This window comes from Colius striatus, chromosome 15 (assembly GCF_028858725.1).
Source record: "Colius striatus isolate bColStr4 chromosome 15, bColStr4.1.hap1, whole genome shotgun sequence".
Lineage (NCBI taxonomy): Eukaryota > Metazoa > Chordata > Aves > Coliiformes > Coliidae > Colius > Colius striatus.
The window spans coordinates 14,906,746-15,050,924 of record NC_084773.1 but is presented as its reverse complement, the minus strand read 5'-3'; the positions used below and the strand labels follow the sequence as shown (position 1 = coordinate 15,050,924).

At 44.1% G+C, this 144,179-nt stretch overlaps 2 protein-coding genes across 2 annotated transcripts; both read right to left on the bottom strand.

The window, feature by feature from the left end:
- Positions 1-14,195: 14,195 nt before the first annotated feature.
- Positions 14,196-17,578, bottom strand: SNTN (sentan, cilia apical structure protein). The gene is made up of 4 exons (XM_010206067.2): positions 17,469-17,578; positions 16,809-16,843; positions 15,917-16,056; positions 14,196-14,485 (listed from the first exon to the last, which is right to left on the bottom strand). The coding sequence occupies exons 1-4, from the start codon at positions 17,576-17,578 to the stop codon at positions 14,327-14,329; spliced, it is 444 nt and encodes a 147-aa protein (XP_010204369.1). The 3' UTR covers positions 14,196-14,326.
- A 6,337-nt stretch (positions 17,579-23,915) lies between these two features.
- On the bottom strand, positions 23,916-125,027 carry SYNPR (synaptoporin). Its single transcript, XM_062008385.1, has 6 exons — positions 124,961-125,027; positions 124,760-124,825; positions 52,553-52,677; positions 35,196-35,394; positions 26,246-26,437; positions 23,916-25,490 (listed from the first exon to the last, which is right to left on the bottom strand). Exons 1-6 carry the CDS (start codon positions 124,976-124,978, stop codon positions 25,224-25,226), a joined length of 867 nt encoding a protein of 288 aa, XP_061864369.1. The 5' UTR covers positions 124,979-125,027; the 3' UTR covers positions 23,916-25,223.
- Positions 125,028-144,179: the final 19,152 nt, after the last annotated feature.

The following is a 144,179-nucleotide window of genomic DNA, read 5'->3' as shown; positions in this document are numbered from 1 at the left end:
CCAAGCCCCAAACCACCTTCTCTGAAGTACATAGTTTCCACCACATTGAGGAAGAGCTCTTGGGTTTGTGACAGTTTTGGTAAACCATGCCAATTCTTGTTGCAAGCTTTAGATCCACAGCCCCCTAGAAATAACTGGAGGAATCTCATGCTCCAGAGCCTCAAAGCCAACCAAATGCTCCTAGCTGCAACAGACCTTGTGCATAGCAGAGACAGCTAGGCCTGCACAGAGCTTGGGCTGGAGACACTGGTCTGCTTGGTGTCTGGCAGAGAGTTGGAAAACAGCTTAGAGAAGCAGCCTTCAACCAGGTGTCGAGGCTGGAGCAGCCAGCATAAGCTGTGCTCTGGGTGAGGTGGCACTTTGCCTCTTTACGGTTGGCATGTCAGAGAAGTGAGACACAGCCCTGTAAGGAACTGCCAGAGAAGACATTGGCAAATTAACTGGGGCATCTTTAGCTACTTGCTTTCTTTTAAAAACAGGTTTCTAGTTGTTCCCCACAATTATGAAAATAAATAATCTGGATATGTGAGATTCTCTTGTCTAGAAACAGTAGAAAAAACAAATGTAGCTCATGAAAGAAGCTACTGTCTTTTGAAAAATAATCTTCCTTTTAACATTTGCAAGTCCTGAGCGTTGCAGGGATCCTGGCAGCGGGTGAGCCATCCTGCAGGAGATGGATGGATGGATGGGCAGTTGCTGAACAAAGGTTTGTGCAATTTGGCTGAGTTAGGCGAAAGTTGAAAAAAAAAGTTTAGTCATCAGTGAGAACACCTCCAGGCATCCCTCTGAATGTGCCAGGTGAGCACCATCCTTCAAGCACAGGACAGATAACCTTTATACTGCTCTCTGGCATTCAGTTTCTGGCCTTTAGAATCTCTGCTCTTCCGATCTTCCCCATGTAAATCATCACACTTCCCCTTTTTATGATATTCTAATTAAGAAAACTGTGATAACAGTAACTAATTATGTCCATAACACATTTTGAAGTGCTCTCTCTGCCTGTCAACACTCAAAATGGGAGTCTAAACTTTGGCAAGGGTCCCGGAGCCAAAAAAGGGTCTGGAGCAAGATGCCACTAACCTCCTGTCATTAATCTTAGATAAAGAAGTTACTATGAACAACCAGCGATTCATTTGCCATCCATCTCCAGAATCCTTGTTCAGCTCTTCTGATACAGCTCAGTTACACTTGCTCTCAAGAACACACTCTCTCTCAAGCATATAGTCACTGTCATTTTACCATCCCATTTTCCTGAATAAATGCTACCTGTTTGGAAACATTGGTTCTTAGGATGGTCTACAAGCAGTATTTTATCTTCTAGGATCCTCTTAACTACACCACACCTTTAAAAAACTACTAACAGATGAGTGTGATTGGAAAGCTCCCTAAATGCAAGCAAAATCATCAGGTTTTGTCTCTGTGGCATTTCAACTGCAACATGTTTCTTGCAGCTCGCGGAGCTGCTCAGTGCAGCACGCGTACACACGAGGAAGCACGGTCTGGGGGGCTTCCCAGAGCTCTCGGAGAATCATAGGGATTTCCAAGGTTGGAGGAAAAGAACTGCATTTCAGCATCATGAGACAACAAAGCTCTGCAGTCCCTTTAACAGGCAGAGAGAACACACACATTTAAACTTCAGAGGTTCCAGCAGTTAGCTGAGACTCAGATCTGCTTTACTGGGACATCATCAGATATGTGACATGAGGCACCTCGAGCTATTGTCATTACTAACTCTCCTCCACCTCTAACTCCTCCAGCTCTTCGCCTACCAGCAACACAACCATCCTAGAGATGTAACTCCAGCCTCCTCCCGACACAGTCCTAACTGGGACATCTGCCCCTGCTTCCCCACCACAAAGCTCTACTGCCAGCCAAAGCCCTGCAGCATCTCTGATTGCCTCCATAGAGGACACTTTTATTTTCAGACTATGGAGAATGGACTCCTGACTGTCAATCAGTAGCAAATAGGGGAGGTTCAAGTCCCTCCATAGCATCTTTGAACAATGTGTTTATACTAGTTTTTCCCCAGGTTTAATTACTGAGAAAATCATCTCAAGTACCGGATTTCATATTGCAAAGTAAAAAAGAGATCTCTACTCTTTGAACACTGCAGCCCTGCTGTACCTGCAACATCAAAGGAAACTCATCAACTTGATGGATAATGGGTGAAATCTGCAGGTATCTGGCTGTCTAGATGGTAGGGAGTGACTTTCTAGGGAGTTTTAATGTCTTAGCCATGTCAGGTCTGTGAGCTGCAGCTTTCTGGAGTAAATTGATTATGTAGATCCAAGAGGTCTATAGAATACATGATCTGAACAAAAGGTGGCATGAAAATATATTACAGTGCCAACAGCTTGTTTTATTTCAATGCCTGACAGGTTCTAACTGATGCTGCAGAGAATAGTGATGAGCAGCCACTTTGGAAGCCCTCTCTGTGAAAGGCAATTGTGTCAGACAGTGGCAGTGGTGGGACAAACCTCCACACTTTTCAGTTAAACTGTTGATGGGGACTTGAGCAGCTCTGCAGTGTGGTTTCAGAGAGTATCTGGTGATCTGCTTTGTACTCTCCTGAGCTCACTGCAATTAGAGATGTTATCGGTCATGTCTTTTGGATGAACTTGTAGCATGCCTGTGTAACACAGTGGAGTCTTACTTGCCAGTTAGAAACCAAAATGTATTAAAAAGACTAGATAAAGAGCCTATCAACAGTGCTACTTTCTATTCTACTATCAGGGTTAAAAGCCACACAGCTATTGCCAGGCCCATGGGTGCAATTCAGCATCTGAGGAGCAGCGAGTGAATCAGATGGCAACAAAGAGTAGTGATGCAGGTGATGCAGGAGCGCCCTCTCCTCATCCTTCATAACATGCTTTCAGAAGAAATGACACCCTATCCTTCTGTGACACGATGCTCCACGGACAGCTGCAAACTCAGACCCCAAAGAACGTGGTTGGGTTTCAAGGACTAGGCTAACCCAGGCACCTCCATCAGCCTGTTGGCTAAATGCTGCTGTCTGTCTGCACACTGCAATCTCTTCCCATGGCCTGTAGCATTTACAGGTAAAGTGGAGCCAGGACTGGGATACAGAGGGACCAACTGCAGAGCAGCAGTGAAAAAAATATTAGCCAGTAGGTATTTCCTTTTGATGGTACAATCAGCTGTCATAGTCATGTCTAGAAAGTGGAATTTTGAACTCCATGTGGACAAAGAATTGCTGAGATGAAGACAAGCAACTGGATATTCTAAATATGTTACAAAACAGGATCTTTGAGACTAGAAGAATGATGGAGCTGAACCGGCGTATTGTGTAATTGAAACAAAGTGCCAATCTTTAACCTCTTGAAGCCACAAACCAAACTAAAAAGGAACCAGCTGTCTTGTTTATGGAAAATTGTTTAATTTAGAAGTAGATGTTAGCCAATTTTCTTCAAGAAACTAGCTCATTGTGATGTGAATATGTATCAGTAGGTGGAACAAATTAACAAAAGTGTGTCTAAAGATGCATGACATTGTAACTTGTGTGAGCTTTGTGGAACTACCACCTGGCTCCCATCTTTGCACCAGTGTACAAAAAATACCTCTTCTCTGTGTGTATATTGGTGTCTTGCATACCAGGTAAAGGAGTCCCAAACTTTTGGAATAACTATAGGAGCCTTTTTAGTTTTGTTTATGCCATTGCAAAGTGAAAATAAGAAGCTGCCATGTTAGAAAAGTCCCTTGCTCCCACTGTGACTACAGGCACAGCAGGTTACCAGTCTGTTGGACTTTACAACAGCAGTGGTGGTACTGGACCTCCCCAGGGAGGATGACAAATTCAATGGTTAAACCATGACTAGGCTCACAGTGGACAGTTTGGCATGGCCAGCAGGCTACAAAGCTTGATTTGTTACTCCACAACACACCTCAAAGGATTTCATCCTCTGATCCCAGGCAAGAAGAACAAGAGCCACCAGGTGGAGCCTCTCGCAGGGCTACTTTGCACTAAAATGCAGTTATCTCCTACAATAATGTTGGTGGGGGGTTGGTCGCCTGGGTGGAATGGAAAAGTGAAGGAAAAACTAAAAGAAAACCCCTAAGTTTCAACTGAAATGTATGTAATGATCAAAGGAAGCTAAAAATATTGTCCTCTAAAAAAGTCAGAACATTTTCATGTCACAGCCAAGCGAGTAAAACCTTCCTTCCAGTGCTCTCTGCTTTTTCTGAGCAGCGAAGAAGTTTGCAGAATGGAATAACTGGGAAGTATCACTTAGTGGGAAAGCAATTTTTTTTTTCCTCTGAGAAGCCATTTCTGGGAGTTTTAACCATACAATGGGATGCAGCACAGCATCTGCTCCTTTGGCAAACTACTGCCTCACATTTGTTTTGGGACATCAACAGCTTTATTCATTACTAAGGATTACTCGCATGCCAAGGAGAGATTGGCACTTCTGAGAGGTGCTCACAAAATTTCCACCAGTTTTGGAATGCCTCCTTATCCAAAGTTTACACCAGAAATATGGCATCCACCTTCCTCTTGTCCTTAAAAATATTTCTCTCATTCATCAGTGAATGGTTTAGATCAGAACCAGAAGGTGGGAACAATTCCAGTCAATGATCTGCAAGCAGTCCCTTGTCTGAAGGATACACATCCAGAAGTGAGGAGCTGTTGATCACCAGACAAAAGAATAACCTGAAAATGCTTTGTAAATTAACTGCTTATTGAGAAAGAGATCTAATTTGCAGCTTGTCTGACTGTGTCAGCTCCCACATTGATTGCTGCTACTAGTTACTGATGGATGGCTCTTCTGCTTGAGACTGCAGTGCTGATCCCAGCTAGGGGCCAAGGCATGCACAGGCTGGAGGTGTCTCCCTGCAGTTTTGGGCACATGTGAGTAAGACAGAAAGCTGAAAGGTTACCAAATTGTGAAAAAAAAACTAACTGGCCCTGGTCTGTGATGAGCTGTGCATGAAATATGAGTTTCTCAACACAGATGTGCTCAAACTCTTCCATTATACCCGAAGGAAAGCCCAGCTCCTCTGAACCTGATCCTCTGGCTACTAGCTGCCTGCAGGGTTTTATCCATAGCAAAGCTGGGCTGGCACAGAGAGGTTCTGTTCAACCACTACCCCTGTGCCTGACAGAATTGGCAAGACAGCACAGCTCTTCATTGGAAACCTAGCCAAAAAACCAGCAGAGTGGAAGATGTAACTCTTCCCAAGGTGATAAGCAGCTGAGATCAATAAAAGCCAGAACTGATTCAGAAAAGGCAATGAGAGAACCTCCACGAGCAAAGCAAAGGGCTGACCTCTTCCACACAGGTTCTCAGAAGGCCCCATCTGCAAAAACCCTACCCCAGGAATCCCTTTTAAATCACAATTTCACAGATCTTTTAAAACCATATATTTGAATATTTTCATGCATATAAAGTTCTGCTTCGCTATCCTTTTAGAATAAGCCATTCAACTGATAACCTTCACCTATAAAATATATCTTTTGGTTGCAGCAAGCATTGAGACATGAACAGAATCAAGGCAGCATGAGGACATAGCTACATAACTTCAAGCTCGAGCCTGTGTTTGTAATTCTAAATGCTTGTACACACATCCCTAGCTCTAACTTTCCTGTGGAAACAGCTCATTTGAGAACAAATGCAGGGCTTGGGGCCTGCTCCACAAACTCATTCCCATAGCTGCTGCAGCACATCTCAGGGATCTCTCAAGCAGCCACAGCTCCCTGCTCAGCAAATAGAGTCAACTTGTACTGCCTGTGCTTCAACAGGCTCATCTGCAAACAACACTGACCCAGCAGCTGCTATACAGCGGATTAAGATGTCTCTGCCTCTAGTAGAGGGAAAAGAAGCTCTACAAGACCATCCTTTTTGGGAGTTAGAGCCCAAACACATTCTAATGTCAGGTTGTCAGTTATTTTACTTAATGCAACATATAGGCAAGGGCAATCTCCTTCCCCTGCACACATGTAACCATATTAAATGTCTCCTACTTACAAAGACGCTCCATTTGCATCTCTCATCCCCAGGATGTACTTTTCTCCAGGTGACACCATTTATCAAGCATAGCACACTCCCTCTTTCATTGGGTCAGGCACAGGAGCTAGAATTTATAGGCTTTCAGGGGCCTTGGACACCTTAAACATATTTCCGTTACTATATATGGAACCAAAGTAATTTCAAATTTGGAAAAGAGCCAGTTGTAACATGTCTTCTTCATCAGACAGGCTTAAAGTCTGTGCTCAGCCCTGCAGATAGCACTGCCAAGACCCAGCAGCAGTGTAACAAAGCTGTGTGTTAACTCTTCATAGATAGGCTCTGTGTGGATGACCACCTACTGACTTTGCTTACCAATTATTTATGTAAAGGTGTATTTACAGGGAAGGCTCCTTCCTAGAGCTGGGCTATGATACTTGCACACATGCTTTATTCTGAGTTACTCCAGAATTCCAATAGAGACAAAAGCTGCAAGACACATGTGGGGTGTTCAACCACCTGACACCACTGGTAAAGATATCCTACTGCAAATCCTGGCCCAAACTAACTCCAATTTTAGCTTGGGGAACCTGAGACTCTATAAACCTAGACATCACGTCTGAAGCTACAGGATGCTTTCTGCATCTTGTAGTAGGTGTCTTAATAGGAGTTGTTTGATGATCCAGTACTGCAAAGCCTAGGTTATTCATGCTTATATTAGGAATCATTTACCCTTCAGAAGCAGCTGTATTACAGACTCAAGGAAAAAAAGGTCATATCTAAGGTGGGGGTAGAATCTGTTGTGCATGAGACACAGATTTCTGCAATAATTTGTCTGGGTAAAGGTTTTTAATTTAGTGAGATATGTCATACTTAAGTGTTTAAATTAGAAACTTGCTCTGAGCTGAGGATCTTTGATTAGACAAAGAGGAGAACAGTAATCACTTGGAGCACTGCACACAAGGGGTGAGCAGCCACTCAGAATCCCTAATTTCTAACTTATTTATGCACTGCAAAGCCCACACACCTTAATGGTTTAGAGCTTCTGCTTTATGTCAAATGACTAAATGCTCCTTGTGTGAGCAGACAGACACTCACAGTCAGGTCATTTACCTTTCAAAATAACAAGGAAAAGCTTCTTTCCTGTAAGGGTGAGGGAGCCCTGGCACAGGCTGCCCAGGGAGGATGTGGAATCTTCTCTGGAGGTTTCCAAACCCAACTGGATGTGCTCCTGTGTGACCTGACCAAGGTAAACCTGCTTTAGCAGGGGGTTGGGCTGGATGATTTGTGGAAGTCCTTTCCAACCCCTGCCATTCTGGGATTCTGTGAAATAGCTCTGAGCCTATCCCTCTGGCCTGATGTCTGCTCTGTGGTGGAGTCAGAGATGGTCTGAGTCTTCTTTTTTTCCTACACTTTGTACAAAATGCAAAGCCTGTATAACACTGAGCTAGAGGCACATAAACGTCCCATCATGAGCAGTGACCAGCAGAGTGATTGCCTACACCAGCCTTTTAATGCCAAAGGGCTTTTGGCGAAGCCCTCCTGAAGGCATTTAAAGCTGCTAGGATGTCACAGAGAGAGAGAGAGGATCCTTTAATGCGTTAATAACTAGAGGGATTAAAAAAAACAAAGCTACAAGGGTAGAAATAAGCCCCAGTTTTTCCACAGAGGATCTGTACTGCTTACTGTAGTCATTAAGTGGCCTAGAAAGTCATTTGGAAGCAAGACAAGGTTTATAGGTGAGATAGGTCAAGATAGTGAAAACTAGAGGAGAATTGATGTATGTATATGTAGTTAGAGATACTTTGTATATAGCTTGTATATTAATATATCTTATACATATTAATGTATTATAGCTTGTGTATATACAAGCCAAAAACCATTCTATATTATTTTAAACATGTATTTTATATATATAGATACAAGCTAATGGCTACCTGCTTTACCACAGTGGCACTAGCCACCAGCCACTGTCTCAGGGCAAGCATGGATGGATGCAGTCAGCAACACCCAATGTGACCTGCAGCACGCAGGGCTCAGCAGAGCAACGACAGTAGAAGCACCTTAGCAGCAAGTTAAATGCATTCCTTCAGAGCATGCAAGCTGCCAAACCCAGAGCCTGGGCTCCAGTACAGTGGTCCCAGAAGCCAAACCCTCCTGTTCTCCGTGGGGCAGACAGGTAGCTGGGCTGCATCAGCTGGTTGCCAGCACAGGCACACAGTGAGATGAGCAGGCAGCCAGAATGGCCACTCTCTGCCAAGAGCCATGCAACAGTTTCCACAGGAGCTTTGTACAAGTCATTATAGAGACTCAATTAGCTGCAGCTATTGGTACCATGAAGTGTAAAAACATAACAGTTTTGATTCATTTGCTTATTAGCTAATAATTCAGCCTCTAGACTATTATCTTAACAGACCTATTGGGTACTTCAATTGATTATAAAGCACCTACTGGCCCTTGTTGGCTTATAGTATTCATTAGGATGTATACACATAACCAGGAATCTTGTGAAGTAATTGTCAATAGCAAAATGCTCCCAGGCTTCAGAACACACAGACAGCTCATGGGTGTTCCAGCCCACAGGGAACATCCAGCCTTCCCCAAGCCCCCACGGCTGCCCAGGCCATGGGGCTGGGACAGCCTCTTTGTCCTTGGGGGCAGCTCTGCAGCACCATTGCTCCTCAACTCAAGCACCCTGGGCTGTACATAGCCTGGCACTTGCTGGATAAATTCAGAAGCATTGGAAAGAGCCTTCCTTTTAACCCAGAGCTGCTAGAGGGGCAGCTCTCATCATCCTCTAACAGGGATAAAACGGCTGCAGTTCTGTGATCTCAAGGGCTCGAATAAATATTGGAGAAGAGTTAAGTGCTGCTCTTTTATTTGATATGCTTACCCACTCTTTACCTCACATACACTTGAGCACTCCATCATTGCTTCACCTCAGGATTCATTCAGCATAAGGCTTTAGGTGCTCATTAATTAATGCCTAATTTGTGTGGGCCTCTGCTTACAATTCTTATGCAAATTGCTCTCAAATTGTGCTCTGTTTTCAGCTGAGCTGAATCCAAGCGCTAAAAAGCCAGAAGAGGGAAGACAAATTGAGAGTGTATGTGCAGGTAATAAAGCTTTTCTCTTCCTCAGAGGTTTGCAATAACCTTGGGTCATGTGTACTACAAGCATAAATTTAGAGAAGAGATGAAGAGCTGTAAGGGCTGAATCTTGCAGAACATGCAAGTTAAGAGCTGCTGTTGGAAAGAAGCTCCTGATAAACACTCACTGATGTGTTGGTTATTTAATATGATGGGTTTTTTCTTCCTCTAGGAATACAACAGATTTTTACCAGAAGAGTAAAAATTTCCCTCTAATTTAATAATTTTGGGTATTGTTTGGTATTAACACAGCATTTAACAAAGCCATGTCTAGTATGATCTGGGTTTAATTTGTGTTACTTATTACAGTTTGTTGTAGCTGCCTAATTAAAGTTTGTCAGGGAAGTAATCGGCCTTATTTCTGCCATGAGATCAGTTTAACAAGAAGGTAGTTAAGAATTTGTTTTGATTAATTCATTAGGTAAAACCCTATAAAATCCACACAGTGGCATATAAACCCAGGGAAGTTGTGCCACCAGCTGCAGAAGTGTCCAAGGAAAAAGAGATGTTTACCCAGTGTGGTTTTTGCCCCTGCCAGCTTTAGAGAAGCAAGCTCCATCATGTAGTGCCTGACCTGGTTGTCTCTGCTCGTGCACGTTGGCTCCAAACCAACTCCAAAAAAGCATCATGTGGCACAACAACTAGATCAAGAGAAATCCACCAGCACATGTGGGAAATGAGTCAATAGCTGTACACAGGCTTCCAGCAACAACTCCACGTTTTAAAGCATCAGAGTCTCATACCCCTTGGAAAAGGAATCAAAGAAATAGTGGGGGGCTCTCTGATCATGGTTTCAGCTGTCATGTACATGCTGGATGTTGGGACTGACTCTGGTTATGGCTATGCATAGCATTAACTGACTCCTACAGTAATAATGAATAAAAGATAATTTCCCATGGCTCTGAATTTATCTAAGTTCAATGGCTGTTTTGTGCAGCTGGGGATTCGAGAGACAGACTGATATATCTGGCTGCTGAACATCATTTGCAGTTTACCTTTGCTGGAGGAGTACTTAGAACTAGGGCTATAAACATGAGGTGAGGGAACAGCAGATGAACAAAGTCAGGAGAGAAGACATAGTTTCACTGGAAACCTTGTAAACCCCTGACTGCAGTAAAAGTCAGTGCAGGAATTAAAAGCTGTCAGTTCACAAAGCCATAAAAACATCATCTCTTCTTTAGCTTTCCTGACTGAGCTTCAAACAAAGTGAGTTTCTTTTTTCCAGGAGGCATTTCAGAGTGCTCCTTTGTGGCTCACAAACCATCACACTTTGGAGAGAACATGATCCTGGGATGAAGCTTTTCATCTGCTCTGTAGTGAGCTCCTAAGGGGATGCACCACATAACATCTTCCTGAGTCACCCCAACACTCCTGAAGTAGGCTTTCCCACCATATGTCCACCATTTCACTGCTATCTTGATGGGCTATGTTGCAGACCTCTACCTCGCTCTGCAAAGTCACCTGCTGCAATAACCACTTGAGTGGATGTAGCAAACAGTGGCCATCACACATGGAAGTATTGAAGTGGGAGTGAGCATCACACAGATACGACGTGTGTGCAACCAAGGCAAGTTTTGGTTTATGTGGAAAAGTAACATGACACTTTGAGGGAGGAAGAGACAAGCAAAGTGTCTCTCAGACTGCAAGGTTTCCTCAGCATCCAGGCTCAGGTGCCTCAGACAGGAGGCCTTACTGAAGGTCCAGTAACAGTGAGGCATCTCAGGACCATGTTTCTCTTTCCTGATATATTTATGCAAAATACAGACCCAGTGCAGTGGCCCTGGGCTCCTGGCAGACAGCTCAATGTCCCAAATTCTGCCATGACTCACACCCTGAAAGTCAGTGGGCTGGATGTGAGTGCTCCCCTGTGATCTGGGAGAGCACCTTAGAGATTAGACTGAAGACAGAGGCCAGAGTTAAAGCCAGATACAAAGTAAGAAGTCATGGGAAAAAGATGCATGTGTGCTAATTAAAGTAGGAGAATGAATCTGCCTTCTTGAGCTGATATTTAGAAATGGAAGCTGAAGATTCAAAGCTGAAGCTCTTCCTGATCCCAATTTCTCCCGTGGCAGTCATTTCAAACCTCTTGTCACTGCAGGGATGACTCTGACTTTTGAGAACAGATCCTTAAACTTACATCCAAAGTCTGCAGAGCCTCCCTGAGTGCTATTCACAGCTGGACAGTGTAGCTGCCCAAATCCCAACCCAACTCCAAGCCCACAGAGGTCAGGTTTGCACTAGCTGCTCTTCCTGCTGCCTTCACTTCTAGGGGGTGCCAGATATTGATATGATATTCACACTTGCTGAGGAACCTGCATATTTCATCAATTTAGCTCCCCACTCAACTCCTTAGCCTGGTGTGGGGTCTGAGAAATCAATGACAAACTCCCATCACTTCCAATAGGAGCAAGCTAGAAACAAAATAAAGCACAACAGTGGCCTTTTAAGCAAGCTTTTAGGCAGTTCCCTGAGGATGCAGCCAGACATGCTGTCTATGCCAGATCAGCTTCAAAGCCGTTAGCTGAGAGTGCTCAGGGCAGCCACAAATAGTCTGAGCTAATAAAAGAGCAGCTTCCCCAGTAGAGCTGCAAACTTCTGCCTACTCCTAACTAGAAGACACTGGGGCTCTTCCAAGTGTGGTGTTCTGCTTTTGAGCATCAGATGGGACTTTCAAGGACTGATGCAGATCAGGCTTTGCACATCCCATTCGCTTCAGTTCAGAAACTGTTGTAGAAATCATCACAGTGCCCCTTGAAAAGCCATGGTCTTCTCTGCAAGAAGCCCAGTGTAGTCTGGCATCCAGTTCCAGCTCTACTACATGCACTGAGCAAGGAACTTGTGTTTTCTGTGCTGCTCATTCCCTCCCTACCACTTGAATATCTTTGCTATTGAGTTGTTCAGGAATTCTTCTTTGGATTTTCACTGTGCTCAACACAAGGGGCTTTTGATGGAAGCCAGAGACTGGGGATGCTGGTTCACAATACACTGCATTAGAATGAAAAGGGGCTGAACAGGATGAGCTGACAGAGTGAATTGCCCTGATAACAGGCTCTTTAGTTTAATTAATTGAAGTCATGCAAGATTAAGAAACATTTCAGCAATAACAGAAACTGTGTTAAGGCCTCAACAATTTGAAAGAAGGGCTTTCTTAGCTGGCTTCACAATATTATTCCATTTGACCTTTTGTTATAACAGGGAGAAATTAGAAAACTCATGTTTTCAGAGTCACTAGTGGCTCCCAAGCAAGATCTTCAGGGCTGTGCTGTGTTTTCTTTACTTTGTAATGACAAAGCCTTCTGGGGACACTCACATTCCATTCGTCTTTCTTCTCTAGAAAAGGAGAATTAGATGATTTTTAAAGCTTTCACTGATTTTCCACCTGGCCAAAACCCAAAGGCACAGTAGAAAGAGACTGATCCACACTAAGGACACTCCATCAATATCGAGCCGTGATACCTGTATGGATAAGCCTACAAGAATAAGTCCCTATTTAGATCTGGGTACTTGGTCAAGGTCTACTTCCTCAGAGGACACAAACTCTGAAGGGATGATCTCCAAGAGAGGTTTGTGTGGGACATCTAGTGTGTGTGAGGCAGTCACCCTGACAGCACAGGGCCACTGGTCCCTCAGCGGGACCTTTATGCTCTGTCAACAAGCAAATGGACAGCCACAGCTGCTAAAAACTGGCTAATACCAGTTTTTATTTGTGAAGGTTTAGCCTCCAGGCCAGGCTGTGGCCTGGCTGAGGTTCACACCCCACAGGGCAGCACCTTACCTGCTGAGCTTCATTTTAAAACTCACCACATCCACTGGCAATTCTTCCTTCAACTCCATCCCATACTGCACAAAGACACAGATCTCCTCTCTCAAAACAGCTGACAGCCAGTATCCTACTGCAATGTGTCTTTCCTTTGCACCAAAATCCATTACAAAACATCCTCTTAGCTTCTGGAAACATTAAGAACCTTTTTGTGTCAAGGAGTTAAATCTTGTTACTCAGCTGGCATTAATTTCCCTCTTTTAACACCAAAGGTTTTTATCCCTCTCTGTTTAAAAAATTATGCACCAAAGCTATATCAGTCTTGTCTTCTTTCCAGACAAGGAAAAGAAATAAAATGAAAAGGGCTGCAATGTTTTGCTGGCTCACCCATCTTAACTGTCTTGGTAGAGGCTTGTTAAGTTTTTACAGAAGATACTCTCCTCCTGGGACATGAGAGTGCATTTTGTGGCCCAAAGTGATATCAGAGTGTGCTAAATCTTGGCTGTGAACTAGGATCTTACAGGTAGGAATCAAGCCAAATATTAGGATGATGAGCATTTAATACTGAAGCTCTGGCCCTAACGAAGCCCATGGCTAGGAAGCCAGGAGCACTCAGCTCCACTTGATTGGCCACTGTTTTTCTCCACCACCCCTAGTCTGGATCACCTCTTAGTTTGCCTCAGTTCTCTTCACAGTTGCACGAAACAACAGCCTCAGCTGACTGACATTTAACTAAGTCATCCCTTTGGTCCCACAAGCACAGCACCTCCAAAGTTGCTTTGCAAATGCTGGACCTGAAATTCCTTCCACGGTGATCAGTCAATGAAGATAGCAGCTGGAGGAGGAAACAAAAGTAAAGAAATGCACCTTTCAGAAGGGTTAATGTGGGTTGGAAACCATGCAAGCTAAAAAAAGAAATCAATGTTTACCAAAGGCTGCAACAGATTCTGTGGTTGCTGCTAATTGTGAAACCTGTCACTGATGTCTTCTCAGGGCAGACGCACCCTGGGGTGACTGGGAGAGCCCTGGGGAGCTGACTCATCCTGTATGATGCAAGCTGCTACCCCAAAAGGAGATGAGTCTCCCCATCTTCTCCCCACAGTGGTCTGAGAGAACATGGGCTGCCTTTCCTCAGAATTAAGCTGGACTAGGGGCTTGACCCAGCTGCTAACTGGTGTTGGGTGCTCTGGATTTACCAAGAGCCAGTCAGATGCTCCCAAAGCACATATGCAGTGGACATAGAGCCTTGAGCACCAATATTTCTCTCCACACACCCTTTCTACAGAGGAGACAGTTCAGCCAGGTTTGGACAAGACTTTGTTCAATTTGAAAGGAAAGACTTTATTCCATTTGAAAGGAACAAATGCAGGGTATCTAGACACTTGTTATCTCTGCGTGCTTCATTCCAGTTTTTCTTCTAAAGTGCCAAGACATTTCTTCTTTTAAAGCACTGTTCATTTTGTGGTTTTCACATGTTTTATATCCTGCAGCAGGTCAGACATTAGAGTGAGACTGACTAACAGGATCATGAAATCTTCAAAATCAATTTTGTTCTCTGACTCCTCATCCAGGCCAGACATTATTTCCTGGTATTTTGGTTTGTTTTCTTGGCCCTATGGAGAAGTGAAATGGGAAGAAAAAAAAAATATTAAGCATGAAGTTCCTTTTTTATTGCATCATTAAAAAACAAAATTCAGAAAGACAGACAACTATGTCAAAATTCATGTATTTTGCTGCCTCCCCATTCAGGTTTTTCCATGTTCAAATTAGTTTTTCTAAGGGTATCTCAAACAACTCAAACAGGAGTATTGTTTCAATCAGAGAGGAGAACAACCAGTCCCCACAGTTTCCACCTGAATCCAGAAAACACCTTTTAAAAAGACACCTAGTCATGACTGAAAATCTGGCAGTCATGACTGATATAGCTGGTAACTGCTGCAAAAAAGTGGAGTCCTGTGTCTTGCTAAAACTGGGGAGAGGAACCAACCAACTAACCCACCCCCCTAACCTTAACATTCAAGCCAGGTCCCCATATATATCCCGTGAAGGTCTCAGAACCTGTTGATTTTACAGACATAACTTCAGTAGCTGCTATTCTCTGTCCTGTTGGATATTACTGTTGCAATGGAAGAGATTGTTAACATTTAGTATCATGTCTGCTATTCATATTTCCTTACCAAAAGAATACAAATGAGTTGCAGGATATTTGTTTCACTTAATAATCATGGAATGGTAGGGGTTGGAAGGGACCTCTAGAGATTGTCTAGTCCAACCCCTCTGCTAAAACAGGGCCACAAAATACAGTTGTTGGTATTTTCAAGTCCTTTCCCCTTAGTTTCTGATTTGCTACTAATTCCCCCTCCCCAACCAGACACATGATTTTGTTATTCTTGGAAGCAAAAGTATCATCAAGAAAGTCTTTACTCCTAAACACCTGTCTCATTTACTTAGTAGAGTTCTTTTTACTGGTTCTTCACAGTTTTTTTCACTACTTGGTAAAACGGGGGTGGGTATTTTTTAATTAATTTAAGGAGGGGAAAAAGACATCTGCAAGCAGTTTACAGCCACAAGTGCTGATATAGCTGTTTCTCATCATACCTGGCTGCCAGTGACACATCAGGAGTGACTTACAGAGAGATGCTTTCTGTTCTCTTCCTCCTGGCCAGCACCACACAGCTCTGTGGCATGGGGCTGGCTCCCCTGGTACTGGGTCAATGATCTGGCAAGGTACCAATCCCTTCATTAAATGCATTAGCTTTCTTCTTTTCATAAACAATCTCTTGTCATTGTCTGAAGGGTTTTTTTGTTTGTTTGTGGTTTGTTGGGTTCTTTTTGCAATTGTCTCATTTTCTTGCAGGCACGTGGACCATGGTTTATTGCTATCCCCTCTCCTTTAGCCCTGTGTTAGACACAGGCTCAACATAAAGCAACTCATTCACTATGTTTGCACCAAACCACCAAAGTCTCACTTGGGATTACCCCATGGGCTATAGGACAGAGCCCTGTGCCAGCCCACTGCCACCTGCTTACCCAAACCCCCTCACCTGTATGAAGCCTCCAAACTGGGTTTGCAGCAAGCTTTTGGTTTCAGCTTTGCTGAGCTTGCCCTCAGAGTCAGCAGAGTTGTTATACACCAAAGCCACGGTAGCAAAAGCTTTTTCCAGGTCTGAGCCTTTTCCCAGAGCTGGTGGGGAACATAAAAAAAGTTATCAGCCTATCAGAAAGAGTGACATTTGAGATGTAACTGAAAGGAATCCGTCAGAATCATCCTGAGTGGGTGGAAATCTGTGTAGTTTCATTAAAGTTAATGAGACTGAAACTGTTGATAGTCACAGAGGACCTGGCCCAGATTTTTTTTTTGGAGTGGGCCAGCAACATGCCTCATATCCCATGGAAACACACCCTGAAAGGAAGTTTTCCATTGGAGCTGGCACACTAATGCAAGATCTATCACTACCCTGGGCACCCAGCAAGGACCTGCCACACCACGGGGACAGGCCATACTGCCCATCTCCTGGGAGCCCTTGGAGTCCCAGGATCCTGTGGCAGGGAAAATGTGGCCCATTTAGGAAGCCTGGCTGAATAGAAATACCAGTGTCTCAACATCACTGCAGCATTTCACCATTACAGTACACTTGGGATGTTGGCTGGATTCATTCCTTCCCCTGCTGAGCTGCATTCTAAAGCTGCACACTCACATCAGGTACCACAAGCAATCTGGCTTGTGATTTTTAATGGAAAGGCAAGCAGATGAGGAGGCACAGATCAACATAGAAACACACTGCACAAGGACCCACGAGACCCTTCATCTTGCTCTGGCTGAAGGTCTGCTCAGCCAGCCTGTACAGCTCTGCTAAATCACCAGGATTTATTGCACTTGGACTGTGGCCTTGGAAGATCTGAACACCCAAAGAGCAATAATATGGGTCCCCTTACCTTTTATTGACGCCAGTTGCTTGGTTATAGGTATGCTGGTAGTGAGAGAGAAGAGAGGCACAGTTATCACCTGTGTGTGTATATACAGTTTCTCCCTGAGTGGACTTACTCATCTCCATTTCATTTAATCCCCTGGGAACTCAGGGCTTCCCAAGTGAGACTGCCTTTCCTTCATAGTGGAAAGGAAAATGGACTTTAGAAGCAGCATACAACATCACACAGCACCTAACTACTCACTTAAGCAAGTAGCCTGAAGTTATTATTAAAGATGCTTATTAGATAATGTTAAGAAAGGGGCATTGCAACATCCTTCAAGTCATTTCTTCAGAATAGGAGAGAGCTCCAGAAAGTTTCTTAGTTTTAAGCTCATCCTTAAGGAAGGGCAGAGAGATCTGTCATCTCCCATTCACCAGTGCTTCCTGTTTGGACCAGACACATATGTTTTATTTCAAGTAGGACTCACATCTGTGAGAAGCATCATCCTGCTTTCCATTAAAGCTTAAAGCCTTCTTACTTTTGCATAAGTGCTGGAAACTAATTACAGAGCAGCCGACACACAGCGGAAAACTTTGCTTGTGACAGAGACAAATACATCCAGATAATGGATCTCAAGACAAATGGCAACTCACCAGAGGTGCAAAGCACAGAGCCATAACTTACCGCTTGGGCATGCCTGCTGCAGCCAAAGGGCTTGTTTTGGTGGAAGCAGGAGCTGGCTGGGTGACCGAGTACTGTTTGGTGCTGGGAACGCTCGCTCTGCAGCCACACATCTCCAGGCTGAGGTGTTTGTGATCTCTAAGCAACTCAGGTAATAGCAAACAGGTGAATTCAAGCTCTGCCCTGGGGAAGCAGGCTGGGTGCAGCCATGCCCTATCAATAATGTAAATGCTACCTGGTGCTCATGGAGCTGGCTAAGTACATTGGCTTAAAGCAGCTCTGCAAGGCGGTGCTGCTGGGTTGGCAGGCAGCGTGGCTTTTATTTTAGGTGAGAATTTGACAGAAACAAGCCAAACTAATGGAGCATGAATCCTCTTAGATCTATAGGGACATAAGTGCATCAGGAATAACTAAGACAAAGAATCCATTCAGCTATAAACATTATCATTTTAATAGGAAACCTTTCTAGTGTGGGATAATGTAACTTGCCCCAAGTATAAAGTGAATTGTTCCTATAGACAGTCAGAAACCAAGAGTTTCCCAGTTCCTGACACAGCATTTATCCTAGGTGGCCACACTCCTGCTCTCATATTTATTCCCCAGGTGCAGTGCAAAAAGAAGATCCATACTTCATCCAAGACACTTGCAAAGCAGCATCCAGCGCGGGGCCTCTGCTTTGCTTTGCACCCAAACGGTTGCTGCCTGCTTCCAAAAGCAGCACAGAGCCATATGGCAGAGCAGTCGCACGTTAGAGGAACTGGAAGGGCTCTGATGAACTTGGGTATTTATTGGCATAGATTATTAGAAAACACATTATTAGAAAACACACAGCTTGTCATGCTGCCTACCTCTGTACAGTCTTCTTTCTGCACATCCTTTGCCTAGAGGCGTCTAGACAGGATAACTTCAACCAAAACCCCAAGCAGTTGTTTTAGGAAGGAACTGTTAATAGGTAGTGACTTCAACTACCTCATGCAGCACATCATTCCTGGTAAAAGGATACAATACTGATCTTAAAACTACCCAGGATGAGACTTTATGTAACAGGACACGCAAAGGAGACTGCAACAGATGGCCCAGAGAATTAAAATGTTTTCCTCATTTAGAAGAAGCCAAATTACTGAAGGCTAATGAATAAGGATGTTCAACACCTTACTGTTCCTGGATTTTAATTATCTTAAAAAGCATGGGAAAAGAGAACCTTTAATTTTCCATCTAAAAGTGTCATTACTCAAACAATTCAGAGCCTTTTTCTAAGAGGTTTAAGCTGTTTTAGATCTCTAGTGCATTCTTTAGGACTGGCTCATGAATAAAACAGAGCCTGTAATTGCAATGACGCAGCCAAAACACATATAATCAATGCTCATTATCCCATCAATTAACACACTAAAATTAAACAAGAATTCAGGCTTAGTAATCTGCCATCAGCTAAAAAAAAAAAGAAAGTAAAAAAAAAAAGTCTTGATATCATGTTGAAGTGATAATTCCCTTTCACATCTGTTGAACCATTGAGGGAGGCATGAAAAGCCTCACATCCCCGTTAATCTGCAGAACGGTAACGTTTGGTCTTAGCATTCAAGGTAAAAATGAGAGTGAGAAAGAGACTCTGTTGCATGTTTATCAGCTACAGGCAGTGCCATGAGCTAGCTGGCTGGCTGGCAAACCCAGCCCTCTGTGATTTGGGCTCTTTCCACCGTAGATCAGATTTCAGCTGGCAGGTTTTTTTAATCGCACCGACTTTTGAGAAGCTGAGCTCTAGAACAAGTGATTTGCTTTGCTGGGGTATTAACAAGTTCAAGCAAGCCTGGGGTACACTATCTCTCTTGGATACACTAATTAGTGTATGCAGGAGATAAAGCATAGCATGAGGGCATCCCTTGTCTTTGTAGATGATAAGCTCTGAAGACAGCAAGCTTTTGGCTATATGTGTTGCTCGAATGTTCTGGTCAGCAAGGTGTGTGAGGAGCCAGGCCATCTGCTCTGTGTCTATTTTGATACATACTATTTATGTTTGAAACATCCAGGTGATTGTATCATCAATTTTTAGCATGTTTCACACATTAACAATATTGTCTGCACAAAATACACAACCTGACACTTAAAACTGCAAAATCTATACAGGCAGTTCACTGAAAATAATTGTCACTGCAAAAAGCCAAAATCTCTGCTTCACTTCTGGTGTTCTCCCAGAGTTTTCCCTTCCTTTTTAAAGTCCTCTCTGCAACTCAAGCAGATGTCTGTTGCGAAACAGTTGTGTGTAGTGGAAGCCTGGCTGCCTTGGAGATGCCCCTGGGACGCTGGGCAGGTGTGGGCATGTTGAGGGACAGAGGCACAGGGAGTGCCTACAGCAGGAAGGGCATTCACACCATCAGCCACTCAGCCTCCACTTCATCCATAAACCCTTGGGGAGCTGCAGGAGAAGTGCAGTCCTGCTAGCTCACACTCAGTGAGGTAACAGCCTGATTTCTTTGTGACCAGACCATGGATATTTTGCTCTTACGTGAGACATGGAGACTTTTTCCCAAAGAGCCAAGCCTGAGCAATCCCCCTCTCCATCTTAGCCCAGAGAGGACTGGCTACCACAGCTTAATACTATTTTCCTCTTGCGCCATCCCTTTGAAATCAATGTGGGAAAAGCTATCAGAAGCAGGAGGTCTAACGTGTTTACTGTGGTTGGTTTCTCAGCACCAGCCACAGCCCATGGTGCCCTCACAGGCAAACAGGCTCAGCACTGCTGGGGAAGGACCTTCGTCTCCTCTTCTCCTGGGCTGGCATGTAAACAGGAGACACAGCCCAGCACAGGTTAATGGGACATTTAACCAGCTCAAGAGATGGCTAATTGAGCTGCTGCAACGAGCAGGTTGCTTTGCAGAAATGTAAGTTAGCTAAAGGCCACTGTACTCCTCTTCTTCAGGTAACACAAAATGTAGGGGACCAGATCTGTGCAAAGGTTGGGGGAGGGAAGACCCTGGCTGGGAGACACCCATGCATCAGCCCATCTCCCCTGCTACACACATAGGAGAGAGAGCTCAGCCTGGAATTTAGCTCTGGGGTCATGAGTGATTGAAATATTTATGAACCCCATTGCTGAGACAGGAGTGGGTAAAATGTCGTTTAAAGAAAAGCTATTAGAACTGCTCTGGCTGCAGGGAAATGTCATTTGTCATCTCATGTCCAGGCATTTTTCAGATGTGGCACAGCACTTTGGTCAAAATATGCCTGTGCCTCATCTAGGGGCTGTAAGGAATTCTCTGAGTGTGGGCACCCAGCTCATCTGGTTTCCTTGACATTTTTGGTGTGGTATTCGTTTTCAGGAGGAAGCCTGAAAATGCTATTACCAATTAGCTTTTCCTCTGAGAAATGTTTTATTATAGGACACTTAGACTTTAAAAAGGCAGCTATATTCATGAAAACCTAACATCTTGTTAAAGAAGGACACAACAATATAAAGGTATTAGAAGGAACAGGTAGCTAAATGCAACAAATGGGATGCCTCCCTGCTGAACTACTAAAATGTCAGATCCAAATGCTAAGGTCTTCACACTGAGGATATAGGGCATTGACAAATCACCAGATATTAAAACTAAAATACAGATTATTGCTGCTGTTAAAAGATTCCAGGAGGAAAAGCTCTTGGGTTCACTAGAAGGAGGGAATAAAAAGAAATCCTGCAAAAGAATTGTTAAAGCATGGAGAACAAAAGCTAAGTAGCCCAACCATTCACTTATATAATGATTTTGACTCAAATCTGGCTTAAAACTAGCAAACAGAGGACTATATGCTTATGACATGATATGGTGTAATACCAGATGAACTTTCTCAGAAAAGGAAGACACAATATGTGGCAGTTTTTACTCAGTAATTCTGTATCTGTCTATAATACTGACTGAAACTCTGGAGCTGTTGTCAGGAGCAGGTACAGACAGGTGCAACGCGTGTTGCATGCAAGTGCCTCTCTCATCAGTACATCTGAGCTTCAGCCAAGAATAATTCAGGGCTAGAGCCTGAATTGCTCTCTCAAATTGAGAGCATGTACAGATTGGAGATAATTAACCTAATCAGCTTGGGCAATTGCAATATGAATTCATGAAACAGGAGCATGAACCCCCTCCATGTCCTGGCCATCATTGAGGCTCTCTTATGGGCAGCTTGACAGCCACAGCGAAGGAGATTTGATCAATCATTGGGAAAGTACCTCACAATCAAAAAACATGCTACCAAGTAAGGGCAGGGTCCTGTGGGCTGGATTGTGCTGGGCAGGGAGCAAAGCAGAGCCACTAGTTACCCAGAGTCAATCTCCCTGCCCTTTCCAGCACCTCCCCACAGAGAGTAGGATGCTGTAGCTTTGCAAAGTGCATACACCCCCAGTCAAGAGCAGAGGGGAAATCCTAAAGCATCATGTCATCATGCCCCTTCCTTGGCTTCTGGAACACCTGAAGAGAAGGTCCTGTGTGCTCACCTCCTTCACCACACTCGCAGAGGTACCTGCCACTCCCCCACAGCTCTACACTTGATAATGCAAATATGCTCCTTTCTTGGGTAGCTGTGAAATGGGCTATAAAGAGAAACACATGGAAAAACAGGAGGGACAGCACAGAAGATCAAGGAACATGTTTTTTCCCAGGCTGACCTAGTTATTTAACTAACTGGCAGAGATACTTACTAATGATGAAGTAGGAAAGCAATCAGTCTGCCAGCAGCAGTTTCACAGAGGATGCTCAAGTTTACTTAGCTATTTGTCTCAAACCCAGGAACCATCAAACACAGTCTTTTCCATCTTGTTTCTCAACACTTTGCTGTACAGTCAGTATTCCTCGTTCAAATAAACTTCCAGTTTCTCAACAGTTGCCAAAGGAGGTGATAAGACTCGAATCCACAGGAACACAGAGGAAACATCGAGATACATTTTTAATATGACACAGACAAGTGCACACATCATTTCTGTTTTCACTTGTGCTGCTGCCATGCTATATTAATCTGAGATGCTATAGATGAAGAGATTTTTCATCCTTCCTAATTCACAGTGAAGACTATAGTCCCCAAAGGATAACAGCTCAACTGCTCTGCATGGCAGCAGGGACCTAATGTACTTGTGAAGATCTGGCCAGCTGGGTAAAGCAAAGGGCAAGCCTCTCATGAAAACATATGTCTCCCACTACTTTTGTCAACCTTTCCACTGGTTCCACCCTTCACAAGAAAACCTGAGATTTGGAGTTATGCAAATAATACCCAAAATAAGTCATCATCTGAATTCTGTCCTCAATCTTGTGTTAGAAACTGCCCTTTTTCCAGGGGTGTCAGTTCCTGAGGGTTTGAAAGTTGCTTGTTCCTGTGCTCACATGGTTACAGAAGAATCTCAGCTTGTTTGAAATGCAGGAGGAAACCTAAGCAAAACTCAAGTTTCTATCACTCAGCATTGGATAAAAAAAATTTGGAAGTGGGACCCTGCTGTTCTGGATGGAAGGTTCATGAAGAGAATGCTAGTTGACACAAAAAACTCTTACCTAGTTCTAGTGGAGAGGCCTATATAAACCAAGTTGGGATGTTCCTGATTAACTTACACAAAGCTGATTTCCTTAAAAGAAAGTAAAGAGGAAAAGTAGGACTACATTGGAGGGGAATGAAAAGCATACATCCCATGCCCATCCCTTGCCACACACACAGAGACTTCACTTTCTGCTATATCTAACTTTTCACAAGCTTCAAAAACACAACAAATCCAGGAGCAAAAGAACTGAGAGTCACAAGATTTTTCCTGTCAAAATAATCAATATTTTTCAACAATTAAAATAATTCAGTGAAACAGTTCAATAATTCAGTAATTTAACATTTACCAAATTGCCAATAACACTTTTCAAAATGGTACTTTGCTCCCAGTGGAATGCCAGGACATTTAGATAGGCTGGTTTGTCCTCTCTACATCTCAGACACAGCTTTCAGCAACACGCGGGACTGGGAGAGTTAGCACAGTACTGGGCTAGTCCTACTGCCAGGTGGAAGGAATGATGAAGCAGCAGGTAGGTACTACATTGCACAGTTTTAATTTTCTCTTTTTAAACTTGTGATCCTGACCTTTAATGACAAGTGTTTGTGGAAGTGTCATACTCCACTGCACATTGAAACAGCCCTTGTAAAAGTGTTGGAAAACAGTAAGCATATGACCAATAAGGTCAAGCACAGGGATGGTTATTTATCTTTAATAGTTACCTTAGATACTTTGCAGTGACATTCTAATATTAACATACTCTGAAAACATGCATTGTATGCAATAACTTTATTAGGGTCAAATAGATATCACAATATAGATTCATCCACCGAGTAGCCATAAATTGGTTACAAACAATCATAGAAGAGACTAAGCTGTTTTAAGCTAAGATGCTTTCAACATTACTGCTCATACAATAAGATTATATACTGATACACTTTGAGTTAGAAATGCAGATGATCAGTTTTTGATTAGTAGATTGTGCTTCAGGCTTTCATTTGTGTCAATGCATCCCATATGCTGTGGTGAGGGAGGGCTGAATTTCCCAGGGAGAAATCCAAATGGGCTACAAGTCTGGCTTTGAATATTTTAGGATGAATTCCTCTGAGCCTGGGTTATTTGGTCAATCCAGTTACATTCTCCAGTAGCACCAAGCTAGTGCTCAGAGCAGCGACAGAGCAGAGGGACAGCTAACAATCTTGAAACAGCACAGATGGAAAGGTTTTCTTGATATAAGGGGGCATAAAGGAATATTTATGCTTTGTAAGGTCACAACAATACATGTGGTTTTCATGTTTCCCTGTATTAAGCAACAGGGTATTTTCACACAGGTTTGTGTACTGATATCTGCACCTCTGTTATCTCAGTTAAATAAATACCTTTGTAAACATATAACACAGTTACTTGGTCCTTATTCTCCACAGCTCACGTTAAAAGAGTCACAAAACATCCATAGAAATAGTAATTGATAGAAGGAATACTTAGCTGAGTTAAATGGAATAAACATTGGTCAGGTACCATATACAATACTGAATGCCATTTCAAGGAAAAACATTTTAGTTACAAAGCATTCAGAACCTGGGTAAGCCATATATTCAACTCTGCAAAATATATAAAAGATGCATACTTCCTTTAAACATACATTTAACAAAATGTAGTGGCAGAAGTCGAGAAGTTCCATTTACACAGTCCAGACAGTTGGTAGTAAGAAACTGCTTATCCATGCACTACGTTACGGGTGACTCAGTTAACTGAAATCATAGTGAGATCTTCTGAGATGAAAAGGTAGAACCGAAACAAATGCTCTGAAGAGTCACAGACAGGCAGTTTTGAAAATTCAGGTGCAATGTTACATGCATGGATATACAGAATCATCTGTAGAAATCAGAGTAAACCACTTCCAAAATGCAGAAGGAGATTCAATTATATTATGCATATTAAATACTACAGACTTGAGGCTACAAAATGCTTCTACCATCTTAACACATACAAAACTACCATAAAGTTATCTCTACAGTACATACTACAACACTGACTCCAGGTCACCACCTCTGATGAGCGTATCCCCCGCGTCTGGCTACTCAAGGAACAAAAGGCCAACTCCAGCCCACTGGCCACCTCCCATCTGCCTCAGGATATGGGCTTACATCTTCAATCGATACCAAACACTGTGTTGTAGCATTAGTTGATGTAAAACCCTTAAAAATCTGGCGCCGCTGAAACTTGAGACCTCTCCACACATGAGAGGTGCAAGAGCTCTTGCTGCGTGAACCCTAAATTTGATTAGCGAAGGAAGTCGGCCCACTCTGGCCATAGCTCTGGGACTGGCCATATTCACCCACCTGGCTGTAGGAGCCTGGCTGGTTGTAGCCACCAGCCGGCCCGTAGCTATCTTGGTTGTAGCCACCTTGGTTGTAGCTGCTCGACTGCTTCTCCATGGTGTCCGGAGGGTGCCGCTGGCCAGAGGAATGCCAGCCCGTCTCCTTAAACACAAACCAAATGTTGCCTGCCCAGAGGATAAAGTTCAAGTAGCCAAAGACCTAGGTAGGGAGAAGAGAACCTCGTCACTCGGCAGCCCAGCCCAAGGTTATGGACCCTGCATGGTCCTGGGAGAAGGCAAAACTGCTCCCAGTTCATCCCTCTCCCAAAACATGCTGGAAGATATTCTCAGCTTTGCAGTAAGTTCCCAAATTCACCTCCCTTAGATGTAGCTCTCAGAGTGTCTGCTTTCCTAAACATCCTTTTTCCAAAAAACCCCCTGAGTTTTTAGGCCAAATTAAGTTTTTTTGGTTTGAAAACATAAACTGTGGAAAGATAAAATGGAAAGAAAATAATGAAAAGGATATATTAATAGGGCAGCTGGCCTGAAGGGGTTTTTGGGTTTGTTTTGTTTCTATTTTTAAAACAATCTGAAGAACAATTTTATGTTAGGGTGTGTTTTTTTGAGGATTTTTAAGGGAATCTGCAAGGCACAAAACCTTTTCTTCTCAAAGGAGCATCCAGACTCCTTTTCATGAGCGTTGCAGTGAGCAAATCAGAAGCAGACAGGTCAACCAATGCTCTGGGACTGACACTTTGCTTTCTCCTCATCCCAGCCCCACGTGCTCATCCCACCCACTGCTTCATGGCAGACGGCTGTCCTGAGCCACACTCTGCCTTTCGCCACAGCAACACCAATTAAATCCTTGCAGCTAACTGGCTTACACCAGCTGCTTTAGGTCAATACATGGGTAAAAGAGATAAAAATATGTTAGCAAGGTAAAGGTGAAAAGCAGCCATCAAAGTACAAACTTACAACCGAAGTGTTGAGGCTTGACATAACGGGGCTGCGAACGGGCAAGCATTTGTTGGACTGCTGTTTGCAGGCAGACATCAGCAGCAGCACTTCATCTGGGTCAGTTGCAACCTTCACATCTGACAGTCCTTTAGCCCAAGCAGATGAGCTCACTAGCCACAAGAATGAGAAGACCACTGTCACAATGAAATCCTAAAAGACAAATCAGTTAGAAGCATTATAGTGGTGTGTCCGTCAGGAGAGGAGAAAAATATTCAGTCACCAGAAAACTGAAAGCTTGCATCAGAGGAGAGGAAAAACGAGAGCTGATTATTTTGTGGAGGGTTGTGATTACTGTCATCACCTACAGAGCTAATTTTCAGAAGCACTTGGTGTGTCTAAGAGGGCAAACCCCTTCAGCTGCCATTCGCATCTCCAACCTTGAGGCCAGCTTCCCACAAGCGTGTGGACTATACCCAGGATGCTTAAGTGCCTTGGAAATGTGTCTGTTCACAGCACCTGGCTGATGAATTGGGATCAACTGAAAGAAAAAAAAGATACCTGGGAAGGAGCTGGGCCCTCCTGAGGGCTGGCTCTTGCCTCAGGTGCTTCTACAGACAGCCAGGGCAGGCTTCCAATAGGAAGTGTTTCCTTCTGTGGCAGCGTCTCAGGGAGAACCTGAAACTGGCTAATCCTCAGCTGCCAGATGAGGAGTTTTCTCACCAGCTACAGGTAAGGCCAAATGTCCCTGCTGTATGAGCCGTGCAATCACTAATTATCATGAGCAAACAAATAAACAGCAGGGCTTGCCAAGCACAGGCACTCTTCATCTCCCTCTCCCAGTGGAACATTTGCTCCTAATTCCCATCTACGTGTAAAGAGGGGAGAAGGAGTGGTGGTTCCCCCAGGATCCAGCACCTCTGAGCAGCTCTGCTCTGAACCACTCAGCTCACTTTTCCCTCGAAAGACTCTCAGGAGCACGCTCAGGCATAAACTTCTCCTTCTCTTAGCCAGAACAAGTGGCCAAGTGACATGGTTGTTGTGTGGGTTTGGGGGAAAAGGAGGGAGGAGGTGTGATTTTTTAAGCTTTCTTGTGTCTTGCTAAAACAGAAGAGCCTTTCTGCTGTCATATTTCATCCCATCTGTCAGCCCATAACAGATGGTAGAGGTGCCAAAGTCTAACATGCCACTAACTGCATGGCTGTGTCTTGATATCCCACATCCCGTGGGGGCTGCTTCCCCTTCCCCCTTACAAAGCAAAGGTGTACATGGACAGAAGAGAAACTGTTCATTAAGAACACAACATTTCAGGTTGCCATCCAAAGAAATAAGTGATCCCTAGGAAACATCATTCTCATCTTTCACAAGCACACCTGACATTTGGGGAAGGAGCTCCCCGCAGCACCACAGGGACAGAGGACACGAGCCTCCATCACGACAGAAGAGGCACCAGTCAATGAAGCAGCTGCACAAGTGAGCTACAAACAAAGGACTTCTCTGCTCACACAGATGGGATTAAATTAACTGTGCTTGGATGCTTTCCCAAAGGACACATCCTTCTCTTTTAACAGTGCCACAACTTGTTTTCTGCAGGCCTGTGTCTGCCACCGAGCTTTGAGTTCCTCTGACCTTCCTTCATGCTGCACAAATGAGCTCTCTTGAAGGGACCCAGGAGCTGACAACTATCTGAACACTCAAAGAGACTGGCTAAGCAGAGAGAGGCATATAGCCCAGAGTAATTTTTCTTAGGGAGATTTCCAGCAACAGAAATGATTGTATTTTATATGTCCTACCAGAAACTGGATGAGAAAAAGACTCCCAGAGGCAACAGTTGAGTTGCAAACATTTCCAAAACATTCCATCTGGTAAATACCAGATATTCACAGAACTGTGGGTTATGATGGGACGTGTTCTTTATTTGCTATGAGGCTTGCCATGTTATCTACCTGGAGGCCAAGCCCCCATACAGGTTCTGACTGACACAAGAGATGGGGACAGACAGTTTTGGGGAGTACATTTTTTAAATGACAAGCAAGTCCCTCTGGATGTCACCACACTTTTAGACCTTGCAAGCCAAACCAAGCTCTGCCACCAGTGCATTGGTGACAACAATAAAATGAATGCATACCAGCAGGTGGAAATTTGAAGTGGAGACAATCAGAGACAAATCAAAACAGTGCAGGAGCTTAAACTTGCTGAAAAGAGGGAAGTTTTTGAAGTGAGCAAAGTTCTTCAAGCAGGTGACAGCAGCAGGAGTTCAGACCTGCTGTCACAGATCCCGACCTCATGTTGGTGAGGCATTTGCATAACTTGTGGCACAAATGACTGCAATCTGCAAGAGTCCCTCACTCTAATTGCTAGTAGCTCAGGTCTTGGGCTATGAAGTACTGCTAGGAGCAACCAATAGCACTATGCAGTTGAAGGGCTGGTCCTAAAGGGACTAAATATTTCATGTTATTTCTCAGGTCTTGTCTTCTCCATCCTTCAGCCTTCTGCTGACTTCTTCTGCTCCACTGCTTGTGTTCACACAAGCCTAACTCTGCCCTCTCTGCCACTTATTCCCTGACTTGTGAGCAGATCAGAGCCCTGGGGAAAGGGTCCCCATTCCTGAGGGGCTGGGATTACTCCTTTTGTTTTTTTACACTGGAACTCCTATGAAGTCATTCTGAGTGCAAGAAATACACTGAGCCAAAAGGGAAAATTCACACCATGGGACTCAGCAAAGAAGCCATGCAGCCCAGCAACCAGCCAGCCAACAGCTTGTCAAGATAGGACAGAAAGGCTACTGAAACACCAGGAGTTTCCAGCAGGTGCTGCCACAAAGGCTGAATGGCTGGACTCGGGCTCTTGGAGGGTTTGTTCTGTCTCCTCTGTGCCACGAGAGGAGTGAAATTTATGACTAGAACAAACTCAGGTCTTCCTGTTTATTTTGAATCTTTGCTAACCTTCAGCTTTGGCTGGAACTTGAACCTTTCTTGTTTTCAAGTAGGGATGGATTTCTGGCTGAACATTTTCACAGCTCTGGGTGGAACAGAGTTACAAGATAATGACATGCTGAAAATAAAAGTGAATTTCGAGCTAAGCTATTCTGTGCCTTAATGACTATCTGGGGAATTTCTCCTTGGTAATTAAAGCCAGAGTGTCTGCATACTAAAACAAATCTTGCATTTGAATGTTTAATATATCCCCATGGCATAGGTGCTTTTTTTTTCCTTGGGAACAAAGTAATTTTTGTAGTTGCTCTCTTGAAATGGTGTCTATGGACCTCTTCAGTGTGTATTGTTGTACAGTTACGCTATAATCCTAATTGCAAAGTTTCTTTCTCAGATCTCAGCTGAGATACTTCGGTCTGTCTGCAGGTGCCTTTGGGAAGGAGGCAAAACAGGAACGTTGTAGGAGAAAGCAGAAAATAAGATCTAAAATATGCTGAATATCCAAGGAGGGAATTTTTAAAAGCCTGAAGTATGTGTAACAAAAAAAAAGATATAAAATATTCTTGCTGCCTTTTTCAAGTTGAAACTTGCTGTTGCTGAGTTTGCAAAAAGTGCCTTCTTGGAACACTTTTATATATTAGATGTTTTAGAACAGAACTGTGAATGCCTTCTCTTTTCACGGTAACTGAAACATTTCTCCTTGCTATCAAGACACTGCCTTGTGCAAAATGATTGTCATTGGAGGGAGTAATCACTTGCAATTGCTTAAGCCTCCCAAGCACAGTTTTGGATTCCCCAGCAGCTAGTATAATCTCACTCAGCCAAAAGCATCTGCAGGAGCTGCTCCTTCACTCGGGAATGGGATGGGTTTGGTCTGCTCTGAGCTGGTCAGTGGCTTCAGCAATCCCCAGAGTGCTGTAACGCACGTGTCCCTGCGGGCACACTTGTAGCTCATGCTACAGAGCTTTTTCATTTGACAACACCCTCTTGCACACTTACAGAGTATGAGAGAGTGACTCCTCAAAGGCCAAAGCCTATAAACCCTCCCAGGCAGAGCCTCTCTGGCACTGAGCTCCAGGGCACTGCCAACAGGTTTCATGGACAGCCATGAATGAACAGAGGGAGATTTCTTCACCTCAGCTGGGGCAAACCACTCAGAGGATTTGCTTCCACATTCACAACTGACCTAGAAATTCAAGAACCACCCCAAGGAGAGCCATAGCCCTCGGAAAGCAGCCAACAGCAGGTTGCTGCAGGCAGCAAACACCTTCCTACTGTGGCATTTTAGCTCTTTTATTGGTTTGAACCAGGTCCCACATCAGATCATCTGCCAAACGAAGCTTTGAAAGAATTACATGCTTCTTGCAATGTTGTACGGCCTCGCAAGCTTGTCTCTGCCGGGGACCTGCAGAGCCTTTTGGGAGGCACCAGCTTGTACAAGGCCACTGTGACTTGTGTTTCAAAAAGGAGATAAGAGTAGGCTGAAACAACTCTTTGAAATGCAAAGAATTACTCAGGTTATTAATAATTTCATTTTTTAACTGCAAATGATTCAGCTTTTGTTTTTACAAGTGGCTCTTTATTACTTTTCTATCTATTTTCCAGAGAGCTGGATAAAGGGGAGGAAATAAAATGTGTTTAATCAAAGACATTTCCACAGAGCAGGGTAGGACTGTACTTAACTCACTTGGTCTGCAACATATGTAAAGAACCAAATGCCTCTCCGCTTAATGTGATTATCCACAGGACTCCAGATGCAAAGGAAAGATCTCATCTTCTTACATTTAAGCATCTTTATGCACTCTAAGAATGAGATTATCAAGTAATCACTGTAAAAATGAACCATCTCTTTTCAGAGCTATGTCAGTCACTTTTCTTGGCTAAATAATTTTATGCTTTTATATTAATTGACTGAAATACTAATAAAGTGGTTTACATTTATACATGAATGCCAGTGGTTTTTCATGGCCAATCTATAACTTCTGTAAGGAAGACAAACCTGAAGGCACATAGAGACAGAGCTGTCAGGGTGTGGGTTTTAAGTGGAATATCTATGAGGTATAGAAACTATGGCAAAAGTAAGAAGTCTGAGTACTGATGGGTACTGATACACATTGGCTGTGACTATTCTTTATTTTCCCACTCCAGATGTATACGTAAGCAGCTATCCCTGATCCCCAAAGACTTCATCACAAGACTACCTGTTGGATTGGTTACTCTATGCTTGCAAGCAGTTGAAAACATTTAGATCTGAAGCACAGTATCAAGAGAGAGGTGCCTGGAGTGGCAGTCCCAGGGTGCAGCTCATTTCTGCTCTCCCTGCAACGCCTGTCCTGAGCACATGGGGTTACATGAGTGGAAACCAGCATAGGTTGGTGAAGGTGTACTGGAGATTGGTGAGATTTTGTATACCACATTCATTAAAATCTAAATCACCATCTCCAATTAATTTCTTTAAAATATTTCTGCCTCTTGAGCACTAATCAGTCATTTGAGAAAGTGGCTTGCACTCATTGTACCCTCTGAGGAGAGCCCCAGCTCCTCACTGTACACATGCATAGAGCAGGAGTTTGCAACAAAATTCATACCACAGCTGCGGTTTGCAGAGCTCAGAAACATACTGCACACATCTCTTTACTGTTTAATCCCCAATAAACACCTCCTTGGTCCTTTAGGAACTGGGAATCCAAGGCCCTCTCTCAGGTTTATCTACCTAGTATGAACCCCTCCTGAATGGTCTCTCTGTGGAGCCAACAAAGCAAGTGTAGGGCACACATAACAAGGGCTTGCTGCTGACAGTCCTGTGGTTACAGATGAGTAATACAACCAGGGCCCTGTGTGACCAAAAGAATGATTTTTATCCCCCAAACCTCACAGGCAACATTAGCAACAGTCATGGCTTGCTGCAGAGGGAATAAAACATGCTGGTGGCACCCAAACAGCTGTGGAAGGAGCTAACAGCTTCCACTGGAAATATTTCCTTGCCGTGATATCTCGCTTCACATGGAACATTAAAATATTTTTCCACAGCTAAAGTGATGCTTTGCTGAGATCTCAGCACATGCAGTTGGGCTTCCCTCTATCAGTACAAACAAGGTAAACTTGAAACAGTCGTGACTGAAATTTTCTCTGCGAGTTTCTCATGACTTAGTGGTCACTGAAGGCTTTAGAGTCATATATTCTGCACCCAGCCAGACCACTGCCAGACACTAATGCACTGATGGTGCCTCAACTGTCTGTGCAAAGGGTTTTTAAAACAAATATTTCAAAATTTTAAGTGAAAGTTGTTTTTCCCTCCTCTCTCCACTTCTCCTGTCATACTCATTTTTCAAATCCTGAAAATTTGTCTGGAGGAAAGGCAGCCAGCTCTGAGAGGGTGCCACTTGAAGGCAGATGTCATCCCAGACTGAGCAAATATCAAGCCAAGAGGAAGTACAAGGCTTAAAATGGGAATGGTTTTAAATACAAAACTGTGATCAAGCACTGCAGCAGAAGTAAGGGCAGATGAAACTATCGTCTTCTAGCTCTTCACTGAGAGGCAAAAAACTGTTAGTCTGACACAGGGATCCCACCTGGTGTCAAAGGGGTGAGGGCTGCCCTGCCTCTGGCATCAACATGTGCTGGAGTCTGCTCCCTGGACTCAGGCTTGCACAAAGCACCTCAGATTTCTGCAACACTTTGCTTTGGGAGGAACGGTCTCAGGTATGAGACATAACCACACATCTTATCTTACTGGGTATGTTGGTTCAGCGGAGCATCTGCCTGGAGCTGGAGGACGCGTTGCCTGCCTCCTCTGCACAATGCCTTCCATCCCTGAGGTAAGCCTGACAGCAGTTGGAAGCTACTTTTCACTCTAAGTTTCCCTTGACCTTTGAATTCCTCCCAGCTACAGCTGCTTGCCTTTTCTCAGCCTGGGGCTCTGCATTTTCTCTGCATCTCCACTGCACAGTAGGACTTGTGCCCTGTGTCAGCCAGGCTGTGATGCTGCAATCAATGCACTGAGCAGCCTCTGGGAAGGCCAACAAGGATGTGGTTCTGGTGAAAAATGACCTTTTTTTTCCTAAAAATACAAACACTACGGAGCTGGCAGTTCAAAAGAGATGCTGCAGTGTGTGGCTGGGGCAGGTGGGACTCCACTCGTGCCAGTCATGAGGTGAGCTTAACCCTCAGCCACTTCCCAAACCACTCACCGACAGGAGTAGGATAAACTCAGAAGCATGTTTATATTCCAAACAAATAAGGTCATTTAAAGACTGGGAAATTGCAAACAGAGGCTTTAGTAACAGCCAACAGTTAAATTTAACCTACAGATTCAATTACAATCCATTACACAGAGCAAATTAAATCAATGCCACGTTAATGCTGTAGTGGATTGCACCATGCATCCTGTGACAAACAGGACTGCAAGAGCTGTATCAGGAAAGTCCTGGACAACAGCAAATGGCCACATCATAATCTGACATATTAGTACAATTTTTCTCTTTCCTTTTCTGTTGCTACACAGGATAATGCAGTTGGTCGGAAGAAAGAATTATTTTCCTCAAGAAAATTAAAGTGGCAGATCTCTGCAACTAACTTTGATAAGACAGTCTGAAATGAGATATTACTTGATATCAATCGAACTGAGTCAAGCAGAAGCAAGGCACTTTATTTATTCCCTTTATCTTGCTTGTTCTATCTCCCTTCTGAAATTTCCTCTTCTTCCCTCACCATTTTCCAAGGAGAGAGGAAAGATTCCAACAACCTCCAAATGAAGAGGATTAATTTCCTTTGATGTGGAATGAGAATTTTTCCTTCTGTAACAATTAGTCCATTTTTAGTTATGCAAACTTAAATAAAACAACTCACATGTCCTTGCAGCAGGAAAATCTTACCCCCAAACCCTGTGATGCTGATTCCTTTCCTACAGTTTAATCTTCTGCTCACTGTTACTGTAGTTATTTTCTTTAACAGGTGCAGCCTGAGCTGGTGATTTATTTTCCTTTCTGTTACATTTTTTCCTGATACTCTTTATTAGCTGCTTTCAGTCCCTTAAGGCACAAGTCTCAGCCAATGTCCAGTTTCTGTCAGTCATAAACTTTATGTTTTTTCTGAAATCCAGAACTAACTTCTTCCTTATGTTTGTTCTCACTAATCTCCCCTTGCCTTCCCTTTCAATTGCTCTCTCCACACCAAGATTTCAGAGAAATATTTCCTCTTTGTGTAACCTTATCCTTGCAGTCAGAGAAGAGAGCTTCCTATGGACAGCAGAGTGTGAGGCAGATGCAGAGACCTGACCTAACTTCAGTGCAGCTGAGGATCAGCACACAGCTGCCCAGTAAGACCGAGGGGTGCATCATGGAGTGTGATGCACTATTAGGTAATAAAATAGCTCTCAATGGCTTCACAGTATTGATTCATGAGAAAAATACACAGCAGCACTTCTTTTCATCACAAGTCTTCAGGAATTAGTAAAAGGAAAAATAAAGGCACGATCAGCCACAGCTTGATGGGTGTGCAGAGTGATAACTGGCGAGTGAGAAGCCTCATAAACCAGTGCAGAGACACAAATGTGCTGGGAGCTCAACATAATAGTGCAAAATCAGCCATATAGATCCCCAAAGCAAAATAATTTGGCTGAACCCAGCAGTAATTAGCAATAAATAATCCCTCTGGCCAGGCTTTGATTTGGTTTCATTTGTCTGCTAGGGTGATGCCTAAGATCTCCTCTTCCCTTTTTTCCCCACCAAGGAAGCTCTGCTGTCAAAAACATATGGCTCAGCCCCGAGTCCTGAAACCATCCAGCTACATGATCATTATTTGTGTGAACATCGCCCCTGCAGGCAGTGGGAGAGAAACAAGGAATCTCACAAGACTAGGACTAAACTCTATGTGCACACAGTCTCTGTTACCCTTGATAAGTTCAAAACACCATGATGAATGCAGAGGTGCTTTGGACATTGGCCCATGTGGATCTACCAGACCATACCACAGCATCAGCCATCTACAAAGCAAGAGGTCAGGACCTACACTTGAGAACACTGCAAATGCACACTTACAATTAGAGGCCCTCTGTTGTTTTCACGGTACTTGTTCTGGAAGAAGATATAAACCACGGTGGCAGCCAGTGAGTAGAGGAAAGCAAAGACTGCAATGGTGACAAAGAATTCTGCTGAAGAGGAGAAGTCCCCTATCAAGGAGAGTGTTTCTCGGCGCTTGCCTTCACAAGTGGGAACATCGAAATTCACTTGATGCAACCTGGAAAACATCCCAAAGAGTGGCAGGTGAAGTACAGAAAAAGGAAACTGTTACCTGAGTAAAGATATAAAAACATTTGCTCTGTCTCCCTATCTCATTCCTGATGCACATTGATCCCTGTTTGAATTACTGGCCCTGTAAGCAGTCTTGTGGGCTGTGCTCTTCAGAGCTGCTCATACATGTGCAGTTACATTTGTGTGAGCATCCAGGTGAGACTGAGGACCTGAAAACATCTTTTATTCAACCTCAGAGAAAAGCTGACATTCTAATGGTTTTATGCAACCTGCCCCCCCCACTTTCCTCTCTGGGGTTTTGCCATGGCAACAACTGAAAAAGGATAATGAGAGAAATTATTTGATTGTCAAATTCTTACAATCAAGGCAGCAGAAAACAGGTCTTATCCCCTGCACTAAACCCATGAGATATCTATTTGGAAGCTCACAACTTCGTTGTGTAAACTTGCCTAGTGCGTAGCTACCTGAGGCTGTTAGTCCATGGGGCTGTGATACACATAGTGCTGCTACATGAAAAGCTTCCAAAACTAAACTGCAGCAGAAATACACAACCTGAGTCAAAAAAACAGTCCCCATGCCCTGGTTTAAGCAACTGAAGCCTGAACTTTGTGCACACACACTATTTCCAATAAACAACTGGGCTCACAGATTTGTGGCTCTGTCTGGAAGCTCCTGTCAGACTCTTTTTTTTTTTGTAATAATTGTACTTTCTGATTCAGAATAAGAAAGGGGCTTCTTGGAGGGGACACCTTAGCAGGTCCTGTTGTATGGCCCAGACTAGCATCAGTGAGGTCGTGGGGCCCGATGAGGGATCACGCTGTTCTGCTCTGTGCAGAGAAAGCAGAGGGGACGAAGCCAGCAGCAAGTTAACAGTAGCAATTAAAGAAGTTATGATCTGGTGCAGAGAAAAGATGAGGCCTTCTGGGAGACATTCCTCTGCTCAAGAGCAATTAATGTGTGCAACAGTGAGCCAATGGCAGCAGCAGACACAAATATATGACTAAATAAAAAGTGAGATCTCCAGAGGAAAGCAAAGTACCCACAGCAGAAATCACTGAAGATGGATTAATGGACGTTGGAGGACTGCATGACTTTTTGCCTTTCCCCATCCAAACTAGAGTGTATCCAAACATCTTTTCATCAGGGTTTGATGCATAACACCAGTTATTTGCCTCAGGCATTTTCTTCCCTGAGCTTCTGCCGCTATAGCAGTGGTGGGATGAAAACAAGAAACACGTCTGCCCGGCTTGCGGAGATGTGCCGCGGCTGACTCGCCTTCCCTATGCAAGCACAGTAAAGTCTGATGACATCTGAACACATGAGAGAGACTCTAATGCTCATGATCAGACAGTTTTCTGACTTGGTTTCAAAGCTTCCTGGCACCAATGCACACACAGTTTTCATCAGGGCTTATTGTTCTTTGTTAAAGAGGGGCTGGGGGGAAAGGAGAAGGAAGATTTCCTAGTGCATGTCACGCCAATTCTGCAGCCTGTAAAGAAAGTGGCTTTGTTTTATCCATTACCGGGATTATGGAAAGATTTGAAATGCATCATTTTCATGGTCAGAAAAGAAAGCTTTCTCTGCTTTCTTCATGCACAGCTGCATGGGTGCTGTATTGACACAAAACAGAGAAGCCAGTTCCAAACCCCTTGAAAACAGTGGCAGCCTCTGTGGGGTTTTGGATCAGGAATAAAGCTGAGCCCATCCCTTCTGCCCAGGAGAAAGCAACATTGTGCAGGCAGAGGCTGTGCTCACGGTCTTCCTCAGGTCTCCTCTCCAGAGCTTGAGGGTTCAAGCCAGGTCTCCCCTTCCACCCTGTGCTCCCATCTGCTGGCAGACCCAGGGTCTCTCAATCAGCCCAAACTTTGCAACTCAGCACAAACACATTCAAGGTTAGAGGGGTTATTTTTTTCCCCCCTCTTAAACAGCCAAATGCTTAAGGAGTATCTTCTGCCCTTAAATAATTAACCATGTTTGCTGTGTTTGAGAGACCACACGCAGGTACCGCAGCTGCTTTAAAGGCCCTGCTGCGGGATGTGGTATCTGCTCCTCCAGCTGAGCACAGCGAGAAGGCTCCGGCCCCTCATGGCAAAGCCAGGCTTTGCTGGCGTGGTGGGAGCTCCAAGGTTTTATGTTACCACTTCACACTTCAAATAGGCATCAGAGAATTGTCCTGGCCCTCACATTACTTGCACAAGCACTGTGGAACTGGGCCGAGCTAAATTAAATACAATCCGATGGCTTTAGAAAAAAGGAGAAAGAACACAACCATTCTTCATGCATTTTACTGTGTAAAACAGAGTGCAGGTTTTTTTTCTTCCCTGGAGTCCTGAAATAGCACAGCAGCTCAACATTGTGTTGCAAGGAGCAGTTCAAAATCCTGAGCATAACAAAGATGAAGTAACTTAACGAATGTTTCTGTCAAGATTTAGATCAGCAGTTGCTGCTCACCCCCTCCACCTTCAACTGGCCTCAGTCACCACAGTCTCATCTGCTCTAACCACTACCAACCCACCAGCCTTCCTAAAACATAGCAAAGTAACTGAGACCATTTTCCTTCTATATCCCCTGTTTTCCTGAATGCAAGTTTTGAATTATGATAAGCCAGACAAAAAATGTTCATATATTAACACCACACTCATGTCTTCCCAGCAGTTCTTCTGTGGCCAAGCACCCGTCAGGGATACCAGATCACAGAAGCCTTCTTCCATCAAGTTATTCTTATTCATTTGCTTTTCTTGTTAGATGTGTCTAGCCTCTAAGAGGATGCACAGTAATTGGTGCCTCTTGTGGCCACCTCACCTCTGTTCAAACAACTGAGAACTCTGTTGTGCAAGGGGCCCTAAAATAGACAGTGACTCACAACTGGGAAGAGAGATGCCAAGCCCTGGGGTGGTTAGGATGGATGCTGACTTCCTAAGACACATTTGAAAAGTTTCTGTAAAGCAGGGATGGATCAGGGACAGAAAAGCCAGTTTTACCAATTGAAACCTCTTTGATCTAGAATGGCATCCCAGAGAGAAAGCTCTGATTTTCCCACTGATGTTGCTGAGTCAGCCTTTCTGGGGGCAGAATGGCTTGGTGATGACTCACAAAAAGTTAATTGTTTCTACCTCTGCCTCCCACCTCTGATTTAATTCTACCTGTTCTGCCTCTGATTTCCCCTTCTTTCATCTTCTCTCTCATTCTTTACACCCTGCCCTTTTCTTTAAGTGATCCTTGGCTAGTGTCTTCCTTCTGCTGCTTTTCCATCTCCAGCACCACCCCTGCGCTTCACCTTTGCCTCTCCATTTCTTAAATAAGATCAGGAGTGACCCTTTGAAATCACACCCTTTGAACTTTGCTGACATCTGAGCAATACTGTTGGGCTGCATTAGCAGCAGTGTTTTTCACTGATTGATGGGACAATGCAAATCAGGGACACTGCAAATCAGGGACACTGCAAATCAAGAACACTTCAGTACTAAATTTACCTAACTAGGGAAAAAAACCATTGAAAAACCTTCCCCTGCTGAGTTCCTCTAAAAATGATCTGGTTAGTGCTTTTTGCCTTGTATCATGCTAAGTATTGTTATTAATTCAGAAATAAAGCTGATGATTCAGGAATGTGACCTTGTCCCCCAAATCAGCAGCTCAGTGCTAAGGTCAGCCTCGCTTCTCATCACTGCTGACACCATCCCCTTCCCCTGCTGGGTCTGTTTGCTAACAACAGCCACCACTGCCATGCCATCCAGGTCTGAATTCCCTCAAATTCGCTTGGATCTGAAGCAAGTCCAGCAAAAGCAGTCAGATTTCACTGATGAAGTCACAGTAATTAAGGGCTTATGAGGTTTTTTTCTGCCACTTGGCAAACTTTCCATTGCCGTGGGAAATATGATGACAAGACAGCTGTATTGTCTAGCTTGACAAGATCAAAAGAGGGTAGGAATGTTTTAGAGGGAAAAAAGGGATTTTTACATTGTTCCACAATAGTGAGGAGCAGTTACTTTTTCAGACACTAATTACCCCTGCTCTGAAAACAATACATGGAGCCAGGCATGCAGAACAAAGCTACAGCTGTTACATGTGCGTGGGGAGCTCTCCCCATGCAAATGTGAAGTTGCCTTTCCTTCCTGAACTTCCCTAGTACAATATTCAAGCCACAATTTGCTTCTAATTATGGACAGTGTTTTTTTCCTTCCTGCAGCCCAGTCTACCTGATGGTCCTGGAGCACAAAATGGTCACAGCAAAGAGCCCCAAATCCCTCTTGCCCCATATCCTACTCTACCAGCAGACACAGAGGAGCCCAAGGAGGAGAGTACTCACCAAGTGATCTCATCTGGTCTGACTCACAAAACCTACCACTTTAGCAATGCACACAGGGCTTAGATTTGAAACCAACATGCAATTAACAGCAAGTATGCACTCAAGTATTATTGATGAACCGGCACAAATCTCCTCTCGTGGGCTTTGATCAGAGCCTGGACTAATAAATAAGAGAAAAAGTTCTGCCTCTAAAAATTCTCAATGGGGGTTAGTGTTTCTCCATTCCTTTACTAGGATGTGGGGAAACCAGGCAAAAAAGCTATCTGTTTTGGCAGGTTGTCCTATTTTCTGAAAACAGCATCTTGTAATCCACCCCCCAACCTGTCTATGACATGCTTGAGCAAAATCTGCAACACCCACACACATGCTTGCAAGCATCCAAAGATTCATTATCCTTTCCTTGGGCTTTATTTCCCCCTCACTTGTATCTGAAAGTCAAACTGTCAATTGTATTTACTGTCTTCAAAGCAACAAGAGGAATACACCACTGGAAATCAGTTACTGGAGGTAAGCACTCATGGAGGAATCTGTTGTGAAATGCTCATCTTGGCTGAAAATCTCCAAATAAGGGAAAAACGAAACTCCCAAATACAGTATTGAAATGCTGAAATGCACACTGCCCCTCAGCAAGTCAACCTGCTCTGGAGAGGCACAAGAATGTGACAGGGGGTTCATCTTCCTTTCTCTTGGTTATAAAGTAATGGCATTTCTTTTCATTATCCCTGGAAACACTGCAGCTCCCTTGCTTCCAAGGACTATGCTGATGTGCATTCACACTGGTGCCTTTAGCCAGCCAGTCCCTGGGCAAATGTCCCTTCTCAAGGTGCCAAATATGGATTTTTTTGTAGATTTAGTGGAAAACCACTAATAAATGGCAGGCTTTCCTCTCACTGAGGAGCTCATTGTTTCCTTAAGACTTCCCTTGAGATATTACCTGCATGAAGAAAAATACTTTAAAAGTAACTTTTAACACTCAAGTGAAAGCAGAAATCTGCCATAGAAAGAAAGGTCTATTCTTTAATGAAATTGAGTCCATTTAATACTCTTCACAGCCTGTTCTTAAGGAGGAAGCAATGCATATAGAAATCCTCACTGCAAAGAGCATTTTCTCAAGCGCTGGGCATCCCCCCATGCTTGGTGCTAAATCCTGACAATCTGAAAGGCTGCCCACACAGCAAGGAACAGGCTTCCTTCCAGCTTTTGGCAGGGTGGATGGAGTTGAGCTCTGCAGCTTTCTCCTCCCCAGATGTGCTCTCTGAGGACAGACTTGTGAGGGGGGAATCCTGCAGCAAAGCCACACTGTGAGCTCTCATACACACCATGAATTGTTGCAGAGAGTGCTAAGCAGTTGCCCTCAGTCCATGTTCTTTGCTAATTATAATCCTTATCCAGTAATTCCCAGAAGATCTGAATCTCTGCACCCAGGCATCCTCAAGCTTTGGTAGTCAGTCTCTTTGAGGCAGCCAGCTTGATAATACCTCATTTGATCTACTTGAAGTTATTAATGCTGAAGTTCTATTCAAAGTCTGGTAGCTGGAACGTTACTAGAGCCCTGGACAGTTGTGGGGATGTAAAGGGCTTGGCCCAGCAGCAGGAAAGCAGGTACCACAGAGGTGACTGCTACCTGGTCCTTTTGCAGCTCTGATGTTCTGGCAAAACCAGAGTTTTCCACTCCTTTGTTAAGCCTAAGCCTGTTCTCTAACAGCTCGTTTCCCAAGATGAAGAAATTACCATTTACTCAAGCATTCCTGTCCTTCCCCTTGCCACTGCCCATCTGCCATGATGCACATCCCAGCACTGCCTGCACATGCCAGAGCCATTCAAAATGGTGAGGTGCTTATTAATATTTCCTAACTGACCCCAGCAATTTTCTTCACCTCACTCTACCAACCCTCAAAAAGCAAAACCACTCTCCAGCATCCAAAGGTGCCTTCACCACCCTCCTCTCCTTGGTCCTCCCTTTCCAGAGCAGCAGCACATTAGTTTCTAACACGTACCTATGCCTACAAAATCAATTCTTTTCCTTTTTTTCTGCATGTAGGAAACAAATACAGAATTTTCCATCTGAGTCAGCAATCTAGGCTTGGTCTTTTGTTTCTTTGCTTTCTAGAGAAATAAATAATATGATTTATTGATAAAAGAGTATTTGGAAGTATTTAAAATTGTTCTCTCAATCAAACCTCTCAACTTTAAGAAAAAATATCACAAAGCCCACATCTCTCTAGAATTATTGAACACTACCAAGAGTTTCACACAAATACATACTTCATGTTGCAAACATTCGTCCCTCACTCCTGTTCTGAACATTTGAGCATCCTAAAGATCTCCCCTTTGTCACAGTTGCCTTCAGGGACTTATATCCACCTAAATGTATTCCAGAGCAGCATTACCAAAAGATGCTGCTGGGAAGCTGACCAGCAAAGCTGTAGCAATGTATATACTCTTCTGGTTTATTTCCAGTCAAAAGAATGGAAAATATTCCCCCCTCCTCACATTTTAAATGCTTTAAGTTGTCAGGGTCCCAGCCCTCACTCTCACCTGGCTGTTGTGCAAACGTTTGGCCAGTACTATTTTCCTACAGTACAGGCTGTTGGCCACAGTTGCTATCTCAACACATCACATCATGTATGCTGTGCTGGGAAAGGGTACTTCCCCCAGCACAGGCAACTCGGAGCAGGCAACATGCACAGACTCTGCTCCATTCCTCTCCATCCCACACCTTTTCTCCTTTGAACACAGCGAGTCAGAGACACTCCAAGGAGCTCAGGTTTCCAGGAAGAGAAGCTACAAATCCCTTTGGAAAATGGAGCCAAAAGCCATTGGAATAGGGACAACCCCAGCAGTGATGAGGAGAGGGCACCAGCGCCATGTCCACAGCTTGGAGTCCCTCTTGCGGGACCCACTCCCAGTGACTGTGTTCACAAAGCTCTTGGAAAACAGCCTGTGCAACAGCTTCATCACAAGCTCGGAGGAAGAAGCGCCCCAGACGTGTGCCAGCCATAGCAATGAACCTTCCCAGACTGTGCACGTAGCAGGAATGCCAACCCTACTACTATGCCGTAGCACCAAAAAGGAAATAAAGCGGCTCATTATAGCACACGCGCTACCGGGAGCGCTCGGGATGATGAGTGGGTGATCCCAATCCCACTTTCAAGCCTACATCCAGACCCAGATTTATCTCCCAAAATATTTTCACAGCTCTCCTCAGAAACACACACTTTTCCCTGCTGTGCAAGCAGAGCATAGCACTCAAAGACATGCTCTACTGGTCCTTACAAACTCAAGTACCTTCTTAGATTGGGTATTTACATTCTTTGCGGTGCAGACTGGTGGCATTGCTCTCTGATTTCCCTTCACTCAGATATTTTCTTGGGGTGAACTGTTTCCTAGTCACTAGGAAGCTTAGCTACTACCTCTGAAGGAAGGTAACCCTTCATTATCTTAAAAAAGTCATTGTGTCCATGGAACAATGCAAATTAGGAGGCCTGGACATCCACAGGTATGTGTTTGCATTGCCACATACGTTACCTGGTCCCACTGTGAGATCCCGATAACCCACAGCTCTGATGGCCCTCCTGCTGCCCTCTCCTCTGGACAGACATGGGAATCATAGAACCATAGAATTGCAGGGGCTGGAAGGGACCTTTAGAGATCATCTAGTCCAGCTCCCCTGCACAATCAGCTTCCAAACCAACAAGCCTCTGTCAGAGCAGAATAAAGGCATCCATTTGGAGATAAACCTACAACAATCTAAACATCTAGAGATACAATATAAGCAACAGAAGACATAAAGCAAAGGCTTATTAAAAAGTCATTGAATCTAATAAGACAATTTCTGAGAAATGAGTCTATCATATCCCCAGGCAGTGCTTTTGCATGGAGTGATGGGGGACTGTTGAGCCTCCTCTTCCTGCACCCCAACACACACTGCTGTTGCTGCTGCTCTCATCAGTTCATAGCATTTGCATCACCTCCAATCCACTTTGCCTTCTACAATCAAATGGGCTATGAACTCCATGTAAAACCAACCCATATTCTCAGATATCTCCTGATGTTCAGACAGAACCACCTGAGAGCATAAATCTGAGCAGCGGGGTTCGCAGGCAGTTTAATTTAGGTCTATAAACCCTGAAAGCAGCAATTTCACCTCCAAGACCAGCTGAGATAAATGCAAGAGCAATTACAGAAGATGCAGGAATGTTTATCCCTTTGTATTGTATTTTAACATCAACTTTGTATTTTAAGTACAATTTTCCTGAGTATATTGTCCTAAAGTACTTAAAGTGATCAAATGAAGTCCTCTGTAGAGTTTTATGGTGTGACTTCAATAAAACTTCCAGTCAAAATATTTTCATTTGAAGTACATGTCAAATCCTTTTCTCAGAGAGCCCATGGGCTCAATTGCAAACTGAGCAGCACATGGGGCAGGAGCCAGGGAAGACCTGCATGTCTGCTGGTGGACCTGAGGACAAACTGCTGGCACCTTCACACTGAACAATCCACGAAATGACACTCCTGAGATTCCAGACCAGACAGCGAGATGTACGTCACTGAGTGGGGCTACACTGGATGGGATTCATGCCCAGAGTCTATTGTATAAGAAGAAACATTTAATGTAACTCAGCAAATAAATTCATGTTGAAGCCAGGTGTCAGAGGGGACCAAAGACATCCCATGTATTCAGTTCCCTACAGTCCTGGGGAAATCCTCAGGGCTCCTGCACATTTGGGAGCAGGACAAGGAGGAAGGATGTGTGTTTGACTATCTCCCCACTGAATCACCACATGCCATCTGGGAGATGGGATCAAATGTCAAACAAAGCAAAGCTAAAGGGTTTCTTGCTTTGGTTGCTTCTGCACTGGTAGCCTGAAAACGTGCAAAAAGAAATTTGCAAAGGAAGTTGTAACAAGTCTGACTTTTAGAAAGAGCCTTTGTGACAAGCACAGATAAAACACCATCACTGCAAAATACCACAGAGACTAGTCATGAATAGATATTAAAAATTCAAATTGTGAAAAAGCTGCATATATTAACAAATCCAAAAGTGACTTCCACTTTAAGAACAAATTCTGGCTAAAATATTAATGAAGAATTTGTCTGGCACCAAAATGGTGTTAAGCATAAAATATTGCCTCTGTGAAGCAAAATAAGTCTGTCTGGATCAATACCATTCAAATTAATCAAGAATCCAATTGTTTTGAGTGCCAAAAGAAAAGCTTCTTTAATTTACAAAGTTTTAGGAAGCAGTGTTCTCCCTTCTCTGCCACAGAAGAAAGTTGCTCCCACCTTCCTTCCCCATTTACTTCCCATCCAGCTGTGTGTCCATGAGCTCTGTGTTCATGCAATGCTCATGCATGGATGTTCATAACAGAACACAATAGCTGAAGAGCTGCAGAGAAGACAAGCCTTCTCTGTGGCCCCAGTGCAGCACTCAAGGGTGTGTTTTCTTCAAGTTTTAAGGGATTAAAAACTACAGAGGAGAAGCTGTAGAACACAAGATAGCAGACAATCTCAACATCTGGAGAAATCTTGTCTGCAGAGCTGCTGCCCCATGACAAGCCTACTAACTGGAGCAATCAGCCCCTCCCTGCTTGTGCAACGGGCTGGGGGCTTCATGGCTTTACAAATTTTGGCAGCTAGACCTCCTTCTCTTACCTATTCCTGCAGCGTATCACTGCTTACAGTCCAACACACCAGTGGCATGAACGAGCAAAGCCTTTGCCACTTCTGTAGCCACTCTTGGGCTGTGGCTTCTGGCCTGTGTACAAAATTATTAGGCACAGAAGCTAAACCATTCAGATCAGACAGCAAACTGTGGGGGTGGTGGATCATCCCTTCCTATGACACAAAACGCAGCTGTTGCACTAAGAACCAGGCTCATAAGGTCAGTCTCACAAAGAAGGTGTGGCTGGATCCGGGGGTTTTCTATAGATATCACACAGGAACAGAGTCAAGTGACTGGAAGGACCTCTCAGTCTCTTGCTGGTGAGAAATCAGTACTTGCATTGATCCATATTTATTATCCACAGTCCAAAGTGCAAGTAATAACCATTCTTTGGCCAAATTACCAGTCCTGAAGATTTCTACCAAGTGGGTTTTGAAGACTGTAATTGGGGTCTGGAAATGGCACTCAAAACTAGAAAAGCCAAAGTCATCTGTTCCTCTGTTTTAATCAAACTCCCTGACAATGGGAGTAAATTGTGCTGGATAGCCACTGCTGCAGACCATGGCTGTCCAAGTCCAACAGCACAGACATTCTCTCCCATTCTGCTATCCTCTTGGTCTCAAGGCAGTATTCCCAGAGCTAGTGGAACTCAAAATTCCATGGAAACTGGAAAACACCAATTTGCAGATTTTAATTACTTCAGGAGTCTGTAGCCACATACAAATGAACAAAAAAATCATATCAGGGCTCAGAACTATGGCATTCACTTTCTAATAACTACAGCTGCTCACAAAAAGTGAACTATTCTTTCCTGTTGAAAACAATGTTCATTCAAAACTGAAAAGAAATGTAATTATTCTGCAGACCTGGATCACCTTTTCCCCAGCCCAGGAGACAATGTAAGAACAAACAGCTCTAACTAAGCCAATAGCACATTGATTGAAGTGCTCAGCTTGTCTACGCAAGCTCCATGTTCACGTTGTTCCTTCAGCGCAGAGACTTGACCAAGGTCTCTGATGCCTTCACTGCCAGGGAAGCTGTGTGCTGGGGCCACGCTTTAAATAGCTCAGAAAGTTCTTGTGTTTATGTCACTATGGAATAAAATCTTTTACTGTGTTTCCACTGGAAAATAAAAAGACTTTGAAAGAATGGACCTGCAATTTTCTGGACAGCCCTATAAATAACCAGAGTGTATGAATCACAACTAAGAAACAAAAAAAGTGTGTTATTTCCTAGTTAAAAAATACTTCAGTCTGCTTGGTATCGTTAGGTCACATTAAATATGAAGGGACTTTTGTTAAGTGTCAATTAGAGATACGTGTACCCTGAAGGATTTATTTCACGATGTTTTCTCAGCAGGATGCAACATTGGGCTCCTCACTCACATCAGTTCCAGTTTGCCCTAACAGTAGTTAAAACCTAGAGCTCCTTGTTAGGCAAATAGATTCCATAAGAGGCCAAAATTAAGTATAAAAAGCACTGAGATCAGGGTTTGAAATCAATGTGGATGAAGATAAAGCCATGATCAAGCCCATAGTGCCCATCAGCTTCACTGATGTAGTATTGAATCTCTCCTTGTCAGTTCAGATGTTACCCCCAGATCTGCAGCACTAGACGAGGTGGTCACAGTTTGGCAAGAAAAGGGACTAAATTGATACAGCTTTCACAGACCAACCAACTGCAGAGCCAGAAGGGAACACTGCAAACATGCAGCTTATATTCTTTGCTGCTGAACTTGACCTGCAACTCCTGTTTGTGCAAAAGCACAGCATTTCAAAAGACATCAAGTTCTGATGTAAGGACTTCCAGGATGGAGGTTTCTCCCTTTATTAAGCTGGAATGGGTCATGCAGAGTTTAACTATTGCCTCTCACCTCCCTGAGAGCTCTGCCAAATCTGGCTGGGGACTGGCGCATCTACATTTTGGCACAGAGCACAGAGAACACCTGAACAGGTGCAACTGGCTTGCTTTTGCTTCCTTCTACTCACAGCAGTGTTGTGAGGCCACAATTTGCCTTTGTAGAAGTGAAATCTCCTATGTGATGAACACGTGCAAAATAAAAGATGAACCTTAGGGAGTTTAACTGACTAGATGACTTTATTCCTTCCCATCTCCCACCCTCAACTGGTAAGTCAGTCCAACACAGTTGGGAGGAGAACCTGACATAGTTGCCTGAAATCCAGCATTGCAGGAAACTACTTAGTTTAAAGACTTCCTATTTATCAGCAGCTCCTCATTTCCCAGCCATAATAGGCATTTATAATCTCTTGGCCAGAACGTTTTCCACTGAATTCTGAAGCAAGATTTACTACAAATGGGTAATAAAAAAAACCAGGCTATCACACTCTGGCTCAGAAATGTGCTAATATTAACAAAGGCTTTTTCCAAAGAAAGATAGTTGCAAAGCACAAAAAGTTAGCTACTTTCTCCTTAATTATCATCTGTAGCATCTCAGTAGGCAATTTAGATGTGGCTGTCATATTTCAAATTGAAGACTAGCCCACCCATTGCATGCAGACGAGGTGTAGGTTTTAAAGGGTGCTCAATGGGAATGTCTTTATTCAAATGAGGTGCTTAGAGAGTGAATGAAAAGCTCCCATAAAATACAATTTCCTTCAGAGACACGGATTACTTCAAGAGACAGTTTTATTAGCACATTGGAAAGATACTAACAAGTGATTTAAAATAAGTGGAAAACAACATTTGTTTTGCTCACTGCTGGGATACAAAAAATGTTCATAGACATAGTCCTCCATTGGGCTCTCATACTAGCATCACCAGGTAATCCAATTCCATCCCACTAATAACTGTGGCTCAATTCTCCTAATACTGAGGCACATACCTTAACCATTGGCTTAGGTGAGACTGTTTAAAATTGAATCACACAATCCTCTGGGCCAATGTTTTCCAAGCAGCTTGCAGAATGAATGCCACAAGAAAAGGCAAGATAAACTCCAAATGCACTGCCATGCAGCATTTAACCTGAGGACACCCTGTGCATGTAGGCTGGGCTAATGCATCTCCAAAAGCTAAAGGCAAAGGAATTTTAGTTCAGGATCTGCCACGAGACTTAACAGACAGCACATTTATGTGGTTGGATTGAAGTACTCCTCTCTCCTCATTGCATTGCAGCCCTCCTGGTGCTCACCTTGCCCAGCATCACCCTACAGCCAGGGCCTGAGCAAGCCTTGGGCAGGACAAGGATTCACAGAAGTCAGCTAAGCACAAAGCAGCAGGTGATGATATTAGCAGATAACGTCTCTGGCTGGCAGCCTGTGCCTGTCTGTGCTGCACAACATCACAGAGAGTGCTGCTTCTGCTATGCAAAGTTTCATTTAAATCGGGAGCTGAAGAAGGCCAAACATTTCAGTGCAACTCTGCCAGTTACAAGAGAAACATTAACTTTGTGACATGAACGATTATGTAGCTAAAATCTTCAGCACAGACTCAGTAAGTCAAGCCTGACAACTTAGCTGGCAACTAAAAGAAACTTGCTTTTAGGAGAATTAGTTAAAAATCACCTTAAAATGATGAATACCAGCAACAAATAAGTGCACAGCAGGTGTAATGTTCAACCACTTACTATCAGAGTAGACCCCAATGAACAGCAATGTTGTTGGGATCAGAAGCAAATAACAAAAATAAACAAATAAGACCTTGATCAGGACCCTTCCTACAGAAAAAAATTAACCGCTTCAGGGTACTCGGATGAGTGACAAATCCAATCTGAAATGGAAATGGACTTCAAGAGTGGCAAATAATTCCAAGATGCTGATTGTTTTTGCCCTGCTCAAAGAATCATTACTTGGGTGAGGATCAAGCTGATGAATATCCTGATGTGTGCCAAATTTGCAACAGATATTGTACCAAGCACAGATCCTACTGCTGAGAAAAAACCTGTTAATGTGGGACCAGAGTTTTTCCATATTTGTACCTGTAAAACTTGTGTTATTGAAATACATGTACAGCTATCCAAAAGAAAGGCTTTGCCTCCCCACAGTCCTGTCCTGCACAGGTACATACTGCACAGGCTCTCCTCTGAAGGGATTACTCCTCCCAGCCATGCATAAGCACCATTTCACCAGATTATTCACCGGAGAAGACCATCAGAGTAATTTACTTGTCTGCACTTTGTCCCTTCTCCCTTTTCAAAGGGCAAATGAATCCAGGTCCATGATTAAACTGGAACTACACGAGAAATAAGAAGCTACCACATTGTGCAGGGGAGTTCTTCGGGGTTTCTTTTTATGCTCCAGAAGTTCCTGCTGCCAGTTACATCAGTATAATGATGCAGGGGTCAAACACAACTATCAGTTTACCATAACTTGAAACTAACTCATTCTTTCTTGACTTTTTTTAATTGTATCCTTCAGAACTCCCAGTCTGCTGGAACAAATGATTTCTTTTGAATTCATTTATACTGCTTGCTGGAGACTTTTCCAACTGGAAAGTAGGTTGGGGTTGAGAAAGGTCTTAGCAGCTCCCCTGGTCTGCAGGATCACCTGAAGCTATCTCCTGTGAAGTGTGATGCTTCAGGACTGGCCTAGGGCTACATGAATCACTGGTCTTGGCGTGCTTTAATCACACATCTCCAGACCCCATTAGCACTGGTTTTGCTCTCCTGCATCCTCCCTTTATCTAAGGTGATGGGTCCCATAAGAACATGCTCACAAGTGCAATGTCCCACTCCTGTTCCAGTCTGGCAGACTCCCTCCTTGTTCTGATCTTGCTTTAATGGGAACAATTTCAGACTCCTTCAATCTCATTTCCAAAGCATCCTCTTGCTTTGCCAAGCTGTCCCTTTGAGCCTTACAATTTTGTTTACTTGCTTGACACTTAGTCATCAACTAGCCAAGGTCTAGTACATCAACTTCTAGAAGAAAACAAAACCTCAAACTCACAGCACCTGGAATGAAAGCATCTGGTAACAGGCTGCATGGCTTTCTTCATTTCAAGTTGTTCTGGAAGGCATATCTCTTATGAAGCAGAGCACAGGTACTTGACTGCTTCAGTGTCACAGCTGACAGCCACAACAGCACCACAGTGTCAGATGCTCCGCAGCATCTCTCCTTCCACCTACACCTCCCCCAGCTGTCAGCCAATAATCACAACGCTGAAGGCATTTGAAAGGAAAATGCTGTGGGAATGTGGACTTAATCAGCCCTAGATGCAAGACAAAAGGTGGGAAATTCATCCCACCTACATTAAACCCATGCCAGCAGATGAACTTCAAGATCACCGTCTTAATGAGGGAGCCTGAACTTACAATGTGTTTGCTTTTTCCAAAGATATCAGCTGCTCTAATAGTAGACATTACCTCTCCCAACTAATGTCACTCTTGGTTTTAGAGCATCCCCTGTCCATTCTGTTGAAGGAGCATCAGAGAAAAGTGGAAAGAGTGAATTCATGAGGAAGTCAAGGAAATATTTAGATAAAACAGTATAATGACACCAAGATCCACAGGTAGCACTGGGCCAGATTTTCTAGGCACACATCTGCTATCCCACATATTCTGCACATCTTTAAATGCTTTTTGCAAAGTTCCAAACTGCACAAAAATTGAGCATTTTTATGCTTCTTCAAAAACTCCAGCTGGCTTAGTGTCATCTCCTTCTCACCTGTATTCATACCACATGGCCAGCCGTCTCACTGTCCATGCCACACACCCTACCTGCACATGCTGAGCACACTGGGAGCCACACAGACAGTTCAAGGGCCAGCTACACCCTCAATCAGATCCTTTCTGCAAATAAATGATGCTTTACATCATCTTTCCAATGTGCTAAAGTGTTACAATTACACAGCAATTATTTCCAGGTTTCTAATAATCAAGACTGGAGGAAATTGCAGATCCAGCCACTTCCTTCTAGAAAGAATGACTGAGGTGCCTGGTAAAATACCAGGACATATTCTCTGGCTACTTCTCTCCATTTTATTAACTTTTAACATGAAGTACTACTTTATAATCATGCAAATTAAAAGCACTTTACTGTAGGGTGTATTCTGTAATGAATGCTGGAGAAATGACCTATTTGGAAGTGAATCACATTACAAATTCACATAACTCAATTTTCAGCATCTCTCTCATGCATACTAAGCAGAAAGGAAAGAAAGTGCAGACAAGTTCAAGACAAAAAATAAACATCTGTAATACCAGGAAATGTGTCTCTTTGGAGTAATGAATGCATGTCAAGGAAGAACAACAGTTCAAAGAATCAAATTCAGTTTCCATTGTTTGGAAGTTGCTATATTTTAAACATGTTAAAGAAGTAAATGTTATTACATCTGGTCTGTGCATAGCAATCATAAGCAAAACAGCATGTGATTTCCCAAGGAAGCAAAATAATATTAGAGCCACAGTGTACTAGGCTTGAGATTGGATTAGGCAATCTTTTCTTAATCATCTCGATTCCTTAAAGAAATCACTTATACAGAAGTGAAAGGTTTCTAGAGTGGACTTGACATCTTTAAAATGTGGATGTTCTTTTGAAGCAGGATCCTAAATGGTATAAACACATTTTAAAAAAGTATAGATATCTAACCTCCTTACAGCTTTCAGATGTACTAAAACAACATAACATCTGTTTTCCCAAGTCACTAGGCTCCAAGATTTAAAGTATTCCGGTACCAAGAGAGGTGGACAGGCAATTAGTACCATTTTCAAAAGCATTTCAAAATAACACTTCAAACTTGGTTTGTCTTTTGCTTCCCTTTCCCCATAGAGTAGCTCTTCAGGATACTTGTTACTCCAATGGAATCCTCCCACATTTCCAGCTCAGTCACTGGCTACACCACCATTAATGAACACTTTATCTGCATTTTTTTCTTGGGATGATGTGGCTTTTGTTCTTTTTCATTGCCTGCTATTTTCTACTCTCTGAATTGTCCTGGCCTTTAAAGGGGTCTGCATGCCCACAGCTGCTCTCCTCTTTATTGGGCTCCTGCTCCCCAGCAGTTCCCACAGCCTCATCTACACCAGGACCGTCTGAATTCATTCCTCCAGCACACCCAGAGCCTAAACAACATTGTGAGGACAATTCAGGAGCCCCAGATTGGTGCTTAATCAAAAAGTGCAATAAATGATGGGAAACCCCACTGAGAATGGGCATTGCAAGAGCCCCCGAATGCCTCTGCCTCCCTGCAAACGACCCACCACAAACCAAACCGGGTTACCTGAAGGGGTAGGCAAAGTCTATGTCAATGTTGAGGTCACTCTCTGACTTGTTTGCACAGTCCACACTGAGGCGAAGTCCTCCAGAGTACCCACCGCATGTTGCAAATGCAAAGATTGCAAAAAGCTGTCAAAAACAAACAACATTTTCATTTTACTTCATTTTGGCACCCACCACAAGCAGATCCATGCAGCAGCTCTCACTGCAGCACCAGCCCCCTTGGGTCAGGTTGTCCATCACTCTCTGCAGCCAAAACATTGCCATACATTATTCCTGCTCCCTTCCCAAAAGCAAATACAAAGAACCACAAAAGGTGAAGCTTTGTTCCCACATAGGCAGAAACATCACCATTTGTCTGTGGCAGGTACCTCAGCCCTCTTGTCCTGTCCTGAACAACTTTTGGGATTCACAACTCAAACAGCTATTTAAATCATCCCCCTGACAGGCAAGCTTGGATAAGGGTGAATATGAAGTGAGCATAATGAGTCAGTCTTAACCCAAAGAAAACACTGGCAGAAGTATTTGTAAGGAGCAAATAGAAGTAGCACAGTAGACCAAGACACTTCATGTGGCTGCCATCCCATTGTATGGCAAACCCCAGAATTGTGCTGCCCCTCCTCCATTTCATGTATGACTTGGGGAAAAAAAGCACAATAATTTAAAACTTATATTTCCTAAGTTATTGCCATAACCCAAGATAGATACAGAGGCACAGGAAACTGACAGCAAAACAGGAAACAAATACTGAGATTTAGGATAAGCTCAAGCAAACAAGACAGGGACAAAGAGCTTGGGTAGCTCTGATATAAATCCCTATCACATCTTAATCTTCCAGGAGCAGGTGATAGTGTGCAGGCCAGAGACACATCAGCACTTATATTTATAACAGGGTTCAAACAGAAGAATTGGAAGCAGGCATAGGTGTCTTAACACATCATTGAGGTAGTCTTCCTTGCAAGACCCTGAGTAGAGATGGGGACAGTTCATGCAGTTGTAATTTAAAGGACAGACTGGATTTTCTTGATTGTAGCACTATAGTACTGAAGTAACTCCATCAACTTCAACAGAATTACTCTGAGACCTACAGTGGGGCAGATAATGAGAAATGACAAGTAAATGCCTGATCTCAGTCACAATTAAATAAGCTAGGAGTCAGCAACCCCGAGGAAAAGCAGCGTGTACATCTGGAAAAGAAAACGTGGTCCTGGATGCTGAAAAATTGCACAGTAAGCAGATATAGTGGCAAAAACAAAGGACTAAATGATTCTGTAAAAGCCATACAGCAATACAATAAATAGGAAAAAATAGACCCATCCTTGCTGCACAAGGATCTGCAAAGCACGCTGTTAATCGTGGTTCTCCCAGTTCACAGCATGAACTTCTCCTGCCTCTGCATTTTTGCTTCCCTCTCCCCACCACCCCCCTCCCCCCAAGTTTTACCACTTTATGTTGTCACTGGAGTGCCTGGTGCAATAAGCCAAGATTTACTCGTTGGGTTTTGTGCACTCTGTAATTCTGTGGCACTTGCAGGAATGCTGTAAACACCGCTGTATTTTATTATAGCAGGGTTTGCGTAAATGGCAGTTATAAACCCCATAATGGGAGCTTTATGGGCCAGATTCAATAAAACCTCCATCTGCAAGATAATTTTATTGAATCTGGCTTCTCTGAAATTGAAAAGTTTATGGAGAAAGGGAAAGTGTTTCCCTATGTTCCTATTTACTCTCTGCCTATAAATCCACACTCAGCACTGGTCCCACCTGTGGTGTGCATGCGCATCACCTTCTCCCTTCCTGCTAGATAAATCAGCCCAGCACAGTTACCTCTGGCTATCACATAGCTGCTGCCTTGCAAAGCTTAGCTCACCTTTCCTGGAAAAGGGGAAGCTGAGAGAAACATGGTGTCCTTGAGGCAATGAATTTTTGCTACCATGGCTGTTCTGGGCTGCTCCTGCCTGCTGGCACAGGAGCAGGGCAAAGCCCAGCCATCCCCTTGGCACCACAATGGGTACTGCCTGGCAACTGTGATGCAATCGGGAAGTCAATGCCTTCACACCCTCCTGGATCCTTGCAGGAAAACGGGAAATGCCTGTTCCCAGCCTGGATCAATGGGCCAGGGTCAGTGTGGGAAAACACCCCAAGGAATTATCCCACTCGTCTGATGTGCAATTGAAGCAGTTGCCAACTCAATGAGGCCATAGACTGAAAGGAGGGGGAGGAAGGGACACAGACCAGAGCAATGCACATGCCCTGTGTCCAGTCCAGCCCACCTGGAAGATCACTCTTCTTCCACATGGTTACAGACACATGTCTAACAAGCCAGCACACCTCTGAAGCTCGCAATGCCTTTCTGTATGGTGGTTAACACTCCATTCCCTGCTCCTGTTATGGCATATTCCCTCTATGACCTTGCAGCCTTGCTCTCAGTTACTGATATAGTTTTGTAAGGAAGACTGGTAAATCCCATAGTGCACCTTAACCAACAGAAATTATATCTATTGTATTACTATGCAATAATCAATAGCCTTCATTGTCAATCAGATCAGCATATCTTAAAGATCAGTTGTCTCCTTAGCACTTTGAGAAAAGATAGCAATATAATTTCCAGCAGAACCTGTGCTCCTCACACCAGCTCAGGGCAGAAAAAGGTTAATCAGCTGCCTTACAGGATCAACAATAATAGGTCCTCTAATTCAGCATTCAAGAGCTGTTATTTATCCAGACTCAAGACTCAAAAATGGTTCCCATGTTTCCCAGCCATGGTGGCTGTGAGCTTGTGATGTGTGATGGTCTGGAGGAGCTGAAGTCCCAGCTGTGTATCAGACAGTTGGCAGCACCTCAGTGTGTGACCCCAGACATCACTCTTCTTGCTGTAGAAAGGAAAGACGTGGTGGTTTCCCATTGCTTTTCCATGTTTGGGTCTCCACCCACTCCCCTCAATGCCCGCTGAGCACAGGCTTGCTGTGCACACCAGGAGAAGGCAGAATGGTCCTGACAAGGTGAGTTAAAAGGCTTATATAGAGCATGTTACAGCTAAAGCATCCTGCTAGGAAGTTAACACTGTAATTTAAAATTGACAAAACTCTCACATAAGCCACTTGCTTTTCCCAGGGTCACACCTGCCCTGTGCAGCATCCTTTACAGCTGGCTGGCAGATGAGATGGAGCCACTCTGGGAATGCACCTCAAATCCATCCCAGTGCAAAGGAGAGATCCCCACTCTGCCTTGAGGGCTCTCTGGTGACTCCTCCAGGACTTCTTAAAAGAAACTGTGTTGGTCACACCTAGAGCTGTGGTGGCCAAAGACAGGCTGCAAGGGATACGTAGCTATTTATGTTGTTTGGCCTTCACTGCTTTTACCTGAGGCTGAGGGAGGAAAATGGTAATAAACCTACTGGATGCTTTCCTGGAGAGGTACCCCCGGCCTCCATTCTTGCCACACCACTTGAAAGCTGAGGGGAACTCCCGACACTGCTGAAGAGCAACTTGAAATATCTGAAAAGCCTATTCTTTTCCTAGTAATTTTACACATCCAAATTGTTTTCCAAAGACTATTTTCCTGGCATCATTTCTGGATGCAAGATTTCCCTTTCTGTAGATCACTATAATAAAGAGACTGCGAAACATTTGCCAAATGTTATACTCCTTGACATTTTCTGCTGCTCACTGTGGCCAACGCTGAGAGTGTGGAGGGAGCGTGCTGCTCTGAAGGCCCCCTGAGATGTCCCCCCTGCAGCTCATCCACTGAGTGTCTTGTTAAACTGATATGATTTATTTATAGACCAGAACCAGGAACTGAACGTTATTATTAAGGCTGTAAAGGGAAGGTTTGAAGGCACTAAATGACTGTACGGGAAAACATTTACTGCAGAGCTGATGGCCCAAAATATGTCACCAGTGAAGGATTAGGAAGCACTCTCTCTCCTCCAGGTCTCTGCCTGTTTCTTTTTATAAAATCTGGCATTTTTCCTGCATGGATTTGAGCTGCAGACTTCCTGGAATCACTTCTCCTACATACAAGCTTTTGTGCACTGGAGATTATCAGATTATTGACTTTGGGATCCCTAATTATATCAACTTGACTGGTTGATGAATTGGAGGTAGATGACATCGCAGCCAACGCAGTGCTGGGCGGGTAGGTGATGACTAGCAGGAGTCATTTTCCTCCAACAGCTACATGGGGAGAAGGCTGAAATATATTCTGCTCTTGCTGAGAAATAAGCCCTAAAGCAATTGTTCACTAATCGCTGGGATTTAGCATGCCCACTTACAAATAAACAGCAGCACTGCAAAGAATGAGTCTGTGCCTGCCCACACCTGATCTGCAAGGAGGGGAAAGTCCAGGGATGAGGGGACATCTTGGAGTTTGGGGCTTGAAAAACCACATATGCCTCATCTTGGGGACATTGTACATCTGCCCAAGCATCAGTGCCTCAGTTTTAGGATCACTCAAGTGACCGTCCTGCACCATGAGGCACTTTCTGTCTATGGGCACCTCCAGGATGTGGTGGCAGCTGGGAAAAGGCTTTTGGGTTCATTATAGTGGAGCTGGAGACATACAGCCTGTCCAGATCTCACACAACACACCTCATAGCTTTCACTTGGCCATCAGACATTGTGTTTCCAGCATCTGTTGAAAGAGGAATGGAAATGCAGCTACAGTTGTGCTGATGGAAAGTCCTTGCACCACAACTTTTTATGGCTTCACGCTGAGTAAAGCAAATGAGGCCCTTATACATGCCATGTGCTGAGAATGGCTAGTGCTAGAAAACACCACATCCTCCAGCCTCTGAGGGCAGTGGCATTCACGTAGTACAAGCTGCTGTGCACCCAGCCACTGCCATCCACCTTCAGGAGAGCAACTCGCTCCCAGAACAACCTGCTTGGCTGGGCTCTTCACTGGGGCATTGACAGCAGCAAACTTCCATCTGGCATTTTAGGGCACCTCACAGAGAGCAGCCCTCAATACCACCAGCTGAATGGAGAGACCTGACCCCCAGAGCAGGCAGGAAGTTTGCAGTACCCTCTGCTATAGCACAGTGTTTCATTTACTGCTCTGTATATTTAAAATGGAAAAAAACCCCTGTATTTGATTCTTAATGGAAAGATTTATGGAGATGAAATTGGGGTATTTTTGGTGAGTAAAGATCATGTTATAATAACTTGGTTCCACAGTACTTTAATCCCAAGGAGACAATTTTGTCTCTCTTTCTTTGAAGAAAACCTTTATCTTTTTTATTCATCTTTCATTGATTATTCTAAAAATCCCATTTAGCTCCAGCACATAATGGTATGGTAGTCTTTTCTCATTATATTTTAATAGAATAAAACCCAACTGTATATGAGAGGATTAGATAGCCATTCGTTGAGGTAAAGATCATTGTTCCTCCAGATGGCCAGACAGAATCTGTGTAATGCCTTTCCTATTTATTAAGTTCAAAATGTAATGCAAGCTTGATGAGATGTGTTTCATCCAGTATTTAATGGGTCAGACATAAAGTTGAATGCTAATGCTAAGGTTGGCAGCATGCATAGAAGAGTTAACAAGCAGAAAATAAAGACACATTTAGAACATCTCTTCTTGGACCTGGTGAAATGAAAAGTTGTCAGAGGACGAAGCTACTTACACAAGTGGGGCAGAGATGCTAAGCTCTTCCAGTCCCTCTAACCATTTGTCAAAGGCTTGAGATAATTGAAGACACTTAGGAGGATCTGAGGTTTTTGCTTTGGTTTGGGTTTTTTTTACGTACTGTATAAACTGCTTTCTGCACAAGGACATTGATAGATTGGCAAAGAGTTTTCCATCAAACAAAACACACTGGCACTTGCTGCAGACAGATTTTGGCGTACCTAGGGTAATTACTGAGCATACACTGCTTCATTTGGGATGTATCAGAGTGGCAGTTTTGCTGCATTTACAACCTGCAGGCCCTTTTTTCCTCTGCATTCTCCACAACTCTGCATTTGTACCCTCTTCTTTTAAGGAGGTGGGAACACAAGTTGGACAGATTTGTTTAGATTTGTACATATGATCCCTGAATAACTCATGTTATGACACATATCACTTCAACAGAGACATGCACTCCTTTTTGGGTCTGAAAACTTTTCCAATCCTAGACTGCTCTTAAAAAAAGACAACCATGGTGGTCTCTACCAGGATCCACATTGCAACAGTGCCCAGAACATTGCGAGTGCCAGCCCAGGAGAGCAGCCACCACGGGCTGGATCTCCTTCCTCCTGCCCATGCCAGCCATCACCTGCGTGCCTGTATCATCTCATGAGCTGCTTTGGCATCAATCACCTGTCACCATCACATGCAAAAAGCATGGAAAGCCACAGTCAGGTAAAGGAGAGGCTTTTTAACAAGTCATGTTCATTTTTATTTTGTTAACAAGTAAGATTCAGTAACCCAGCAAACATTCAGGTTCATGCATCAATGTAATTCTTTTCCTGTTCTCTCCTGAAAATGCAGGTATTATGCAGGCATTACAGGCTGATTAGATGGGATTTATTGTGTAACAAGTGTAAACATTTAATTATAAAGAAGGTTGGATGGTTGCTCATTTCCTTGCTCACTTAGTGGGTTTAAAAGCATCTGGGTTTAAAATGGTCCACGATCTAACATAAATGCATACAGAGCGTGATCCAAGTTGTTACTAAGTAGGATTTACTCCCTTTAATAAACACAGGGATTTATCTTATGGCTGAGTGACATCCACCCATGGGAAGCACTCTGAGAAGGAAAGTACCCCTCAACTTTGTGCTGCTAAACCCCTGATGGCTGATACAGCCTCAGGGGCTCAGTGATGACCAAGACTATGTCATACCTCCTCTACTGCACCACTGAGTGGCAGGAGACCACAAACACAGCTTGCAAAAGCAGTATTGTACACAATACACACATCATCTACCTCAAGCTGGGGCTAGGACAAGGCACCTCTCCCAGTCAGGGAGCCCATCTCCAGGTCTCCCAGCATCATCACCAGGCACTGCCAAGCAGGTCAAAGCCCCTGGCAGCGCTGTCTGACAACTGTTGTAACTGCTTCCATATCTAATTGTAGTCTTTGTTCTTTCCATTAGCTTCAGCTCCCTTTTCCCAGCACTACCTGGCAGACCTGAGCTCTAGTGGAGCACTTTCCTGCTTTGATGACAGATGCACACAGGAGAAATAAGAGGTGGGATTACTCCTCTGACCAGAAAGTGCTCCAACACCTCAGCTGTCATAGCGTGGCACAGCACGGGGTCTGCAACAAAACCCTCCCTGGGCCAGCACTGACTGAAGATGATTACTACAGGAAAGGCTCCTGTCCTTCAATCACGCTGTATTATTTATGACCTAATGATTGCCCATTGACTGTCAGGGATTATATGTTTCTCTAAGATGTTTCTGGGTGAATGAAAGGGCATTAACCTCATTATTATCACGTTCATGCTCATCAGAGACCATTAGTAGCTTCCTCTCGGCTCTCTGTGCTGCTGTGCAGCTATTTGGTGTCATCTGCTGCCTCTCCACTCGCCTGCTGTGCATGGCTGCCTTCAGCTCTGCCTCCTTTCTTCAGCAGATTTAAGGAAATGGGTGAAAATTATTTAGCTTGAGAAGGAATCCAGAAAACCTTTGGGAATCATTTTCCCAAAGCTTTTTCCCATCAGGATTTGAGAGTGCTTTCAAACTGGTAAGTGATGAGGTCTCCAATCCTCCTCACACACCCAGCAGCACTTGTTAAGACATTGTCTGCCCATTTTTTAACCTTTTTTTCAAGCCCTGCAACACTCACACAAGCATAGAATTATACAACCATTTTGGCTGGAAAAGACCTTTAAGATCATTGAGTACAAACCCTCCCCTCACACTGCCAAGCCCATCACTAATCCATGGCCCTCAGCAGCTCAGCTACATGGCTTTGCAACAGCTCCAGGCATGGAGATACCTCCCTGGGCAGCCTGGGCCAGTGTTGTAACAACCCTCTCAGTGTAAAAGCTCTTCCTAATCTCCAATCTAAACCTCCCCTGGTGAAACATGAGCCCATATCTCCTTGTCCTATCAGTCATTACTTGGTAGAAGAGACTGACCCTCACCTTGCTACAACCTCCTGACTTGCAGTTGTAGAGAGTGATCATGTAGAGGGTTCCCAGGACTACTGGGGATCAAATATCTGCTTTGGAGAAGCATGGCTGGTTTTCTCAGCAGTATTTCTGCAAAGCTCTCCAGAGACCACCCATCCCTGCCCACTGAGGCACATTTGGGGTGTCTTTCATTAATCTGACCATTGCAAACGTCCCTTGCTCCAGCCCTACCGTGGCACCTGTTACAATGGAAGATGGCTCAAGCTCTCCATACCACAGCTCTGTCTGGCATGCTGTGTAGGAGGAACCCAAAGCAGGACCCATCAGGTCACCTCAAACCAGTTTTGGATGGCAAATTCCACTGGAGCTGTCTCTGGCCTCAGCACCCACCTCTGTGCGAAAGGCTGGAAGAATCTGCTCCTGGCAAACTCCCGGCCCACATAGTATAAATCATTTCTTTTCTAATAATTAAAATGATGGCTTATAAATGCACTTTTGCTTTGCTGAGCTCTGGGAATTCACAGGGAACATTTTGAGCAAGAAACATTTTCAACATTAAAACCTCCCTTTCCTCTTCTTTTCCGCCACTCCTCCCGCGCTCTGTCCCCAGACATGACATTGCTCTCCTTCCCCACACTAAGTGACAAAAAGCAACATCTAAACATAAACATTTTTAAAGATATGTAAGTAACAGTGTCCTTACATTGAAAATTTTTAAAAATATTCCTTGTCTTACTAGCTCTTGACACATTTCAGCTGGACAGCTTCAGTTGTCCTGTTTCCTCTACATCCTCCCCCTTACTGTGCTCCTCCACACCTCCTGCCTATCTCTTTCCTTCACATCCACTGAAATCTGCAGCCATACCTGCTTCTAAACACAAAAGACAACAAAAAAACTCTCATCCAAAACCTTGCCTGAATGTTCTGTATTTTCCTTTGTGGCCCAAAAGAATTAATTCTGAAATAACCAGCCGTCCTTCCCTGTCTCATAACTGTTAGCAGCTGCTGCACATCTTCTGTGCCACTTCCCAATGTACTTCAAATCCTCCCAGAGAAATGCAGGCACTTGTACAAAACCAATAATGCATCAATATGTTTTTGGCTGTTGCACTCTTTATAACTGCACTGCTGGAGATGATTATCTAGCTTTATTTTTTTAATCTGTAGATTCAGGCCTGTGGAATAAAACCAGGGCCAATAAAATAAGGAAGCAAAGAAAACACAAGCAGAATGAAAAAAAGCAATTGAACATGCTGTAAATTCAGAGTCAGGTGAAAGCTAATTATGGCCATGCTCACTAAAAAGATGAGGGCAGAGTGAGGGAGATAGATTTATTAATTATTTGTGTTATGGTAGCACTTAGAAGCCCCAGTCCTTTATCTGGGACTAGCTGTGCTATACATGGCAAACACTCAAATGTATCTTTGGGTAATTGCACACAGTTTTAAGGAAAATGTACAAATGCTCTTTCTTTCACCTTCAGCAGTTCCTGGTTTGTTAATGTTGCTGAAGGAGTCAGTTCACCAGGAGTCTCATTCTGACAGCACATGGGATGGTCCAGTGGGTCAAAAAGGAAACAATTTAGCACGAGGGCACCCTCCATGCATAGCTATATTGGGCACCCCAGGAAACCCCAAAAAGTGGGCATAAGATCCATTCATCTACCAGCATCCCCATCCCCGGGCATGGGGGATGCCCTGTGTTGCCAACAGGGACGTTTCATCCTCATTGACTCTGTGCAAGTTTGATTGCTTTTCTAATTAAGAAACATTTTATGGTAATCTACCAAGCCCCTTAGACTAAATCACTCACTTCATCTGTTGTTAGTGCCCATATGTTTACAGCTTTCCAGCCTGCTGCAGCATATTTGCTTTGCCACGGCACTGGGGAAGTTTGGTGACGGATGAGTGGCTGTGCAGCCATTCAGGTGCTGCAGAGCCCTTCCTTTCCTTTCCCTTTCCCTTTCCCTTTCCTTTCCTTTCCTTTCCTTTCCTTTCCTTTCCTTTCCTTTCCTTTCCTTTCCTTTCCTTTCCTTTCCTTTCCTTTCCTTTCCTTTCCTTTCCTTTCCCTTCCCTTCCACCCAGCCAGCCTGTGCACAGCACAGCCAGCCAACCAGCCCCAGCACCCAGCTGCCTGGAGAGGAGAGGCACAGCACTGCAGATACAACACCCCATGCTGATCACCTGGATCTTCCCCTGTCTCTACAGAACAGCTCACTATCCTTTCTTTCCTGTTTTGGGGTATTTTTCCTTCCAAAATAAGATGTTGTACATGACAGGAGAGGAGAGCTGAAGAGTTTCACAGCATCATCATTTCTCCAGCCTCAGAACTCACCAAGCAGTTTCAATGCAGGGTCACAGGCTCTGAGCAGCCCTTCGGGCAAAGGGCAGTGATCACATTTGCAGTCTAAGGACAGGCAGAGTCAGACTCTCCATCTGCACTGGACACTGAGTTACATAAAAACTGAGCTGCCCCTGAGCCCCAGAAGAAGTGTGTGTCCCCAGTCCCAACCTCTCCTGCAGCCCAGACACACCAAGGGGCTCCTTCCAACTTCTCCAGGGCTGGTGCCATGCCATCCAGGCCCTGGCAAGGGGCTAAATCTTTCCTCTGAGTCCACATAGGCTCTCTAGTAATCCTGCATGCTGCATACAGATAAACATATCCTTCCATCAGACTGCCCATGCTGGCTCTAGATGAAGGAGCTGGGATGTGTTGAATGGACATGGCTCTTGCCTGTCTCCAGTCCAGGCATCCCACAGTGGTACTTGCACAGGCATGGGGCCCCCAGTTCTGCTCAGATCAGCTGGGCTGAGGCCCCAACCCATCACACACAAACATGTTGTATTTATGAGGATGTACCATACTACTATTTGAAATAACTTGTCCTGAGCTTGCTTTGGCCAGGAAAGGCCAAACTCTATGTCTGGTTGCCATCTGCCATCCTATGTACAGGGAAATATTCCCTGAAAAAAAAATTGGTGACATAATTGCACAGAATCTCCTAATCAAGAGTGACATGAAGAATAAAATACCACCTGCCATCACCAGCAGTGACAGGCAGCTGCTATCCAACAGCAGCACACATACCTTTCCCCCCTGTAGAGTGTCTATTGATCTGAACAGGATTAACAGAAGTGAGTTAAGTACTTATTAAGTCTTCCAAGGATTTGGCTAAAAAAAAGGAGTATCTGGTATTCAGGAGGGGCCAGATAGTTAAGAAATCAATTCTTGAAGAATTTAAGGAAATTGTGTAGGAACTGTTCAAGCTCCTAGAGGGACAATGAAGGAGACAGGTCTTAAAAGGAAAAGAAGCTCCCCAGGATCTAGGCACCCCTAGGAAAATGCTTGAAATTCTCTTCAAGCTCTGATGCAGGTCTCCTGTCTCCTCCAAGTTTGTTTCAGTTGTATCCTGTAGACACAGCACGTAGGGCTGAAGGAATCATTTCTACTTAGCTGCAAGCTCCTCTGCCAAGGGAAGTGATGGACTTAACTCCATTATTCCCTTTGTGCCTTACATTCCCTTAGCTGCTGGTGACCTGCTCTCAGGGATAGGAGAGCTCTCCTTGCCTGCAGTCAAACCAGCAATCTCCTGTCACTTTTCCTGTTTCAAATCCATTAAGATGCTCAACTGGCTTCCTTAATAAACCACAGCCCAGCTTGCAGGTAGTCTGGCACCCCTGCTATGGTAAGTCATGTGGCACAAAAGTCCCAGGCCTTTAGTTTTGCAGAGTAGGAAGCAGAAATCATGCTCCCCTGATTCCTTCCTTCCAGGATGCATTCTTTGAACCATTGTCCTTCTGCTCACCTGGAGAAACTGCACTGAGCCAGAACAGGCACAGCAAGTTAGGAATGCTGTCCTCAGGCAAGCAGGACTGTGCTTAGAAACTACAGCGCTCAGATACCCACACCCTCCACACCTGAGGAGTCAAACAACTGTGAAAGAGACAGTTGTTATGTACTATGTTCTCTAACACTGTGGTACATAACACATTTTATGTATCATGTTCTCTAACACTGTGGAAAGCACACACACTTATGCAGCTGGTCCTTATGAAACAGCAAGCAAGCAAAGAGCCACTGAACCAAGTGCCTGCTACCCACATGTTGAGGAACTGAGTGTGTGGGCTCTCCTGTGCCCAGCTCACTGCCCGTGGGATGCTGTGTGCCAGCACCAGCTCCTGCCCAGCCAGGGCTTGGTCAGGCACGGCACAGAGCCCAGCAGAGCTCAGGACTCTGCTGAGGAGGAGCATACCCCAAATTATCCCAATCAGCTGCTCTTCAGGCAACTATTCTGTTTTGAAAAAAATCCCAGGACCAAATAAACTGGTCCAAATGACTAAGCAGTTATTGGCAATCTGAAATTTCTCTCTGGGAGAGTTTAGCTTAGGCTGACAACATCCCGATCTTCTCCAGTTACAGTCTTCTAATGTCTAATTACAGTACACTTCATATACCTACTAGCATAGCCTGGTATCATGAGAGCAGGCAGATTATTCTGGGTCTAACATGTTGATTATCCAAGCAGGTATATACTCAAGCACATCTCCACAGCAGCTCCAGCTTGTGCTACAGCTGGAGTTTTTAAAGACTTCTGAAATGCCAAAGTGATCGGCTCCCATGGATATGAAAGAATCAAAGTGCCAATAAATTAATCACTATAATGCTGTAAATTCAAGTGTTTATTATGTAGTCTGAAAGTATTATGGCTATATATCTTGTTTTCCTCAGCTGTATTATTACAGTCACTGCCTTGTAGTGCCTGGAAAGCACACCAGAAGCTATGATGGGGAGAGATAAATAACTGCACCTCGCTGCTATTTACAGGTAACAAAGAGAGCTCCAAGTTAGCTGAGAGGAATGAGGCTGCTGAGCTGTGCAAAGCAGAGGCAGGGAGCAGAAAGTCAGAGCAACAGTCTATTGACATGTATTAATGATGCTACATTCTGAAAAGCAAGCTATTTCCTTAATTACTTTCAAAGATTTTCTTTCTTTCATTAATTCATGTTGACAAGGAGCATGCTGCTGCCAACCTGCCATACTAAGGCAATATGCAGTCAGATATTCAAACTTCAGCCTGACCAATATTAGACAGTTCTTAGTGATTTTTGTTTTATATCCAATACTGCTGCATTATTTTAGAGGCATCTTTGATTTCAAGTGCCAGAAGGATCACAAGAAATCAGAATTCTTTTTTCCTCTCATCCTTGCTCTCCACATCTCTGCTGTAAAATGAAGTGCAAAACTAGTTTTGGAAGCAGACATCCCCCTCTGCTAAGCAAAATACAAACCAAAAACATTTCAATGTATCTAAAAACCATGGAACAGTTGGGCTCAGCATGAGAGTACAAAGAAACCAAACCTAAAAACAATTTTGTGGGCTTCATGATTCCTGCAAAGCCCCACTTCTCCCCTAAACAGTACAGTCACACAAATAAATAGAGATGCATATAACTTACCGGAGCAAATATCACCATACACATTTACAAAACGATTTATAATCCAACTTGTGTCTCCTGAAATAAAGCAAGGTTTGTCTCATACTAAAAATAAAGGCTCCCAAAAGCTTCTCACAGGAGAGAGAGAGAGAGAGAGAGAGAGAGAGGGAGGGAGAGAGGGAGGGAGCCAGCGAGCATCAGCTCCTTGCTTCGCTTTTTATGAAGCAAATAAGGAGAGCAAGAAAATCAATGCCGAGAGAAAGTGAGATGATATACCAATCAGGCAGCAGCCTCAGCCTTATTTGCAGAGGGATGGCAAAATGCTCATATTATTAGACAACGACTACACACAGCCTAAGTAAAGCAGGCAAAGACTTTCCCCTTGGTAAGAGGCTGATTGTGGTACCAGCACACAGACCGGGAGACAGACGCAGCCCCTTCGTCTCCGCTGCTCATTGCCTTAGTCCTTGTGTCTGCTCCATAAGAACAAAACAGTTCAGGATTCTGGGCTGAAGTTGTACTAAGCTTAAATATCTTCCAAAGCTCTGATGCTCTCAGCCTGTCATCGGAGCAGTGCTTCTTCACAGCTGAGTTTAGGGGCTTTGAGGACTCTGTTAGATTTTGAAATGCCTTTCACTGCACCTCAGAAAGCTGCTCTGAAGCAACAGCAATGAGCCCATCCAGAAAGGGGAAAACACCTCTCAGGTCTCCCATACTTCACTGTGCACTGAGTTCCTCCTGTGATCCAAAGAACCAGACCTCCAAAGCATCTCCCTGGAACTCGAGATTTTGCCCCTTTTTGTGTATCAGAGAAACTCTGTGGGAAACCCAAGGGTTCCCTTGCACCAAAAGGGAAAATGTCTGTGCTGTGAATCCACCCAGATAAAACACTTGCTGTGCTCCTACGTGTGTTGAAAGAGGAGAAAGCAGCAGGTAAGCTCATTGCCTCTGACATACAGGCTTGTGAGCAGGTCATATCAGTGGCCAGTGCACACCACTTCTTAGCCAAGATGCAACGTTTGCTTCCCCCCAGCAGCTGTACAAAGGCACAAACCTCCACCCTGTCACTGCAAACCTCACAAGAGGGGTTTCAGGCTAGTCCCCTGTCCCAACTCTGCATTCAGCATATTAAGAGCACAAAAGGGATCCACAGATCCCTCTCTGCAAAGCACTTGGCTGCACACTTACACCAGGCAATGCTGGGTGAGGGGCTGGTGGTGACGGAGGCTCACAGGGTAACTAACACTGTGAATCATGCTCTCTGATGGTTAGTTATCAGCCCTGGCTTTAGCATTGTTTTGCCCTCTTTTCTACACACTGCATAAAATATTTGCAAATACGTGTGACTGGATGGATGAGACACAAGGTGAAGTTTCCTTTTTGTCTGGAGACAGAAGTTATGTGCTGGCATGCAGAAACACCCGCTGAGTGACAACAGGTCTCTAGGCAGCAAAATTGGAGCACAATTGCTCTTCCCCACTGGCTTGGGATTTGCATTGTACAAGAAGAGCTGGAATTCACAGGGAAAATCCTGAAAACAAAACCAAGGGGACTGAGTTTATCTGATAATTCAATCTGTGTTTGTGCTGGCACTTCTAGTGCAATGCAGGCACAGAGGAGACTCCACCAGCCCTGCATGAGCACTGGACCTCCAGGCCCCTTCCCCACGAGCAGCAGCTGCATTGCCAGGCAGATGTCAGGGCTGATGATGTGGCCCAGCATTTCCAACAGCTACAGTCTGATGATGCTCACAGCATCATGGTGCTGAGAGAGTTCTCCAGGCTGAAGCACTGCTCTGTTTCTCACTGCATTTTAACAGACATGAAAGCCTTTGCCAGCTACCAGCCTGAGCCCCTGCCACAAAGATTAAACAACTCTGAGCCTCTGGCATGCAGAGCTGGGCAGCCTTTTCCTCCTGCTGTGCTGTGAGCAGCCCTTTGATGCTCACCCACACTAGAACTGCACTCTGCAGCCACACTCACACACACAGGCTGCAGTCCTGTCTTGATATTTGCCAGGTTAGCGCTGGCCAACACACCTTTCTGCTCTAGGACGGGGCTCACACATCTCACCCCTTCTTCCTTACCATCTCCAGAAAAAGGCAGAGCAGCCCAGACAAGGCTTGGGGGAAGTTTTGTAGAAATAACACAAAGCCAAAGAGGAACATGAACCAAAAGCCAGCAATGAGTAAAGGTGACCAAGGACTACACAAAACTTACCACTCACTGCATCAGCACAAAGGACAATGTGGGCTCTCTCACACCCCTGGGAGAGTTCTTCTCCAGCCTGTGAGTGCCTGAGTTGCTCCCACACATTGGAGAAGGATGGCAGGAGGATGCTTAGACTTCCTGAGCTTCCCAGCTGATCCATCTCATTGCTCCTGGCCTTTCTCATTGCATTCAGCTCTCCAGCTGGCACTGAAACTCACTGTATCTCATGGTGATCAGCTTCTTGTTGCAAGGTGTGACAGTAAGTGAAATGCAAACACCTCTCATCTTCATTTTCCAGCGAGAAAATTTTATTTTCCCTTCCCACAGCTAACAACTGCTGTTACTTAAACTCATTAAAGTCTTCTGAAAACTTTGAAAAACATCCATTAAAATAGTTTTGCAGAGGCATCCCTGGGAGCTGCTGTGTCTCAGCCCTCTAAAGTATGTGCCCACTCTAGCACCTGTATGGGATGTGGGGATGCAGGATGCAGTTTTAGCCAGAGCATGGTGGGTTTCAGCTGTTCATCACCTGTCCTGTCTCACAGCTCTTTCAAACAATGCTGCAAACTCCATGGCACAAGGAGATCAAAGCCTGCTTTTTTTTGGAACTAACGATACCCTAATGGAACTAATGCTGTGGATCAGGTCTGACACTACTGGAAACAGATGTGTTGGTGTTAGCTGATAAGACAAAATGCTTGTTGGGCTGTGGCAGACCCTGCAGCACTGTAGGCTGGGGCTTCCTTCAGCTTCATCAGATGTCAAAATGTACCTGAAGTACTGATGGGGCACTCAGCATCACCAAGCACAAAAGCAGTGCTGGCAGTGCTGTTCTGCCACATCTCTCTCTGTGCTGTATCAGAGCTTTCCACTTTTGATTTTTAAGTTGGAAGTTTCAAAGCAAACCAAAATCTTTCTTGGATTTAACTCCTTCAGATGCCACTGAAAAGCTGTACACATCCAACAGATTTCTGCCAGCTTTGCTACATCACTCAGGATCTGAAGAGATTTAATCCCCACCTGTACAAGGTTCATGGCCAGTGCAGCTCAAAGGGATGCAGCAACATCAGTAATGGTGAGAGCTGCAGCCTGGGGAGAGGATTGTCAGCCCCTGCCCCAGGCTGCCCAGGGAGGTGGTGGTGTCACCATCCATGGAGAAATTGCAAAGCCATGGAGCTGAGGGGCATGGTTTAGTGGTGGATTTGGCAGTATGAGGTTAGTGGTGGGACTTGATGATCTTAAGGGTCTCTTCCAACTGAAATGATTCTTTGATTCTCCTCGTGGGGTAGAGCATTAGTCACAGGAGGCCCCTACACAAGGATAGCATGAGACAGGGCAGCTCTTCTGCCTCCCCATTACTCTGCCATTTCTTCCCACATCCCCATCCCACTCAAGTGCACCTCAAGCCCACATAGTAGGAGCCCAAAAGCATCAGTTACACGAGTCTCTCATTACTGTGTTGGTTTATTCTCGGTATATTTGCTGATGTTACCCTGGGAGCTCTGTTCAGGCTTGCATGGGTCTGTGCAGATTTACAGGTGCCTGTAACATCCCACACTGCATGGGGGAGATGAAGTTTTATTGATTGTGCCATGTAGTACCTGGGCTGAAGATTTTTCAGCATCATGATCCTCAGCTCTGCCCAAGGACACATCACACCCACACTCACCCTGGCCAGGCAAAGGCGGGCAGCACCACCCTGGGCCCCTGGGACCACTCTACTCCATCTATGCCCACTCCACAGTTGAGAGAGCAAATTGATAACATCAGAGCCTCCAGCCCACATGTGCTATGGAGAAAACAAGGCAGCAGTGGCTATGTGAACAGGCTGGAACCTGGCAGAGGGGCTGTAGCCCCAGCCAGGGAATGGAGAATCAGCCTACCTGGAGTTCCTGCTGCAAACAACCCACCAGCCCAGGAAATATTATGACAGGCTGCCTGCTTGCCAAGAGAGATCTTCACATTTCCCTCTCAATCTTTATTTAAATTTAGGAAGACTGAAAATTAACCAAGTCTGAGATATATAACTGGAAACCATTTGTTTCTCTGGTGGAAATGGAACGTTTCCTAATGAAGCTCCCCTCCCCCTGTGCCGCTCCGCTCTGGATGCAAATATTGCTGCGAGTTTATCAATCTGTGGCTTGTTTCACACCGTTTGCAATGCTAATGAGTAAACCAATTTTGACATATTATGTAAGCCAGTTTCTGAAACAGAGATTCTTGGCAGGCCAAATGTAAACACAGACACCCTCTTGCATCCAATTTAAATGAGCATGTTGCTGAAAGCACTAAGGGCTTGATTCTGTTGACTTATTCCTGATTTACTCCAGTGAAAAAAAGGAAAAAGAAAAACAACAAAAAAGCTACCCTTCAATTCAATTACTAGTGCAGCAGCAATTTGCAAAATGGATCTAATTTTGTAACAAGGATATGTGCTGGAATAAGCTAATGCAGGGTGGTGACTCGGGCACTGTACAGGCATCAGCACAGCACACGACGGGGAGCACGCATGCCATTCCAGATGGAGCCTGGGGGAGACAACAGCTCTCCCTTCCCTCCTCCTCCCAAGCCAAATTTAGGTACAGGTAGTGCCCCATGGATTGGGCCAGCTGCAGCTGGTGAGTCCTTTGAGCTTTCCTGCTCTTCCACCATGGCTTTACAGGAGGACATTGCCTATCTGGGCAGCAGGCAGAGCCTAGGAGCAGCACAGTGCAGCACACATGCTGCCCCTGCTGTAGTTACACTGAGGGTGGAGGGAACCCAGGGCACAAGGGACTTTGTGTCAGCAGACACTGAAAACCTGCACCACATCAGTGCATGGCTGGGTGCCGAGACCCTACGAGTCACTTGCTACCTTGACCATCTGGCCCAAACCTGGCAACTGGCACACCACAGACACAGCTGGACACCTTGGTTAATGGAATACATCCAGATTTTACAGACTAGGATCTCAGCACCAGAATGACATGCTGGAAAGCACATGCATTGGATGGCAGACTGCAATGACCAGCAGCATGGCTTCCAATGACACAGGGATGGGCTGACGGTCACGAGCTCAGAGTCAGGGGTAGCAGAAAGTAGGAAGGATGCATTTTTAGAAGCTCCTGAAGGGAAAAAAAAGAGAGATGACCAGGTTTTTATTAAAGTGAGGAAGGGCTGGAATCAAATATTTCATTTGCACTTTTCCCAGTACCATCTGGAGCATTTGCATCTGCCAACAGCACAAAGCACAGTGTATTTCTGTTGACAAGTGGAAGCAAATCAGGTAGCAGCAAACCTGGAGCTGGCCTTTGCCCTGCTAATGGCTCTGTGCATTTCCAGAGTGTTTTAAAACTAAAACACGAGTGTGAAGTTGAACTGTGATGTTCCTGCCATGGCAAAGAAAGAAAATAAGAGATATGCTCAGCTGTGAGGTCAGGTGTGCAACTGCAGAGCATATTTACTGCTTGTGTTAGAGATCCCACCAGGCACCGAAGCTGCAAAACACCACCTCAGACTCAACCCTCTTCTCAACATCAGGACCAGGATGTCATTCATCATACACAGCTCTTTTATATTATTAAGTGAAGGAAAGACAGAGGAAGAAAGAACAGAACACTTTTAGCCTCCAAGCAAATATCCCATCCTGAGCTCTCAATGATGAGAGCAAACCTGAGAGCTCTTTCCTTTGTGCTGTGTAGTGCTTTCAAGCTATGATCATAAGCAGCTGAAATGCCATACACTTGCTGGCTCAGCAAGTTTTATCCTGTAAGTTTGGAAACACAAATGGTTCCTAAAGAAATTTAAGTTTTTATGGCATGAGAGAAAACTTATTGCTGTCTAGACACAAGAAAAGGACAGTGCTCAAAAGGAGGGCAGCTGACAAAGTAAGGATCAATTGGCATGTAAATGACAGGGAGATGAGATGTCTGTACAGCTCCAGCCCACCAGCACTGGGGGCTTTGCAGGGCTGCAGGGGAGCAGCAGAACAGGAAGAGAAGATGCTCCCCACACCTGAGGGACTGTGCAGGTTTTTGCCTGAACTAGCACAAGTCCAAGTTTTTGCCAACCAACAAACACCACCCCTTCCCCCACACTCACCCTGCCATCCCAGCACAGAGCCTGGGGTGGGAGTAAGACAAAAAACCACATCACCACATTGACTCTCATCCCAAAGGGAGAGAAGTGCAGCAAGCAAACTGATGCACTGCAGCACATCCCTCCCTCCATTTCATCTACACATGGCAGTAACAGATATTAAGCACTTTTACCTGCCTAACATCTCACTTTTACTATCATTTTAAATTATTTGGATTAACTCCTGTGGTTAGAAGTCTAGCTGTTATTCAGGATGAGTCAATTTGGAACGCCCTTGCTATCCATCCAAGCATCCTCTGGATTTCTAATGCTCAGAAGACTGTTGCTGCCACCCCCTTATTCGTAGTGCTTTCTGCATTTTTCAACATTAAATCCTGTTTCAGCATGTCTTAAATACCAGACACTAAAAACACATAATATTCTGATGGCCAAAACAGACTGCATGACGAAAACAGCATGGAATAAAACAGAACCAGATGAATTCCTATTGTAATTTTTATAGCTATTTAACAGAAAGAATGAAAAAAATCTAATTACTGTCAACTGTAAGTTTTCAGCCATGCAGCCAGCACTGTGCTGTTATTAAACTACTGTATAATTGCCTCTTTTACTCTGCTTCCCACAGAAGTTGTGTTATTTCACTCATAGTTAAACTCATAATATTGCCTTCATAACTAATCCTGTCAATCGAAATCCCCGGGGGCTGGTGCAAGGATAAAAATAGCAAGGAGCTGTTTCTTCCCTCAGCTTTCTCCCAAAGCCCATTTCTGCAAGTACTGAGGCTGTGGCTCTGTGGTGCCACGGACTGTTGCACCCACCACTGACACGTGAAGGCTGTTCTTCCAGCTCAAACACAGCACAGAGGAGAGGGATGGGTCCTTCCAGCAGGCAGTCTGTGTATCAGTCCCAGACAAGGTAAATCCTGTCTATCCCTCCCTCCTGACACAAGCAGCTCAGGTAAGATATTTGCCATTGTATAGCTGAATCACATCTCCAAGCCTAGATGTGACTGACTACCCTGGTACTTCATGCTAGCACTGAAACGGATGCTTGCAAAGTCTCTGGATGGACAAACAGCATAAGCTTCCTCCCTTAAAAACCATGTGCTGGGATGGCACCTCGCATGCAAAAGCACACTCAACTCCATGTTCAAGTATCAAGTATTATCACTGAGATACCTGTTAGATGCTGTGATCTTAACAGTCTTTTCCAGCCTAGATGAGTCTGTAAGATGAGTATAAATTGTGCACTGCTCAAGAGACTGTATGAAGCACCAGATTTTTACCCATCCAAGTTTTTTAAGCTCTATCTTGAGCACTATTTGCTCTCTGTTGGTTAGACTAATGCTCCTAGCTAAATTTTAGCATGGTCCTTCCCTGGAGACAGCACTAGGCTTGCAGGCAAGGTTTATTCTCAGAGCTTTGCATGGCAGCACATCCTTCCTACCTGGTGGGATGTTCTTGCCCAGGACAAAGCACAGTGGGGACAAACTCACCATTCAGCTCAGGTTTGGGATGAGTGATAGGGCTGGAACGGATGAGGGAAGATAGATTTGGCCTGGCAGCCAGACCTCCCATGCCTGCCTCTCTGGAGACAACCCTGTGCTGGGGTTGCTCTCTGGTGGGCACGCACAGAAACTGCTGCAAGCTGCTGAGGAATAAATGGGGAAACAAACTTTGATGTCCCAGAGCCAGGGCCAGGCTGTGCTCAGGCAGAGGATGCTTCCCCAGCTCTGCCCTTGGGGTCCCTGCACCAGCTCTGGAGTCAAGTACTGCAACCATCACTCAGGGTCTGCAGCTGGAGCCATGCTGGGGACAGTCAGCACCAGCATCCATCCACTCAGGAGTGAGAAAAGCAGAGAAGCAGTTTAAAAATCTGTGCAAAAGAAAATGCTCACTGGCTGCCTGAGCCCACAGTGAGAAGGGACTAATCCCAGCACAAAGCTTTGCAGCCACACAGAAACTATTGCTCCCTACAGAAGCTTGAGACACCCCTACCTGCACTCCTGAAAGATCCCAGGGCTAAAACCCCACTGTGGGCACTGTGAGCGTGTTCAGAGCAACCCTCTGCAAGAACACAGCTCTTCCCTGGGCTGTGTTACTCCTTCCTCACTCCATCACTGTATTTGCTTCACTGTTGGAGAGAAGAGGATAGAAAGTCATTTATGCCAATGCCCAGGCTGCCAAGTGGCACCACGGTGCCCTCAGGCAAACCAGGAGAGCTCCCAGTGTCTCCAGGGGCTGGGTTGGGGGACCATCTCCCTGGGAGCCTCAACACCACAACACAGCACTCAGCAAGCCCACGGACTGAAAAGAAATGTGGCCAGATACAGCACTCATTTTCTCACCCACGGTGTTTGTGCAAATGAACCCTCAGGCTGACGGATCTCCTCACCCAGAAAGCTGCTGAGACACAGAAACAGTGTTATAGTCAAAGCTACCCAGGGAATGGCTCTGCCACTGAACTGCCAGTCCCAGATAGAAAACAAAGCCCACAGCCTTCACATCTGTACCAGGCAGAAAGGATGAGGGAGGGAAGCACCAAAGTACCAGGGCTGAAGCACATCCATTAGCATGTCTGAGAATAGTCCCTGTGTCCAAGCATAGGATGAAAAGGGCAAACAAGGAAAACTGAAGCTGCCAGACACAGGGGCATCAAAAACTCCTGTGGGAATCACACATTGGCAGGGGTTGGAAGGGATCTCTAGAGATCATCCAGCCCAACCCCCTGCTAAAGCAAGTTCCCCTCAATCAGAGGGCACAGGAATGGATCCAGGCGGGATTTGAAAAGCTCCAGAGAAGGAGACTGGATTAAGTGTTGTTGAGGGCACAGCAGGTAAAGAAGCTGAGAGCACCAGGACTGAGAGGGTGGCATGAGCCAGTCTGCCTCTGCCAAATGCAATAGCATATACCCTTCTCTGGATGTCCAGCCAGGTGCTCAAGGAGAGCATGGCAAAGCAGTCACTCTTACACACACAGGCCTGGATGAATGTCCTTCACAGGAGCGATTCTTCAAAGTCTCAAACACTGTCAGAGGCTCCTGATCTTCCTGCATCTCCCCCAGCCCCTAATGCTTGTGGTGTGTCCTTTTAGATTTGCCACCTCTTCATCCTTAAAGAAGGATGATGAGAGGCCCAGGCTGTTCTGTGCTCCTCCCTGTGTAGTACAAGGTATTTCCACAACTTTCCATCAACCAGCAGCAGATCCTTCAGGAGGAATCTGGAAGAGGAGAGCACAGGCTGTGTAAGCACCAGGGAAATCAAGGCCAGCCCAACTATCAAATTTGCAGTGGTCTGAGCATGTAAGAAAACATGTGCAGGGGCCTGCTACTCCCCACATTTAAGTACTACAGATGAAAGGGAGAAAATGCATTTCAACTGACTGGTTGGCCAGAGAAAAAAGGATAAAAGTGTGTTTCTGCTTCGATAACTTATAATTAGCAGTGGGATTTTAGATGCAAAAGTGAAGCATTCATCTTGCCACCTACCCTTCATTTAACATAGTTGAGTTAGAGAGGCCATCCACTTTCCTAGATGGAAGTAATTAAGGAATGCAAGGGCTGTTATGTTTACATCTGAGAGGGGAGCCTTTCCTTTGGTAAATCTTGTGCCCCACACTAAAAGTTTTCAGCCAGCTGTTAGCCCAAGGCTTGTTCCCAGATATGGAGCACCTCACTGCTCCAGCAATCAATCCCTCACTGCCCCAGCTCCTTCAGATCTGCAATCATTTCCCTGCCACACATCTACATCCATTATGGAAACAACCCACAGCTGCTTGATGGATGCACAGCGTGTGACAGATCTACCCACGTGCCTGGGTGCAGGGGACAGGAGCTGACTGCATGCACCCATCTCATGATGCAGGACACTTGCCTTTTGGCCCTGTGATGGATGCACTCCTTGTCACACCCAACAGAGTAGGTGGATCTATGAAATAAGACCAGAGACCACTGAAGAACTTCCACATGGAGAAAGAAGCTGGAGGAAGGTAAGGCATTTCCATTTGCTGAGAGTTCACACCTCTGCAACTGATGTCCACACAGACAGTGTAGAGCATCCAAGAAAGTGGCTATGTACTGTGCTGGATATCTGTTTAGTTAAAGACATGCTGGCCACTGAACATCATGAGTGTATCTTATATGGTCCCAATGCTCAGAAAAATAATGTGTCATGTCCCTGACAGCAAGTAACATAGCTGATGCAAAAACCTGATACCTTACCTGACTCAGCAGCAGCAGGGGTCTGCCAACCATCAGCTTCAAGAAGGTAGATGAGGAGGTACTGGGTTTCCCTTGTGAATGAAGGGGAATAGTGCATCTTCAATGAAAGGGTTATCAAGGCCTGGAACAGGCTGCCCAGGGAAGTGGTTGAGTCACCATCCCTGGAGGTATTTAGAAGACTTGTAGATACACTTAGGGACACGGTTTAGGTGTGGCAGTGTTAGGTTAACTGTTGGATTTGATGATCTTAAGGGTCTTTTCCAACCTAAACAATTGTATGATTCTATTTTCAGAGCTTCGTGTTAGGCAGATGCACAAGTACCTTAAGTGGATTTTCCTGGGGTTCACAGAAGACTGCCCTTGTCCAGCCATCAGAGGGTTTCTGTGCAATTCAGCTCATTTTGCTTTTGCACATTTCTGTATGTATAAGATCCAAGTGTTTGTTATTACTCCTTGAAGTGAGGAACCCCCAGGAACACTTAGTGGGTTTACATGGAAAACAACACTTGCACCATGGTCTTGCGCTTGCATAAAGGGGTCTGGATCAATTATTTCCAGTAAGGTATGGCACAAATGACTGGGTGTCCAGTACCTGCTTGTTGGGAATTTATGCAAATTTATTCTACAAATAATCTTGACAAATAATGCTAAGATTGAGTCTGAGCTGAGACTGTCTGAGATCCAAGGTGTTACTTAGGTTATCAGACACAGTGGGTGGCATGTTAATGAGTTCACTTCTTAACTAGTGGGTACAAGTGAGAAGTTTGATCTACAACTGAAAGAAAAAACCCAAAGGAAAAATGAATTTAGAGCACAACAACTATTCCTGAATAGATCTGCATGTGGGCACTTGTTTTATCACAATGCCTACATAAATATGCATGGAGCAACTGTTTCGGAGTAGCCCTGTGAATGGAGAATGCTGCAAAAATTTCTGCTCTCAATACGAAAATTGACTGCCTGAAAATAATATAAGGTAACATTCTCTCACAAAAAACACTGTTTATGTTAAATTTACCAGCATCATCATTGCTTATCTGTGTAAGGTGAGGAAGGAAGCATCAGACAGGCCTGAAAGGCAGCAAAATAAATTCTGAGTTGTTTTCGAGAGGATTGCTTGTCTCACAGTTGAGAGAATGCACCAGGAGATGGAAGAACAGGTGTAGGTCTCATTCCTGCCACAATCTGTTTTTTCTATGTAGAAAAACAGGAGATATTTCATGCACCAGACACAAAGCATTTTCTGAGGGCACAGTGAGCCAAGGGAGCTCTTCCCCATGTACCACTCCTGCCCAATCTGCAACAAGCTCACCAACAAATGCCCCAGCTGCTGGCTCTGTGAGCTTCCTCAACCAGGATTCACCAACAAAAAAAAAAGGGAAAAAAAGTCAAAGGAGCTGCCTTTTACTGGGGTATGTAAAATACCCTGTTTGGCACTATTGCTGCCACCCCAAGGCACTCAGTGCTCTGGATTTGACCTCATGGGATCCGACAGAGGATAAACAAGCCCATAAAACACATGTGCCTCTTGTTGCTGAGGGTGCTGGGAGCTGTTTGCCCTTCCAAGGAGGTGAGCTCTGCCTACATATGCACTGCCCACAGCTGGGACATCACCCCATGCTCACACCAAGGCCATGGCTCAGTGCCAGTGGCCAAAATTTCCTCCAATTAGCCAAAGGGCAATGAGGTCAGGGTGGGCATGCTGCTGGCCCCAGACCCTGGTGTGTCCTGGTACTGGTCCTGGCTGCAGCAAATTTTCTGCCATCACCTTTTTTCTCCTTCCCTGGATACTCCGCTCAACTCAAGTATTAACATTGTTTTTAAAGACAGGGATTAGACAGATAAAGCAGCCTGGTTTTATGACCTGTCCAGCATCAGGCACTCATCTGAATAAACTGAAGTACAGTTAAACCCATGATACTTACTTAGTCTATTCCTAACCCTTTTCCGTGCCTTGTTCTACCCCCATCCATTAATCAGGCAACTTTTAAATTCTCTTTTATTCTCCAGACACACATCAGCTCTCTTTGCAGGAAAAGCAATGCCTGCTGCTGCCATCTAGATGAGCTCCAACTCATTAGCTCTCTGTTTCTTTCCAAAACTCAGCTGAAAACTTGTTTTCTCTTTTGCTCACACCTCTTCATTTTCCTCTCTTTGCTATAATCTATTTACTTATATTATTTCAGCCTGTAATGACTGTAACACTCGTAGGAATTATGCTTTGCAATATCACCTTGTATTTGCATTCACATTTGAGCTTTCATCATTACACCAACTAGATACATAAAGAGGGATGAGAAAGGAACTGGCAATTACTGGGGGAAGCTCTGGATTAACTTCTCCTGAGCTCAAGAATTACTAATGCCTCTTTCTTTCCCTTCTCCCCTGCTTCCATTTGTCATCTTTGGTGTGAACCTCTGCAGGCACTAACAGGTCTCTGCTCAGCCCAGCTGCCTAGAGCTACAAAACCAGCAGCAACACAGTATTTTAGCCTGTCTTAACCAAATTTGACTGGTGATAACCAAGTTCAAAAATCTCTGGGAAGGAGGAAAGAGCTCAGGAAGCCTGATCTCACAAGTTTCACTTGCTTCAGAGATCAATGAGAAAAACCCAGCAGATCAAAAGTTGTCATAGATGGCCTGAGTTCCAAGGGAAAATGAAACATAAACCAGCACATGCAGATTGCTGGGCTGTTTATGAAAGAGTCAAGTAGTATGAATTTAAGAGAATGAATTCCCCCCCTCCCTGTCCCCACCACCAATCCCTGAGTGGTAAAGTGCCTCCAGACTGAGTTGTCCAGCCCTCCCCAAACAAATCTCCAGCTCCACAAAAAATAACCTATCTCATCTTGGGAGCTGACTTGTGAAACATTTTAGACAAGGCTATGAGCAGATCATCAAACTTTATGAAAATACCTTAGCTCTTTTCAGGGCAAATTGAGCTGAGACGGATCAGAGAGTTGAAGCCTCAGTGTTTCATAAATCAAAGAGCTGCCTATGTGCTCTGCTGGCTGTCCAGGAGCACTTGTGTTTGAAGGACTATTTGCAAGCCAATATATTTTTCCTTGATAATTCTCCAGAAAAGAACTTCACAGAGTTATCACAAAGATGCTCTTCACCAGCCAGCAAAGCATTGCTAAAGGTTGCTCACGTGAGCCACTTGCACCTCATTTACCTTCCCAATGCAGCCCAGGTTTGCAGATACCTGCTTCTGGGGCAGCCCTGCATGTAGCAGCTCCCAGCACACAGGAAACATCCCTCTGTACATCAGTTCTCCTGGGAGAGCCCTTGCAAACACCAGAGCTGCACAACCAGCCTGGCAGAGGAGGAGGGGTGAAGGTGTCCAGCACAGCACAGCTGTTCTGTGGCCCCACTGTCCCTGTTTGGCCTCAGTAGCACTGGCATCCAGCCTATCACCCCTTCCCTCAGCAGGCCTAGCTCCTTCATGCCTGCTCTCATGGCCAAAGAAGGGAAAATGGCCTCTGGCAGAGGCTGTGGCTGTCAAACCACCTGCAAGTTCTGATCAAAAGAGCAGACAGGCGCTTTTTTGAAGGCAGGAGCTGGCAGTGTTAAGAAATTGGGGGAAATACATCAGAGCAAAGAAAAGCATGAAATGCCAACATTCTCCCCAACCAGCATTGGCAGCTCTGCACTTCAGATGATGAGACTCTGCAGGTCTGCAGGGCTGTGCTGACATGCTCTGCCAGCTCACACCAGGCCTTGTCCCCCTGTGCTTGCTCATTTAAATCACCACTGAAACAGAAGCAAGCAGCTCTTCCCCTCCTCTTGCACTAGCTCCAGAAGCAGCATGTTCTGCATGCAATGCCCTGCCACACAACCCTTGCTTCTCCAGCCACAGGGAATTGTTTCAGAGGATCACTTTGTTTAGAAAAGACCTTTGAGATCATGGAATCCAACCACTAACCTCACACTGCCAAGCCCATCACTACACCAGCACTTCAGCTAGGCAGCTTTGCAATATCTCCAGGGATGGGGACTGTGCCACCTCTCTGGGAAGCCTGGGCCAGTGTCTGACAACCCTCTCATGAAAAAAAGGTCTTTCTAATCTCCAATTTAAACCTCCCCTGAAGCCATTTCCTCTTGTCCTGTCACTTGTTACTTGAGAGAAAAGACTGACCCTCACCTCACTGCAACCTCCTTTCAGGTAGTTGGAGAGAGTGATTATGTCTCCCCTCAGCCTCCTCTTCTCTTGTTTGTGAGCACTGGAGCTAAGGAAACCCTGTAGTGCTGCCTTTTCACTCCTCTCCACTGTGAACTCTCTGACATCCATAAAAAGTTGCACATACAGTACTTCTGTGATACTCCCAGCAGGGAGAGTGGGGCAACTGGGGAGTTTCATTTAGTTATTTTTACAAAACTTCCACAAATGCAGAATGCTGAAAGCCCACCACCCCATCCCATAGAGCTGAAGCTGGTCAGCAGGTTCAAAATATACTTCCCCACTTGGCTGGGCTGTGGGGAGTCACCACACCAGCTGAGTCACAACCAAATTATTTCAGCTGTTGCTCAAAGACAGCACTAACGGACAATAAAACAAACATCCCCTTCAACCTAATGGCCCTCTCCAAGAGCCAAGCAGGTAGCAACCTGTCACTTCAAACCTCAGCCAGCAATCACCTGCATTCCTAATTGCTTTTTATCTCCTCTTGAGGCAATTAACTCCATACCCACCCTCTGACACTTTCTCACTCCAAAAAGCAGTTCCCATTGTACTGGCACAGGGCTCTGCATTTAGATCTCAAGCTTCCCTGCTTATTCCCTTCCCTCTGCAAGGCTCTGCCTGTGTTTGTGTCTGGGCATGTGTCTCCTCACCCCCATGAATTCATTATTTACAGCGCTGAAAGAGCAAAGCTGCAGAAATGGTTGTTCATCATTTAGCTCTTCTACATGTCTCTCAAAGGCATAACAAACATTATGGGAAAGCTAACAGCAGACTCGACGGGGTTGCTCGGGTGAAAATACAGAAATGAACTTGTGCAGAGGGTATGGCACCATGTGTCACACTTCCCTGCCTGCCACGGGGTGAAAACCCTCCCAACCTGGAAGCTGCCAGGTCTCAGCTGCTTCCAACCCCTCCAGCATGATGCCCAGAGCAGCCCCAGACTGGCACAGGTCAGTGTGCTCCAAGGGATGCTGTGCCTGAGTCGTGCTCCCAAGATCATCGGATCTGTTTGGTTTTAACAGATTTAGCAAATGGCACTAGAGGGCAGAGCTGTTTACCCTCAGCATATCTGAGACAAGGAAGAAAAAAAAAAACAACCCTGACTTTCAAGCAGCTTCTGAATTCTCCACAATCCCATCCAATATCAAATGCCTGTTAATATGCAAAAGCCACTCAACATATTTCCACTTAGAATTGTCAAGCAGAGGCATTAACGAGCCAACTGAAAGCCTGTCCTTCCTTGCTTTGACTGTCTTTACTAAGATTGGAAGAGCTCCAGGTGTGGGGCATCCCCTTGCCAAGGCAGCAGCAGCACTGTCAGCTAAGGCCAGCCCCAGCTCCTTGCAATTCAGGGTTCATAGGGCACTATGAACAGCCTCTGCAGCAGGGAGAGAATAGAGCCTCTTTGCTACTCATCACTGACGTTCATAAAAAGGCTTTACTCATGGGGAAGCTTTAATCACACAGACCTGAAATGATGGGTCACACTGATACTGTGCTGCCCAGCCTTGCTGATAAACAGCTCAACAGATGAAAAAAGCCAAAACAAATCATAAATGTTTCCAGACAGATAAAACCTTCCAGGTATGCTTCAGCTTTGGTTTTGAGCAGATGACCACAGTCCTAACTCCTGTAGCTGGGCAAGCAGGACTGTTTTGAGGACACATCCACCCACCTACAGCAGGATCTGTGTTCCAGAGAACAACTCCACCAGCCTCTGCTATGGCTGCCAGACCTCAGCTGTAACTCCCAGCATACTGGTGCAGTTAGGTGCAAAGATTTGTGGATGGTATACACTTGTTAAGTCTTTTATTGCACTTTGTTACAGCAGTTCTGGTACCAACAAGGATGCTGGCCCCAAAAATCCCACTCCAAACAACTCAAGAATCCTTTTCTTCTTATTTCCCCAGTGCACACAGTGTGCTTTGCTTTATTATTGTCAAAATCTGTCATGCTGCAGGCCTGTCTGCTGTTGAGTAGGGAAGCAAAGGAGTCTTACATCAGAAAGTCACTGTTTGTTCCAGAACCCGAGGAACTCGTTCATAAAGTACCAGCCTGCATTGTACCCAAGCACCAGCTCCACTGCCTACCATGGCACTTTGTAAGAAAACCTTTCCTGAGAGGGGAAAGAAAAATGTCTGCAAAATATAACTCAGAGCACAGTGCCTTAATTGCTGAGGCAACAGTGTGGAATGATGCTGGCTATCTTGAGAGCATGAAAAGCCTCTTATTAATACTTAAAGAGAAGAAAGGGAAGAATAATTCTATTGGTTTCAGTTCTCAGTCATTTTGCCCCGTGCCAGGGGTAGTTTATTCCACACCTCTTCCTCCTGTCACAGCCTGTGTCTCCCTCCTTGCAGGGAAAAGCAACACATTGCTTTATTTTGGGGCAGAATTTGCTTTCAGTATGATCATAGCAAAGAGGGTTTGAAGGGGCCCCAGAGCAGAAGCCAGACAGCCCATTATCCCACCTGAGTCAAGGTCACCTCTATTTTTTCTGGCAGATGCTTCTCTAATCTCTCACCTTCAGTGATCACAACTCCACAACTATCCCCATGCTTCTCCATCTTCATCTTAAGATTAAATATCACTTAATATTGCTGCTTCTCATCCCAGCCACCACAGACACAGAGAACTGCCCACTCCCTTTCTTTCTGCAGCAGACCAAGAGGACTCAAACTACATCATTGCCTCTCCTTGCAGTTTTCTCTTCTTGACAGCAAACAGCCTCAGTCCCACAACTTTTCTCCATGTAGCCTCTATTCTCAAGTCTTTTTTAATGTACCTTTCTGGACTGTTTCTTCAATCATCTTCTCCTGTGAGGATGAAACTCAAAGTGGGATACTTTCCCAAGGTCCAACCATCACAGAGGAAGAAAGCAGGAAGGATTGCCTCACCTCCCCCTCAGACAGCCCTCTCAGTTTGCTGTAGCCCCACACCTACCTGGCTGCTTTTCAGAAGATGTTTACACAAAATCAGGTGTCTCTAAGTAACAAAGCCATCCCTTACATAACCTTAAGGAGCAGGCCTTCCACTAACTACATAAAATCCCCAGTCATCCTGCTCTCTCTCTCTTCCTCTCTTAAAAGCAACAGCTGAATGAAACTGCACATGTGATTAATGACAGTCTCTTAAACTTTCAGACCTGATCTCACCTGCACAGACGTAGGCATTCAGGGTTTGCTGATTGCGTTTCATGCTCACAAATCCCAAATGCACCCTGGATGTGGCCAGATTCTTCCTCAGCTCATCAATCACTGCTCCGTCCTTCCCTTGGCCTCACCAAGAGGTTGTGCACAGCACAAGTGACTTTGGGTTTGTGCAAAATTTGAGCAACGTTTAGATCTGCAGATAAACTTTGTTCCTTACCGTGTACTGAACAATTTGGCACGCAGTTATCTTCTTTGAACAAAGCTGAGCAGAGCACCAAGATGGATGCTGTCCCTTTTCCCCAAATAATTACTAACAAATTACTCCTGGAACGCAGCAGCAGTTTGCTAATAGCAGAGCCATTTCTTTCACCACCTGCATGGTTACCCATCTAACTGTGACTGTGGTTATTATGTACAGGGGTGATGGAGGACTGTGCTGGCCTCACTCAAGTTACACTTTATCTTCAGGTCTGCTGTGAAGTCTTGTGACCAGTCAGAAAAAAACCTCCATTTATTTTCTCAGAAGCTGACTCTAAATTACAGATCACTCAGGGGGAAAAAAAGCTTATGAAAATCGAAAGTGATAAACTGTGTATTAGTAATATATTAAATAATAGAAAAGGACTATCTCCCTCCCAAGCAGAACACAAAAACCTCTCATAAAATGAAATTAAGCCAGACAAGGTTTAAGCAGTATTATGAAGACAACATCACTTTAACCTGTATGACCAAGACTGAGCCTTGTTCTAGCCACCCTCCAGGTTTTCAGCATATAGTAATTCTTGACTTTAGCCCAAATATACCTGCCAAACCTGCTGCTTGGCACTGGCAGCAACTCATCTGGTGGCTGTGCAAAAAAATATCTTATTTGTACATGCAAATTCTCATGAAAATCATAAACACAAAATTTTCAGTGCATGCTGAGAAGCTGTTTGAGAATTTAATAATTTTAAGCACAAAGAACCTTTTTTTATTACTGCAAAACTGTGGCCTGTTATGAGGTTACCCATAAAATGCATACAAATTGCTATCTGAGGAGTATGAACAATCAGAGACAGAGAATACCAAGGTCTGGATGGATTTCAGATGAGAGCAGAGCTGATGTGACTCAGTAGCTGTCAACATGAGGCTTCAAACAATTTAAGGCGTGACTCTCTACGTGAGTGCATTTGGCTATACGTTAAACAGGACATGTATAATACATGCTTATATAATATTTAGGCAGGGTGAGTGTAATACTCAGGCAGAGGGAGCATGCAGATTCCATGCCATGCAGCAGTTTCAGAGCAGACTGTGCCCATCCTCACCTACATGATGCTCCCATAAAGGCGGCATCTTCCAGTGCCTATGGATGCTGCATCCCACAGCAGGAAGGAAAGGGAGTCAGCACAAAGTCTGATGCAAAGGGCCTAGAGGTTGTGGAATGTGCCCTTTTTAAGCACCTTCATGAGGTAGTTAATGTGTGTGCAGCACGGATGGATGGGGTGGCCAACCTCAGAGCGATGTCATGGTACAGTGGGAGCTGCACCCTTGCACTCCCCACTGCTCTCTCAGTGCCTTTGGATCACTCACTCCCTTTAACATCTCTCTGCCTCACATCTGCAGCTCACTTCTGTCTGTACTCTTTAAGAGTTATCAGTCAGGGAAGAAAGAAAAAGAAAAGGACTAAAGAGTATCAGATGTGACATTTAAAACTGAGGATCACCTTGTAGCTGCAAATTCACATAATTAACAAACCCATTTTCTCCTCTTCCATCGTGCAAGTAGTTTTAAATTCAGGCATACCAGCTTTAATAAAACATGCTCCATATGGAAGGAAAAAAAAGTCACTTTATTTGTAATACAGCTATTTGATTAACCTCTCAAATATTTGCATAGTTTTGTTTAATTTCATAGAAACTCAAAATGGAGACTGAGATCAAGGGGACTGATTTCACTAGAGACAATATGTTTTATAGAGCTCTGCAAAGTTCTACTGTTACTTGAAGATATTTTAATGCAGGAAAGATCTTTACATTTCCAGCCTGCCAGTTTCAGTTAAGATTAATAATTACAGTGATAAATGGACTGCTGGTTCTTACCTGAACTGTGATTTTAACATCCAATTTGGAGGCAACATCTCACTGTTCACACAGGGATATCTGCGGCAGGGTTAGAAATGTTTGTATCAGCCAGGTCACTTAGAGCAGACGATACCAGGGCTTGTGTTTTCCATTAACTCAAACTGTAAACACTCCACTCTACCTCCAGAAGGAAAGATTCACTCCACTGGCAGAAGGGAGAATGGGAAACATGGAAAAAAATCTCTAGTCCTATGTTTCCTTTAGCCAGTCACATAGTGTTACACTATTTTACTACATTTTATTGTCATTGTTTCTAACTACAGCTTGCTGGCTCTTCCAAAAACAGGATTGTCTGTGACAAAATTCAACAATATTCTGCAGTACATGACTTCAAACATACATAGGCTTAACAAGGCTTCATATGCAGTGATACCAAGAGGTGTCACAACTAGTGCATTCACTCAACTTTCAGGGAATCAGCATTGTTTGTAACTAAAACTACTTGCATCAAAATAAAAGAGAAGTCAAACTTTGCCCTCATTTCACATACATTAAGTGCTGGGATGTGATGGGAGAAACATGCTGTTGTTCATACAGCGCAGGATTTCAGCCAGTCCTCTGAAATAACCACAGCACTGCAAAATTAGTTACAGTTATTTCTTTTTCACATCACCATCAAAAAGATCCACCTCTCTAAAAACTGAATATCACATTCTCTAAGCCCATGGGTAAGGTTCTTTGCTGCCAGATTGTTCCCACATCAGCACTGGGGAGTGAAATGCATTTCCCACAGGGGATGTCGTGCACAGCTCAACCTTGGGCCACATATCCACATGCTGGAGGGAATCTCTGGCTTCTTCTGCAATTGTTTTCCTTGCTTCTCCGGAGCCTGGAAGGGCAGAGTTCAGTCACTCTCCACTCCAAGCTGGGAGATGAATTGTCAAGATTTGAACTAACTAAAGAAACAGAGCATAGCAATTTTGCTTTCTCCCTCTCCTTGAGGTTTGGAGCTAGTTTGAAACTGCCCTATGCAGGACCCTTGGGAAAGCTGCCTTCGCTGCCAACAAGGTTTATCTTGGTGCAGGATTCTCCCCGGAGCACTCAGCTGGGTAAAATGCTGTTCCATTAACTGTGGTCCCAGCTTGGGACTTATGGAGATGGTGTCAGAGCAGAGCCTCCCACAGGAAGGTCACAGTGGCCAGTGTGTTTTGGAGGAACTGTTATACAAAATAAAGAGCAAAGGCTGCCTCTTCCACCAAGCTTACAGCAAGTAATGACATAATGCAGGTATTCAGCAAACTTGTCATCACTACAGTCCAGACAAAGTCACAGCTGAGTCCTTATGGTGCTTTGATTTCAAAGCTCAATCCTTGTAAACAAGTTGGCTGAACTACGGATACGGATAAAGGCAGTGAGAGGCTCTTCCTCTGCAAAGAGCAGAAAGCAGTTTGTCTTGAAAAAAAACAATCACAAAAACAGGCCTCTATTTAAGCAATTTCTTTCAAAAACGTTGGAAGGGATTTAATTTCTCCTTGAACTAGACATGAAAGCAGACATTACATTTGGGTTAACAAGCATCAGAAGTAAAACCAATTAAATTCTTACTGTCACTGAAGACAGAATGGAGTGGGTATAACAGCCTTCCAGATTTTCATTGATGCAGTGATGAAACACAAATATTTATGAACTGAACACTGCCTCCAACATCATTCTGAGTTCAAGATTACAAGAGAGGAGCTTTGCAACAGATAAGCTCTTCGCTTTAGCCCTCCCTGCAAGGCAAACAGCAGCATCACCAGGTGTATTTCTTCTTCATCAGTGTTAGGCAAAGGCAAATGAAAATGTGAGACAGGATAATACTGCTCAATAAAGAAAGAATAAAAAATCTGGAGATAACTTTGAAGTGATGAATCAAACTACTGCCCAGAAATATGCAAAAGAAAGCCTTATTTATATCACAGCAATGAGGCTGGTGCATTATTAAAAGGAACAGCCTTGAGCTCCTCATAGAGGAAAAGAAGATCTCCTCATTTACAGCCAAGGCACAAGAAGAAACTGCTTGCCAGGATCTCACAGAAAGTCTGCAACCCAGCCAAGAACTGAGACCATATTTCTCAGTGGCAGTCCAGCATCATGAACACATCCTTCCTATCAAAGGAAGGCTGAAAGAAATGTCTTGGCAGAGGAAATCAATACAAGAAAATGAAACCTACCTAGTTAAGAAAATATTCCTCCACATCTATGAAATCTATTACTACATCAAAAGGAATTTGTCTCATAAATGTCATGCATGCCTCATGCCACTCTGCACTACCTCAGCCGTGTGTTGGTGGAGGTCCAAAGGGATGTGGAGAGAAATATGGCAACCATGGCACAGCACCAGGCAGTCTCTCCACAGCATCCTCCTTAAGGCAAACAGGAATGACCATCCAAGGTCAACCCACAGCTCCACCTTGCTCAAAGTCCTTTCTTCACACTGCACAGCTGAGAAATGACCAATGCCAGCTAATAGTTAGGAAAAGGGGAGGAGAGAGGGAGAAGCAGGGCATGCACAGTTTGATTTCCACTATCCCTGCTTCTATCAATGACTGGGTTAAAGACTTGCTGAGCTGGAAATCATCGTCTTAAAAAGCCCTTTTCCCCCTCTTCCTTAAATCTGACTGCTCCTTTTTGCTTTTCATTATCACACAATGACTCCTACAACTTGAATCAAGTCCCCCCAGATAAAGAGCTATTAATTTGTTTAGGACTGGGCTTTCCAAAATGCTGTGCACTACTGCCTGACATTACATAGAGTTCATATTTATTTATCTTTGGTTTAGAAAGGACTTGCTTTCTGTATCATTTGAAATCCTACAGAAACAGATGCAGTAGCAGTGTTATGTGGTTGTGGCTGTAAGTGTATCATTGTAGTATATTTTACACACCGTATCACACACTTTTTAAGTACTATATACACAGCTACCCAGTAGGTTCTTACATGTGAAATTTATGCAAACAGATGCTATTTCAGCAAATTCTTTTGTCAGCATGTTTATGATAAGATACATACATAATTCAATGAGTCCACTCTGCTGAAGAAAAAAGAGCAAGCTTTTCTGAGAAAAATAGAAGGATTTAGGGAAAAAAGTCTTCTGGTCTGGAATGGCTGCCAGTGTCTTCATAAATTTATTCCTTGGTTTCTTCACTGGTGAAATTTATTGCAAATAACAGAAAAGAAAATGCAATTAAGGAGAAACCGATCAGTATCTTGACAACCACCCTCTGCAAACAACCCAATGCAGCTTCCCTGTTGTTCATGTCACACCAAAGTACTCAAGGATGACAGAGCTGGTTTCTGATGCAAGCTCGTGTAACACAGCAAAGCATCCGTCTTTGGAGGTTTTCCAAGGCCCTTATTCACCATCAGACACATCTGTAGCACATTAAGCTATGCATTTGTTATCTTGAAGCTTTGAGAATCACGTTCCCTATCACTGTCAGGACTCAAGAGCCAGGCAGAGCACATCCCTCCTCAGTCCATCCAGCACCTTGCAAGAGCACAATCCCTTTAGTCAAGCCTTGAAATACCAAGCCGCCAGCAAAGCTCAACCTGTTGCATGTGGGATCTGCTCCCATTCAAAACAAGCTTGGTTACCAAGATGACCCAGATGTACAATGAAACACAGACCCTCAGCCAGAGAAGGAAGGTTTTCTCTCTGCTCCACTTCTGTGAACTCATGAAAGGCCATCTTCCAAACCAAAAGAGAGACAAAGTGCAAATTAAATGTGAGCTTTTTAATCTTTGTATTCCATTTGAATAACACAATACAGAAGTGAGTTTCAATGCTTAGTGTTTTCAACTTTACTGAGATGGAACATTAAAAAAATATACAAATGAATACAGATTCAGAACAGTTCCAAAAGTTGACAGCAATTCCATCAAACACCCGATGGATCACAACAGGTACAATGACTGGTGCATGACTGAAAAAGTCACCAAGAGTGGACAATATTACTGTCTTTGTCTATTGCAGAGAAACTCAAAAAGAAAACTCCAAGTATTTTAGACTTTAGACAAGTTTTTTTATTGGCTGTTTCTGAGAGGTATACACAGACTTAACCTTGACTGGAAACAGTTGTCATATTCACCCATGCACAGGCTGAGCTGCTCACACACTGTAAATGTGTACATAAGTAAAAAAGCAAAAATGGATGCAAATCTATTTTCAGTCCACCAGGATAAACAAAAATATCTACTAAGAACACAGAGTGATTTTGATATTATTGTGCCTGGGAAAGCTGGGAGATCATTAACTGTCACAGTGAGTAACAGTTGGGTACCAGTGATGCAGCTCTGAATGGTCTCAGCTACCAAATAATAATGTTTACTTCAGCATTTCTGTCAAGATAATTTGGTGCCTCAGGCAGTTTGGGGAAGAATTACTTAGTCAACATGCAAAACCCAAATTCAGCTGGAGCAAACTAATTAAACTGAGAGCACAAAAGACTTTCAAAACATTAAATAATGTCTGAAAACACACCTTCATACAATTGAACTGACTGGATTTTGGAAAAGTCTCTTTTTCTCTCATTTGAAAACACAGAGAGGTTTAGGCCATCCAAGAAACATATTTCACAGTTAATCTCTTGCAATAAAGCTATCACTAGAGGAGAACATCAGCAGCAATACCTATTGAATAATCCTTTCATGTTGCTTCTCCAATACAATGATGCAACAATTCTGTTGACCAGAAGAGGTGAGTGTAAAGGACAAAGAGTCACTCTCAGGAAGTATTCATAAATATCTTAATTGGATTTCATTTTATGGGGTTTGGGAATAACTTTACTCGTTGAGATGCAGAAGGATACCACTGCACACTTGCTGAAGCCCTCATTTTGGCAATCACCACCCTGAAGGAGCTGCCAAACCACTGCTCCATATGTGCACCAGCCTGGCAGGCTCCAGTTGTGTGCAGGAAGGGATCAGTGACTCCAAATGTCCCCTAAGAGGCAAAAGTATTCTTCCAGGTTAGATGCTGGCAAGTACAGCAGATATGGATAAATGAGAGCTTTTTTTAACTGATTCCGTATGCTCTCTATAAGATGGGTCAGATACTCACAAGTGATAGAAAACTTATACATCCTGATAAGCAGAAACAGCATTTAGCTACTTCAAAATATACCAGATAAGGAGTCAGTTGAGCTTAACCTCTGCTACAGTCTATTCTTCTCCAAATTTCTCACCCTTTACAGAAAACACACTGCAGATTATTTGAGTGGAGCTGAATTCAAGCAGCTGGAAAAAAGCATGAACAGTTTGGTGACATCATCCTGCCTGTGCAGCTGGGAACCACATCAGAGTCAGGATGCTCCCATCACCGCACACAGTCACCTACCAGGCCTTACTGCTGCAAACCCCTTGAAAACAATAACTGGCATGTGGAGTATTTTGCCCTTGTCAGAAAAAAAAAGGTTCAGTAAATCCTGCAGATTTCAAGAGCTAGGATAGAATCTGGGTCAGGCAGAGCAGCGTTTCTCTTGGGCCCCGCAGCCGGCTGTGCTTGCCACCAGGTGTCACCAACTTCTTGGTTAAGGCAGAGCAGAGCTGGAAATGCTCCTGCACCCGGCCAGTTATTACTCAAAGGGATGATTTTCATAAACAGCATCGATATAATGAGAAAAGACGGCCACCTTCCTCTCCAAAATAGGGTGGTGTTTGTCTCTGCTCTTCTACAAAAGCTTTCAGCACAGTTACCTCTGGATAATTACCCTGTGTTTGCAGTCATTCCTACAGTCTTACAGCAAAAGAGAACATAACCAGACAACTAGGTTTAACTCTCACTCCCACAAAGGTTGTGAGGGCTTTAGGGTGTCATGTTCTGCCTCTGGACAAGGCAGACTGAAGCCTGCCTTAGTCTATGGGGAAATCAATTATTGCAGCCTTTGGTTTATTGTCAAAAAACCCACAGAGCAGTTATGGTTCACATTTCCAGAGAAGACATGGTTTGGGTCAATCCCACACCTCCAGCTGCAGAGGAGTTACCCTTAGATGTGTAAAGCTAGGTATAAGATGTGAGAGTTAAACAGTACCTTGGAAAAAGAGACGTGACAACTGTATAAAGAGCAGTCACCTATCCTGGTGTCTGAAGCCAACAGTGCTGAGAGAAACTTCCTAAGTCAACCCAGAAGAACACAACAGTGGGAGAGACACAAAGAAAAACAGCTCAGGTGGGGGAAATCACCTTTCCACACAGTCTCCTACCCTTGTGTAGGCTCCCAGTGCAATGCCACACATGGAAGGACACACAAACACAGCACCCCACACTAGCTCTGGGAACACTGCCAGCATACTTGGTGCCTACAGCCATTGCCACACTTTGAGGATGATCAATGAGGAAATATTCTTGCACTATCTTGACACTGCTTCATCATGTGAAAGATACTCCCGGAGGGACTCAAAACTCTCTTTTTATTCCAATTTGAGCTGCCACAGATACAAATGTCTTTAACTGGGAACAGACTTTCCTTACTGGTCAATAAGCCTCAGGTCCTTTGGTTGAAGCAAGCAAAGCCTTGTAGAGTGACAAAACTTAACAGCAGCCTTGAAACCTTCAGAATCAGACTAAAATGAGAACTTTCTGTTCCTCCTCTCTTTCCCTTTAATTATCCATTCCAACTCCAGAGTGTTGTCAAACACCCTAGAACTTACAGTATCCATCTGACAGGTCTTCAAGTCACCATATTCTTTGAGATCATTGCTATAATGGCCACTGAAGGCATCACTACTGCAGACGCTATCTATTAGGTTCAGGGAGGATTTTTCCATATCTTCATACAAGACAATCTCTGGAATCTGAATTTTCTGCAGATGCCTCAGTAGGTCATGCAGATGGTGAGTTTGAGAGCCAGACACAAGACCAGACATGTTTGACTATATTTTTAAGGCACCACTTTATATGTCATCCATTTCAGGAGTATTTTCACTTTAGATGTCCACCAACGCCCTTCATCAAGATCTTCACACCAAAGCTGCCAGAAGTCCTTCAAGATTTTCAACTGTATTTCAAAATCTTCATTTTTGCACATCAGTGCAAAAGCTTTAAACAAAAATTCCCCTGATCTGTATTGATCTCAAAGATGCTCTCTGCCTGATAGCAATGCAAAGTCTCAAAGGTATTGTACAAGGTGCCAAAACCACACTTGTGACTTGAGTAGAGATTTTGCCAGTCTGAAAGGCAGAGGAGGTAACTGTGGTTTTAGGACAGGTGTATAAGCTGAATTGTTCTAGTAAAATCTTCAATACTGGGTGGCCTCAGTGCATTCAATTCTTTTGTCACCTGGAGTCACAAAACTTGCACCTCTCTCTGGGTCTCTGCAGAGCCAGAGCAATGTAGCATTCCGCACAGGGAAATACACATCATGCCTTTGAGCCTGTTTTGCACTGCACATTCTGCTTTGAAAAACATAACATGCTACAGAGATGCACAGCGAGTGAGGCAGAAACGACCCAAGTCTGGCCCTGCTCCTGCAGTGGATCAGGGCATCATCTTCCTCACAAGCCCAGGATGATGTCTGTCCTTTGCAGAAAGAGCACTCAGAAAGAGTAGAGCCATTTTCTCAGTGAAGGTACCTTTTCCTCTGACAGCTCCTAGCTCAAAACAAGCAAAAAGGGCTTGTGTTCAGCTTTGATTTTGCATCTCGTTATCCCACTCTTCACAGTGAGCAGATGTGAGGAGGCTTTTCACTTCTGGGAGCATTGCTGTTTTCAGACCAGATAGAAAATACTGCACAACACCACACAACTGCCTGAACACAGCTAAGTGCTGTATCCTTTTAACCTACTGGTTAACCTAGAAGTATTTCCAGACCTTCTCCTCTATTGAATTTTTGTTTTCCTTGAAACTCAGCTTTATTAGCAGCATCAGTAGGGGAAGAAGGCTGTTGCATCATTAAATCAGTGCTGGAGATTCAGGAATCCTGAATGAAACTCCCAGCTCAGACACCCATTCCCCTGCACAGGCAAACACAGCCTTTCTTGCCCCTTGCTTTTCAATACCTGAGAGGTGGTGACCGTTTCTCCAGCCTGTAAAAGTTGGGAGGATGTTTGTCAGCACTTACAAGCCACATTTCAATACAGCAAAGGGCAAAGCGAATGCCTAACCCACACTGAAGGGTTTAATTGGGTTTTTATCAATGGTGAGGCATTGCAAGTCATGAACTGTGACAATACACCCTAAATCATACAGGATTACTACATTGTGTCAAACAAACATATAATTAAGCAGCTTTAATATGTTAACAGTTTGGAATCAGATTAATGTTGTATTAGGCTAATAGAGTTGCTCCCCATTAATCCAGATCAATTGCTCAACTCAGTTTAAGATTTATTTTTTTCTTTTTCAGAAATTTAAAAACATAAATGTAATTCTCAGCAGAACGTGCACATGCTGCAGGGCAGGATGAATTCATCAAGATATCTGGGCACATGGATAAACCAAGTACAGCTTAACTGGTTCAACGGCACAGTGCAGAACTAAACCCTCTAATCCTCTGTGATGAGATTTCTGTGCTGTACGAACACAGAGGGCAACACAGGAAGAGATGATGACGGGCAGTAAGCTCTGGAGCCAACTCTCCACGTGGGCAAATGGCACTGAGGCCTGTGTGGCTTTACACACCTCCAGGACCAGTGTTAGAGCCCAGCACCACCTTACCTTGCAGACATGGGTAAGAGAGAATGCTGCTTTTGTTGACAAATATGCAGACATGCAAAGCACAGATGGATGTAAAACCTGCTGACCAGCTTCCCATGCTATCCAAGGTTTGAATATCGGGCTTTAGGAACCACACATATCACAGGAGCAGTGCTGGGAGGTCTGCACATGTTCATCATGAGTGATCTCAAATGCAGGGCTTGTACTATGGCTGCCTTTGTGAGGCAGCTCCGAAAGATTTTCCATCCATAGGTCACTTTTAAGGATGACTACATGGAAGCATCCAACTGAAAGAATCTGAGACTACCAGGGAACTGAGGCAAGCCAAGGGTCAATCCATATTGCTAATGACCTGTACAGCACCAACAAGATTTAATCCAGCCTCACTTAATGCAGCCTACTCTTGGCACATCCAAACACAAACTGCAGCAGTGGTATCTTGTCCCGTTAAGGTTTGGTACAGAGGTGAGGTTTCAAATCCAGTTTCCTATAGGTATGCACACGTGTACTCTCTATTTGGTTTCTATAGAAGTGTGTGCATGTGTCTGTATGCAAATATTTATATATTCCCCCTACATATACATATTTTGTATAATGTATATATAGCTGTATTCTATATTGCAGCAGGGCAATGGCAAGATTTAGCTAAATCTGGCTAAGGCAAGATCACACATCATAGAAGCAAACTCTTTTAAGACAATTCTGTATTGCTTTATACTTGCAAAACATGGAATAAATTCAGACAAAAATCAATGTATACTTGTCTTAAACTGGATCAATTGTTCACATTTTTCTATATCACTGCAAACAATTACTTGTAACAGCTAATTTAAGCTGATACACAATGCAGTCACTAACAAGACAATTTCTGAAGTTATTATCTACATTGAATGCACCATTCAGCCAGTGAGAGAGAGGTTTGATTTACATTGCATGACTACTAGTGAGTCACCCAAGCACCCATAAAGCAGACTACACGTGTAGAAGTTAAGTGCCAGAGAGCTAAATCATCATACCCCTTCTGAGGCAAATCCAGCAGTGCAGAAGGCAGGATGATGTAGTCGCCTGGCATGTGGACACTGAGTTTTTATTCATGGCAAGATGTTATTTGCAGTACAGAGTACCAGGCCTTGAGTTACAAAACATGAATCCCGGTCCACAGTGTTTATGCTACTGGGGACAAAAAGTCTGCTTAGAAATAGTGCTGGGAAAATGTCAAGCAATGAGCTATCCCTGATGGAATGACACAGAGACGATGGGTTTGTGCTGAGAGTAAAATTGCAAAACAGAATGCAAATCGGTTTGGATGGCGCTGTTTTTCCCAAGGCCTGAAGCTCAGCACACAACACTAGAAAGAAAAACCACTTGCATCTGTGGATATGATGGAATCATAAACAGCAGTCAGATATTTTTTGTTTGCTATCAAGTACTTATCAATGTGTAGCTCACTAAGATGAGAATATTTTATGGCAAAGATGTCAGCGAGCATCCTTGCACCAGCAGAACGCAATACTGAGCTGAAGCAGCATGGTATAAACACTTCTCCTCACATGTATTGGTATCTACAACATGCAGCAGTAAATGACACATAAAAACCATAGCCATAGATACTTACCTCCAAGGGTAGCTTCAGCAATATCATCAACATGTATTTGTTGATGATTTTGAAAGCAAACAGGAAAGCCTGAGCTGCAGCCATGCTGGCAGACAGCTCACCAGTGCAAGTCTAATCCCCTCACTTCACAGAATCTCAAGGGCTGAAAGGGACCTCAAAAGATCATCCAGTCCAGTCCCCCTGCCAAAGCAGGGCCACCTAGAGCAGGTCACACAGGAACTCATCCAGGTGGTGTTTGAATGTCCTCAGAGAAGGAGATTCCACAACCCATCTGGGCAGCCCCTGCCAGTGCTCCTTCACCTGAACAGGGAAGAAGTCTTTCCTTATGTTTCTTTGGAACCTCTTATGTTCCAGCTTGTACTCATTGCCCCTTGTCCTGTCATTGACCATCATTTAGAACAGCCTGGCTCCATCCTCCTGACACCTGCCCTTTACATATTTGTAAACAATAATGAGGTCACCCCTCAGCCTCCTCTTCTCCAAGCTGAAGAGCCCCAGCTCCCTCAGCCTTTCATCATAAGGCAGATGCTTCACTCTCCTAATCATCTTGGTGGCCCTGTGCCAAACTCTTTCCAGCAGCTACCTGTCCTTCTTGAACTGAGCGGCCCAGAACTGGATGTTGTCTCACAAGGGCAGAGTAGAGGGAGAGGAGAACCTCTCTCGACCTGCTAACCACAGCCCTTCTAATACACCTCAGGATGCCATTGGCCTTCTTGGCCACGAGGGCACATTGCTGGGTCATGGTCATCCTGCTGTTCACCTGGACACCCAGGTCCCATTCCTCTACACTACTCTCCAAGAGTTCATTCCCCAACCTGTACCCATCCTGGTACATGGGCTTGTTCTTTCCTAGATGAAAGACTCTACATTTGCCCTTGTTGAATTTCATTAGATTTCTCCGCACCCAACTCTCCAGCCTGTCCAGGTCTCATTGAATGGCAGCACAGTCTTCACCACTTCCTGATGGCCAGGCATGTTTTCTCAATAATATTAGCTACCACACTAGTCCTGGAGGCAGTGTTGAACACGAGGAATTTCCCTGAAGGACAGGAAACCCCATTTGGGACTGCAGCTTTGGTAAGGTGCAGTGCTCCTGACTGCTCTGCCTCCGTAGCCACCACAGAGATGTCTTTTGAAGGGCACAAGATGGATCCATGCAGAAGCATTGTGCAAACTCATCACCCCCATACCCTCCAAACCTTGACATTTCTTTCAAGACGATCTTGTGAACCCTGTTTCTCCTCTACAGGTGCCACTCTGGCCTTCGCTGCTCCCTACCTCACATTTGCAATCAGCCATGCAACCACAGCCAAGGTTGCAGAGCTGCTGGATCCTGAGTTTTGTCTTTCCATTTCCAAATGCTGCAGCATTTCTTCACTGTTCAGCAGATAAAGCCACATGTCCCATTGAGACCATGACAGTGGTGCCATCAGTCACGTCCTTCTGAAACCTCCTGGTTTCAGGGAGGCAGCAGTGAGACAATGTTTTCCTGAGAGGTCATCAAGCACCCTTGGGACATCTGGAGACCCATCTTCCCTTCCTATCAATATGAAACTGTTTGACTGAGCCTTAAGAGGAATTGCTATTGATTCCCAAAATATGCTACAGCTCTATACTAACCATTTCCTTTTCCATTAGAATGGAAATAATATATTAAGTGATGCAACTGGAAAGGAATTTCCCAAAGAACTATTTTTGTGCATGCCTGTTTTTTCCCCTTTAACACTTTGCCACAAACAATTGCAGACAGGCAGGATGACATGTTCTGTACAGAAATTTTTGACATTGTCAAAATTCTTGTTCTGAAGTTTTCAAAATGAACAGTTTTGGTTGAAAAATATTGTGTTACAAAATTTTAACACATAGTGAAAAGAAAGTATAATGGATCAAAACCAAAACACTCCAGTTGACCAGATCTGAGTTTTGGGGTGTTGGTATCTTTTTCAAGGCAAACAGACTTTCAAGATTTCAACATTTCTTCACAACTCAACACAAGACAAAATTTTGGCAGTCTTGTCTTCTTTCGGTGAGACATGAAGGCTGTTTCACACGTGGCTTTGCCAAATGTCATTGAGAAAGAAACTACCCTCATATGTAGGGAGAGGGCAGATTTCTCCTCCTATGCCTCATACTTTACAACCACCCCTTCAGAGCATAATGCTAATCACAGGAGGAAATTCCCAGCTGTGGTGACCAGAGCCATCCTCTGCCCTGTCCTGTCTGGAAGGCATCACAACTACCTGGGGCTCAGAGGACTGGAAACAACTGCAAAGGTCACCAGTTCTACTGCTGCAGAGGATGCACCACATCACCACTCTCAGAAATTTCTTAGTTTTCCTCACAAAACTAGCTTTGCTTTCTTTCTTCCTGGAAGAGGAGCCTCATCCTCACAAGGGCTGCAGTGTTCCTGTAACCTACGGTATGCCCATGGCCACACAAAGTTGGTTCATTAGCTCAAACAGCTGTTCTCCTCTTCATGTGTTTAAAGAGCAAAGTTCTTTTTAAGTGTGCTCATTATACCAGATAAACAAAGGCAGGCTCTCCTTTGTCTCCCTCTTGCACAGCAGTCTCCATCTCTCATCACTCCAGCACTTTTCCCCACCTTTCCTTGCAATCAGAAAGCAGCTTAAAATCAAACAGCAGGCAGGAAAGCTCTCCTTGGCCACCACTTTTGCACTTTTGGCAAGGTGTCACCCAACCACAAACGTTCCACAAGTACTGCCCAGCCTCCACAAATGCAGAACGTTTCAGCCTTTTGTGACTGATAACAGATTTATCACCTCCATCTATTACCTGACCTATGACACCATTTAGATTAACTCACTTTCTCATAGATGGAGAAGCAGACCATGCTGAGGATGCATTTCTCTCAGAAATCACAGTTCCAGCAGGATGCAGAAGAAAGGGACGTACAGGGACAAGCACTCTGCTATCCACTCCTGTGAGGCATTTATGGATGTCCACTGCACTCCAGCACCCACACAGCTCACTGCTCAGAGGGAGACCAAAAGCTTGTTGCTCCCCTACAAAGACACCACAAACCCCATGGGCTTCAGGCTCAACCTGGCAAACGTGTTTGTTTTCCTCATGAGCTTCTCTTGCACTTGAAACATGCAATTGCACAACAGCAGCCAGGACACTCATTACACCAGGACCATAAAGCACACAGGCAAATGTTTTATCCCCCATAGAGGCAGAGGTTGTGGCCACCATCGCCAGCCCAACCTTTGGCACTTGTGTATATTGCTTGAGAATAATGAACCTTTAAGACTCTGCCGTGTCCAATAGATCAGACAGGGTGTTGGTTTGGTTTTATATTTTGGAAAGGAGAAGGAAGGAGGCTCTGGTATTGCCAAAAACACACCAAAAAATCCAACAAGGTCAAAATAAACCATGTGCTTACCAATATCAGAAGTTTGAACTAGCATTTTATTTGTGTTTATATACAGTGACAACATTCAGGTGAAGCTAATGACAAAATACTAAGTGTCATAGGCTCAAAGATAATGTATTCTAAGTAACAAAGCATTTATGAAGACAAATCTGCATCACAATTTCATTCACACTGAAATCCGAGGGAATGAGTTGGCATAATTGACAACTCCATCTTTCTGACATATTCATAATTTGCTTTAAGAAGTTAATGCAAACACAAAGTAAAAATGTTCAACATAGAGGATAAAGAAACACATGATCAATGTCTCCACTCCCCTCTGCTGGAGGTGACACATTCCCTCAAACACAGTATTTATCTTTGTGTTTCTAAATTATTCGCTGTTATTACTGTTTTTTTTTTCCTAAAGACATGCCAAGGTACTACTTTCCAAATTACTGGCTTCTATTTTTAGTTACCTGCAATTTCCATCTCCCACTAAAGTCAGGGCAGTCACGTGGAACTACAGGCTGGAAGTGTGTGGGACTATTTGCTCGTGAACCCCATGGCTTTCAGGATGCCAACAGCTCTGGGACACCTCCAAAAACACACTGTGAGAGCTGCTGCCCACATTAAAGGAGTTGAAATCAGAGAGAGGGGAAGGGAAAGCAAGTCGTGGGTCTGCTGCATCCCAGGGATTGATTGCCCAGAAGAAGAGGTGGGTGAGGCATTGTGGCATTGACCTGATAGATGGCTGCTTTCTCCCACTACCCCAAAGAGCAGGTTGGATGATGGATATACCACTTTGCACGTGGCTAGAGCCTCTGCAGAACATACTGCTTCAAACAACTGCCAATTGTTGGGTATTTGTGAGAAATTTGGCCAAGCCTCGTTAGGAGATGCTGTTTGGAATCATATTGATGCATCATCCTCTTGCCACAGTATTTTTAGAGAGCTCTGTGTTTTCTAGTCCTTTCTGGGCTAGAAAAAAAATCCCACTTTGGCCATGATGGACACACAACAAGAAAAATCAGTCACATAAGCACCATTGTGCTGGGGATATGTAGCAAGTGCTGGTACCCTTCAGCTGTAAAACAGAGGGAGCAGACAACCAGAGCATTTGGATCCAGATCTTCCTTCAGGTACCAACTTTAAACACTTTGCAACAGCTAAAGCAGCACAAGGATTCCATATTCAGTTCTGAACTTCTCCCTAACCTTTGTGGTGGCATTAGCATAAGGCAAGGAGACATATTTTGACTCCCATCTGTGCAAATCCTCCCTGTGCTGCAGAATCAACATTCTGTCAACCAATTATTTTATGCTGTATCACAGCACCGGGGGGAGGGTTGGGGGGGAGATGAGGGGGAATCATCACACCTACAATCAAAAGAGCAAGGTTTTGCAACATAGCATGTACTAAAGATGTCTGTCTTAAGTCAAACTAGCAGCCATATTTTATTCAAGAAGCATGTAAACAAATCTGGCACATTCATTATAAAAAAAATTGTGTACCTAGCATGTTCATCACATTTCAGATATTCCATTCCTCCCTCCCCACTGAGCTCCATGGAGACAAGTCAATCACAGTTAACCATCTGGTAATCCTTAGCCCAGGCTGTGCAGCTGCTACCTACCATTTTTAATCAGGGCTATGTCTTCCATTCATGCTAAATAGGAGGCATGAACAGCTGCTTGGCCAACACTTTCAAGCAAGCGCTCTCTCTCTCTCTCTTTAGTATTCCTGGCTTCTCTTCCTTTCAGCTTTACATTTTGCCCATGTTTTACAAGCTTTCCTCTTAAAAAAAAAAGTAATAGTGAAACAAGAGGAAAATGCTTCTGATAGTTTGAGCTTCAGAGGGTGTATCTGCTCTAAACAAGTTCTTGGGGGACAAAGACTGCAATCACACTCTCTGCTTTTAGAAAGTAAAAATCTGTGCACCCATATAAATATGTTGTTTTTTACCTACAGAGCCCCTCAGAATGGCTCTCCATTACACATTTCAGATAGGGAAGTTTCCAGCATTTCAGAAGTAAGATATATTTAAATTATGAATACAGGGAGTCATTTTTTAAACGGCAGCAGCAATTTCTCTAGCTTGCAGGGAGAGTTTCCTGCAGGCTTTTCTGTATCCCAGCATCCAAGCAGAAGCCTTCCTGCCTCCAGGAGATGCAGGACAAAGGTACATGCCAAAGGCTTATTTTCCACAGTTACCACCATATCAGGCTGCCTCACCTGCTTTGCTTGGATCCAGAGGAGCTGCTTCCCTGTGAACCATGTCTTAAGCTTTTCCCATCATCCAAAATACTTTGGGTTTGTGTTTGTGCGAAGTCCAAATTCTATAGCAAAGAACCATCTTCTCCCAGAGATATAAATATTAAAGGATCAGCAGGGTAGTGTCCCAGCAGTGATTGCTCTGGAAAGCAGTAAGTATCCTGCTCGAGAGATAGACACCAGCCCAGCTCCACATTGGGCACACACACGCTGTCCCTCAATCTCTCTCCTACAGGCATCCAGAACAGTGACTGCAAATGTTTTACCATGATAATATGAAAAACCTCAACTCTTATCTATCACCAATGACAGACTTGCTGCCAAGTCAAGAATATGGTCACGGCAATCTCTGGTGGTGCCACCTAGTAGAAATGACACAGGGAGATTTGGTACCCAAATCAGCATGACTTCTACATGGATTTTGCAGGTGCAGACACAGTTTTTAGTTGAGCCTGTTTGTTTAGGCCAACTCCTCCAGTCTAGGCTGCTTTATAAGTCATTTCTTTGTGGTTTTTTGTTTCCTAAAATCCTCCCCCAGCCAAGAGACTCTTTACTTACATTGGCCTTTTCAGAAGGGAGGTAACTCGGGAGTACAGAAATCACCCATCAACCACCATACAACAACAGTCATCACAATTTATATCCCAACACCACTGTTATAGTGTTGTAACACTGCAGAACATTATTACTTGCTCAGCCTAACAAGAGATAAAACCAACATGAAGGTCACACCAAAAATAATACTACTACTACTAAAAAAAGACACAATGCTATAGCTATTAGAAAACATTGTCTTTATTAGTGACATGAGGAGGTAAAATTTTGCATGGGCAAATCAATTGGTTTGCCTTGGTAGAAAACAAACAGAGGACATTTTCAGTACAGAACAATGCATGAAGGTTAACAGAAGACTGTATTCCTCCCAGCCTGTCATGAATTCAGCATTTAACTCCTATGAGTTTGCCACAAGTATAAAAAAAATAAGAAACAAATTAGATGACAGGATGATGTTTCACCCTCTGGAGGGAGAAGTTCTCCAAAACACAAAACATGTCAAGCCAAAATTTAAGAGAAAACAAAGAAGGTCTAGAAGTGTGGTAGAAGCACCCTGTGAAAAAATAGCTCATCAAATCAATCAGGTTCACATCTCTTCAAGGTCTTTAAGCATACATGCACATAAAACTACTTCAAACATTCTACTTTAATGGCAGTATTTCATAGGTGATAAAAAAAGTCTTCACTGATCTGTCTATGTGCAGATTCACTTTGACTCCTACAGCAGTCAGAGTGGATTGGAAAATCTTTCCCTGTTATAGATTGAAGATTAAAAGATGAACCCTCTGTTAGCCCTTTTGGGAAGTCTTGTTTCAACCAAAACATCCTTCTCATGAGTGATGGACCAACACATATACATCTCTAGGCAATGACAGCCTGATAGCAGTGAAAAAGGGGAAGAGAAGCGTGCAACAAAGGAAAATGGCCAGTGAAAAGGGCAAGTATGGAAGCTTCCTTTGTGGGAAAAATGCTGCATAATACAGTGAAACAGTTTTCTGTCACAAACTAAACTAATCTGGAATGATGTACTCAACATATTAAACTGGCCCTTGTTGAAGGCTGTCTTGTAGGTCAATATTGTCAGTGTGTAAGTTCTGTGTATGGTCTCTGCTAGCCTCTGATGCACCTTCCCTGTTGTGCATCCCTCCATGTTATGGAAGTGAATGAAATTTAGATAGAAACACAGTAAAAATAAATAAAAAATCTATGTACACTAACAAGAGGCTGTACCAAACAAGAGGAATGCCAGGAGATCATGAGAGCCAACAGATTTTATGGTACTTGCTTGGATTGTGCCAGCCGCTCTACCTGCTCGACAGAAAACACTGAGAACACTGATGCTTTTCCAGAGTTGATGATGTGGCAGAAACTCAGGCTCAGCAGCACCACCTGAAAGACTTTTACACAAACTACCACATGCTAGAGAAGTGCAGAAATCACCTTCTGTGACTGAAGCAAAGAGCGATTTCCTCAGCCACTGTAATGCTACAAAGTTATAAAAAGCTAAGCTTTGTAGCCAAAATACTCTTACAAATTATCCTAAGCAGCAACGCTCTAGCCAGTGGTTGCTGTTCTGTCAGTAAAGCTGATTCTTTGATGACTACTGCTCAACCAGAAAGGACCATCTTTTCTGATAAAGAACCATTTCCCTGAGCCTTTGATTGCACTGTCACAAGATGAGACCAGTGATGTCACCCCTTCCTCCAAGCTAGGAATATATCCTACAACTAGGAAAAGCTTATGGCACTTAAACTCCTTGATAAGCAAGTAAAATCAGTGAAGTACCATTAATCCTCATAGCAATTAATTCAGTGTGGAGCAAACCCTGGACAGACATACATCTACTGCTTCCAAGACTCAGAATGGCTATGTGCTTTCACATTGATATAAAATGTACTGATCTGCCTCTGATGTGTGCAAACACTGGATGTGCTGGGATGTTGAGCATAAAACCCATGCAATGAAGGGTGTGGATTTAATAGTTTAATCTCATGGGGTCCTTTTCCTCATAAAATAACACTTTTTCTTTGGTAAAATAATAATCTCATTCTTACAGAATGTTGTCCCAGTAAAAGGGTGCATTCTTCCTTAGATTTACTCCCAAATAAAAACCAACTTGGTATCTCTGTTGGTTGACACAAAACCAAACCACAAACTGACAGATGTGAGCTCTAATAATGGTGATGACTCTGAATTTGAGTGTTTTGCCCCCATCAAATATACTAGTTAAGAAACAGGGACTGAAAGAGAATTTCAGCATCTTTAAGAAAACAGAATGATCTAGAAATCTGGAAAAATCACTTGTGACTAATATGCAGATTTTATCAGCTTGTGCATCGGAAGCTCCAGTTAGCTGGAAGTTGTCTCTTTTTTTTTGCTAATTTTCAAGGCACTTGTGTTCTCTGTAACTGAATGCTTTGCCTCCACGCCTTTTGCAGCATATGCTCAAGTTTGCAATTGCTATTGATAGAATGGGAAAGAATGACAATTCTTCAGATTTTATTCATCTTAAACCTAAATGCTGTAGAATTTAAATTGTAATTCAGATATCCACACTCAAACATCAGTCCTGGAACCTTCACTTGCAAAATTCCTACCACAGATGGAATTTAGTTCAAATAAAGGATGCAATGGTATATATATTTAGACCTCACCAGAGCCTGCATACATGCATGAAAGCTGGCAATGATAATAAAGCAGAAGCATTCAGACTGTTTTAGGCCAAATGTCCAGTGGGACACTTGAAAGCTGCTAATTTGGAAGATGATAGACACATGACTTTAGAGCATGAAGAGAAGTCTGCTCTGAGATCATTAGCTGAAACCCTGGGAGTATCTGTGCGATTGGCAGAGGGAGCTGGTTTAGCAAGAGAGTGTGGGCAGGCAGACCATAGCCTCACAAATGAAAGAGGCTCATGCTCTGTGTATGCCTTCATACCAAGCATTTAGTGAACCCACCAACCCCAGTGCTAAGGTATGTGAAGCTGAAAGTATCTATCAGTCTGCAAAAGGGACAGAACCTGTATCACACACAGGATCACTCCCACAGGACCAGGGCTTACAATGACTCTAAACCAGTTTTCTGCAGGGGTTAAACCCTTGATTCCCTCTCCCTCAAAAAGCAAAAATAGAAGAAAACACATCTGCTAAAGTGCCAAGGCACTAATGCTGATGGACTCTGAAGAGCATCTTGCAGGCTCTGTGACAACAGCAGTAGATTTGGTTCCCTTGCAGCAGGGACAACAGCTGCCAGAGCATTACCCCTACCCCACGGGCTGGTGCAGCACTGGAAGTTCAGGGGAGAAAAGTATACGAGATGGTGCAGCTCTGTTCCTGCCAGCATTCACCTCTGACTCTGCAGCTGTGCTGCAGGAGATGAGATGTATGGTAGGGAAAGTGCAGATGGGGCATTGCATTGCCCACCTCTCTATCTCTTTCCTCTGCTCCAATTTGATGATTTTGCAGGGCATTTCAGTCAGAAAAGGCTGACTGTGCCAAACTTAGATGACATCAGTGTACAGCAGTACACAGCTCTGAATAGGAAAACTGATTTCCACATTATTAGGCATGCAATAAGCTAAAGGCACCACAAATAGGAAGCATATGCATCTAGCTATAGGAATGCCTTTGTTACGCTCAAGGACTACAACTATGAATTAGACCTGGAAACAAATTTTCCCTTTCCTAGGCTTTTTTCTAAAGCATCATACTATGGATACAGACACACAAGCTCACACAATCTCCCAGATGAAGTGATTAAAGCTATCATAACATGTATGACTGGGTAAGAAACATGATACTGTCACTCAGTTAACAACAGGATAAATGAGAATGTGACACAAAATGTATCCCTAAGGAGTGTGAAAACACATTAACTCCTTGGTGCTCTTCAGAATCCATTATCAGCTACAGAAGGCACACTCTAACATCCAGATCCTGAGTGTCAAAGACTAAAGACATGATACACAGCCATAATCAATTTTAATTACGTTGCTTCATCCACAATCACCCTGCAAAGAGGTCGGCAGCTAATTGGATCAATAAATGAATTCTCATCAAGTGCACATTCCCAACGAGTTGCACATTCAGCAGGATAAGTTATCCCTGCCTATGACTACAGAAAAAGAGTTTGTTCTCAGCATTATCAGGACAAGATCACTTTGAAATTGGCTCAAGCTGCAGATGACAGCATTGCCGACCCACTGCTTCCCAAAGGCTCGCTGCAAAGGGCAAGCCTTTCAGAGTGGCTGCTGACAGCTTACGTACCCACCGCAGTGGTCTTCATTATGTTCGGTATTTGAAGCATAAAACATTCAACAACAGGATATTTTAACTCCTAAAACCAGTCAATTATGTTTGCTGAATTAGACTGGGTGACTGAATTGGTGAGCACATCGATGGAACGCGAGTGAAACAAAAGCCCTGTTTAAAATAGGTCGCTCCTTTAGAAAAATTCTGTAATTATACACTGCAAATGCATTTGCATGTTCAATGAGTAATACATGTTTCTTGTGATGAGAAAGCCTGGAAAAGCTTCATCAAAGCCTAGCTTATCAGCAAAGGCTAATTGGCTTCCATAGTGCATCATCTAGCAGTAGTGCAAGCTTCGCCAACCATTATTTGGCAGAAAATCCCAATTTATTTTGATAACAGAGGTCTTACCTCCAGGGGTTTCCATGACCACATAATCAGGTGGTGCATAAGTGGCCCATCCCATGCCCTCCAGTTGGCATCACCCAGTTAATCAACTCAACGGCCAGGAAAGATGGGAACTGACCATGATGCAAGGAGTAATTTGGGAAGGAGAAAAGGTAAAAAGGTGATACATAATGAGTCAGAATCTTTTTCTTTTTTTCAGAAAAAAAGAGTGCAAAATGGAAACTAATTAATAAACTGCCATGAGTAACACAACCCAAAAATGCAAAATAATGATGGACTGAAGTTTTCCCTACAGCAAGCTGTCATCTCAGTTTGTGAACTGTAAGACTGATTTCCCCAGCGTTATGCAAAGAAATTGCCCTTTTTTTCCTTTCTTTCTTTTATTTAGACTTCATATTCTAGCTGCTGAGTCTTCTTTACACTGAGAGGGGTTTGCAGGCAAGGACTGAACCTAACCCTTCCCTTCCTTAGCATGGTCTGCCTGTGCAAAAATGTGATAATATTCTGGGGAGGCACATCTTAATAGTTCCAGACTTGGGTTTACACCAGGATGAGTCAAGACAACAAATGACAAAATCTAAAGAAAGTCAGAACTTATGGGGGACAGGGGTTAAACATATTTTATATACAGATGAATTTATTCACTTAACACTTCATCTGAAATCATATTACATCTGTGCCATAGCTTGAAATCGTTGTAATCAATCTAGTGGAATGTATCACGAGACATCATTGGCTTGCTGCAAGTCAACAGCAAGGAGCTAGAAATGGAATTTTTGCCACACTAAACCTAGTATGCAGGAAGTATTTTTGGCATTTCAATGCAGTGACTAACTCAAGGGCAAAGAATCAAATCCCACCAGGATAACTTGTAAGTATTTCATGGCTATTTGCCACCAGGCCACAGCAAAAAGGGATCTTCCTGGAGTCACAATATAGCTATCAAAAAAAGCATGTATTGCACAGTGCAAAGGTAACACAGAGAGCTCTGTAAGCATTACAGACTCACAACACTTATCGCTGAGATCATTAGCACCACCCTATTGACAGCATCACGTTAGGAACTAACCATTCCCTCCATATGGCACTGCCTGGTGTGAGCAGGTCCACCAGCTCACTCAGAAACAACCACGGCATGTCAGGACGGTAAGTGGTGCGTGCCCCACTACTGTTTGTCATTCAAACCACCCAGCTACAAAACTCAGTTGAACACAAGCAAAACAGTCTAATTTTGTGTTTCAGAAGACCAACTAAGAGTCCTCTCACTTTCTGTAAATCCAAGTGCCAGACCTGGGTGATTAGGACTGCGTGTTTCCTAGGTGATAAGCTTTTCATTTTTCTGGAAGACATTTGAAATAGAGCATAGGAAGATTAATCCTCCCCAGAGAAGAGAGAGTTCACTGGCTAATTTCTCTTGCATTTAGATGTAATAATTAGGCATATTGATTCTTCTGCTTTGTTCTTTACCATTATAATGAAATAATTAAGACAACTTCAAGGAAATATTTGAAAGCTCATTTCATATTGTCTCTTCAAACATGGGCCACATAACACTTATGTGCACACTCAAAGGGACAAGCAAAGCCAGACTCTCGCCTTATTTATCTCTGTAATTCATCAGGCACCAACTCCAGGCAGCAAAGTGCTGCCTGAGGCTCCACTCCATTTGCTGCCTATCATGACTATGAACAGCAACACAAATGAGATCCATCTGGTGCGACCACGATACACATTGCTCTGCTAAGCTCTCACAGCAGCTTGTTATCAAGGGGGACTGGAGGGAGGCTGACCCCCTCAAAAAGTTATGAAGGAAAGAAAGTAGCATCTGTAATTCCCTTTGCAGAGCCTCATGGTGGCATTCTCACAAAACATAATGCCAGTATTATTTCCTGTTCAACTCTTTAAGAATCTTGGAAGATAATGCTGAAGCATCTATACTGAAGAGCACTCGTGACCTCCACTCTCTCAGACAGCAGCACAATCAGGAAATCATCCACGAAGGGCTCAATCTTTGTTCTGCATCCACAGGAGGAAAAGTTCCCCTTGAGAAAAGTGGCTCTGGGGCCCCCTGATGGTCCTCAGGGCTGTCCAGCTTGGCTGAACAGATTAGGACTTGAACTGTAGGCACTGTGCATATCTGGATGGATACTCAGGGAAAGCCAAAACTGGAACAATTATTAGAAAGATGAATGAAGATATTAAACATGTAAAAAGTTCTGAGAAAAGGCACTTCAATTGAAAAAGGATTTTCTCATGTCTAATTCAACATTACTAACTCAACAGTTGATAAGAGTTCTCTGATCTTTCCAGCATGTCTCAGATTTAAATATTTTCCAGCAATTTCGTATTTAATAGCCTTTGAAATATTAATCTTGTAAAAACACAGGGCAATGCATATGCTTTTTAACACATGCTTGCTTTAAATACACCACTAAGTCCAGCTGATACAAAATTGTAGTCTCACAACTGCTGAGGGGCAAAGGGGATAACTGAAAAGAAAGAGCTCACTGCCCTAGAAGCGTGCAGACATGTTGTCCTGGAAAATGACACCAGATGTGTTAGATGTGGACGAGCATTTGGGTCCAAACTGAGCACCAAACTTTCCATCAGTGAGGCATTTACTACAGATTGTGATCACTTCAGTATCTTGACCCAATAAGTGAAGCTGCAGCCTTCTCTACCTGCTGTCTTCATGCAAAGCTCACTCAGACTCTCACGACTGACGAAGCTCTGGCACGGTATTAGCTATCAACATTTAATAGGCGTCTCCTGGATCTAGTGGCCATTCTGACAGCAGGGGACCAATGTTTATGATAGGAAACTTCAAACAGAAATCTTAGATGCAGCTACCTCTCAGGAGGAGGAAACATCTGAAGAATGTGTTCTTCTGATATTTATATTTCCTTAGAAATGAAGGGTGTTTTTTGTATGACTCACATCCATGTTTTTCACTTGTGGTATTTTTAAACTCCCAAGATCCAGAACTGATTGAAGTGTAAAATGTGTGACTTCTCCTGTCCTACCCCGAAGGGCCTTTCAACCAGGTACAGGCAACAGGAGGAACTGGGAGTGGGTCATCTCCAGGTTGACTATGGGGACAAAAAGTTTAAAAGAAGCAGCTTTGGGATTTATGAATGCCAGTCATATGTGAAAGCTAAAACTTGACAGTTTTGATGAAAAAGAAGTACACAGACCCATTTCCTATGAGAATATCATGTATATTTAAAAAACAACAGAAAAAAACACCCAGAATAAGAGCTACTTTCACTTCCCTCTATGCAAGAATATCTTTGCAGTCTAGATCAGAGTTAAATTAAAATGCAATTAATTAAATCAACAATTCTAGGAGATCTTCTCATGGTAAATGATCCAATGCAGATTGTTTACATGAATTTTCTCCCACTGCACATCCCTGCTCAAATTCAGCACGCTTACAAAGAAACCATGCCTGTCACAGCTACATGGTAGGGGCTGCACCCAGAGTGTCCAGGCCTCAAAGAGCTAAAAGATGCAGGAAAAAAACACAACAAATAATGATAAAAGAATTTCAATGCTTTGAAACTGCTTCCTGGAGTTCAACATCTCTTTCAGCTTGGAGAAGGCTGAAGGGTTCCTTGCTGGAACAAGGCTCACCATGAAATCTTGTTGGCTGGGCTAAAATGTCTTTAACATCAGGTGAATGTAAATGCTGCCCTTCTCTAAATACAGTTTAGTTCCTTTATAGCATCATTCATGAGTTATAAATGCCAGCCTGAAGCTCAGAAAGACACAACTAGCTGTTCAAAGGAAAATCATGGTCAAGATTTTGCTCTGGGCAGAAGGATTTTGCTAATGGTTTTGCAATATATTTTTTTCTACAGGAGCCAGGAAGAAGAGGAAGGTTGAGGCAGAAGAACTACATGAGCAGTCAGAAGAACAAGAAAACCTGGACACTTGAGAAAGGGTAAAGGAGGGGTTTCTGCCTGGCCAGGGGGAAGGAGGCTGTGGCCACGGTGTCCCTCACTGGACACAGAAGGCATCTCTGTACTGCCTGTGCAAACAAACATGAGTGCATCACCAAAACATCTGAAGCAATTTCTTTAAAAGAAGAAATAACCCACAAAGGTCTGAAAATTTGGCTAGTGATTCAGATCAAAAGGGGTAACATTATCACAGAAACCCATTCAGTCTATACAAAACCTTCTCCAGCTCTCCAAGTGACAGGGAAATCACTGTTTTCTTTGCAGTAACCCAGAACCGTACAAGACACAGAGTTTAAATCCATTTCCATTCAGATAAGTTATTTCTTCCTCTCCCCACCAGCAGCTTTTAGAAGATGCATCTTGAACTTACAGCACTGGAGGGTTTTTTGTTCTCAGATTTTTAATTCACTGGCATCATACAGACCTTCAGCAATTTACAGTGTGAAGAGCACTTTCCCTTCGGATTGCCCTGCTTTGAGCCAGTTTCTGCATTACGGTTGCTTCATTACTTACATTGCATTACACAGGGCCGAACGGAGCGGCCGCGCTTCTCTCTGCAGCAGATGTGCCCTGGAGCGAGCACGAGCCAGAGGTTTCCCAGGGCCCCACATCAGGCACAGAGGTTGGGCTGCCTGGCTGCTTTACCCCAACTGCCCCTCTGCACTGTCAAGACAGACAACACCCTTTTTACCCTCACACTAGCTTGCAAGCAGGGTAAATCAGAGGAATACTGCAGAGGAGACAGCCATATCATCAGGCTACACTAATCAAGATTCTTCAATTAGCAAAACAAAAAGCCCAAATTAACAAAACTTGTGGGAGGCATCCAAATTCAACTGAGCTATGGAAGGAACATGAGAGGGACCAGAATATATTTCTTCCTGCCTCTCACTGTGATGGTCTTGGCTATTTCTCCTCCTGCAAGTCAGGGGGACACCAGCAGACTCCTCAAACCCTGAAGCCATGAGTTCCCCTCATGTGGTTTGGTAACAGTTTCAGGTGTTAAGTCACGAATTTCAAGTTTAGCAACCACAACCAACCAACACAACAAGCATCTGCTCAGTTACTCAGTTACTGCCTAATAAAATGGCACCTTGGACAAGGGTTTTCTTCACATACATTGAAAACAGAGTACTCTCACAGCTTGTTGCCTAATTCCAGATCACTGCTTTTGCAAGACATCTCTTTTCCCTGAGCATTTCCCATCTGCACACACTGCATGTTCACTTTAAACACTGCAATCAATACAGGTGATAAAAACCAGAATAGGTTGTAAGAAGCTCTCTTTCCTCTCTGAAGGCACCTGTGCTTTCTTAGTGACACGGTAAGCTGATGAAACGCCAGGAGGACAGTCTATAGCGAATACATGAGCACTATATGTGGCACATTGAATCCGATTTCACTGCGTACCACCATATGGAACAGGATCTCAGCGGCATCAACCGTTTACCTAAACTCCATTAATGTCTTCTCCAAGCCAATATTTATAGCATACACACCAGTAGCTGCTGTCAGAGTGTGTATAAATGTTAAACTGAACTGTTAAAGAAACATAATGACAGATGTAGAGATGCTGAAGAGTGCAATCTATTCTAATTTATGATAATTTATTTCCATCATCTGGAGCCCTATTCAGAAGAGAAAGCTGAATGCATCCTAAAGTGCATCACGGGGTGGAGTGTAAAAATCCCCAGAAAAAAACCCCTCTTTTAAACCAAGCAAGAGTACTCTTGTCCTAACACCCAGGACGTGCTTAGCAATCTCTCTGTGCAGAAGCAATACAGATGTGGGATACTCAAGTCCTGCCTCCTGGCAGCCCTGTGACACACAGATTTTATTGCAAGTTGGGAATAGCTGGGAACTGTTTGTCCCATGAAAGATGCTTGATCATTGCTGAGTCACTACTTCTGGGAGACTCAGATGCACAAAAAACCCATATTTTATCTCTGTCAGAGCCTCTTCATCTGCTTTAACAACTGTACCCATGGGTGGCCAACACTAATGAGCACACAAACAAAAAGATAGGAAGTTATATTTAAAAATGAGTAAACTCTGCCATAGTAAGATTTATGGCAGGAAGAGCTCTTCTATTTAACTCCTCAGCAATGCAAGCTGTGCTGGATGGGTTCTGCCATGAGACCAGAGCCCCATCTCAGTCTCCTGTTGCTGTCGTTCTGCTGCAAAAACCCTGATGAAGGGGATGAAGAAAAGGAAAAAGAAATTGAAAAAAAAAGCAGTGGCAGCACTTGGTGCCCACAGTGGGAAGTGCCCATGGGCCACAGGCAAGGAGCTCCCTTTCAGGGCATCGTCCCTCCAGGGAAGGGAGGCGGCAGGAGGCTCCTGCCGTGTGGCACACCCCGTGAACCCCGCGTCTGTCGGCCCGTGGCAACGCCAGCTCCCGCTGCCTGCCAGGGCCTTGCAATCTGCACAGGCACAGATTTCGTGCTGGAACGGACACCCTCTCCACAGAGCTGCCTGCCACGAGTGACAGGCTGCAACGGCAGCAGCGGGAGCACGCACAGCCCATGAGCCAACGCAGCCAAACAGGGAGGCTACACATGCGGCTGGCTGAGTCTCTGGGAAGTGCACTGTGCTGTCTCTGTGCAGCTCTGAAAGACTCCACCTTTGACCAAAAAAACAAGGGCTAGGCATATGACACAAGCACACACTAAAACACACATGTTGTCATAAAAGTCAAATGCAAACCTTCCCCCAAAGCCGTCTTCTGCACTTTAGACCCACTCATCTTTTTCCAAAAAAGGTGCAGTCTCTCAGAAAATGTTGACTCTTCTTTGCAAGCCCCAGTGCTCATGGCTTGCAGTATCTACCCTAGGAACACTACTGCAGTACCTCAAGAAATTTGTGTTGTCTCCTCTCACTGTCCCTGCTCTGTAAAATCAGGCTTCACCGCCCTGACACGCAGGAGGATGGATGTGGTCCATCACAGCCTTCTCCAGGAGCAGCGAGCCTGGGGCATCACAGCAGGGCGTAGAGAGGAGCAGGAGAATATGACCCCATCACTGCTGCTTTACAGAAATATTTTGTGTTGAAATATTGTCATTTCTAGCACAAATATTTCTTCATTCATGATCTCACCAGAGTGTTTGTTTCCAATGGAAATTTAGATTAAAAACTATTTTCCCCCCCAGGGAAATGAAATTCCTTTTCCCCAAACTGACTCTACTAATGACTCTTTTTGATGCAGTAATGACAGACACTTCCCTGACATCTAGGAACTGCCCAAATAGCAAAGGACAAATACTCCACATGCTCCTCTGTCACCTGCTCCAGGCTATAATACATGAGGAAACTTACCTTTCCTTGCCATGGAAATATCACACGCTGCCAACTCACTCACCTCCTCATCATCAAAGCCCAGCCACCAACAGCATAGTAGAAATGATGTGTAACCACATCTTTATCTGAAGACGGTTCCACACATCTAGAAAAAGGTTGGGGTGAGGCTGCTTGGCTCTGTGCCACTCAGTTCTGCCCCACATTCTGCACGGCTGCACATGAGGCCAGCAGCCTGCCAGATGCTCTCACACTGGGCACTTGGCTGGGACTCATCAATAGATGTGCCCAGTCAATGCCATACAGTGTTGTTTCTGCTCTCTGACTCAGGGATCAAACTTAATTAATTATCCCACTTGAAGTTGATTCTGTTTTGCAATAAAATCTCAGCTCCTGGCTTCAACCTTCTCAGTGAGTAATTCCATCAAGGAAACTCTTCTTGCAGCACTATTCACAGAGGCAGACTGAAGATATGTTCAGAAAGAAGCTCTGTTGAGCCATACTCATGAATAATCTCTCTGTCCACATGCCTTTGGTCACCAGTTGGAAAAGTCAACTCACAATGCACTCAGCAGCATGCAGCTTTTGCACTTTTATCCATACTCAAATGCATCCCTGCATCTGCGTGCAGGATTGGAACAAAACGCTGCTACGACACAACAGCAGACACCATGTATATCAGCTTGCTGAGATCACAGGCACACAGCAGCAAAGAATTTCATTAAAATGTTAAAATTGAACAGGAAGGCATCCATTGTTTAATTTTTTGGCAGGCATGTTCTTTCAAACCGGGACCTAATTCCAGTCCAGCACGCTGACTGCCCTTGGAGATGGCAATCAGGAGAGCTCTGCTGGATTTATCAGCTGCTGGGTGGATTTGGCAGTGGGGGAATCCCACACTTGCTTTGGTTTTCAAGCACGATCTCTAAAAAAGCACTTGGAGAAGCTGCTCACCTCTAGAGGATAATTACTGCAATATATGTGTTCTGCAGTAATAAGCCATTTTCCAGTATCAGTATCCCACGGGGCTGGGCACAGGCATCGTTCCCCCTTACAGTCCCCAACAGGGAGCTCTGACCTTGCCATGTTCAACTACTGCACTCTCCATAATGGGGTAAAAAAACTGATGCAGAGCATTGCTTTTTGTGTGTGTGCAACGTAGCCTCAGTGTGAGGAGTAGCAGGGGTAAGCAACTATGTGGTTTTAAACTTGCACACAGATGGGGGACTTGACTTGTTTTGTTTTGCTTCAAGCATACCTCCAGCACACAGCCAGGGAGAAGATTATTCTGAAAACAGTTCAAGCAAAGCTCAAGTTTGCTTGTTAAACAACTAAGATATTTCCTGGCATCCCCAGGGTATTTTGACTTGGATGCTGAAGGCAGCCACAGGCCACATACAGCCCACATCAGGGAGGCTGAACCAAGAAACCAGTTGTCTCCTTGGTGTTTGGGAACCTGGCAAGGAAGATTTTGCGACCTCTGCAGTATTACTTGGGGTGTAACAGAGGCTTTTGATCTAACATTAAGAAGATGGGCAAATGCAGTGTCAAACATGAGGCCTCAAGTACAGGCATCCAACACACAAGTGTCAAAGGAGTTGAGCTAAGGCTTATCACTCCAAGGTAAAGATACTGTGAATTTGCGTCACCTTAGAAATAACACAGGAAAGCATTAACATCAGGAAAAGTGAAGACTGAGGACAGACACAATAAAATTCCTTCTGAAAATCAGTTACAGAAGAGCTGTTACTGTAAACTACTTCCTGATGTATCAATGATCTTGCCACTGTTCGGCAGCATTTCTTGTCAAGATCTTCTGAGAAGAATTTCATCCTCAATCCTTCAGGTTCTTGAGCATTTTTGGTGGATACCCTGTCAAGCTGTTTGCAGTGGGTTCAGGTACTTCCCATGGAATAAAGATCAAGTTGACAGGTCGAGTTTTGCAAGACAGTCAGACTGACTTCTCACGGTGGGTCTGGGACTGTACACCTCAGAGAATGTATAACAATGTATTGAAATTTTCCTGCTCCACAGTTTTTGTCCAGCTTCCTTAACATATACAAACAAGAGACTACCTCCCCTCAGCACATCTCAGTGCCTGGGATGTTTGTTAGGGTCTTCTTAGCAAAGAGACATCCTCAATCCTCTAGCAAAAGCCCCCTATGTAGGACCTCTGACCACTCTGACAATACCCTCACTAACTTCTGTGTTTTGATGGCACCACTAAACTGGGGCTGGGACACCTGCACCAGCATTTATCTGGGAAAAGAAGCCCACAGAATTCCTGCCAGCCTTTATCCCAAGCTCCAGGCTGCAGCACTTTCTGCTCCCCACAGCATCAGCTTGGCAGCTCCCACAGGCTCTGCTTCTTATACAGCCTTCTTCCTAGATGCTAAGGCATTTTGGAAACAGCACAGACAGAACAGCTTGTTCAGAGAAACACATTTATCTATCTGTTAGAATATCACAAAGAAAGGCAAGGTAAAACAATAAAGGGCAATGAACACTTCAGTCTTACTTTGGCCATTCTTCCTGGATCATGCATGCACTGCTTTAAGAATCAAAGTTGGCATTAGGCTTGTGAGAACTTTCTGCTTTCCTCCCCACACTGAGGACCACAACATTGCTTCATGCCACAGATGGCTGCTCATGTGGAAAACCTCTTGAGGAGCCACATCAGTCTATTCCTCTGCTGATCCTTTCAGCATTAGGAATATACTCAACCATAGCAGTAACTGAACTGACTGATGAAAGGCTCCCTGCCCGGACTTTGCTCTCACTCCCACCACAACTGACCTCTGAGCCTGACTGATAGGACTTCTCACCTCCTCATGCATTTCAGCCTAGCTCTGGGCAGTTGGCAAATGCACACCATTATCATATGCAAAAATCTTCTGGACCGTGTGGTCATGGATGTGCCTGCATCCATAGGCTGCTAATGAGGCAACACCTACTACTTTTTGTTTATATAAAAGGTTCTTAGAGAATACATCCTTACTCAACTGAATGCCACTGCCAAAACCCTTCAATCTTATAATTTGTATCTACAATTATAATAATTGAAACCTCTACCATTTAATGCATTTTAAGTATTTCCTTGAGAATGGGGAGCAATTACTAGCTTTTCTAACCAAGTGAACTATTCTGAGTGGGAAAACATTGCTTCCAAAGACAAACCCGAGAAGTCTCCTCAATAGTCAGAAGATAAAACTGTGCAAATTAAACAAAGCAAAAGCTTACAGTTTGTCTATATTCGGTATTCTTTTGCTTTTGCCAAGAAGCAAGCAAGCTGTCACCTTAGCAACTATGTCACACTTTGCAGTGCATATGTCATTTTGAACAAACACCTTAAAACTGGCACCTCCACACTGTATGTTCCTTTCCATAACGTTCTTTACAGCACTTTGCAGAATGCTCCCCTGAGAATAAAGGCCATTAAGACACTTTTGGCCAGTTGCCCTGCTGGATAGACAGAAAGATGGCCAAGTACTGTTCTCCACGCTGCACCCCAGGACCACAATACTAACTAACCACTTTTACACAGTACCAAAGGACAAAGGTGCACTTGCAGAGGTGTGCTGTGAGCACTCTGTCTTCTGTCACCAGCCCTGTGCAGTGGTACTTGCTTTCTGCTTCTCCCCTTCCGTGTCAGGAGGAAGTCCTCTCTGCCACAGCAGAGTAGAGAGTTCAAGCAGCAACCAGGAGGCTTCCTGTCCTTTGATAACACATGTAGTGCCATAAATCCAGCTTTACTCAGGGACCACAGGGTCCAAATGATGAAAGATTTTTATCACAAGCACCTCCAAGCCTGTCCTCCCCTCACTGCAACATTTGAATCCAGAAATGTGAACATACAGGGCTTTTACCCGGGGCTCCAATTATGCAGATGCTGATTTACAGGAGTGATGACTGAAACATCTCCCTCATCAAAATTGTCAAGGAGACTTCAACCATGTATGTCTAATGGCAGAATCTTCTATCTCCACGCATCTTCTTGCTAGTTTGAAAGTCAGATCATTTTTGTTCTTCCTTTCATAGAAACCTGGTTTGCATATATAATCAAATTTAGCATTAATGAGTCTCTCTCCTCATCTTCTATTCCTAATGCTTCCAACAGCCACACTCAGATAACACCAGCCATTGAAACAGCTTACCATAAGGAGATTTTACCAGTTTCACCCAGGGATTTTCATGGAAGCAGTACACAACTCCAAAAACTCCTGCCTCCTGCAGCACTGTATCTCTAACCATATGTGCTAATCCTAGACAATTATCTTATACCAGGTCTCGCACTGGGCTGCTTGAGAATCATCAGGATTTAAGGGAATTGTTAAGTGACCTTTTAAAACCAACTCTTTCACAACCACACAAGCCTAAGTGGAAAAGGGCAGTCACTTCCCAGATGAAAGATGTCATTTATTTGTAAGATGGTCAGGCATTGATGACCTTTCCTTCTTCTCTCCTTGCCTGTATCAGCATTTGTATCATTTTAGCAGTAACTTCTTGGTGGGACAAGACTACCACAGTTCTCAGTTTCCAACAAGATAAGCACAGAGATAAACATGCACGTGAGCAGCATGCAGAACAGCCAGCTCTTTGCAGTCTGCACAAAACCATGGGATCACAAGGCAGATTTTCTGCTCTTTCACTTGTGTTTTAGATTTTCAGTCTTTAGGACTTCCATTCTTCTTCTGCTACCCCAGTCTAAAAGCATTTTAGATTTTAGATTGACCTGAGACTTTCAGACCAAGAGGTAAAGTACCACGTGTGTGGTACAGCTCCTGCTGCCTTCATCCCAGCCCCACTGACAGAGGGACATAAGGCTTTCACATCTGCCTCCAGTAAGACTACAAAAACTTTTCAGATCCCTCCTACCTCATGCAACACAGCCTGATGCCTAATGGCAAAATCCACCTCTTGGTTCTTCCTAACAAAAAACACTTGTCCAACAGAGCTCCCTGGCTGCAGACTGCCAACACCCTGACGTGTTTGGAAGTTGAAGGTGCAGTGACAAAGCCTGTTCCCAGGGCTCGAGTCTCTTAGATGCTCCTATGCCGTTGTTTCAATGTGGCAATTTTTGTCTGCACAGAGATGCAGTGTATTTTGCATGCATTATGCTAAGCTGCCTATATGAAATCATCCAATTAATGACAGCTTACAGAGGAGAGTTAGTTACATGGTAATTACCTTCCTAATATTAAAATATCATAGAAATAGGTTTACATTTTTTGTTTCAATGGCACACATTTTACTGACCTGAAACTACACATATAAAACCTTTGTGTGACTGGGATGAGGTTTTCAAGAACAGCTAGGTGCCTGCATCCCAAGGCAAGCATCAACAAAAAATGATAATACATTTTTTTCCTGTGTTTGTGTATCTTACACATCGATATGGATGGACCCAGAGCTAAATCCAGCATCTGATCCTGGCATTGAATAAGCAACATCAGCAGATAGAAATACTATTTTTAAGACTTTTCTTTCAATATGAGAGTAGTTAAGATCAACAAGCTTCAACAAGGTCACTGTGCTCTATCACCTAAAGTCTCTGCCCATGTCAGAGTAGCAGCAGCCTTCTGATTAGGTAAAAACCAAACACACACAAGCAAATATGATGAAGGTTCTCAAACAACTATTAAATATCTCATGCCCATAACACACTACAGAGCCAACTACTAATCAAACATGCCTCATGCCAGCATCACCCTTTTAATTGTTTTTTCCATTTATTTTCAGCATTTCAAGAGATCCAGGCTTTTCCAGGACACACTTGAAAGCATGCAGCTACCTGTATCCACTCATATGCATGCAAACATAACCCAACAAAAGCACTCTGTGGCCAGACAAGCAACCAGCATTAGAACAAAAGACAAGACTTATTATCAGTCTTTCAAGATTCAGATTCCCTTTGCCTTCCAAATATGCACCTGTTTGCAAGGCAAGGGGTGCTAACCCTCTCAGAACCCATACAATCAAACCAAGTTTGACCCTTGCCAGGCTAGCAACAGCCTGGCCTTTTTCCTGGCTCACCAGTCAAAGGAAACAAAGCAAGGTTACCTTGGTCTATGTACACAGATTTTTCAAACTGCTTTGCAATTCCTTCATCCAGTTTCCATTAGGGATGAATGGGGATTTGTTGTCCAAATGCCCTGCTTTGGGAATCTTTGGGACATCACAGGAAGATGTTCATGAGCAGTGATGATCTGTACTCATGAAAGGCCTGGAATGTATTTTTTATTCACAAAGACAAGAATTAAAACAACTCCTCAGACACATTTGGATCCATTGAATGTCCTAATGTCCACTTTCAATTTGTCCTGTCAACAAAAGCCCCAAGATCTGTCCTGCATTGTAACTCACATCTGTCCTGATAGAAGCAGCACTGGCTTGGATAGAGCTAGTTGTACAGTCTTTGTGCCCAAAATACCTGCTCTGCCCATAGCAGCCTGGACAGGGCTGCAAGCTGGAAGGGCAGGGAACTTGTTGCACTGTATTTTTAAAAACAACCTGCAGATAATCAGCAAGGCAATGAATGGCTCCCAGCCTGCAAAATGGTGGAGGTTCTGCATCTTTGCTGTTCATCAAGGACTATAGGGAAAAGTGTTACAGGCTGCACTGCAGCTCCTGTTGCTTTTGGGCCGAGGGAATACTGTTGTTTGTGGAAAATCAGTGCCAGGAAGCAGCTCAAATCATCACAGATTTCAACCTAGTGATACAAAGTTTCCATTTTAAACCAAAATATTTTTGGGAGTAACCACCTGATTACACATGAGACAGTTCCCACACACATCAGGCTGCCTAGCACAGGGCCCTGCTTTCCACTTCGTTTGCTTTTGTAAGGCTCTAGAAAGGCAACAACTGCAAAACAAATAGACCACAACTGACAAACTTGCCTGTCTCCCTCACTTTCTGCAGACCTCAATAAAATCAATCTAAACATCCAGAGATTCACAAGACTGAAGTTAATCCAGGGAGACAAATGAACATAATTCTTCTCTTTCATCTTTCCATATTCATAAGTGTCAGGTGCACATGTAGGAGAGTCATCTCTCAAGTGAAGTTGTAATACTCTTTGTGACATTGCAACTGGTTGTAGTGACACAGTAGATTATCATGAGAAACAAGCTTCAGGAGAACATCCTCTTCTCATGCAAAGATCTGTGAAGCAAGGGGAATAGAGGAGGAAGAACTAACAAGGCTTTTACACAGCTCTTCACTGTCCTCAGCACATGCCATGAAGCAAGAGCTGACTCAAAGTTGGAAACACCTAGGGCCTACCTTGTACAGCTGTGTCTAGTTGGCCAAGCCCAGATTTGTGACTCTCATACTCTGAAGTACACACTCTACTACTGAGGTAGAGCTGGAAAAGTGCAACTGTTGCTTAATTGCTACAGGTGACCTGATTTTCTTCTCTCGTCTCTTTTAACCATTCCTGGGCCTGAGCCAACATTATCTCTTAATGGCTTCTAAATGCAATGTCTTGGATGAAAAAAAGATTATAAACTACAAAAGAAATCTGAATGTAAACATATTACAGCAGTGCTGTGAATATTCATAAGAATCAGTCTCATTGCAGCATCTTCTGTCTCTGGGTGCTGGGTGATAGTCAAAGTAGAAGACTGAAGAGGTCAGATAAAGTCTCTCCTCCTGGAGACAGAGGTCCACGTCTGAGACAGCCTACAGGTGAGCTGCAATTTGCACACTTATAGGTTACTGCTGCAACAGTTACAGTTTCACACCTGAGAAACCTACAGCTGCCTTGGTTGGCTCCAGACTTGCAAGTGCTTGTGCTCATTAATACACAAATTTCAGAAGCACCATTGGACAAGAGGCTAGTTGTTAAAGATATGCTTAGCCCTGAGCCACCATGGGCCCACCTGAATTGCTCAAAAGACAACAGTGCAAGTTCAAGACTGGACTGCTTGGACTAGATGAGATTTTCAGCCTACACCATCCCTGCCCTACCAGCTCTTCTGAGGAATCCCCTTACCTCTGCCATCTGTGCTACACCACCACAAATCCTCCCTCCAAACGAGAGCCACCCAAGGCCCTGATCACTGAGGGACTATCTGGGCTATGAACTTTATTTCTTTGCAGATGCAATCTAGGACTCAAGTGGGAGGTGTTAAGAGATATCATGAGTAGCATATGGGCTACAGTACAGAAACAACAGGGCAGAAATGCCAGTTTCCCCCTTCTTAGGTTGCTGAAAGGGTTTTCCCCACCTCTGTGTCCTACCTGCTTTGCTTTTCACACTAGAAATCCAAAACTTGTCCTTCTGGGAAATATTCATTAAAAAAAAAAGCATATGTTTTCCAAAAGCAGAAGTTAACACCTCCCTTTTAGATGACAAATAAGCCAAAAGAAGGCAACATTAAAATTGCTTGTGCTTGCTTTCCCAAAAAGCTAAAACTCTGTAAAAAGTGTCTGTTATGATTCAGCTGCCACGTCACTCACATGACACTGGTCACACCTTCTGACAGGTGATCACTGTGAAGCTACCAAAAACTCATCAGCCTTAACAAGAGCAGGTTTAATAAATTCCACGTCACCGGCACTTTCTGCATAAAAACCCCACTCACACATCATTTAACACCTGAAATGAAGCAGCTGTAAATCCAGCAATAAGTGGTGTAATTTCACTGTTCTGATCGAGCGCGCTGAGGGCTGTGAGGCTGCTGGGACATGTGGAAACAGATGCAGAATTGGCTGGAGCATTTGGCCTTTAATTTTTAAACCTAAAAATGATAATTAGGATGATAAAAGGAGTCTGAGGGAGAGATGGACACTTTGTTGAGACTGGAGATGGTAGGGAGAAGTAGATAGCAGCTGGTAGGTATGGTGAGAGGAGTAAGATGGGAGCAACGAGATGAAGTGAATAGAGCTGGAATTTGGGTAATGCAAAAAGCTTTTCAAGTGTATTAAAAACCAAAAGTCTTCCACACTCTGAGATATCATGCACTAAAGTGTGCTTAATTCTACTTACACATACATGTCAAATAAGGAAAAAGTAATTTCTCACACCACCTTAAATGTTAAGGCACTCTACATCCTTCTTGAGCCAGAGGAGCTCTGGATACAGTTGCATGTGCACTTATATACATACAACCAGGCAATGTATAGCCAGAAGAGTTCTACACAGGGTTTTCAACCATAACAAAGGCAGCTTTTATATTCAGCTGTTGGAAGAAGTTACAGACCCAGAAAAGTGCCAAGAGACAAGAGTTCCCGCCTGCTGTCCCAAGCATGCCAGTGCACCAGAGGGAAGAGTTTCCTCGAGGGCACAGCCCACACTCCTTCCTGGAGGACTTTGCTGTCCAATCAGTACCAGACACAGCTTCACTGGGCAGAGAGTCAAGAGATCCTCCTCCCAGCACAGAAGTAGCTTTGCTCCCCAGTCATTTGGTCCATGACAAGTGCTGCAGAGTGGCTGAAGCACCCCCAGAGCAGTGTGAAGGGCTCAACCACTGAATGTCCTGTCCTGACTTCTTGAGGCAGGAGCAGCAGAACCACATGACTTTGCCAGAGCTCTGGGCAAGGAATGCAAAGGATCCTCTGCTGCAGGGCCACTGCATCTCAAACCCATGGAACTGCCACATCCCCACCACCCAGCTCCACGGGACCTGGTGCTTCAGGGTGCCCAGCGGGGAAGACAAGCTGCTGACCCTGGGCAGGGAGCAGGTCTGAGGCGAGCAGCTGTCCCAGCACACCAAACCCCACACCCAGCAAACCCCCCACTGCCGAATTGCACGCGGTGGGTGCCAACATGTGGGCAAATGCATCAGCTTGGGGACGTGCCCCCCAAAATACACAGCTTACATAATCCCCCAGCCAGTCAGCGTTAGGGGAATGTGATTAATCCTCCATGACATGTTCTGAACTTTCCGTTCAGAGCGGCTCTCTCCTCCCGCAGACCTACTGGCGATGGATGTCATTTGACCTGCAGACTTCACTACGAATGAGCATCAGAGCAACAAACAGTGACATTGCTCCGCAAACCAATTATCTGCCTCCTTCCCTGCTCGGCCCAGAGACAAGTTTGGTAAATGCATAATGAGAATTATTTTATCATCCCTCCCCCCCCTTCTCCCTGTTTTGGGATTTTTGGTTTGGTTTTTGTTTATTTTTTTTAAATTAACAAATCGTTTCCATTCAGCACGAGGTGACGGGGGACTCATAAACCCAGCGCCCAGCACTCCCCGCCGGCCACATCACTGGAGAATGAGTCTCCCCCCCGACCCCGCGCCCCCGGCCCCTCCGCAGCCCCCGCCCCGACCCCGCTCCCACCTGTTCCGCGGGGCGCGCACTTTGGGGACAGTCCCCCTTCCCCTCAGCCCACCCGCAGCTGCCCGACCCGACCCCTTCCCCGCGGGACTCACCCACTCGAGCACCCGTAAGAAGGCCAGCGGCTCCTTCACCACGCGGAAAGTGCCCGCGGAGGCGAGCTGCGGGGCGGCGAGAGGGAGTCAGCACCGCGCCCGCCCCGCGCTTCATCCCGCACACCAACCCCCCACCTCCGCGCCCCGCACCGCACCGCACCCCCCCCCGCAGCCCCGTCCCGGCGCGGCGCGGCCCCGCACCTGATCCACCGCCTCCATGGCGCCGCAGCCCCGCGGAGCCGCCCGCGCCCGCCAGCCGGGGATGCGCGCGCCGGGCGGAGCAGCCGGGCGGGGCCCCGCGCGCCGCCCCGCGCCCCCCGCGCCGCTCCCGGCGCCAGCTGAAACCGACCGCTCGTTACTATCAACTGTTCTGATTTCAGGGCAGCAAGGGGGTGGGGTGGGCAGAGAAGAAACGCAAAGTGCCTCCGCTGGCGCTCGGGCGGCAGCAGCGGGGACGGAGGCTGTGCCGCCCCGCCGCGTCCTGCCTTCCCCTCCGCCAGCCCCGGCCCCGCTAGCCGAGCGCTCGCTCCCGAATGCTTTCCCAGCATTTCCTTGACAGCAGAGCAGCGTTTTCCTGCTCCCGGTTGTGCTGGCCCCGTTTCCCGACGGAGCCCCGATAATTTTAGGGCATCCTGGATGGCAGAGCCTGCCAGGAGCGGCGGTTCCCTGGGTCCATTCGCGCTTGTGCTGCCCGTTTGCTTGGGGCATGAAAACATCATCGTGAGGGTTTTCTGATGGAGCCGGGTTCTGTCCCAGCAAAAGCTCGGGTAAGTGCTGAGGACAGAAACCCATCGCCCCATTCGGTGGCATATCTTCAGGAACCACATTTAGGTCCCGATTCTGCAAACATTTGCATGTTCAACTTAACTACCACCCTGGAAACAAGTTATGCCACCACAAGGACACCAGTGCTCAAATAGGATTTGGGCAGTAAGTAGGTCAGACACTGCAATATCTGCCTAAAAAATACCTGAAGCTTTTATGCCCTGTAAGGAATCAGCCATCTGCAAAAGTTTAATAAGTCAATTAGCTTTGCTCAGACTAAAGCTCTGTCTAAAAAAAGGGGGAAAAAAGCAAATGTATTCTTGGAGTAAACAAAATGGATGTTGAGGGAGTGAATTTCTGAAGGTTTCATTGGCATTTGAGGCAGAAGATTTAGTGTCAGTCACAAACCTGCAAAAATACAACTGAAGTCTGTGGCAGCAATCAGAGTTTAAGGTCGGGGTTATATTTTAAATGTATCTACTTTTTACCCTTTCAAAACCATCTTTGGGGTCAGAACTACAATTCCATTTCGTTATTTCAAGAATAAAACAGTTGTATTTTGTGCCCTTCTTTCCTTCAGCCTTAAGAGAAGAAAAAAGAAAAAAACAGGAAAGAAAAAACTGAGAACTCTTCCTTACAAAATGTTATCGGGTTAAGACATTTCTTTATTTATTTAACAACCTCTAGGAAATATCAAACACTTCTCAGCAATTCTCCTAACTGCCTGCTGGTGGCCAAGTGCCATGGCAAGCAGAGTTACTTCACAGAAGCATGAAGACAGAACATCCCAAAGTCTCCAAAGGACACAAGCATGCTTGGACACACACTTATCTCTGACTTTCAAGCAGTACTTCTGCCACAGGTCACTTCCAGCCACATGCCATCAGCTCTCACCTCAGAAACAAATTAATTTAGGCCCCAAGAAGAGTGAGGTAACCATGTTCCCTCCCAGAGATTTCCAGCTCTGTCTGTAACCAGCCATAGTTAGCGTGTACCAGCACAAGTAACCACCACAGATCTTGGCTATAAGAAGTTCCATTCCTTACAGTTTACAGTGACTCTTGTGCTGTTGCCTTTAATAGGTTTCTTTCATGAAGACACAGCTGTCAATGTACTCGAGCAGTTCAGAAGCCTCTTGAGAGACTAAAATAATACAGAAACATGTAGTAAAGGCATAACTGAGCAGTAGACTGGGGAGATGTGAAGAATCTTTTCTTCTTTGATTTTATTACTAATATATTCTAGGAAAAAAAAATTGTATCCAGTGTCCATTGACTGCCACAGAGAACTGTAAAGCCTAATTCATTCACCCTTTATTAATTTCCTCCTATTATAATCCTGAGATCTTTAATAGCACTTAAACTTCAGCTTTTAAAAATAGTGAAAGGTAGAAAAAAAAGGCAGCAGATATTCTTAAGAACTTCACCTCTGAGCCCTCTTGAAGGCTGGGGTGCTTTCTCTGTTGCTCTCTAGCTCAGTACACTTGGGCTTGCAGCAGCTACAGGAGCTCCCTCATGCTGTGTTTTCCATTCCCTTCCTACCATCCCAGCTGGGTTTTGGCTTGGTGCTCTTCCATGCTCAGCCTCCCCACCTCATCTCCTCCCTTGGCTGGAAATCCTTGCAGAATTGTGGCAGCAACCTGATTTTATAGTCAGTGCTCGGTGCCTCTTCTTGCCATTATTAAGTCTTCCAGATGGCTGTTAGCACTTGTGCTTCAATACAGCAGAGTGTCTCTCATTGGCTTTCACAGCTGCTCTCTTCATATGTGGTCTCAGGATGCTTAGAAGTAAGATTCTCTCTTTGCCAGTTCTTGAGCCTCCTAGTACAAACCTTGCTCTGCAAATGATACAGAAGCTCCATGTTTTGATACTGCATAACAAAACACACTCTGAAATGTACATTCAAAGTAGCAGAGATTATATGTCTACAATTACTGGAGATACAGCAAGAACCTATACACCAAGATACTAAGTTATATTCACTACTCTCAAACCTATGAGACTGTGTTTGATATGTGTTAATCAAAAAACGCCATTAGAGATGCAGTTACAAATCTCCATGATGAATGAAAAGTAGTCTGAGGGGACCAGAAGTGTTTCACAGGGACAGACCCTCACATTATGAGTGTGGAACCCAAAGACAGGAGCTTCCTGACCTTCCCTTTCCTTGGAGAGGGCCCATAGGAGAAGCAGTAATGCCAGTCCTGTATCACTGCTGGGGGCCAAAGCCCCCCACAGGACACTATTGCTCCCATCTTCACTTTGGAAAAATACATTTAATTGGCACAAATCCTGATAGGACAAGAGTCCTCATTTCAGGATTAGCATCTCCTTCAGCTACAAGCAAAGATTTCTTTCCTGTTTCTACGAAGCAGGTACTCTGATTTTTACCATCTGGGTACAGAGAGTGGGAAGCCTCCCTGATTAATGGTAAATATAACAACTGCATCTGTTTGATGCTATATATCAGCAGAAAAAGCATCTATATGTGCACACTCCTAACTCTTACCTTGGGGCTTTACTAAGGGCTTTACCTGGGCTTACCCAGGGCTTTACCAAAAGATCCAGACCTCTTCTGAGCCAACTCCAAGCAGTTGGTCAACTAAATTCAGCCTTTTGCTCCACACCCACAGGCTGCAGACCACTGTGTGCTGGAAAGCAGCAGATCAGAGCAAGCAGTGGATCAATGCAAGCATGGCCATGCCACTGCTGCTCCCCAGCATGTGGCTCAGGATCAAATTGTCCTCATGGGAATGGAGAAATGGACACTGCAAGAATGGGCCACCAACTTGAGGGATGGCAATGTTGCTGCCCTTGTCCAGGGCTGCTGAGGCAGAGCCATGCCAACCTTGAGCAGCTAAAAGAGGACAATTGGGATTCATCTTTCTTTGATACATCTTTGGTTTAAATCTTGCTTCCATTTGCTGGTGGGGAAATGATAAGGAATGCTCTCTTGTTCTGCTAGACCGGACATTAAATGTAAGTCAGATCCACTTACAGACAGTTAAACACAAGCTAAAAAGTGCCTTTGTCCTTGCACATGGCAGAGCACAAAGCCTGCGACCCAGGGGTCACCTGGGCTGCAGCAGCGAGGACCAGACGGTGGGGTCACCCAGTTTGAAGCAAATTTAAGGCAACTGGTGATAGCACCAGTGCTATTTTTTTGTGAGCAGTTGGGTGTGGAAATGAGGTCTCGCACACGCGCTAGGAAGACCATATGGCGCTTAGCACACCAGATTTCCCAGCTCAAGCCAGGCCTCAGTCTCACACTCTACCTGTCACTCTTCTTGAGATCTGCACTATCAAGGGTCATTTCATCCTCTCAGGGTCTCCATCAAATTTGTTTGCAAGTCATTATCCCCAGGAAGGGAGAGCTTGGTGTCATCTCTTGGATCTTTCTCTTGTTTTTAAAGCTACCAGTCATTTTGATTAGGTTACAATATTTTCCCCTGGGGCTGTATTCTGCACCACAAAGCTTTTAACCTTTTCCTGGCACAGGGGAGTTCACTTTCCCAGCCTAATGCCAATTGCCAGTCATTTCATGGCTTGACTTCGTTTCTTTGAAGTCTTCACTCTAAAACTTAGTAACAGAGAAGCAGCAAAATATGAGGCCTTGGGACAGCCAAGAGTTACCTTCCATGAGATAATGAACCCCATGTGAGTATCCGTAGGAGAGACCAATCCCTGTCCCTTAGGTCCCCTAGAATGTACTACATTTTCCAGCACCCTTGAGCCTCCCTATTTGTTCTATTTTCAAGTTTGAGGTTTGCTCCTCTGCTAAGAAAGAATACTTAGTAAACCTAATTTCCAAAGGAATCTCATTTCCCAGACTTCTATGTCCAGAAGACAGAGTCAAGGAGGAACATCAGCTCCCCTCCACCACACGTTAAGGTCAATAAACTAAAATGCCACAGCACTGCAGAATATTCCACCCTCAGAAGCTGACAAAAGTGTGCTTACAGAAACCCACGTGTACTTTTTTTCAGAGCAAAATAACTTGAAAAAAATGCATGGCTCGATATGTTGCCAGATAGACAAAAAGTCTTCAGGATTGAAATGAGCAGAGCAATGAGGCCATTGCTCATTGTTAAGCTAAAGGTACAGAAGTATTTTGAAAAGGAGCTTTGTTGAATCAGCATTTGTTTTTCTAGCAACATGCACAATTTCTTTAAGCAGGGTTATTTTCAGAGTATGATATGAAAATAATTATGGAGCACTTTCTAAAGGTTCAGTGATTAAGGCAAGCAGCCAGCTGTTTGGCTGCACAGCTGATGTTGACCAAAAAGTATCATGTCTACAAGTTACACTGTATTAATAAGATTTCTACATCTCACACAAGGCTTACAATTATTTCTCTCCAGATATCTAAGAATAGCTGCAGAAATCATCTTTGGTGTTTCTTTTTGGATCCCAATTATGTGCCCATGAATGGAAGTTAAAAGTCATATTATTGAAAGTCAAGTTTTCCCGAGTTCAAAAGGCTTTCCTGACTTGGCTGCCACCTTTGTTCCATGTACAAAGAGTGATCTTGATTTGATTTTTAAAATTAATCAGCCATTTCTTTTATTTTTTTCCTTCTTAATCCCTCACTGACATCAAGTCTTGTCATTTTTGATCCTAGCTTCCAGAGCATATTGTCTGTCTTTAATGAAAGCATTCTGTAATTAGATTCCAGCTAATTTAGCTTATACTGCTTAACAGTAGAAAAAAAACAAACCAAAAAAACAACAAACCTTGCATGCTGCTAAAACCCAGCTAACTTTCAAAGGAGCTGAACAGGAATACCTTCATTTCATAAATATATTGCTAGCAACCAAATCCTACCCTCAAAAGCATAGGGATATAATTTATCCTGGGCATTTTGAGGATGCTTTTCTACACAGAAACACAAAGAGCACAAATGAGCGTGAGAAGTGCTGCTGCAGTCATATTCTGTCTCTATCCAAAAACCTGGGTCTGGAGCTCTAGAAGGGACACTGTCAGGGCTGGGATCCTTCAAATCCGACCTACTTTTCCATTTCCTCCTTTACCAAAGCAAGTGTTTAAATGCTAGATTTTTTTTCCTCTTAAAGAGGGAAAATGTCAGTGTCCCAGCTCCGAGGTAGAGCTGCAGAAACCAGAGCTGCTTTGGGGTAAGGACAAAGAAAGGTGTTTGCACCACAGCCTGCATGGAGATGTTACCCTCAGCCCCATGAGAAACACATCTACACATTCATGCTTTGCCTTGCCTATTTGGGGCATCAGAGCAATAACGAAACCCTAAAGCCACCTTGCTGCTGGTTTGCATGAGAAAAGTTCTTTTCAGGGTAAGGGATTAGGTCAGGGCTAGCCAGTGGTGTGGAGCCAGCCACCTTGCCAGCTCCAGGATTAAATGAGAGATACAGCAACCCCAAACTTTAACTCTCAATACCAATATAAAGGACCACACACCACTTAAATCATTAGAAAAGAATTAGGTAGGCATACTGCATGCACATCTCTGTATCCCAAGATATATTCCCCCTGTCCTTGCCTTGCTAGGGCAGTATCTATTTGCCTCTCTCAATCTGGATTAAAGCTCTGCAGTTTGGCAGCACAGTAGGTACAAATGTCCCAAAACACAGTGGAAAGACCAAACTCACCAAAACCCCTGAATTCCCAGCAGCACAGCCTTACAGGTTGGAAGGCATTTTTCACAGCTGGCTGTGTAAGATAGCTAATAAAAATGCAAAGTATAGAAAACATCCCAAACAACATTACTCTCCAAAGAACACTCATGAAACTCCACATGCACCCACAGCCTGGATTTAGGAGCTGATACTCCATCACTACAGAGGGACCACTGCTCCTTCTCCTTAAAACTGCTGCTTGCTTTTCAACCTGCTGGTCTGAGCTCTCACAAAGCATGGGAGGAAAATTCAGTCTCTTCTTCAGCCAGGGAAAGTTCAAACTCACATCATCCTTTCCTGAGGGTACCTCAAGCACAGGGCTGCAGATGAGACCAGGCTGAGAGGCAAAGCATCATCTGCTGTGTAGCCCAGGCAAGGTCACAGCAGCAAAGGGGATGCTTCAAATAAGATCAAAATACTCCACAGGTTTCACTAGTGAAAGCCTGGCCATGCAAGGCATTAAAGACAGTGACCCACTTGGAAGGTTTTGGAAAAGGCATCTAATTAGAACTTGATGGGTGCATAGAAGAGTTAGGCATGGTACCAGTTCCTGTAATCTGCAACAGGTTTTCAGGAAGCTTTTAGGAAATTAACAGCTCTTTGCATCCCGGTATCAGAAACAGAAACTGGACTAGACAAGTACAAACTGTGGGAAAGCAAGAACCTACAGATCTCAGAGACTGCCTGTAACGTCCCAAACACCAGCCCTTCCTTCACTTATTCTTATTACAGGCAGTTCACGTGTTATCTTTGCTTTCTTCACATTGACCATGGTTTTCCCAACTGATTTCTCAAGCTTTGGGGATGAACAAAAACCAGTGCTGTAAACCTCAGCTTTTAATATGGAACTTTGCTGGATTTAAATGGAAATTCTGTTAGGACTACAAATAGTTTGCCAACATGTGCTGACGCCAGGTTAGCAGTAGCACCTCAAAAAAAGAAGACATTACTTGTCAAAAAGAACTCTTTAAAACAATAATCACCATCAAACAACTGGAGACATTTTTCACAAGTTAACATAACATTCTCATGTCAAACTTTATCTGAATTTCCTTTGGATGTGCAATTTGACTAAAGCTGCCACAAGTCAGGCTGGTTGATGGCATACTATCTATAGCACTGAAATCCATTCCCTCCTCCCAGGACTATGTTTGAAAATTTGAGAGGTTTAAAATTTGCTTTTCTTCAAATTGAAACTAGTTAAAAAAAGAATCAAAGAGAGTAACTTTTACTGCCCATTCTAATAGGCCTTTGAGCTCATTTTTCATTGCAAGGCATTTGCAGGGAGAGGCACAGCTCCAGCTCTCCCCAGCCAGAAGTTTCCCCTCCCCACCAAGTGCTTCCAGGCCCTGCTATGTCCTTATTTCAGAAGAGAACTCAGGTACTCATAGGTAAAGCTGGATGCACATCCTCACAGCTGCCTATGAAGGTGGAGCAGAGCATAATCTCACAACTGGACAAGCTGTGACAAGACTCCAATCGGCCCCAAGGACAGTGTGAAAGAGGAAAGTCCCTCTTCTGAAGTAGAAAAGTAGGATTCCCCACTACCCCCCAAAAAGAGCAAAGGAATTTAAAGCCCATAAAAATAACCAAAAAGAGTAATTAAAAAGAAAGCAGACACACCCCAGCACAGCAACCTCATGTAGTTGCAAGTTTAGTAAAAGGCAGAGAGTGCTTTGGTGAAGGGATTATATTGAGTTAGCTCCTCTCAGAGCTATCATTATGTCAAGTAGCAAGGAGTGAGGAAGGCTGTGGATAGTGCCTGGGCTAAGGGGCCTTTTTGCTTTTTTCCCCCCCTCCTTTTTGGAGGAATAAGAGGGGCAGATGGGGCTTTGCATGAGGCAGTAGAGGTTTATGTGCTGAGCTGTTCTTAAGTCTGGCTAGGTCTACTGAGCATCTCCTGGTCCAGTCCTTACAACTCTGTGTTTCCTAAGAAAAAATAATTGTCTTTGATTATTGAGCTGTTAAAAAAAGAAAGAGAAAGGAGTATTAGAAGGGAATTCTGCAGCATCTTCTTTCTCTTTGCTCTTCTCCTTGAATTTCATCACCTCCTGTCTCACTTCCTCAAACTTTGGCTTTTGGCTATATTTCCTGTTGCCGTTTTCAGAAACATTTGAAGTCCCACAAGGACATCTCTTGAGGTGCAAAAGGAGCTGGAGGCTATGGCAGCTCTCACTGTCTGGGAGATGGAAAACAGAGACTGGAGCTTCTGAAATAACTTATCTGAGAGTAATGATAAGCTCAGGCTGTCTGAGAGCATTTGGTAGGCCTGAGGAAGAATAGGGGGCTGGAGAAAAAAAATAAAGAAGGTTCCTTTCCCTTCAGGCTATTGTCAACAAAAGGCAGTATAGTGGCACTGCACTGCTTTTCTCCAAATGTGCCTTGGCAGAAGCAACTTCTGGAGCAGCTTGATCTTTGTGAAGGCCATATAGTTGTTTTCAATGACCTGTATACACCAGAACTTCCTGGAAAGGCTGAAGATCTGTAGAGAAGTCCAGTGTGTGTATATACACCCATATGCACACACAAACCTTAGTGAGTGACAATGCTTTCACTTAAAAGGAACAGTGACTGCATTGGCAATGTCTCCCCATAGTAGTGTAAGCTACAGGGGATGAGTGTGTGACCAAAGGACCAAATCCAGCTGTTCTGGACTTAAACAGGGAGCTCAGCAAGAGTGAAAGGAGAAACGAGCATAATAAAAATGAAGAATACTTTGTAAAATGAATTAATTTTTAACCTTAAAATATTAGTGAGTTTTTAAGCAAAGGCAGTGAGTGTTTGTGTGTGTACAAGTACCTGATCAGGTCCTGTTGTGCTGGAGGAAAAGGTTTAAGAAAATCTGTCATGTGCAGGTAACACATTGAAGGAGCAAAAGATAAAACTCCTCTAGCTGAATTGCTGATCTCCCCCACGTTCATTATTGACTGTCTGAACTTGCAGGCCCAGGACTCACAGGAGTTGCTACATATCAGAAGTAAAAATCATGGTAATTGATGTGAAAAGGTTGATAATAAATGCCTTCTCATTGGGACTTCTTGATTTAAAAGTAGGACCATATCTTTACAGGGCTGTATGACATGCTCTATCCATTTGAATAATTGGGTTACTTTAAAAAATACAGGTCAGGTGATTAAAATGCCTTTCAAAACATTAATTACACATTCCTTTCCTTTGATGTGAAACTAGGGACCAGCTTCCTTTGTTTTACAATAAAATCTCTATTGCCACAAGCCACCGTGCCACTAAATGAAAAAAAAACAATGAAGTCACTGAATGAACAAGAAATAGAACAGCATTCTTCATGTTTTTAAAGGATATCTTTTTTTTTGGTATGACCTTTACCAGCAATGAAAATTATGTCCATATAGCAACAGTGGGAAACAGATTCTTAGGCAGGTTTTCGTGGCTCCCAAACAGGGCACCTAGTGCAAAATCTGCTTCATGCTTTCAGTGCAAATATGAAAGCACCAGAATTTGGAGATGTTTAGTTGCCTTTCATCTAATTCTTTCAGCAAGTCAGTTCATTATGAGGAAGTCCATGATGATATCTCTTTTATAAAAGCAAAACATTCAGATCATGAGGAAAAGTACAAATTGAGGACTATTGGAAACCTATAAACATTTCATTTCAGCAACACATGTTAAAGACCCTGAGATTTGTGTTTTTACCTGTCCCTTCTCCAATATTTGAGCTATTTTTTTTTATCTTTCACAATTCAGATGAAGCACAGTTCCATTTCACAAATCAGCAGCTTATTACCAGTTCTCATTTATACAAAAGCTTTTTACACCTTTTTGGTAGAGCAACAAAAAAAGAGTAATTTGCTGTCACAGCATAAAGCAAGAGCAAGAATCAGATCCCTTACCTAAAAATGCATAAAAAAGAGAAAACCTTCTTGCATTCCTTGATGGCAGGAATCATTTTTGAAAACAATGGCCTGATTATATGCATATTTACATGTTAATCTCAGCTTGCAAAAACCAAAAAGTAATGTTCAAAGGGAAAATCAGGGGAGCCTAAATATTTTATAAATATTAATTTATTGTTTGTTTTATTGTGCAGTTTGTCATGGTCGATCTTTTTAGTTAAACCTCTTCTGCATTGCCATCGTCTATGCCTTGGCTTGCCTGGCAACACACACCAGTTCTCATCTCTGTTTCTCTGCTGCGTGGCCATACCCAGCAGGGCAGAAGAGAGGCTTTTTACCACTTCTAGCTTTGAAATTCTTAGTGGGTTTGGGATAACAAAGAGCAAATACAAATACCAGCACCCAGATACTGATGAAAGGATCTGGGTAGGGGGGAGAAAGCTGTCACTCAAAGGCTTTAAATCAGGGATGTGAGCTCCAGAGAGGACGATGGGTTTGAATTGAGCACCAGCACCAAGCAGTGAACATCCTTCCCATGGGCTGATTTTCTGCTGTGGGGCTGGGATGTTCATCGAGGCAAGCCAAATTTCTGCCTGGGGATGGTTCATTTAACCAACAGAAAGTCCACATCCATTCCAATGCAGCGTAAGGCACTGAAGCTGTCCACTCCCCTGCTCCCACGGTACCCAGAGCCCCGCAGGCTCTCCTGGGGGACCAGTGGATGCTGCAGCACCCGCCTGAGGCTGCTCGGTGCTTCAGGGCCGGCAGCCTGGAGCAGCTGCAGCCGCTCTCATTCTGATCCCACACAGAGCTAAATCTGGAACAAGTCCTCCGAGATCAGCGGCGTTTCCCGCGCACAAAGCTGCTGTACGGGAAGGCAGATTATCCCAGGCCAGATGTCCCTTGCTGCAGCCGCTGATGGCTCCTGCACGGGGTGGGTATCACTGTCTGCACCTTTCTCAGCTTTTCACTTTTGTTGGACTCTTACACTTACCTTAGCTTCAGAGTGAGGATCCAGGAGAGTCTGATATCATTTTGTGTCTGTCTGTTTTTCAGGAGCTCAGTTTCCCCATTCATAACCACAAGCCTGGCACCTGAAAACAGGTTTTACTAAGTAAAGTCAGGGTTCTTCACAGTCGAGATACACAGGGATCAATATTTTTTACAGTCTTGAGAGTTGAAATCTTTTGTTTCATCAAACAAAAGCCCAAAAAGCTTCCTCAAACTACCATGACTTTAGGAAAATCTCTGAGCATCGTGAGGCTTGTGATTAAACTAGAAGATCTGTCAGCATCAAGTGTGCAGAGTAGCTCCTTTTAGTCTCTCAGCCAAGTATGACCATGGTTTATCCTCACACAAAACTATTCTCTCCCATTGCAAACCACCCTGCTCTTCAATAGCAGACCACCCTGAGGTCCCAGGCTCCTTCCAGAAGCATCACTCTGCCTCTCCCAGAGAATGTTAGCAAATGACCCCCATTATGCTCAAAACTGCTATCAGAGGAATCTTTTCTTTCTGAAAACCTTGCCTAGATGTGCATGAGCATATGAGTCTCAAAACTGTCTGTGTCTGACTCTCAGTGAAACAGAGATGGGATTTATTACTTGTATTGGAGAGTAATCTACAGTTTTGGTCATGTGCTGGGAGCTGTAGGATTGGAGAACAAAAATGCTTTGTTTGAAAGCTCTGCCAAGAAAGCCAAGTACATACTGGATGTTTAGCAAATTTGAGAATTGACTTTCTTCATTTGTCTTTGCCATAGGTAAACTGTAGCTGCTGATGAAGAAAAGATGATCCTGTAAGAACTTCTGGCCCAGATCAGAAAATACTTGCTCATGATACTTGCTTGGATAAAAGTTCCTTCCTAAACATCTGTGTAGTCAGATCCAGCCATGCACATTACTGTGAGAAAAGCAGAAGAGAGAAAGTGATCTAACCATGGCTGGATATCATTAAGGTTTAGAGACTGCACATATATTTGCATGACATTTGCACACTCTTGGTCCCACTCTCATCAACAGTGGAGCACCTGTATCTGTATTCTTTGGAGACTTTGAAGATAAAAGCTCTTGCATGTAAAATTAAGTTCCTTTTTGTTTTAGTTGCAGATATAGAAAGACATCAAAATAACACCAGAGATAATAAGGAGCTAAAGTATGCATCATTTTTCATTGTGTAGATGGCCTAATCACACCATGCATATGATTTCTTTTCTATATGTTATATTTGTGGTGTGAAAAGCTCTCTTTGGAGATATTTTGCACAGGTCGACTTTTATTTGGGGGAGAGGGAAATGGAGCACTTATTTGTGATTTGTTACATAGCTTGACTTTGATTTTGAGAAAAGAGAAATGGAGCAGAGGTCTGTGCTCCACTATATAGCTAGAGTTTCATTTTGGGGAGAGGGGATAGAGGTCTAAGCAATGTTTTTTTCTCTGGAAGTTCATACCTACTGTGCTAGCTGAGAGAGGCAACATTTGCCCACATTACAGAGTCACAGAATCTTGAGGTTGGAAGGGACCTTGACCATGTAAAATCTCAAAGGGAAAGGAGCAGAAATATCTGACATTCTCCCTTGACATATGTTAAATTTCACAGCAGGAGTTTAATACTTAGCCATAATATTTTTCTATAACTCAGCATGCAAGTCAAAATTCCCAGTGCTTTCAATTAAGGGACATCTGAGTGAAGAAACTGCTGCTGATAGGATTAAGAGTGGTGCAGGGTAAATGGCATGCAGTGACCCATGAGGATCTTGGAGCAGTTCCAGGATCTGGTTTCTGCAATAGGACCGGGGCAGTGCAGCCTTTGCTGGGTGGCTGAGGTCCTGCTTGGCGTAACAGGGTGAGCTGGGCAGTTGTGGCTGCTGATTTTGTCGGGGATAAAGCACTGTATGGCTGCAGGAGCATGAGACTGAGCCCAGAAACTGTGGCTGGTGTCAATAAAAGTCCCGTGAATTTCCTGGGGGCAGGGTTGGGTCTCTCATCCTCTGCATTATTTCAAGCAAGATATTGCATCTTCAAGCAGCCCCTGAAGGAGATAACTGAAGTTGTCTTTTGTGCTTATAAACATAACAGTGTGACTCCCGAGAAATCTCATCAGATGTGATAATATGCTGGTGATTCTGTGAACCATAGCAGGTTGAGCAACTCAGTCACACAGCATAAATGTCAGGCTACACCAGCCATAGCACTCCTTTGGAAGGATTTTGTATGTCATGGTATGGAACTATGGAAAAACAGTCAGTCAACACTCATCCGGGATTATTGTGATCACATACAACATATAAGACTTACCAAAAGCCAGTGCAAAGCACAGCACACACAGCTAAGTCTCTGCCTTCATTTGAATGTGAGCTGCCTGTGTTGTTTGTGCTTCCCAGTGCACAGAGCATGGCTTCAAACACACAGAAAAAAAACATTCCCTAGGCAGGTTGATGCCTTTGTGCTTAAGTTTAAGAATGAGGACTGATAGTACAACTGAATATACCCTGAAACATTTGCACAGCAAGGAAAACCAGCATTGATGCTGGCCTGAGGCAGGAGGGGCAGAGAGCTCTGCCTGCCACCTTGTGCTGTCTGAGGCTGCAGAGGATTTATCAAGTGACAACCCTAAAGATGCTCTGAGTGTTTGGGTTTGCCTTTCAAGCAAGATTTACACAATAGCTGGTGCAATGAGTTCCCAAGGGGAGCAGCAAGGGCTCCAAGATGCAGTACCTGGGGGAGGCAGAGCAGAGAGAGCTGCAGCCCACCAACTTGACCTTTCTCAATATGGAACTGGCAGAGGAAAAGTCAAAGGTGGGAAGCCTCTGCAGCCCTCGATCCCTTGTCTTCAGCCAAAACACTATCGAAAGAGCTTTTAACTTTAGCCAAAAAAACCCAAAAACCCAAACCCAAAAGACATCAGAGTGTCATAAGAAAGAAAGAAAGAAAAAACTTGATGGATAACGATAGATTGGAATCCAACCAGTAATCTTACCTAGTGCAGGGTTTTCAATGGTCACCACCAAATAAGACACCTGAAAATAAGACAAGTACATGAGTGGAAAAAAAAATGCTTTTTGAAAATCACTTGCACTGGGAGGATGCACAGGACTGGCAGCCTGGCAGCTGATGGGCAGCTGAGCTGCCATGCATCAGCATCTCCTCCCTAAAACTCCCCAGTACCAAAAAGCTGCTTGCTATCCTTAGGTAGCTGGGTACCTTAGGTGTGTAACTGTACTTACTAGTCTAAAAGCTGTGATTATAAGAAGTCTGTAAACTTTTCTAAGTCCTTAGGTCTGCCTTAGGCTGTGGCAGATAGCTTGGCTGTGCATTACATTTACAGGCACAATCAGGCTGTTTCTCAAGGTTTCTTTTGCACCTTTCTTCAGTTTTCCTCTGATAAAGTGCAAACTTCTAATGAGTAACAGTCTGAGGCAGAATAACTCCCCTCATTTCATTAGAGAACAGCCTGAGCTTACAACCTCACAAGGAGAGTTATGCCCCTGTGTTTAATATATAGAGCACTCCTTGTTACCACTCTGTGGGTAGAAATATCCCTTCAGAAGCCAAATCTGTATTCCCTCACCACACTATTCAGCAATCAAGAGTTTGACTAGCTCTTAGTGTTTCCAAAATGGAAGGCATAATTAAATGATTTGAAGCCTGCTGTAATCAGGAGTGCACAGTCAATGAATATTCAAGCTGTTCTCATTGTTAGGAATGATAAAGAAATATCTTCTCTTTAGGTGGGTTATTTTTTTATCATCTGAAGAGTCATCCAGAAGATGGTGCCACAGTTCTGCCTGTGAAATGAATGCCAGCCCAGAAGAGAGTCCTTGCACAAGAATACTTTATAGAAATTTAAGAGCAAACTTATATTCAAGGGCAGTTCAGAGCTCAAAACCTGACATTTAGTCTGTGTTAAGGCTCTTATTGAAAACTAGGGCAATGTATCTTCATTGCTTTTGCTCTGTATCACTCCAGGCAAGGTCAGCCCTCGTGACAAGGAAGAGAAAACCCATCCCACTTCCCTGTTTCCGTCTGAAAAGGACAAATCTTTGGGTATTTGTTAAACTGCTCTTTCTGGGTAGCAGAAAGCCATCAGAAACAATAGATAAGATGAGGACAAAATAAGCCTCCCTCTGGATGCTTTATGAGGCTTCAGTGGAAGTAGGAAGTGCAGAATAGAATCCGTAGCTGTTTGTTTTTGTTAAGGAAGGGAGGCATTTCTGAGGCTTTGTGTCACTGAAGAAAATGATGATGTCAAGCCTGTAGATCCTTGTAATCAGATTAAATAATCTGATTTCCAGTTCACAAAGCTTTGCACCAACACAGAAGGAAAAAATGAAGCCCGAAATTGGTACGAAACAGAATCTTTGCTCCGACCAAAAGCTGGCATTTAATTTTTTCTTCCATTACAATTTTCTGTTGTCTGAGGTCTCTTCTCTGTAGCTCAAGCAATTTGTCATCCGATTAGTCTGATGAAGCATAGAGAAGTCATTTGAACTGTAAATTTTCTGCAGGCAAAATAAAATGCAAACAAGAAGAGCTTCCTGTGCCTGCCAAAGTGATGATACTCAGAATACAAATAAGAAAAAACCATGCTGACAGCATAAGCTATTTTTGTATCCTGCCATTGGCTCCCGGGCATGGCAGTTTGAGCAGGACCACATCTGTATTCCCAAACCCAAATAAACCACGTAGTCTTAAGTGAAGTTCACGTCTTACAGAATAGCTGTTTAATCACAGTGAAAGGATACATTGCAGGAAGGATGAATCATGACGTTGATTCACACTCAAGCTGTACGTTTACTGCTCAAATCAACCCGGATGGAAGAGCTAAAGAGAGGAGGGTTTCCTGCTGCTGACATGAGAAGCACCGTGTCGTGCAGGAGAAGCCAGCAGAGACTTTTGTGCTGGCAGCAGGAACTGAGGGCACTCCACATCATGATTCAGTCTTGGGACTTTTAGGAGCCCACACAGAGAGTTGGCTTGTTGTGGTAGCTGGGCCTGGCTGCAGGGGTATTTCAGCATGAGTCCTCTGCCACCTTCCCATGGTGGCTTCCCAGTTTCCCCAGGGTGGCTGATGTCATCCCCTAAAGGTTTTTTTTTACCAGGGCAAAAGCTCACTTGTAGGAGACCCCTCACTTGCATGGTCTGAATGTAAAGGGTGTTAAATGATGATAAAAAAAAAGGATGAAAAAGGATGCTGGGCTAGGTCTGTCCTTTCCCACAGCCTTAACATCTCTCAACCTCACCCTCACGTGGCTCCTCTGTGAAAAGCAGCTGTGGCCTCATTCCCTTCTCTAAAACTGAAGGCATTTGGAAAGCACAAGCTCTTTTTCAAAACTCTTAAGCTGCTGAATTATTGTACAGACATGTGTCATGTGCTCATTACCTGCCAGGATGCGCTTAACGATTCAGGCTAATTGCAATAGCATCTCACTCTTGTACACCGTTTGCCGTTGCTAGACCTCAAAGCCTTTTGGGAGGTCGGTAGCATTAGCAACAGACAAGGTTTCCCACAGAAAGCAGAGCTGAAAGGAGCACTAATAGGACTGTAGCTGGCAAATGGACCGTGCAGTCACACAGAGGCCTTGATCTGCAAGTTGTTCCAAGATAATCCTCTGGAAAATGTTATCAGAGCAATAGGAGACTTTTGTGATGCAAAGGAACTGCTGCTTATGAATTTCTGGAAAGTAATCTTTCTTTCTCTAGATGAGCATCAAATCCTGGCTTCTGCCAAGCCAGAGAGCATTTATCTATGTTTATCTAAATCCAGGTACTATTAATTCACCACCACACAATATTGTTCAAGTAACACAATTCTCACCTCTTGAATTAGGAGCTGACTCTTATCTCTACAACTAATCCCTTTGCAAAGCCAGGACCTCATCTGGGTTTGCACACAGTCCCCTAGCAATTGACACTTCAGAAGTCATCCTCTGGGGGTTTTTTTTCCAGTTTTGGACAACCCTGATAACAACTTTGTCCCAGCTGAGTGTGTTCAAGGATGCTCTCAGTGTGTCTCAAAGCCAGGAGCTCTGGCAAACTGCCTCCCACCATGGATGTCCAGGGTGGTTATAAGTCTGGATGTAGAAGAATATTAAAACCTTGTGTGGTGAGGGGCAGTAGATGTGTCTTGTGTCATGCATGAGTGACCCAAACCTGGGCACTCTAATGTCAGTGTTTTAATGTCACGATTTTCCTTCTTGGTAGGAAAGAAGTCAATGGATAAATTTATTTCATTTAATTTCATTTAATTTCATGCAGGAAGGGATGAGAAGTTGAGAATTAACTTGTTTCTGGGAACTGGGAAGATCCTGCAGGTAGGAGATGCCAATGTTGATGACATAGCCAGCAGCATGTTGAGGGCTTACAAGAGAGCTCTGAACTGTAAATCTATTCTTGCTGAAACCCACCTTACTCAGGTTTGAAAGAAAGGAAAGAAAAAGTAATACCCAGATTATTAGCATTGACTTTTGGCTTTTTCATTAGGGCTTCACTCTGCAGGAGGAAAAAAAAAGGAAGGCAGAGCTAACGTCATGGATAAAATTGAAGCCTAAACCTGATTTTCATGCTCTATTTATTACAGTAGATCAGAGGTTTTGTCTGAGATCCTTGGGAACATAAAGAACAGTGAACTTGTTCAAGCAAAGCAGCAGTTGCATATTTTCTCCTGCCTCCACACAAAACTCAGCTATTTTCTCAGACTGAACTGGGTCCTTGTTCAAAAAACTGACCCTAGGAAAGATAGTCCTTCACATTGGCTGAGAATTTGACCCCAAATGCCTGCCACAAGTATCAGTCAACTGTGGCAATGTCTTTCCACTGTGCTTTCTGCTGATGCTGTAAGAGGTAGTGCCTGGTGCTAAGGCAGTGATGGTGCACTGAGAGACAACTTAGGTCAGCTGGAGCCCCCCAGCTGGGTGGGCATGCTGAGTAGGCATGCCATGGGTATCAGATGCCTGCCAGAGCCATGAGCCAGTGCCAGAGCCATGATCCAGTGCCAGAGCAGCCAGTGGCACTTTGCAGAGCTTCTAGCTGTGGGCAGGAGTCGCGGCAGCTCAGAGGAGAAGCACCCAATCACAGCACACTCTGAGTATTTTTCCTCTTTGCCCAGACATACCCAGAAATAGGGGCTCTTCTTTCTCCCTCCAGACAAGTGCTTCCCCCAGTGATGCTGTTGTCTCTTGGCTGCTATTTCAGATGCTGGTGACATCCTGGCGCAGCGGTTGGGAGTATGCATCCGCTCGTTTTCTCTTTCCAGGATCCAGCTGGGTGCCTTGGGGGTGTTAGAAATCCTCTAACATGAAATTAAACAAAAAAATTCCAGCCCCCAGTGAGAGGGCCGTGTTTCTAGCCCAAGCTTTATGTTTCAGGGAAAATGGCCTCACTTAGCAAGTTGTCTGTGAGAGCGTAGGCTGTGTGCCAGGAACGCTATCATCTTGCTATCGGCTGCTTGCTGAATTACTCACTATTCAGTGACCTTCTAGCAGATTATTGGAATTATATTGAATTTCAATGGAGGTTGCTGGAGTCTGCATCACTCTCAGACCTGCTCTCTCCGCCCTCTCTTATATCGGTGGGCTGGCCAGCACACACTACAGGAGCCAAGGCAATTGGAAGTGCCCTTCTAGCTGGGTGGCTGGTGTGGTGGCTTTCCATGGGTGTGAGCCATCAGCAAAGCTGCAGTCTGAATCCAAAGGCAGCAAGACTGTCACGATCAATAGTCCACAAAAGTGAGATTTTGGATTTTTGATAGCAGGTTTTTTTCTTGTGGGATGCTTCATGCTGAGATAGACAAAAATCGGCCGATCTTTTGTTCTGTTGTCTGCGTTCATGTGCACAGATGAAGTAGGTTTTACATTGATATTTCCTTAAATGGACATAACAGAAGGTGAGGAGGAGAGAAAATAATTAATAGATTCAATCACAGAGTTGGTTTCAAAGCTCTTCACAGGTACTTGAGAAGGCAAGTACCTAACTGGTGGGAAGATTTTTGCGTATGCTGATAATAGTCACAAATGGTCTCAACTTGGTTGAGTTTAAACTGGGCATCTCTGGATGGAGATGGAGCTGCTTTCCCAGGTGGGTAGACCTCTTCTAGTGATGCCAAGGAGCCTTTTCATTGCTGATGGATCAGCACGTGG

Bases quoted from the DNA above. Each gene is read 5' to 3' on its own strand.
- SYNPR (XM_062008385.1), bottom strand. The intron at 26,438-35,195 runs GTAAGTGTGCAT...TTTGTCTTTTAG, and splicing joins ACAACAGAGGGCCTCTAATT to GATTTCATTGTGACAGTGGT. The intron at 25,491-26,245 runs GTAAGTTTGTAC...CTCCCTACCTAG, and splicing joins CAAGCCTCAACACTTCGGTT to GTCTTTGGCTACTTGAACTT.
- SNTN (XM_010206067.2), bottom strand. From the start codon at position 17,578: ATGTGTGGCTGCAGAGCGAGCGTTCCCAGCACCAAACAGTACTCGGTC. The intron at 16,057-16,808 runs GTAAGGGGACCC...GTTCCCCACCAG, and splicing joins GCAACTGGCGTCAATAAAAG to CTCTGGGAAAAGGCTCAGAC. The intron at 14,486-15,916 runs GTGAGGGGGTTT...ACTTCTCCATAG, and splicing joins AGTTTGGAGGCTTCATACAG to GGCCAAGAAAACAAACCAAA.